We start from the raw sequence: 144,179 nt of genomic DNA, 5'->3' as shown, positions 1-144,179 counted from the left end.
CTTCCATCTTCCTCTCACTCTGTTGCTCAATTGTTCATTCTGATGATGCAAACTGCCATATTAGAACTGTCCAATGACAGGCCCATGTAGCAAAAAGGAGCCAAAAATGACTTCTAATTAACAACCATGGAGGAAAGCATGGTGATGTGGCTCACAACTGTAATCCTAGCTACTCAGGAGGCTGAGATCTGAGGATTACTGTTCAAAGCCAGCCTGGGTGCAAGAATCTGTAAGATTCTTAATCTCTAATTGACTACCAAAAACCTGAAATTGGAGCTGTAGCCTTGAACTCAATACAGGCCCACTCTCTAAAAAAAATGAATATGCATGTGAAAAGATTTATTCTTTACCCAGTTGAGGTAATCATTGCCCAGAAAAAAAAAAAAAAAAAAAAAACTTAGATATTTGCCAAGTGATTGCACCATAATCTTGCTTCTAAATTTAGAGTCACTGTCCACCTGTAGTTCTGCATGGAAGGCATTTGCAAAAGCTCCATAAGATGAAAGACCTGCCCACAGCTCTGTGTCTCCAGTCTACATGTTGTGTTTCACATAACAGGAATGTGACAACCCCAAACACGAAGTTATTCTTTCTCACTCAGATACCACATGGCAAAGTAGAGTGGCCTGGGCCTCCATCTCCTTCCGGATGAAAATCTGTTACACAACTTCCTGCATCTTTAGAACAAAACAAAGCTTCAAGTAAGAGATGTCATCAGAACTACTGATGAGAACAGGAGATCCTCATCTGTGCTAAAGGGAATGTCATAAAGGTCTTAAGGAATATTTAAATAGCTTTCCTAAGCAGTTCAATTTCTAGGAGCTTAAGAAAATTAGCTGGAGGGGCTGGGAAGGTGGCTCAGTGGTAGAGCGCTTGCCTTGCGTACATGAGGCCCTGGGTTCAATTCCTCAGCACCACATAAGCAAAAAGAAAAAAGCCTGAAGTGGCGCTGTGGCTCAAGTGGTAGAGCACTAGCCTTGAGCTGAAGAGCTTAGGGATAGCACCCAGGCCCAGAGTTCAGGCCCCAAGACCGGACCCAAAAACAACAACAAAAAAAAAAAAAAAAAAAAAAAAAAAAAACAAAGAAAATTAGCTGGAGCTGGGCACTGGTGGCCCACACCTGTAATCCTAGCTACTCAGGAGGCTGAGATCTGAGGATCTCGGTTCAAAGTCAGCCTGGGCAGGAAAGTCTGTGATATTCTTATCTCCAATTAACTGCTAGAAAACTAGAAGTGGTGTTGTGGCTCAAGCAGTAGAGGTAGAGAGCTCACTTTGCGCTGAAGAGCTCAGGGACAATGCCTAGGCCCAGAGTTCAAGCCCCACAACTGACAAAAAAGAAAAGAAAAGAAAAGAAAATTACCTGTTACTTGTGAAATGATTTGTGTATGGTAGCTCCCTGTATAAAGTTGAAAAATTGGAAATCACCCCAATATCCTATACTAGTGACTCTAGGATTTACAATCAGGTATAATGGAGTATTTCAGGTTGTGATATTCTCATAAAAAATTAGGTTACTCTAAGGGCCAGTGCTTCATAGCTTCTCAGGATGCTGAGATCTGAAGATCACTATTCAAAACCATCCCAGGAATGAAAGGCTGTGAGACTCTTACCTCCAAATAACCATCAAAACTCTGGAAGTAACAATATGTTGGGAATGATCTGTACTACTTGGGGAGGATTGGTGGCAGGGAAGGTAGGAGAAAAACGAAGGGTAATAAGTTTGACAAGAAATGTACTTATTACCTTACTTTTGTAACTGTAACCTCTTTGTACATTACCTTGACAATAATAAAAAAAAAAAAAATCTGGAAGTAGAGCCAGGTACTGGTGGCTCACTCTTATAATCCTAGCTACTCAGGAGGCTGAGATCTGAGGATCACAGTTTGAAGCCAGCTTGGGCAGGAAACTCCATGAGGCTCTTAGCTCCTATAAACTACTTTAAAAAGCTGGAAGTTGGGCTGGGAAGGTGGCTCAGTGGTAGAGCGCTTGCCTTGCATGCCTGAGGCCCTGGGTTCGATTCCTCAGCACCACATAAGCAAAAAAAAAAAAAAAAAAAATTGCCGGGCGCTGGTGGCTCACGCCTGTAATCCTAGCTACTCAGGAGGCTGAGATCTGAGGATCGCGGTTCAAAGCCAGCCCGGGCAGGAGAGACCGTGAGACTCCTATCTCCAATAAACCACCAGAAAACCGGAAGTGGCGCTGTAGCTCAAGTGGTAGAGCGCTCGCCTTGAGCTGAAGAGCTGAGGGACAGCGCCCAGGCCCAGAGTTCAAGCCCCACGACCGACAAAAAAAAAAAAAAAAAAGCTGGAAGTTACAGGGCTGGGAAGGTGGCTCTGGGGTAGAGCGCTTGCCTTGCATGCCTGAGGCTCTAGGTTCGATTCCTCAGCACCACATAAGCAAAAAGAAAAAAGCCAGAAGTGGCACTGTGGCTCAAATGGTAGAGCGCTAGCCTTGAGCTAAAGAGCTGAGGGACAGCGCCCAGGCCCAGAGTTCAAGCCCCACAACTGACAAAAACAAACAAAAAAACAACCCAAGGGACAGTGCCCAGGCCTTAAGTTCAAATCCTAGTACCAGCACAACAATAGAGAATAAATAAATAACATTGGAGGAAGGGGAAAATAAGAGCAGAAAGAATTTTGAAATACATTTTGAAAGAGGATGACTATAGTATGTAAGGTTTGTTGATTGAAAGGAACTTCCACATGGTTGTTCAGGCAGAAAACAACAAACAAACAAAAAAGAATGAAATGCTGGGTTTACATCACTGTATTAATCTTGAGTCTCTCACACACAAATAACCACCATGTGGTCAAGATAGCAAAAAAAACAGACAAGTCAAGATGGTAAGAAAACTTGGTGGAGCTTTATTAAGCAAGCAAGCAGACAAGCAGCAGACAAGCAGAAAGGCAAGGCTACACAGTAGTAACAAGTTATGGGCACTCTCGAGAAGAGACAGAAACAGTTTTAGCTAAAAGAATTCAAGCTAGGATGGCTAGCCTTCAAAAGGGAACCTAGAGAGTGGTCCCCTGGACCCAGCCTGCGTCTCATTCTCAAGGGCACAAGTAGAGAGGCAGAGGAAGAGAAAGCAAGAGCCAAGAAAAGGGAGACGGAGACAGAAGCCAGAGAGACATAGACAAGAGAGGAGGAGAACCTGAATATATAGAACCTGAATATATAGGACCTCTGGCCATTTACCATTGCATTAGCAGAACTCAGGTGCCAAATTGTGGTAGATCTGAACTTCTACTACATATCTTCAGAGATTATTTCCTGCCTACAGATGTTGGAAAGTAAGGAGAAAGTAGAAGTTGGAAAGTAAGGAGAAAAGACAGTTATGATCCACGAAGGTACCTCGTTACAACCCAGTCTCAAGGAAGAGTTTCATCATTTTCCGCATTGGCCACTATCTCAAATCAACACATGGCATGAAGGAAGGAGTCGTCCTGACTTTGTCATTGTTCTGTATGGGGTTTAATGTTGTGAATGAGGAACCTAGCATATATACAAAATTTGCATTATTAGACCAAGCTCAGGGCATACTTGAGTCTGGGAATTCTAAGGCCCTCATTTTGAAAAGACTTAAAAACAAGTGCTCAGTTTTCTCTGCTGTGTCAGGTTTTTTTTTTTTTTTCATTTGATTCTTGAGTGTTAAACTCTGTTGATAGCAAGGATTCTTATGATTTAGTATTGAGGTTTGGAAGTCTCAGTCAGGGAGGTAGCAGTCATTGAGAGCTCCACCTACAGATCCTAGATTATCTTCCACCAGAAGTATCCTTCCTAGTCCCAAAGTGTGTGTGTCATACTTGGTGGGAAGAGAGCAGTTGCATCTCGCTCAATTCCCTGTGTTCTTAATTGCCAGAGAAAAAGGTTTTCCTGTTCTCTGGCTTCCATTGCATGAAGGGCCTTAGCATTTATCTCCACAACTCCAGCTGAATGAGAGCCATCTTCAAAGAACCAGGCTTCCCAAGCTCACTGCAAGTTGAAGCTATGAGGGTAAGTTATAGCTTCTTTCCTTCCATTGTATATCGCTGTGGGTTCCCTGATTTCACTCAGTATTCAGGCAGCTGCTTGAGCACCATCCCTGATTAAGTCACTTCTATCAAGTCTTGCCACACAGGAGACCCCAAAGATGTCTTCACTCAAGACCTGTTTGCCCTTAGCTTTAGGAACTGAAGGGAGTGGAGTGCTCTCAAATGCTTTGGGGATAGATTGATCTCCAGGATCTAGTTAGTCTCTTCAACTGTGAGACCTCCGTGGTGGAATCTAGATCCAGTCCACTGGCAGATTTGTCATCATCCTGCTCAGTTTCACTGGGGAAATATTCATCAATATTGGCAGGAGAGGCATTAGGCTCTTCTTCATCAATAGTTGAAAGTTGCTTAGGAGGTTGGTCCAGTTCGTGGTTGGAGGTAGGTAACTCAGCTCTAGGAGTACCAGTTGAGGCCATTCTCAGGCAGATGAAACCAGAATGCCCCTGTCCCTCGATAGTACAGGTGAATGTGGCAGCACAGGGCTGCCAAGGGATCCATCGGCCTTGATCCCAAGACTCCATCTATAAGGTAGACCTACTACTTCCTGTTCTGAAAGCCTCTTCAACAATTCCAACCCTGCCTGATCCTCTTTCTTTGTTCAAGTTTGATTTGATCACTATCCTTAGCAAAAGCTAAGATTGTCACTTGTTCTTCAGGAGATAGATCTTGGCAGGTTTGAATTTCCTTCTTGTATTGCAATGCTTGAAGTTTAAGTACAGCTTTATGAGCCACCTCTTTAAGAGCCTGATATCTGGTATCAGCATTGACCCCAGCAAGAGCTATCATAGATAGACAAGGAAATTGCACATGTTCAATTTGGAAGATTCCTTAGAGGCCTAGGAATCATGGGAAAGGAGCGTATATTCCATGTTTCTGGAGGTTGTTGACACAATGCTCAAAATGGTCTGCTTCCTCCTTAACCCATCTGTCTCTGGCAAGAGGGTGAATCTTTATTGTGCCACTCTCCTCTGCTATGATGTATGTAAGCACACTGCATACCATGAATAAACAAAAAAAAATGAGATTGTTCCACTGATCTGGCAATAATATCATCAACCTCATCAGTTCTAGCACTTTGAGTGTAAGACATGATAAATTAGGCAGAAGCGAATTAAATAACATAGCCTCACAGCCCTGTACACTGATCTAATTGCATTTGCCACCATCCAGCCCTGAGGGATTATGTTAATACCCCCATGCTTCCAACTGTTGATAGGATGACTCAACTTTTTGGGAACAAGCAGCTTCCCCCATTACTAGCTTTGGGGGAAATAGAGTCAAGTAGACCATAAAGGCTGGAATGTGGCCGCCATGGAGGGCAGGTGGAGGCAGTTGTTTAATGATTTCAATGTTTCCTTCAGGGCAAACTAGTGATCACACAACCCTGTGGAGGGATCATCTTGTTATGCAGCAAATAGTTCCCCAAACTCCTATCCCTATTATTCCAGATGGATGCCAAATAGACTCTTCCTCATTAAGGCAGCATCCCCTTTATAAGTAATAACATAGGAGAGTTGCAAAAAAAAGGGAAAATATCTGGCACCAGTCCAGTTTCAAAACATTATATAGCTCACCTCAGTTCTATTCCTTTGCCACAAAGAATGCAAGGACTCATGACACATGGCTGTACTAGCTGAATCTGTGCCAATTCAGCTTTCAGGATAGAATGCATGACAGCACCCACGTACTTTTTTCTTTAATGTTCTTCCTCAATGTCAGCTTCATTAGCTCTCAGGCTTGCCTACCTGTGGTAGTATTTGCATCCTAACCCGCAACTGCAGTTCTTGTCTTTGGCTTAGAATTTGAGAAGGGAAGAACCTTTACCAAGAAAACGCAGACTTCGAATTTTACTTGCACCTGTGTATCTTACTGAGAAATTCCTGCTCGTCCTGCTCATCCCGGATCTTGCTAGTCTTCTCTGGTTCCTGAGCCAATTGTGGTTCCTGTGAAGAATAGAGTGACAGGTGGCCTGATTTCTCTATCTATGCTTGGGAGTTCAGCAGGTTTTTCTTGGGCTTCAGGATGAATTTCTAGGGTTTCTTGGTAATTTAGCAGTAGAATTCTTGCTTTCCACGCGGGAGACCCAGGCACCAGATGTAAGGTTTGCCGAAAGGAACCACTACCAGAAAAGAGTTTATGAGGGTATCCGAACTGGCAGTCCACACGTGGTGCAGAGAAGGGTCGACTCCTGGCGGGTTGGGGTTATGTAGGGGGAGGATCGGGAGGAGGTGTGGCCACGGCGGAGGGGATGTGCCCTCAGAGTCTGGGAACCTCCCCTGGTCAGAAGGAAGCAGGCCCAGGCGGTTTGGGATGTGATCTCAAAGGAGGTATGCCCATCACCTGGATAACGCAGGTGCTGGATGGAGACTTCTGGGGGAGGACAGACGCGGTCTGGCCCGGAAAACAAAGGGGGAGGGAGGTCGACCTGCAGCTTCACAGGGAGAGAAGAGGCCATTTTCCCTGGCGGACCTGCCATGGTCAAAGTGGATTGTTTGCAACTATAAAAATTAAACAAGGAAATCTATTGAAATTGGGAAGGAGGAGGAAGAATGATAGAGATGTGAGATGATTGGAATGTGTGTGGAAATGTGACAATGTCGCTATAAATAACGTAAACTAATTAAAAAAAAAAAAAGTAAAATGAGCCAGGCGCCGGTGGCTCACGCCTGTAATCCTAGCTACTCAAGAAGCTGAGATCTGAGGATCAGGGTTCAAAGCCAGCCCCGGCAGGAAACTCCGTGAGACTCTTATCTCCAAATAACCACCAGAAAACCAAAAGTGGTGCTGTGGCTCAAGTGGTAGAGCACTCGCTTGAGCTGAAGAGCACAGGGACAGTGCCCAGGCCCAGAGTTCAGACCCCACGACTGACCCCCCCCCAAAGAAAAAAGGAGGGAAGGAAGGAAGGAAGGAAGGAAAGAAGGAAAGAGAAAGAAATAGAGAGAAAGAAAGAAAGGAAGAGGAAAAAAAAAGTACTGGGCTGGGAAGGTGGCTCAGTGGTAGAGCGCTTGCCTTGCATGCCTGAGGCCCTAGGTTCGATTCCTCAGCACCACATAAGGAGAAAGGAAGAGGGGCTGGGAAGGTGGCTCAGTGGTAGACCGCTTGCCTTGCATGCATGAGGCACTGGGTTCTATTCCTCAACACCACATAAGCAAAAAGAAAAAAGCCGGGAGTGGCGTTGTGGCTCAAGTGGGAGAGCGCTAGCCTTGAGCTGAAGAGCTGAGGGACAGCGCCCAGGCCCAGAGTTCAGGCCCCATGACTGGACCAAAAAAAAAAAAATGGAAGAAAGAAAGGAAGGAAGAAAGGAAGGAAGAAAGAAATGTACTGGGCAGAAAATGATTTTACACTTGGGCCTGGTGGTACATGCCTGTCATCCCAACACTTAAGAGGCTGAGGCAGGAGGATGGAGAATTCAAAGCTAGCCTAGGTTATATAGGGAGATCCTATCTCAAAAAAAAAAAAAAAAAAAGATGTTATAAAGTTATATATGCTACACAGAAGCTAGGAATAAAGTATAGTGGGACATGATAAATTACAAGACCCTAGGCATTCACACACAATGAGACCAAAGGAGGAAACTATTAGGAAAGGGACACAAAGGTACAATGCCTCTGTGCCTCTGATCATATAAAATAATATTTATCAAAATGAACTCCAGGAGGGGCTGGGAAGGTGGCTCAGTGGTAGAGCACTTACCTTGCATGCCTGAGGCCCTGGGTTCCATTCCTCAGCACCACATAAGAAAAAAGCCAGAAGTGGAGCTGTGGCTCAAGTGGTAGAGCGCCAGCCTTGAGCTGAAGAGCTGAGGGACAGCGCCCAGGCACAGAGTTCAGGCCCCACGACCAGACCCCCCCCCCCCAAAAAAAAAAAAAAAGCAAAATGAACTCCAGGAAAGGGAAACAAGAGGTATTTTTTTTCTCTTAAGGGAAGAACACAAAGGCACAATGCCTCTGTGCCTCTGATCATATAAAATATTTATAGAAGTAAACTCCAGGAAGCGTTTTTTCTTTGTTGTTATTTTTTCTTTTCTTTTTGTCTTGTTTGCTTATTTGTCTTTGGAAGGGTAAGGTGGGGCACAGAAATGGTAAGACAAAGGGTGAGCAAATGCAGCAGTGGTACTCACTAGACGCTGTGTTGAAAATGAACTATACGGGGCTGGGAAGGTGGATCAGTGGTAGAGCGCTTGCCTTACATGCATGAGGCCCTGGGTTCGATTCCTCAGCACCACATAAGCAGAAAAAGCCGGAAGTGGTAGAGTGCTAGCCTTCAGCTGAAGAGCTGAGGGACAGCGCCCAGGCCCAGAGTTCAGGCCCCACGACCGACCCAAAAAAAAAAAAATGAACTATACAACTTATAGGTGAGGGTGAGAGGGAAAAACTGGGAGGGAAAGGAAGAGGTGACATTGTCCAAAAAGAACTATACTAGTTACTTCACTTACGTAACTGTAACCCCTCTGTACATCACATTTATAATAACAATAAAAGGTTTTTTTAAGATTTCTTTTTGTCTTATCTGTCTCTAGGGGAAGCACAGAAGTTGGGGGACAAAGGGTGAACAAACGCAACAGTGGAATGGTGAATAAAAGGGCCTTATGGACCCTATGCTAATGTTATGCTAAAGACCAAAGCCATTGTCATGATGCATGTCTTTGCAAACCAGAGTTATGAAGGTGTAATCCTTCAGTCTAGAAAAAGATCAAATAGCTGCGCGCTGGTGGCTCACGCCTGTAATCCTAGCTACTCAGGAGGCTGAGATCTGAGGATCGCGGTTCAAAGCCAGCCCGGGCAGGAGAGACCATGAGACTCCTATCTCCAATAAACCACCAGAAAACCGGAAGTGGCGCTGTAGCTCAAGTGGTAGAGCGCTCGCCTTGAGCTGAAGAGCTGAGGGACAGCGCCCAGGCCCAGAGTTCAAGCCCCATGACCGACAAAAAAAAAAAAAAGAAAAAAAAGATCAAATATGTTCCAGAAAGAAGTGGAGAATGTTACAGGGTTGGGAGTAAAGAGTCCCATCACTTAAAGCTCAAAGATCAAAATTAAGCTTTATTATAGAGAAGTTTAACTGACCGGCCAGGGACTCAACACAGACTCTAGACCTCTACAGAGAAGATATCAGCAAGCCAACTGCATATGAAACCATTGGGACTGATAATGCTGTATGCTAACCTTGGGAGAAAGGTCCTTGAGATAAAGGCTAAAGAAGCCCCTTCCTGCCTGAATTATAAAAACCTAAATATGGGGCATCTGAGAAGCCTTTGATTTTTCTATTTTCTTTTTGATTTTTTTTTCTTGCTTTGACCTTTCTTTGATTGATTGGTTGACTGATTCCCCACCACCCTCCTTCCAAGCCTGTGAATGAGTGGGTGTCTGCTGTGTGGGAGGGCAAAGCTCCAGAAAACCAGGACCAAGGATGACATATTCACCTGAGGTAGGAAGAAAGAATCTTAAAATGTCTTTTATAGAAATATAAAATATAAAAATATAAGACACTTTGACAGCTTTGGGAAAACAAGAATTGTAAGACTTAATGTCAGGCACTGGTGGCATACATCAGTAGTCCTAGCTTCTCAGGAGGCTGAGATCTGAGGATAGCAGTTTGAAGCCTGCCTAGGCAGAATTCTTCTCTCCAATTAACCACCTACACAGACATCTACAATGTTGAGTGGCTAATGGGCTAGTAATGCTAAGAACAGTAACTTCAACTCAAGAACATAAAAATGAAAGGTGTAAATTACATGTTTCCTTTTCTATGTTTTGCTTTCCAACAAATCATATGCGTATCAGACTTCCTTTCATTTAAACTCTGGTCATTTCTTCCCCATATTACAAGTACCTCTTAAAGGCTCCCCAATTAGCATATCTAACCTTTTTGTGTGTGCCAGTATTGGGGCTTGAACTTGGGGCCTGGACACTGTCCCTGAGCTTCTTTTGCTCAAAGCTAGCACTCTACCACTTGAGCCACATCACCACTTCCAGCCTTTTCTGTTTTATGTGGTACTGAGGAATCAAATCCAGGGCTTCATGCATGCTAGGCAGGCACTATACCACTAAGTAACATTCCCAGCCTAGCATTTCTAATCTTGAAAGAGATAGACTAATGTGTTACACTGCCTTATTCTCTTTATAACCCAGTAGGAAGTTTCCAGTAAACCTCCCCCTCTCAGGAAGTTCACGTCAAACCTAGTGTTTACATCCTGTGGAATGTAGTCTTTAAATTTTTTTCTCCATTCTAGATACATTTTGAATTAAAATGATTGAGTCATCTGTCCTGAAATTGTCATGTACATCTCAATGACAAATGGAATATCCATGACTAATACGAATAGAATTTCAAGATTTTTTTTAGTATTGACTATCTATAATCATAACTATTTATATCTTTTCTCCTCATCCCTTATTCATTTAATCTCTCAAGTAGGTCCTTCTTAACCGTGGTCTAATTAATTAATTATGTAGCTAGTATATGAAAAGACAAGCAAATATATCCCTGCATAGTGAAGGCCCAAGCTTCCTAACAGGATTTGCCATGAAATATTGTAGTGAAGTGATGGTGCTGGTTCTGGCTTTTTTTGGGGGGGGGGGTGGAGAGATCTGGTCATGGGGCCTGAATTCTGGGCCTGGGCGCTGTCCCTCAGCTATTCAGCTCAAGGCTAGTGCTCTACCACTTGAGCCACAGCGCCACTTCCGGCTTTTTTCTTTTTGCTTATGTGGTGCTGAGGACGAACCCAGGGCCTCATGCATGCAAGGCAAGCACTCTACCACTGAGATACCTTCCCAGCCCATGGTTCTGGCTTTCTAGTAACTGGCTATATGATTTTGGTTAAGTCCTTTATTTTTATTTATTTATTTATTTATTTTTTGGTTAAGTCCTTTAACTTACCATTTTCTCTCCTTGGAAATGAGAGAGGTGGGTTAAGTAATCCTTAATATACTCTGCATAATTTTGCTACTTTCCTCATCCTCCCCTTCCCCCAGGGCTGGCTCTCTACCCCTTGAGCCATACCTCTACTTTCTGCTTCTTGCTGGTTAATGCATCCCTCTGATTTTTTTCTGGCCATGCTGGCTTTGAACAGTGACCCTCAGATCTCAGCCTTCTGAGTATCTAGGATTACAGGCATGAGATACCAGCACCTGGTTTTACTTTTAATTTTATACTTATAAGCATACAGTATATAGTTATTATATATCATACATATATAGTGGTATCTCATTGTGGCTTCAGTTTACAATTATCTAACTAATGGTTAATGATTGTGAAGATCTTTACATTTGCTGATTTGCCATCTGTTTACCCATTTAGAGAAATAACTGTTCATGTCAATTCAAAAACACTACATTAAAGCAACAACAAAGGGCTAGGATGTAGCTCAGTGGCAAAGTGCTTGCCTAGCAGGTGCAATGCACTGAGTTCAATTTCCAGTACTCTATAAAAAACAATGGGGGGGGAGGGGGGAAAGTAGTTGTGGAGATGGGAGGGAAGGGATGGTAGGGGAAAAACAAAGGAGGAGGCAACAATGCTTGCTAAGAAATGTACTCAGTTGTTAGGAAATGGAAAGACTTGGAAAAAACTATATTAAGTGAAGTAAGCCAGGCCCAGAAACATAGGTCCCATGGTTTCCCTTATTTGCAATAACTAGTATATGTCTGAGTCAAGCAGAAAAGGTCAGATAAGTTGATGTTAGGGGAATGAACCCCAAGATAAGTATTCAAATGTTTTTTTTTTCCTTTCATGCAATTGTTTCTATCATATTTATAAGATGATTTCTATGTTGTTTTGTATGTCCCTCCCCCACAGTATAACCCATACTTTCACTGTATTTGATGTTGGTATAATTTGTGGAGGGGAAGGGAAAAAAACAAATCATTTAACTAGGGATACAGGTGGACCCATTGCAACAATGAGATGTACAAGTCGTTATGTCGAAATACAAACTTAACAACTTTGGTGGGGGGGGGGGGGGGAGGAGGAAGGATCGGTGGGGGAAGGGAAGGAGTATGGGAAGGGATGGGAAGGGGAAACAACGAGGAGGCAACAATGCTTGATAAGAAATGTACTCATTATCTTGCCCATGTAATTGTAACCCTTCTGTACAGTATTCTCACACACAAAAAAAGAAATGTACTCAGGAGGCTGAGATCTGAGGACCTCGATTCAAAGTTAGCCAAAGCAGGAAAGTCCGTGAGACTCTCATCTCCAATAAACCACTAGAAAACCAGAAGTGGTGCTGTGGCTCAAGCGGTACAGTGCTTACCTTGAGCTGAAGAGCTCAGGGACAGCACTCAAGCCCAGAGTTCAAGCCCCACGACTGACAGAAAAAAGAAATGTACTCATTACCTTGCTCATGTTTTTGTAACCCCTCTGTACAGTATTTTCACAATAAAAAACTTATTTAAAAGATAACAACTAAACAAAACAAAAACCTGATACAAACCTGGGCACTATTCACTCATACCTGTAATCCTAGCTCCTTAAGGGCTGAGTTCTGGGGATGGTGATTTGAAACCAGCCTGGGAAAAATCTGTGAGACTCTTATCACCAATAACCACCAAAAAGTTTGAAGTGGAGCTGTAGTTCAAGTAGTAGAACCCTAGCCTTGAGCAAAAAAACTCAGGGACAACACTCAGGCCCTGAGTTCAAGCCTTAGGACCAGCACAAAAATAAAAATAAACAAAAATCTTATAGAGTATAAGGAAGATACAATATTTTCATGAATTTTGAGGGTAACTTTCAGTTTCCAACTCCTATACCATTTTTTGGCAAATATTTTCCTGAAAATAATAGAGCTACGGAAGAGTACATTCCATCATAATTACATGGCCCAATGAATTTCCTTCAAGAATTTGTGCAACCCAGTTCTAGAGCAAAAAAATCACTTTCATCCCAGAAGACAGTCTCTGCTTTTGCTTTTACTGCCTTTAGAGTGAGTCACACAACATGCTCTCCTTAAGATCTGAATTCTGCTCAACATTCTGTTTGTGAAATACATCAATATTGATAAAATTATAGTTCTTCTCTGAGCTTATAATTCCTTTACAATCTAATTATAGTTCTTCACTGAACTTACCATTCTTTTTCAATCTTGTACAATCATTTTTGCATCTTTTGCAATTGTTACATGACCTACAACAAACTGTATAGTTTGATGTGTTTCGACATGTGTATAATACCCTGTTAATGTCTCAGTCAAGATAATGAACATATCTGTTTCCTCAGAATAGTTTGTGATCATGGCTGGCAAAAATGGAATCTGAGAAAAGTACACTTCCAAATCTTTTGTCAAAGATTTGCAGGAGGCAATATTTATTCTTCAATATTTAAATGAGGAAAGGATTCTAATGTATTAGTGCTATTAAAAAAAACTCTTATTTTTCTTTTTTTTGTTTTTTGTTTTCTCCTTTGTCACTGTTTTTGATTTCTGTACTTTTTGTCTTGTTTGTAAGTCAGTCTGTTTTGGGAAGGGTAAACAGAAGCACAGAAATGGCAGGACAAAGGGTGAACAAATGCATACTGACTAGACACTATGTTGAAAATGAACTATACAACTTGTTGGGGAGTGAGGTCTGGAGGGAAAATCTGGGAGAAAATGAGGAAACAGGTGATACTGTTCAAAAAGAAATATAACCATTACCTGACTAATGTAACTATAACCCCTCTGTACATCACCTTTACTTTTACAATAAAAATTAATTTAAAAAATAACACAAAACACCTCTAGCTGGGTGTCGATGGCTCACGCCTGTAATCCTAGCTACTCAGGAGGCTAAGATCTGAGGATCACGGTTCAAAGCCAGCCCGGGCAGGAAAGTCCATAAGACTCTTTCTTTTAGGGGGGGAGGGGTCGGTCGTTGGGCACTGTGGCTCAAGTGGTATAGTGCTAGCCTTGAGTTGAAGAGCTGAGGGATAGTGCCCAGGCCTAGAGTTCAAGTCCCACAAGCAACAAAAAAACCAAACCAAACAAAACAAAACCACCTCTAGTCAGGCACTGGTGTTTCATACCTGTAATCCTAGCTGCTCAGGAGGGCTTAGATCTGAGGATCATGGTTCATAGCCAGCCCGGGCAGGAAAATCCATGAGACTTTTTTTTTTTTTTTGGTCAATTGTGGGGCTTGAACTCTGGGCTTGGGCACTGTCCTTGAGCTCTTCAGCTCAGGGCTAGAGTTCTACCACTTGAGCCACAGCACAACTTCCAGTTTTCTGAGTGGTTTATTGACGATAAGAGTCTCATGTACTTTCCGGCTTGAGCTGGCTTTGAACCAGGATCCTCAGATCTCAGCCTCCCGAGTAGCTAGGATTACAGGCGTGAGGCACCAGCCCCAGATTCCATGAGGCTCTTATCATCAATTAACCACTAGAAAACTGGAAGTAGCCCTGTGGCTCAAAGGCATAGAGCTCTAGCTTTGAGCAGAAAAAGCTCAGGGACAGTGCCCATGCCCTGAGTTCAAGTCCCATGACCAATAAAAACAATAAACAAGCAAACAAACCCTCTGGCTGGGGATACAACTCAGTGGTAGAGGGCTTTCCTAGTATGAACATGGGTTTGGTCTTCAGCACAGATCTGAGGTCAGTGGTACACATCTGTAATCCTGGAAGGCAAAGGGAGGAGGATCCTGAGTTGAATGACAGTCTGATCAACAGAGAGATCCTCATCCATTCCCCCCCCCCCAAATTCTAACTTTATAAGACCATAAATCTAAACTATTCTAACCTGTCTCCAAAAATGGTTCTGTGAAGTAATACTATCTGCTCCAACCAAAACTAAATGGTATCTTGAAAGCAAAAGCAAAATTTACACATATATATGTGTATAAATATATATATGTATATATATATATATATATATATATACACACACACACACACACACATACACACACCTCAACTGGATCCATTTTTTAAAATTAAGTTCTAAAACCCAAACTATAAATACAATAATGTTTTGAGAGCTAATGATCAAAAAATATTTGTTCTATTTTCTTTAACATAGCACCTAAAGACCGGATATTTCCTTTTTTTCTTTTTCACAAATAGGCTATTATTTCAAATGCCTGTGACAACTCATCACACAGCATTATTAGAGCTCCTTATAGGGTTACAAGTGTTAGAAATAGCCAGGCATCAGAGCTAACAACTATAATTCTAGTAACTCCAGAGGCTGAAACCTAAATAATCTCAGTTCCAAGCCAGGCTGGGTAGAAAAGTCCCCAAGACTCTGTCTCCAATTTACCAACAAAAAGCATGACTAGAGGCATGGTTTGAGTGGTAGAGTACCAACCATGAGTAAGAAAGCCAAGCAGAGATCAGGATAGTGATGACTAAAGACAAGGCTCTTGGGCTGGGAATGTGGCTTAATGGTAGAGTGCTTGCCTAGCATGCATGAAGCCCTGGGTTTGATTCCTCAGTATCACATAAACAGAAAAATACAGAAGTGGTGCTGTGGCTCAGCTGATAGAGTGCTAGCCTTGAGCATAGAGAGGCTCAGGGACAGAGCCCAGGCCCAGATTTCAAGCCCCAGGACTGGCAAAAACTAAAGAAAAAGAAAAGAAAGAAAGAAAAAGAGGGAAAGAGAGAGAGAGAAAGAAAAAGAAAAAGATAAGGCTCTTGATCATCAGTCCGAAAGGAAATTCTAGTTTCCAAGTGGCATTTGTTTATATTCAAAGTTTAACCCAAGGACACATTGGCTTTTTCCCATGGCAGCCTGATTCATCTTAGTCCTTAATCTTTGACCTGGTAAGGCATCTGTTTTGATCTTGTAAGTCCTGACTCATTTTGGCCTTAACGATGTCAACATTCTCCCTGACATCTCAATGATTGAGTCATCATACATCATGACTCCCTGGTGATTCCTACCCAACCTGTTGCTCTACATTGACAACTCGACCCACCTGTCCTTCAAGGCTTTCAGTGAGTGCACACTCCAGTAGCTCACTGCTATCTCCCTCTATACATTTCACTCAATGTGATAGTCAATGTGTGCCACAAGAATCTTTGTCACTCTAATAAGTCATTTTATTTTATTTTATTTTGCCTAGACTGGGGTTTGAACTCAGAGACTCATGTTTGCTACACAGGTGTTCTACAGCATACCTCCAGCCCAGCTTTTTTGCTGGTTATTTGGAGATGGAGACTCTTGGACTTTTCCACCCTGGCTAGCCTTAAACTTCACTCTTCCAGGTCTCAGCCTCCTGAGTAGCTAGAATTACAGGCTGAACTACTGGCGCCCAGCTGTTAGCACATGTTTTGGAAAGAGGCAGAATGAGGACCCAGGTCCAGATACCAGGCCTTGCTGATACCAGGTCCTGAGCTTTTCCCATCCTACCCCACTGCCTTTCTAGTACATGATCAAGTTGTAAGAATGTAGAAGAACCTAATTATCTAGCTAGGCTGTAGAATCTCTGTCCTTATGATTATTTAAGAAAAGCAGATGTCATATAATTTTAATGGTCTGAAAGCAGACACTTAGGCCTAATAAGTTTTGAGGCTCTTTTCTGCTTTGCTTTTTAATTATTAATCACAACCAATAGTCTTGTCAATGAAGCTTGTGACAGGCCATGTAGCCACGTGTGCAGATTGGCCTGAAGACTTGCCTTGCAACAAGGCCAATCAGAGATCATTATTCAGTAAATGACAGGGTAGGTAATTATTTCTCTCACTGGGTCATAACCATCTGACCAGAACACAGGTAAACATTTGCAGATCCCTTTTATCTTCACAGCTCACATCTAGGGGTTCAGCACTCAAGTTTTCTGCTGTAACATGATGAAATCCACCATCCACCAGTGGGCCCTGCAGCCTACTCATGATCACTTGCCACTAGGGGCTGGAGTGCTATGTAGTCTCTATAGGAGTGCCTGTCTCTGAGAGTCATCATTCATTAAAAGTTCAGGACTCTGCTAGAGGAAAACGAGGAGAAGGGAAATTTGCAAGGTGGAAGGATCAGCAGCAGTCCCAAAAGAAGGCCAGGACTGAGGGTGAGGGTCCTAGTTTAGCATTGGAAAAACAAACCAAAAATGTTCCACTGTAAATTGCCACAAAATGTGTTTGTTTCATATACTCAGTAGATCTAGTTTGTAATGATAAAAATCTTTAATGATGTAAGTCAAGCCATATGTCTAATTCCAGTTGTTTCCCACAACTTATGACTAAAGCCCAGTGGCGCTCATCTCTAGAACTGCCTGCTTTCTTTTATTCTTTAGACTCCACCTCTGGGATAATGCTCTGGTATATACTCAGCCTTTGCAATGTAGTCACCACAAAAATGGCTTGAGTTAAAAATCTATCTTTTCATTAATTCCCCTATTGTAATGTTACTAACTATAATGTATGCAATCTGTATGTGTCTGTGTGTGTCTGTGTGTGTGACAGTACTGTGGCCTGAACTGAGGGCCTAGATACAATCCCTTTGTTGTTGTTTTTCTCACAAGGCTAGCACTCTACTATTTGAGCTCCACTTCCAGCTTTTTGGTGGCTAACTGGAGATAAAAGTCTCAGGGACTTTTCAGCCGCTGAAGTAGCTAGGATTACAAATAATAGATACCAGCACCTGGATTCATCCTCTTTTTTTTTTTTGTACTGGTTTTGGTGTTTGAACTCTGGACGGTGAACCTGAGTTTATTTTGCTTAAGGCTAGCCCTCTACCATTTGAGCCACAGCTCCACTTCCAACCAATTTGGTTCTAAATTGGAGCTGATTCACATCTCACAGAGTCTCCTGCCTGAGCTGGTTTTGAACCAGATTCTTAGATCTCAGCCTCCTGAGTAGCTAGGATTATAGGCATGCGCTACCTGGGCACCCACCCCAGGCTGGCTTTTAAAGAAAATTTAAAATGTAATTATAAATCAGAAAAAGAAAACATGATGTAGCCACAAAACAGTACACAAAAGAATGCAAAAGAAGGAAGTTGGCCTTTTGACCTGTGCCATATATAAAAATTAACATTATTCCAATAGCTTAAGGATTGGAAGTAATAGGACTAAACTTAATTCTTTGAATTCACTGGAGTCATCCTATACTGGAATTTTTTGGAATTGAAGGGCCAATCCAATAACCTACTATAGTGGCAGATAACCACATTAGAAGCCCTAACTCTCCCAAATAATCAAGATTTCAGAGATTAAATTACTAATTATGCTAACAGGATAATCTTTGTGGGTTGTTGTTTTGTGTTGGTACAAAGGTCTAAACTGATGACTTGAGCTCTCTCTCAGCTTTCTTGCTCACAGTTGGTACTGTACCACTTGAACAATCTGACATTTTGCTGGCTAATTGGAGATGGAATCTGGAGGACTTTTCTGCTTTCAGTTGGCTTCAAACCTTAATCTTCAACCTACTAAGTAGCTAGGATTACAGGCGTGAGCCTTGGTGTGCTGATAAATTTGTAGATTTGTACTTGAGATTTCTGGTATCAGAATGAGGTTGTTTTTTATTTTGCCGGTTGAGGCTTGAACTCTGGGCCTAGGCACTGTCCCTCAGCAATTCAGCTCAAGGCTATTGTCCTACCACTTGAGCCACAGTGCCGCTTCTGGCTTTTTTCTACTTATGTGTTGCTGAGGAATCGAACCCAGGGCCTCATGCATGCAAGGCAAGCACTCTACCACTGAGCCACCTTCCCAGCCTCAGAATGAGGTTTTTAAATGAACATTTTTCCCCTTTATCTTAACCATTTTATATATATTTTCTGGTAAACATTTACATTTGAGGAAATGTACCACAGAACTGGGATTGGAACCTAGGTAGTATGGCTCTTAATTAGAGTTCAGTGCTACATTTGCCATGTGATCACTTTGCCAGGTAGGGGCTTTTCAATAAACCGTGCAGTCCTAAGACCAAGAGGGTATTATGTGCTCGTTCCAAAGATGTCCTGTGTTCATGTGCATTCACACACAGTTGACAATATTCTGAATGTTTTTTAGAGTAAAATTATGACACAACTACAGATAATAGATTTTATTTTATTTTTTATAAAAAAAGGGCTGGGAAGGTGGCTCAGTGGTAGAGCACTTGCCTTGCATGCATGAGGCCCTGGGTTCGATTCCTCAGCACCACATACGCAGAAAAAGCAGGAAGTGGCGCTGTAGCTCAAGTGGTAGAGCGCTAGCCTTGAGCTGAAGAGCTGAGGGACAGCACCCAGGCCCAGAGTTCAGGTTCCACGACCGACCAAAACAAAACAAAAAAACCCTCAGGAAATTAAAGATAGGTGAGTCAGATAAAACGTAGAAAAAAAAAAAGATCATTCTGGCTGTTTTTTAAAACATCTTGAGCAATGTTTACAAATGTGAGTTTTCATGAAGAAGATGTCCTTTCATTTTGAGGTCATCATAAACTATGACACAGTTTCCAGTCTTTTCTCTTTTCCCCTCCCCCTTTCTCTCTCTGTCTTTCTCTGTCTTTCTCTTTCTCCTCTCTCCGTCTCTCCTTGCCCTTCCTTGTCTCTAGCAAACATTTCTTTACTGTTTTTTTTTTTCTGTTGAAACTTTTTTTTTTATTGTGAACATACTGTACAGAGGGGTTACATGGGCAAGATAATGAGTACATTTCTATCAAGCATTGCAGCCTCCTCCTTTGTTTCCCCTTCCCATCCCTTCCCATCCTCCTCCTGCCCCCGCCCCACCAAAGTTGTAAAGTTCGTTTTCAACATAACGACTTGTACATCTGTCTCATTGTTGCAATGGGTCCTTATTTAAACGATTTGTTTTTCCCCTTCCCCTCCACAAATTACATTTCTTTACTGTTAATCTCCTTCTTGGCTCATAAGTGGAAGTAATCTTTTGAGGACAACTCCTTCACTCAGTATTTCTTCCCCCTCATTTATCTAGAAATATCTCAGCTCTAATGGAGTCTATCTGTGTCCTTCTCTGTCCCAGCACCTGGCCTGCTGAGTATTGCAAAACAGGACTTTTATTACACTGTAAATTCTTGTTCTCCTGTCTTCAAGAACAGTGCCCTCAGTGCTTCCTGCAAGTCTTTCTGTATTTCCCTATTTCTGATCTCTTGAGTATTCACAGTAGCCACATCAGACATTTTCTACTTCCTCAAATGCAACTACTTCCATATACCATGGCCGTAGCTCCACTTAAGATTTTTGCAACTCTTGTAAGGTGCAAAAGCAATAGATTTTTGGTAGAAACATACTTTGAATTTTGATTTTTTTTGAGGGGTGAGCCAGCAGGAACAGCAAGCCACAGTTTCTATCAACCTGGAAATCTCAAGCGAGGGCTGGGAATGTGTCATAGTGGTAGAGTGCTTGGCTAGCATGCATGAAGCCCTGGGTTCAATTCCTCAGTACCACATAAACAGCAGAAAAATCCAGAAGTGGCACTGTGGCTTAAATGGTAGAGTGGAACTCAACACTGATAATAACTCACTTACTTGGAATTGTGTATAGAGAATAACAGTATTCTTGTCTTTAACCACTTATCTAAACAGTGCATAATTTAATCTTTTCTAATCAGAGATTAAAAACATGCCTTTACTTCACTATAAACTACACTGAGGGATCTGACTTACGTATGAATTAAGATTGACTTAATAGAATGTTGAGATTATATTTGTTTTCCTGTAGGTTACTGGTTTTTAACTGCTAGGAGGAAACACATAAACCAGTAAACAGGACATATTTACAGTGAAAGGAAGTTCAGCCTGAAACTTCCCAACATCAAAAGGTAATTACTTAAATGTTTCTGAGCTGTTTAGGACTTCTATAGTCTATAACTGTGTTTAAACATTTAGGATCTGATGATCACATATGAATAACGGGATTTCTAAAAATCTACTGGTTATGTGACAGGGACCCATCAGTTGAGAGGCAAGATGCTGGGTGGTAGACAGAGAGAGAACTTCCTTGCCAGGAATCTGATAAATCAGACATACAACAGTTATATAGACCAGGAATGCAGGCTGGTGGCACCTTGTCACAAGTGGAGCCTGGGCCAAATGATGGACATCAGATGATATAGACCAGGAAGTGGCGCTGTGGCTAACGTGATAGAGCGCTTACCTTGAGCTGAAGAGCACAGGGACAGCACCCAAGCCCAGAGTTCAAGCCCCACGACTGACAGAAAAAAAAAAAAAAAGAAAGAAGAAGATATAGACCAGCTCTGCAGTTCCCAGCACAAAGATCATTATTGCCCCAGGGTGGTCATGTCATTGGTCATCATGCCCACTTGTGGTTCCTGACATTACTCAGTGGCCAGAACAGACAAGAGGAGGCTGCTGCCCCAAGGCACTCATACTGATCATCAAAGTCATGATAACAAGGAAAACAGACTTTACCCGGGTTATTGTGAAAGACCTTGAAAGACAAGAGTCTCCAGGTTATTTGAAAAATTGTGAAATTGGCGGAGTTTTTCTCTATGACATCTTCTCTCTCTTTTCCTGAGGTGTCTTTCTGGAGTCTCTATTTTCAGAACCACTTGTCTTCTTCCTTTGTGTGTGTGTGTGTGCTTGTGCCAAGACTTGAACTCAAAGCCAAGGCGCTGTCCTTTGGCTTTTTCAGGCAAGCCTGGCATTCTACCATTTGAGGCACAACTCCACTTCCAGCTTTTTGGTAGTTAATTGGAGAAAAGCCTTGAGAGGAAAAGCTAAGGGCAGGCCCTGAGTTCAAGCACTGACACAAAAGCAAAAGAAAGGGAAGGGAAGGGACAGGAAAACTTGGGTACTGATGATCCATGTAATATGAGAATATAAAGCTAAAGTGGATCAGGAGTCTGGTAGCTCAGTGGTTGATGCACTCTAGCATGCTCCAGGCCCTAGGCTCAATCTCCAACCCCAAAAGAAAAGTAAATGTGACATTCTAGATCTTTTTTTTTTTTAACCCTTTTATTTTTTTAGGGGGGTCCAGTCGTGGGGCCTGAACTCTGGGCCTGGGTGCTGTCCCTCAGCTCTTCAGCTCAAGGCTAGCGCTCTACCACCTGAGCCACAGCGCCACTTCCGGCTTTTTTCTTTTTGCTTACATGGTGCTGAGGAATCGAACCCAGGACCTCATGCATGCAAGGCAAGCGCCCCTTTACCCATTTTTAGTATGGAGGGCTGCTGGAGAGAAGGAAGAATAAAGGAAGGTCAATGAAGAGATGCTATTTCAGACAACAAATGATCGTCTTTGGAATATAATGGTAATAGCAGTGATGAAAATTTAAACTCACTTAAGAGTTTAAATTTGCCCATAGTGCAGGTTGATCTGCAGGCAGGCATAAGTTTAAAAGTACACCTAACCAGGCAGCAGTGGCTCACGCCTGTAATCCTGGCTACTCAGGAGGCTGAGATCTGAGAATCAAGGTTCAAAGTCAGCACAGGTAAGGAAGACCGTGAGACTCATCTCCAGTAAACCACCAGAAAACCAGAAATAGTGATGTAGCTCAAATGGTAGAGCGCATTAGCCTTGAGCTGAAGCGCTGAGGTACAGTGCCCAGGTCCAGAGTTCAGGTCCCATGACAGATCCAAAACAAAAAACAAAAAAAACATCTACAATGCTGTCACTTCAAATTCTGTGTGAAGACCTGCTAGCAGGCAGTAGCCTACCTAAACTTTTACCCATAATTCTAGCTACTCAATAGACTAAGTTCCCAAGGATCGTATTTCAAGGCTAGTGCATGCAAAGAAGTAAAAGGGACTTGCAAATCAATCAGCAATAAACTGGGCTGCAAGTGGGACTCAATGGTAGAACACCAGTTAAACAAGTTGAGGGAGAGCACAGCTCTGAGTTCAAAATCTGGGTATAGTTCAAAACCTGGCAACAGAAAGAAAAGAGGAAAGGCAGAGAGGAGAGGAGAAGAGAAAAAAAGGTTATTGATTGGACAATGGGATTAAGGGAAAATGAGTGGGATTTTGTTTTTGTTTGTTTTTTGCCAGTCCTAGGGCTGGAACTCAGGGCCTGGGCACTGTCCCTGAGCTTCATTTGCTCAAGGTTAGCACTCTACCACGTGAGCTATAGCGTCACTTCCAGCTTTTTATGTTTATATGGTACTGAGGAATTGAACCCAGAGCTTCATGCATGCTAGGCAAGCACTCTACCACTAGGCCACATTCACAGCCCCATAGTTGGCTTTGTTGTTTTATGACAAGGTCTTATACTGCCCAGACTGGCCTGGGTCTCCTAATCTTTCTGTCTTAGCCTCCAGAGTGCTGAGTAATAGGTGTACACCTCCATGCTCCTTGAAAATGTAGTTTTACCATAAAATATAGTGACATTTAACAGATAAAATGATTTGCGAGCTAACTAACAACCACACAACATTAAAACAAAACAAAAATCTTCCCGAAATACAGTTTCAGATCATGTTTAACGAACAAGGATGATATATTTTAACTAGAAACAATGAGCATTAGTAAAAGTCTAGTTGGATGTTAGGTAGGCTATAGTCTGTTAGCACTTCACACAGAATTTGAAATGACAGCATTGTGGATGTACTTTTAAACCTGTGCCTGCCTGAAGATTGGGCTGTACTGTGAGTAATGACTCAGTAGTCCTAAGTGTCTTTCATCCAGCAGGGTAAAAACTTCTCGAGGTATTAAAGTTCACAACACCTCTGACAAATAGTTTATAGCTGATTCAAGTCTGTGATCTACCCACAGTTCCCTGTTCATACACTCTCTCACATATTGGAAACGGAAATAAGGAAACTGAAGAATAATGTCACAAACCACAGAGAAACCATCATGGAAAACTCTTAAATTTAAAAATAGAGCTCCTTTAGAAATAAGGGAAGCTTTATTTGTGAATAAGTTCAAAGTGAGCCTAGAATTTTAAATTTCATTCCTCAAAAGATATTTTGGAGTTGGATGCTAGTGGCTTATGCCTGTAATCCTAGCTACTCAGGAGGCTGAGATTTGAGGATCATGGTTCAAAGCCAGACTGGGTAGGAAAGTTTGTAAGACTCTTGTCTCCAACAAACCACTAGAAAACCAGAAGTGGCGCTGTGGCTCAAGAGGTAGAGTGCTAGCCTTGAACTGAAGAGCTGAGGAACAGCGCCCAGGCCCAGAGTTCAAGCTGTACAACCAATGGACAAAAAGGCCAAAAAAGATACCAAAAGATATTTTGGAGACCGGGAAGGTGGCTCAGTGGTAGAGCGCTTGCCTTGCATGCTTGAGGCCCTGGGTTCGATTCCTCAGCACCATATAAGCAAAAAGAAAAAAAAAGCCGGAAGTGGCACTGTGGCTCAGGTGGTAGAGTGCTAGCTTTGAGCTGAAGAGCTGAGGGACAGCGTCCAGGCCCAGAGTTCAGGCCCCACTACCGGACCCAAAAAAAAAAAAGATATTTTGGGTAACACTTGGTATCTCCTGCCTGTTATCTTTTTTTGTTTGTTTGTTTGTTTTGTTTGTTTGGGCAGGAGATACCAAGTCCTACCCAAAATATATGTATATATATTTTTTTTGGGGGGGGGGAGGGGTCCGGTCATGTGGCCTGAACTCTGGGCCTGAGTGCTGTCCCTCAGCTCTTCAGCTCAAGGCTAGCGCTCTACCACTTGAGCCACAGCGCCACTTCTGGCTTTTTCCTTTTTGCTTATGTGGTGCTGAGGAATCGAACCTAGGGCCTCAGGCATGCAAGGCAAGTGTTCTACCACTGAGCCACCTTCCCAGCCCTCCTGCCTGTTATCTTGACTAGTCAGTAGGATGGAATCTGAGGATCCCCAGTTTGGAGCCAACCTTGGCAGGAAAGTCCAGGAGACTCTTTATCTCCAATTAACCAGCAAAAAGCCAGAAGTGGATCTGTGGCTCAAGTGGTAGACCACCAGCCTTTCAAGAAAAGCTAAGTGAGAGTGTGAGGCCCTGAATTCAAACTCCAGTACCAAAACACAGAAGAAGTGGTATTCTTGTAGGCTCAATCTACACCACACATTGGATTAAAGAGGGCTAGATAATGACATGTAAGGATCAGCAGTGCTGGCATTTGTGATGTTCTGACTGTTAATATGAGAAACCATCACGAAAATAAGTAATTATAATCTGAAGTGACATGTGCTGTAACACAGGTATTTACCAAGTGCTAGTCCACTGATGCATAAAGACAGGGCCTGTAAAAAGATAAAAGATCTTATTATAATAATAACAATCCCTCCAAAGACTGTTAATCATACCAATTTTTCTAAAGCATAAAAGCACATTCCAGGGCCATGAAATAATAATAATAATGAAGAGGGCTGGGAAGGTGGCTCAGTGGTAAAGTGCTTGTCATGCATACATGAGGCCCTGGGTTCGATTCCTCAGCACCACAAAAGCAGAAAAGGCCAGAAGTGGTCCTGTGGCTCAACTGATAGGGCACTAGCCTTGAGCTGAAGAACTGAGGGACAGCGCCCAGGCTGAGTTCAGGCCCCATGACCGACAATAATAATAATAATAATAATTCCACAAAATGTTGGAAAAAGCTGGTTTTTTGGCCAGCTTCTAATTTAACCTTCCTGTCTTAGAGATTTGTGAGATAGATGTATTCAGGAGTATGTGTGTTTGGGGACTAGAATTACCGGAAGTGTTTTCTTATTTTTCCCTTTTTTTCATTTTTTCTTTTGCTAGTCCTAGGTCTTGAACTCAGGGCCTGAATACTGTCCCTGAACTTCTTTTGCTCAAGGCTTTACTCTACAACTTATGCCACAGTGCTGCTTCCAGCTTTTTCTGTTTATGTGGTACTGAGGAATCAAACCCAGTGCTTCATGCATGCTAGGCAAGCACTCTACCACTAAGCCACAGTCATAGTCCACAGGAAGTGTTTTCTATACAGGATGACAGGTCTAGCTTAGTTTATTTTATATTCCTTTTATTTTTTTCTTGAAGTTTGTTTTTTTTACAGTTTAGTAATAATCCTCAGGAAAAAAATTGCACAATCAACTCAGATAGCCACTGCAGAGTCTTTCCTCCTGGGTTTTTTGTTGTGGGGCTTGAACTCTGGGCTTGGGCACTGTCCTTCAGTCCTTCAACTCAAGGCTAGGGCTCTACCATTTGAGCCACAACACCACTTCTGGTTTTCTGGATTATTGGAGATAAGAGTCTCACAAACGTTCTTGCCCAGGCTGGTTTTGAACCATGATCCTCAGATCTCAGCCTCCAGACTAGCTAGGATTACAGGTGTGAGCCACTGGCACCTGGCTTTCCTCCTGGTTTTTATAATCTCTTTGATAAATCATGCCAATGCCAGTTGGCATGTCTTGCCACAACCTAAGTAGATTCTGACTCCAAATAGAAAGATGACCTTGGATTTGGTCTTTGACATTTGGCTAGGTTTTCCTGAATTTCGGTGTTAGTGAAGGACATTGATGACCATTTGCTTCCTCTGAAACAGCTGGTTAGTTAATGAACTTCCTGGTCTGAATAGTTGTGTCATTCATGGTAGCATCTGCTAGTTAGGCAGCAAGGAGGGGAAAGAGCTTTTTCAGTGTGTGTGTGGGGGTAATGTGGCAGTACTGGGCCTTAAACTCAGGGCTTTATGCTCTCCCTTGATATTTTTTTTTCTTAAGGTTGGCACTCTACTACTTGAGCCACACTCTACTCTGGGTTTTTGCGGTTAATTGAAGAATCTCACAAACTGTTCTGCCTGAACAAGCTTTGAACTGCAATGCTCATGTCTCAGCCTCCTGAGTAGCTAGGATGACAGGCATGAGCCATCAGTTGCTAGCCATCTATTATTTTGAATAGCTGTACTTTTTATTTATCATTTTTATTTTTGCCAGTCCTGGAGCTTGAACTCAGGACCTAGGAAAGGACCCTGAGCTTCTTTCGTTCAAGGCTAGCATTCTACCACTTGAGTCACAGTGCCACTTCCGGTCTTTTCCTATTTATGTGGTACTGAGGAATTGAACCCAGGGTTTCATGCATGCTAGGCAAGTACTCTACCACTAAGCCGGATTCCCAGCCTTATTTATCTTTCTTAACTTATTGATTAGCTAGCTGCCTGAACAGACATGAATAACAGCAGTGGAGATTTTTTTGGAGGGTGTATGCTGGTAACAGGACTTGAAGGCAAGTCTTCATGGCCTGGTGGTTTTTGTAATAAAGTCTCAATTTCTGCTAGGCATGTTTCTGGGTGCAATTCACCTATGCTAGGATTCCCAGTTGCTCTAATAACAGGCTCAAATCACCATGTCCTACTCTCTGTTGAGAAGGTCCCATGAACTTTTCTTCCTGGGCTAAACCTGAACCCTGATCCTCCCAATCTCAGCTTCCCAACTAGCTAGGATTACAAGTGTGAGCTGCTAACCTCAGCTAAAAATGTAAATCGAGTGTTACAAATTAAGACCATTTAGTTTGTGCTATATCCTGTTTCTCTAGGATGATTAATCATCCTTAATTCTTGTAGAGATAACTGACAAAGAAGCAACACTTCTCTTATTTGATAAAACAGAACTTAACCCAAAGCTTCAATAACCTGGCATGAAGGGGAAATGAAACTCTTCTGTATTTGTGAATTTCCCAGATATGATAATGTAATGGTTAACCATCCCCTGCCAGTTCCTCTGCAGCCTTCACTTTTTTTCCCTCTCTTAAGAAAAACTTTTTTTGACAGCGTTGGGGATTGAACCCAGGAGCCTTACACATGTTAAACAAATGTTCTACTATTGAGTTTCTCACCCCAGTTTTCATTTTTAGCCTGTGTAAACAAGTCACCCTTACTGTCTCTGTAAAAAAAAAAAAAAAAAAAAAAGGCCTGTCTTATCATGAGACTCCTTGTAAAGTCTCTAGAAACTTCAAAAGTTCAGTGCTCACATTATGATCTCCTTTTTCTAGGGGCCCTGGGGGAGAAAGGGATATAACAGGGCTCTTCTGGCTTTAGCTTCCCTATGAAAGTAAGCACTCACTGGAAGAGATCTTCTGTCATGTTCCTAGAATGGAGTCTGGCATATAGACACACTCAGAAATGGTAGCTGAATGAATAGACATATAGTCATTCATTTAGATTGACACGTTGTCAATCTAAATCTTCTTGCACATTGTGGGATTTGGGACGTTTTCTTTTCTTTGCACTTTTATTATCTATAAAAATGAGAATAATAATACAAGATGTTTGAAATACCTGTCCAAGGTAGGCCATTAAGATCTTTTTTGTTGTTGTTGTTTGTTTGTTTGTTTTATTTTCCAGTCCCGGGGCTTGAACTCAGTACCTAGGCTCTGTCCCTGAGTTTTTTTGCTCAAAGCTAGTATTTTACCACTTGATCCACAGTGCCACTTCTGGCTTTTTCTGTGTATGTGGTGCTGAGGAATCAAACCTAGGGCTTCATGCATGCTAGGCATCTTCCTAACCCAGATCTTGTTTTTAAAGTCAGTGTTTGACAAAGTGCATTATACCTAATACTTGCTGGGTGATTTTTAAATTTAATTTTTATTCTTTTGTTTTTCAGTGTAAGGGATCAAACCTAGAGACTTGGGCATATGAGGCAAGTGACCTATCACTGCATCATATTCCAAGTCCTTCAGTTCTGAGACAGGATCACCCTATTTAACTGAGGCTGGCCTCAAATTTATTATCCTTTTGCCTCAGCTTCCCCAGTCCTGGTATTACAGCCATGTATCACCATAAACCTGTTAATTTTTTTTTTTTTTTTTTGTCAGTTGTGGGGCTTGAACTCTGGGCTTGGGCCCTGTCCCTGAGCTCTTCAGCTCAAGGCTAGCACTCTACCACCTGAGCCACAGTGCCACTTCCCGTTTTCTGATGGTTAATTGGAGATAAGAGTCTCATGGACATTCCTGACCAGGCTGTCTTTGAACTACAATCCTCAGGTATCAGCCTCCTGAGTAGTTAGGATTATAGGCATGAGCCACCGGCATCCAGCCACCTGCTAATTTTTACATATTCACAATCATTTAGTATTAATTTACTCCAATGTTTGCATAGTAAATACCAGGCTCTGGGTTCAACCCCTAGTATCCAGAGGGTACTGTAAGCTATAATATTGCCCAGCACCAATAGCTCACGCCTGTAATCCTAGCTACTCAGGAGGCTGAGATCTGAGGATCGCAGTTTGAAGCCAGCCCTGGCAGGAAAGTCTGTGAGACTCTTACCTCCAGAAACCAAAGTGGTGTTGTGCTAGTCTTGAGCTGAAGAGCTAAGGGATAGCACCGAGGCCCAGAGTTCAAGCCCCACAACCAAAAACAAAAAACAAAAAACAAACCTATATTATCTTTAAATATAGCTTCCTAATTTTGACACTTTTATGGATACTGTGACTACACACACACACACACACACACACATTTATGTTTTTTTGAGAGTGTAGCCTCAAATTCTCAATCCTCCTGCCTCAGCTTTTTTTTTTTTTTTTTTTTTGCCAGTCCTGGGGTTTGAACTCAGTGCCTGGACACTGTCCCTGAGCTTCACTAGCCTTGAGCAAAACAGCTCAAGAACAATGCCCAGGCCTTTAGTTCTAGCCCACACAAACAAAAAGGTATTTCATTCATTAGGTCTTAGATCCAAAAACTTAGCATTACATTTTAGTATGTTCTCTAACTTCATGAACAATTAGGAAGGTAGCTTTAGGGGAATAGAGCTGAAAGGTATTTTTTAAACTAGAAGGAGAAATGTGGATACTCTATATGTGCAGAAGCCACTGGCCAAGTATCCTGCCAGAAAGTTCTAAAATGTAAAGTGCATGTATATATGACTGTAAATTGATATATTTAAACAAATATTGGGAAAAGTCATATTTTCATGACATCTTGTAAATTTCCAACTTGACTGCCCATTTCTTATGCTAACATCTATTTTTTTGGCTATGTGTGAGACTCTTGGTTAAAGCATTAAATAAGTATAATTGCTATTGCTAGAGCCATCAGCAAAATCCTGGCTTATGACTAAGAGAACCATCACATAACAACTCTTACATGCATTTACAGTTTTAACTCTTTGGAAACAGTGTATTGTATTGTATTATATTGTGTTGTGTTGTATTGTAGGATATTACATTACATACTATACTATGCTGTATTAGGAGAATTACAAGTTCAAAGCCATTCTGGGAAAGTTGATGAGACCTGCCTCAAAATAAAATATATTAAAATAAAAAAGAGGTAGGATGTAGCTAGTGATAGATCACCTGCCTAATAACTGCTAGGCCTTAGTTCTCTTTTTCATCTCTGTTCCACTCTCTTTTTTTCTCTTCCCAAAGACAATCTGTGGGGACTGGGAAGGTAGCTCAGTGGTAGAGCGCTTGCCTTGCATGCCTGAGGCCCTGGGTTCGATTCCTCAGCACCATATAAGCAAAAAGAAAAAAACCGGAAGTGGCGCTGTGGCTCAAGTGGTAGAGCGCTAGCCTTGAGCTGAAGAGCTGAGGGACAGCGCCCAGGCCCAGAGTTCAGGCCCCACGACCGGACCCAAAAAAAAAAAAAAAAAGACAATCTGTGTTGTTTTCTTGTAAGTTATTCTACATATATATCATGTATCAAGCATATAATATGTATTACATATGTACACGTATATTATTTAAAATACACATATATATTTGCTTACATATACACATTACATATATACATATATATATATATATATATATATATACACACATATATATGTATACATACTTTTTTTCTGTCGGTTGTGGGGCTTGAACTCTGGGCCCTGTCCCTCAGTTCTTCAGCTCAAGGTGAGTGTTCTACCACTTGAGCCATGGTACCACTTTTGGTTTTTTTGGTGCTTAATTGGAGATAAGAGTCTCAGGACTTTCCTGCCCAGGCTGGCTTTGAACTGTGATGCTCAGATCTCAACCTTCTGAATAGCTAGGCTTACAGGCATGATGTATTTGTTTTTGTTTTTTCATATACCTTCTCTTTTTGTCAGGTATGAGGCTTAAATTCAGGGCCTGGGCTCTGTACCTGACCTCTTTTGCTCAAGGTTAATGCTCTACCACTTTGACCCACAGCTCCACTTCTGGTTTTCTGGTGATTTATTGGAGATAAGAGTCTTTCGAGAAGGCTGGCTATGAACCTCATGTCTCAGCTTCCTGAGTACTTAGGATTACAGACAGGCATGAGCCACCAGTGCAGGGCTATTTTCCCACTTTTTATGTCTGAATACTACTGTAATTATGAGACATCTCCATTGGTTAAATAGTGTGTTATCAATAACAATGCTAAAGTAAATACATTGCCGTTTATCTGTGGTATCGTTTCCTACACATGGAAGTCCTAGGAAATTCATAATCCTGGGCAGATATTGTCAATTTTCTCTCTTTGGGAAGTTATGCCTGTTTTCTCCCACTTAACACATTATATAGGTGATCTCTGAAAGATCTTTTTTTTTGTTGTTGGTCATAGGGCTTGAACTCTGGGCCTGGACACTGTTCCTCAGCTCTAGCTCAAGGCAAATGCTCTAACACTTGAGCCACAGTGCAACTTCTGGTTTTTTTTTTCTGGTGGTTAATTGGAGATATGAGTCTCATGGACTTTCCTGCATGGGCTGGCTTTGAACCTAGATCCTCAGATCTCAGCCTTCTGAGTAGCTAGGATTACAGACGTGAGCCACCGGTGCTTGGCTCCTGAAGGATTTTTAAAAAGTCATTTTGGTGTAGTTTTAATCTGCATGTATTTTATGAGTAAAATTTAAAGATTTTATTGCTGTTTTTGTTCTAAATGTCCAACCTGTTTCTTTTGGGTTACTGTGATTTTTTAGAACTTTTTTTTTTTGTTGGTCATAGAACTTTTTAAAAATTAATTTTCATCAACAAGTTACAAATATTTTTCCCAATTGATATTTGTGATATAACAACTTCGTGGTAGCTTTTGATGCAGAACTTTACTTTTATACAATTATATTTTGTGAATTCTGTGTTTTGTGATTTCAACTCCTGAGCTCTATTCTGTGATAATTTGTGTGTGTGTATGTGTGTGTATGCACACATGTGCCAGTATTCTCCTGTTTTTTGGTTTTCTTTTTCAATATTGACACTCTGTTACTTGAACCATACCTTCAGTTCTTATACTGAAATAATTTAAAAAACTCTTTCATGGTTTCCTAAGAAGCACCCTTTTTTGGGAAAAATAATTATTAATTTATTATATATTTAAGGAAGTTGTACAGCAGGGCACTGGTGGCTGATGCCTGTAATCCTAGTGACTTAGGAGGCTGAGATCTGAAGATTGAGGTTGGAAGCCAGCCTGAGTGGGAAAATCCATGAGACTCTTGTCTCCAATTAACCACTAGAAAACCAGCAGTGGTGCTGTAGCTCAAAGTGGCAGAGCACTAGCCTTGAACAAAAGAGCTCAGGGACACCACATAGGCCCTGACTTAAGCCCTGGGATGGACAGAAAAATAGGAGGAAAAGAAGGAGGAGAAGGAGGAGGAATTCTACAAAGAGATTTCAATGCAAGTCAGGTTATTAATACAATGCATATTGATCAAATGTCACTCCTTGCATCCTTTTCTCCTGTTTTCCTCTGCCCATCCATAATCTCAAATTAAATATTTAAATTTTTACATAATATATTTAATATAATGATTGCATTTGTTCACCCTTCTTCCCTCTCCATTCATGTGCCCTCCTCTATCCCCCCACCAAGAGCATGTTTCCACCCTAAGAAGCATTCTTAATCATTGCTACTTCTAAATTGTTTTGTGAATAGGATCAAGTTCTCTGTTTCAATTTCTATCTGAGCTAGAAGAGCAAATCAATTCTATGGAAGTAAGAATTAGTTATAGGGATCTTAGCTTTTATAGTCAGGACTAGGAATAAGCTAGGCATCAGTGGCTCATGCCTGTAACACTAGCTATTCAGGATCACAGTTCCAAGCCAGCCTGGACAGAAAAGTTTGTGTGACTTTTTTTTTTTAAGTGTAACTGAGGCTGGGTCTTGAACTCTTGATCTTCCTGCCTCATCTTTCTCGTTGATTACTAGTATGTGCCACCATGGCCAGCCGTGAGACTCTTATCTCTAGTAAACTACTCAAAGCCAGAGCTAGGCGCCCGTGGCTCATATCTGTAATCACAGCTACTAAAGAGGATGAGATCTGAGGATCACAGTTCAAAGCCAGCCTGGGCAGGAAAGTCTGTGAGACTCTCATCTCCAATAAACCATCAGAAAACCAGAAATGGCGCTGTGGCTCAAGTGATAGAGCGCTAACCTTGAGCTGAAGAGCTGAGGGACAGCGCTCAGGCCCAGAGTTCAAGCCCCACAAACAACAACAACAACAAAAAAGCCAGAAGAAGAGCTGCAACTCAAGGTACAGTGCTAGCCTTGATCAAGAAAGCTCAGGGACAGTGGCCAGGCCTTGAGTTCAAGTCCCAGGACAGGCATAGCAACAACTAGAATTGAGCGGTTCCCTATTCTACTTTTGTCTTTTCTTTTTTTCTAGTGCTGGGGCTTGAACTCAGGGCCTGGACTCTGGTCCCTGAGCCTCTCTGTGCTCTAGGCTACCACTCTACCACATGAGCCACTTCCAGCTTTTTCTGCTTATGTGGTATACTGAGGAATCAAACCCAGGGCTTCATGCATGCTAGGCAAGCACTCTACCACTAAGCCACCTTCCCAGCCCCCCTATTCTACTTTTAAATCATACGACTTTAAGCACATTACTAACATGACCTCTCTGAGCCTCAGTGGCTTCACCTGTAAAATGAAATGTAGTACTTAGTTTGAGATGAAAATTGCATGATGATTCATCTGAAACCCTTAGCTCAGTGTTTGAGAATTTGGAAGCATTCATTAAATGTAAACTATGATAATGATTTTCATAGACTATCATTCAACTTCTATGACTGTCTTGTAGCTTTGATTTTCATTAGGAGTTGAATATAAAAATGTATTCTAAATGAACGTGAAATGTATTCTTAGCATTTAGAAATTGGTTGATAACACACTTTAGTATCATCAATACAGTCTCATCCAAGCTCAGCAGTTTTCAACCTCAGCACTGTATTAGAATCATCTGAGTAGATTCCTTTTTCTTTTTTGTTGGCCATGGGGCCTGAACTGTGGGCCTGGGCACTATCCCTCAGCTTTTCAGCTCAAGGCTAGTGCTCTACCACTTGGGCCACAGTGCCACTTCTGGTTTTCTGGTGGTTTATTGGAGATTAGAGTCTTATGGACTTTCTTGCCCCGGCTGGCTTTGAATTGCAACCCTCAGATCTCAGCCTCCTGAGTAACTAGGATTACAGGTGTAAGCCACTGGTGCCCAGCTGTCTGTGAGACTTTTATTTCCAAATAATTAGAAGGAAAAAAAAAGCCAAATAGGGGATATGGCTCAAGTGGTAGAGTACTAGTTTTGACCTTTTTGATCAAAAAAGGTCAGGGACAGAGTCTAGGCCTAAGTTCAAGTCACAGGGGTGGCACCCACAACCACACCCACACCCACACCCACACCCACCCTGACTGCCACCCCCCAAAAGAAACAAAAACAAAAACAAGAAAAACTGTGGTTTTAAAAAATGTCAGAAGCCTAGATTCATGTTCCAGAAGCACAAATTAAACTCATAAGTTTCCTAGGGTTTCTCTCTCTCTCTCTCTCTTCTCTCTCTCTCTCTTTTCTTTCTTCCTTTTGCCAGGGCCTGGGCACTGTCCCTGAGCTTTTTTTTTTTTTTTTGCTGGTCGTGGGGCCTGAACCCTGGGTCTGGGCGCTGTCCCTCAGCTCTTCAGCTCAAGGCTAGCACTCTACCACTTGAGCCACAGCGCCACTTCCAACCTTTTCTGCTTATGTGGTGCTGAGGAATCGAACCCAGGGCCTCATGCATGCAAGGCAAGCGCTCTACCACTGAGCCACCTTCCCAGCCCTCCCTGAGCTTTTTTGATCAAAACTAGTGCTCAACCAATTGAGCCTAGCCCCTATTTGTCTAGGAGCCCAGGCCACATTTGGCTTTTTCTATTTATGTGGTACTGAGGGATCGAACCCAGGGCTTCATGCATGCTAGGCAAGCACTCTACCACAAAAGCCACATTCCCTGCCCCCCTAGGGTTTCTTTTAGCTCTGTGTGATTATGTCTCACCCTACTACCTTAGTAAAAGGCATTTTTATGTTAGTCAGACAGGAAAATTATTCTAGCTCAAGCTTTTTTTTTTTTTTTTTTTGGTCCGGTCATGGGGCCTGAACTCTGGGCCTGGGCGCTGTCCCTCAGCTCTTCAGCTCAAGGCTAGCACTCTACCACTTGAGCCACAGCACCACTTGCGGCTTTTTCTGCATATGTGGTGCTGAGGAACCGAACCCAGGGCCTCATGCATGCAAGGCAAGCACTCTACCACTGAGCCACCTTCCCAGCCCCATAGAGCTCCATCTCTTGAGTAGCTAGGATTATAAGACACAGGAGGTGTTTAAGATTGGAGTTTGGGGCTTTTTTTTGAGTCTAGGGTATATTTATATCTCTTTAGGGAGCTAGACCATTGTCTTGATATAAAAAATGACCTTTACATATGTTTAGATAAATTACATTTTAAAAAATTAAGTGATTTTCATTGTTTCATGTTTTTCTGTGCTACTTTTATAGTTTCTTCGTATTTTTCTTTAGTGCAAAATCTCATTCCATTCCATTTCAGTATCCTTAATTTTCTGGATACAACAATGAGCTTTTCACTTTCTTTTTTTCTTTTTTTTTTTCTTGTCGGTCATGGGGCTTGAACTCTGGGCCTGGGCACTGTCCCTGCCTGCACTCTTCAGCTCAAGGCCAGTGCTCTACCTCTTGAGTCACAGCACCATTTCTGGTTTTCTAGTGGTTTATTGGAAATCAGAAACTCACCAACTTTTCTGCCCAGGCTGGCTTTGAACCTCAATCCTCAGATCTCAGCCTCCTGAGTAGCTAGGATTACAGGTGTGAGCCACTGGCGCCTGGCGAGCTTTTCACTTTCAAAAGCCATGAAATAGTACTTTGTAAAGCAAGGATGTAACTATCATACAAAAGTATACAACTATTAGATAAGCTTTTAATACTTAATGTATAGAACTTAAACTGTTACTTAATGAGGCAATTTGGTATGCTGTCAACCTGATTGCTATAAACTCTAAATATTTGGATAAATGTTTAATATGACAAAATAAACATTGCCTTTGGTGACAATTTTAACCTTTTTAAAAACTTAGCAAGTATTAGAGGCTGGGAATGTGGCTTCGTGGCAAGCATGAAGACCTGGGTTGGATTCCTCAGTACCATATAAACAGAAAAAGTTGGAAGGGCTGCTGTGGCTCAAGTGGTAGAGTGCTAACCTTGAGCAAAAGAAGCTCAGGAAGAGTGCCCAGGCCCTGAGTTGAAGCCCCAGGATTGTCAAACACAAACAAAACAAAACAAAAAACCCAGAACAAAAAACAACTTAGCAAATACTAAGATTCAAAAAATACTTAGAGTGTTTCACCTGTTTTTAGCTAAGTACATTGGGATTTTTAAATTGTGATGGCAATGCTTTGATATATGATGCAGGCTGGGGAACCTACCATGCTTTGGATCCAAGGTTTGCTAGCTGGAAAAGCAGCTAAGCAGCAGCTTGAGTTCAAAAATGGTATTAGATCCAAATAGATTTTGTCTCAAATTACAAATACACTTAATTTGAAGATATAAAGTAAATTCTATATTGTTTTTGTAATGATCATTTCACAGTATTAGGAATTTGAAAACATATTTTTAGTTAATCCTTCTTCAAGCTTACTTTACATGATATCTGTCTGTCTTTTATGGGAGTAGTTGTTTTGATTTTTTTTTTTTTTTGAGTCAAGGTCTTGCTATGTATCCCAAGCTGGTCTTAAACTCTCAATCCAACTGCATAGGCCACCTGAATACTAAGATTACAGGTATAGGCCAGACTCATTCTACATGTTAATTTAAAAATAAATATCAAGGTAATAGCAAAAAAAAAAAAAAAAAAGAGGCTCGTTTAAAACAAAGCTAGTGAATATTCTTCATGACTTCTACTTTTCAGATTTTAAAATTGAAAGGTAACATTAAAATTGACTTCATAAGTGAAAATTCTGATATGAGAAAGTTACTTTAGGGGAAAATTCCACTATAAATTCAAAATAATTTAAAGTTCGAATTAAGCATTGTTCTTCTGTAAATTATTTTCAATAGTGTAAATATGACTTTTTAAAGCGTGTGTTTAGTCTTAAATATGTGGGGAATCCTACATGCATGACACTTTCTAACATTACATTAAAAAAGAAAATCTTTTCCGGGGCTAACTAACTCTGAATTGTTCTAAGGATGAAAAAGAACTGATGCCAAGAAAGGTCATTTTTTTTTAAAATTCAAGATCCTGAGATGTGAATCTTACTTTTGAAGCTCAAACAAGAACCCAGACATTTCTCTTGCGAATCCTTCCCTTCCCTATCTTCAAAACACAATTTCGATCGTAATTGGAACCTCTTTCCCAGAGTGAAGCCAAGTGCGGGTGCCAGACTGGCAGGCGAAGGTTTTACTTTGTCGGCCATGTGTTTAAGGGCAAGCCCGGCGCTTTTTCTCGATCTTGGAGCTGATAACCTCAAACATGGAGGATGCTTCTGATTCTTCACTCGGGGGTTGCTCCATTAATTAATAATGTAGCACTCGCAGGCGCTCGGGCCCGTCTCTTCCTGTATCAGTGACAGGCTGTAAAAGTCATCGCGTAGCCAATAAAAAGGTAGAAGCGAGGAGTGAGAAGCTCCTCCCCATTGCTCTTCCTCCTTCGGAGCCGAAAGTAGACCAGAAACTTCCCTGGAGCGCGGGGCGGCGGGGAAGTGGCCGGGGAGGGGGAGACGCGATTCCCCGTGCGGAGCCGGGCCCGTGGCAGCAGCATCTGCGGGAGGAGGCGCTGGCAGGGCCGGTCTGACCGGGGGTGGAGGGTGGGGGGGTGCGGCTCAGCTGGAGCCGGCGACCGGCGAACTCTGCGGGGAGGACGGGGGCTCCTCGGGGCGCTTCTAAGCCGAGTAGGTGAAGCGGCGGCCGGGGTGCTCTCAGGTGAGGAGCTCGGCGGGGGGGTGGGGGGGGTGGAGGCAAGCGGCGGGCACTGGGGGGGGGGAACAAAGCGCAGCGACGCCCCGGGGCCGCTGGCGGCGGGCGCCCTTGACTCTACAGGGTCCGACGCCCCGCGCCGAGCACGTTGTGAGCGGCGGGGGCGGGCGGGGAGCGGGCGCAGGGAGGGAGGAGCGGGCTCGGGGAGGGGGGAGGGGAACCCCGCCGCCGCCGCCGCCGCCGCCGCTCCCGCACTGCGCGCCGCGGGGCGTCCGGCCCCATTGTGAGCGACGGCCTGGAGGCGCGCAGGGAGCCCCGCGGTGGCGACGGCGACGGCGTAACTTGCACAACACCCACGCCGCGTCCGGAGACAAGTCGGCTCCAGTAGCAGGCGCGGCGCGGCCGTCACACAAAAGGCAGCCGCGCTCTCCCCGGCGCGCGGACCGGCCCCACGCCGCCGCCGCCGCCGCCTCCAGCGCTCCCCACCTGACCGGCTTTTCCTTTCCCTCCAATTTTGCTATAGGGGAGCGGGGGCCAGCGCGGGCGGTTAGAGGGTCCCGGCAGAGCTGCTGGCTGGCTGGCGGACGGCCGGACAGACGGACGGACGGGAGATGCCGCTACTACACCGAAAGCCGTTTGTGAGACAGAAACCGCCCGCGGACCTGCGGCCCGACGAGGAAGTTTTCTACTGTAAAGTCACCAACGAGATCTTCCGCCACTACGAGTGAGGAAGGGCCGGGCCGGGCGAGTGTAGGGTGCTCCCGGGGCGGGCGGGAGGGGGGTGCGGTGCGGGTCTCCCTCCCCTGCGCCCTTTTGTCTGTTTCCTTTTCCTCTCCCGGGGCTCTCAGCGGGGCGGCTTGGAAGTGACTCCCGGTTCTCCGACTCCCCCCCCCCCACTCCCCCGTTCATCCTATATCCAACCCCGGGACTGCGCGGGGGGCCCTGGCTGCGGCACGCCGGTGGGGGGGGGGGGAGGGAAGCGGGTCCCGGGGGAGGGGGGAGGAGGCCAGGGGTCCCCGGCCGGTCGGCGGGCTGCACGGAGCGCCCGAGTCGCGGCTGTCGGCGGAAACTCCCCGCTTGATTCCTCCCCGCCGCAGCTACACGCGCACTCGGCGGCCAGTTCCGGGATCCCCGCCCGGCGGCGCCGGGCTGAGGGGATCCCCTGGTCCGGGTCGGCGGCGCGGCGCCCGAGGCCGCCCCCCCCCCCGCCCCTGCCCACAGAGGGAATTCCTCACCCCGAGGGCAGGAAACGGCCGGTCGGCCGGCCTGAGTCGCCCGCGATCCGGAGTGGCTTCTGAGGGTTGGGAGCTGACTTTGGGGTACGGGGGTGTGTAAGGTGGTGGTGGGGAGAGAGCTGGTGGGGTTGCGACTTCCCTTAGGAAGGAAGGAGGAGGCTTCTCAGCGGGCCCAGGGGGCACCCCTGGAGACCCCGCCGGAGGCCTCGGAGTCCCGCTTGGCTAGGCCTCGTAGTGTGCTCTGTCACCGCCTCTTCTTGGTGACTAACTCCTGTCCCGGGGGAACTCGGCGTCTCCGCCCCCCCCCCCCCCTCCGGGAGACCGGTGAGGAAGAAGTCGGAGCCGGGAGAGTGGAGGGGGGGGGAGGAGGAGGGAGTAGACAGCTGGGCTTGTGCGCCCCTCCTTTACACTAGAGGGGAGCCAGCCAGCGGTGGGAGTTGGGCGAGGGGGGTGCTGAGGAGGTGAAGTTCAACTGCAGCCTCAGCCGGTCGCCTCTTTATCACCCCCCCTCCCCTGCCTGTGAGCCGCCTGACATGTGCCACTGCTATTGTTTTGATAAGGACCTGAAGCTACTGTTGTCATTTCAACCCCCCCAGTTTTCAGTTCGCTGCCTGCTTTTATCCCAAGAGATCTTGTCCTGTGACGCGCTGCTCTGGGAATGTGTTTTTAGCGATCGGGATCTAAACATGATCAGTGAGAACCTGAATTGATGAATCACTGGAAACAGTCGGACCCTCCTCCTTTTTCCTCCAGCTTTAGCCTCTCCACTCTAATCCCTTTGTGCGAGAGGTTAGAAAACCCTGCCCATTGCACGAGGAGGTACATTATGGGTGTGTGTGTGTGTGTGTGTGTGTGTGTGTGTGTGTGTGTGTGTGTGTGTGTGTGTGTGTGTGTGTGTGTGTGTGTGTGTGTGTGTGTGTGTGTGTGTGTGTGTGTGTGTGTGTGTTGATTTAGGGAAGGCTTTAAGCAAACTGCACCTGCCTGAGAAAGGAGCACTGTACACTGTAGTGAGTTCTGAAAAGTCAGTTCCTACGTGTCTTAAGTAAGCCTTTCTTCTCTCTCTCTTTGGCTCCACGGAAAGGGTTACACAAAAACATGTTCTATCTAGAGAAGTAGATAGTAGTTTTCATCAGACTGTACTTTTAAGTAGGAGTTGCACATCTAGTTGCTCCTGTACAGACTTGTTTTGTTACTCAAATAGAGTTTGCTACTTGCATGAGTTTGTTAGGTAACTAGACAAGGATAATTTTTTTTTTTTAAGTTTAAGCTCAGTTCTTTAGTAACCATTAGAAATTGTATTTAGGAGCAAGAGGAATGTCTTAAGTGGTAAAGGACCTTCCTTGAAAGCACAGGCCCTGAGTTCAATTCTCAGTAGTGCCAGTAAATAAATCTCTTCCATTGATCTTTTAAAAATGGTATTTGAGTGTCAAAAAAATAGTAAACAGGCTGATATTTCAAAATTTCACCTTTATATAATCTTATCTTCTTAAGATCTTGTCCTCACTTTAGAGGGTAAGATATATATGACTTCTATCCTTTGTGTCTTAAACTTCAGGTACTTTGGTTTTTGAGATGAACTATTTAACCATAGAGAAATCTGAAATACCAGAAAACAATTTTTTGACATTCCAAACCTATCTTCCATGAACATTAAGCAATTGTATCCTTTCTAGTCTTATGACACTCAAAAAGTTTTAAATTACTAGTTTCTTTCTTTGTTTTATAGCCTCAAGTATTCTCAGTGTTTGGAAGTTACATTAGTTTGAGAGAGATGATTGGGAGCAAAGATATTTGATCATTTGCCCTCAACAAAATGATAGTATAAATGTTGTTAGATGTACACACATAATTTATTGTTTGTTCATTTGTTCATTCATTTTGTGCCAATACCAGGTTTGAACACAGGGCTTCATGCTTTCACTCTGCTTTGTTTCTGCTCAGAGCTGGTGCTCTTAACATCAGCCATACCACCAGCCTGGCTTTTTACTCATTTGTCTGTGTATGTGTGTGTGAGTGAGACCAGCACACGAACTTGGCATCTTTTGCTCATTGACTAGCACTCTGTGTTTTTTGAAGATGGAGGCTCAAAGAGGACTTTTTGGTACTGGTGGCTTATGCCTATAATCCAAGCTGCTCAGGAGGCTGAGATCTGAGGATCACGGTTCAAAGCCTGGAAAGGCAGAAAAGTCCTTGTGAGACTCTTATCTCCAATTAACCACCGGAAAACTGGAAGTGGTGCTGTGGCTCAAAGAGGTAGTAGAGTACTACTCTTGAGCAAAAGAGCACAGGGACAGTGCCCAGGCCCTCAGTTCAAGCCCCATGACTGACCAAAAAAAAAAATAAATAAATAAAAACACAGAGGAAGTGTAACACAAGCAAGAAACAAAACTATTTAGCAAACAAAAGGTCTCTAGCAAGCTTCTAAATGGAAAGTTAGAAGCCTTGTTACTATGCATTGTGTTGGGAAGTAAGCAAGGTTATGAGGTATTAAAAAAATCTCTGAGACTAAGAGGAAATGATATTCAAGAAGTAAATAAACCCTAATTGGGTGGGTTTAGCTGTAGTCAAATTTTTTAAATCTATATATTTAAAATATAATCTTAAAAGTAATTTACCCAAAACATCAGTAAGTAACTTCATGTGTGAGTAAAAGCAAAGGTTTTCTTAATAGTTTTTCCACTCTTGTGCCAAGGATCACCATATGGATCACCATAATACTGCAGACTTCCAGCTCCCAGCTCTTCCTCTGTCTTTCTTTGCAGAAATGATCACCCCCTTCCTTTAGTCATGTTTCCTATTATTGCTCAATGTATTTTTTTTTTTTTATTTTTTTGGGTCTGGTCGTGGGGCCTGAACTCTGGGCCTGGGTGCTGTCCCTCAGCTCTTCAGCTCAAGGCTAGCGCTCTACCACTTGAGCCACAGCGCCACTTCCGGCTTTTATCTTTTCACTTACATGGTACTGAGGAATCGAACCCAGGGCCTCAGGCATGCAAGGCAAGCACTCTACCACTGAGCCACCTTCCCAGCCCTCAATGTATTTTTTTGTCTCCCATTTTGTTTCCATCAAGAGCCTGAGTTCTATGATAGGTCCTCAGTGATTATACAGTACAAACTCCTTTGTTTGAACTACATGCTCCTTAACTAATTGCTAACTCTTGCTTGACCTGCTTTCATAAGCAAAGAAGATGCATCAAAAATAGCACGTTAACTACAGGTGAATGTACCAGCTAAAGTCATAATTTAGTCTCATTAATCAGATAGAGATTTATGCTATCATTTTATTTGGCTCACAACAATTTTATTTTTGCTGTGGATTGCTCAGACTTGGGAGTCAGATATGAATACTAGAAATTGAGGTTTTCTTTTGTAATGAGAAAATAATTTATTGTATTATCAAATGACTTAATCTCTTAAACTTAGTTTTGCTAGGCACTGGTGGCTCACACCTGTAATCCTAGCTTTGAGATTCGAAGCAAGTCTGGGGAAGAAAGTTTGTGAGATCTTACCTTCAATTAAACTGCCAGAAATAGAACTTTGGCTCAAGTGGTAGAGAAAGTTTACAGGGAATGCCCAGGCCCTAAATTCAAGCCCCAAGACTTGCACAAAAACAACTTCCTCCTCCCCAGTACAGTTATTAGCTATTTGGGAGTGGTATATACTTCCTATCTATGAGAAAACCAAGTAAAAATTTAAGAATATCTTCCATATCAGCCAACAGGCCAGCTTGCATTTCCACTTGATTTTTCACCAAAAGATCTAACCAGCTTATCATTCTGTTTTGTTTATAATTAGCTATTTCATCAGCTTTCTTCATTTTATCCCAGCCCTCTCAACAGCCTCCTTTTCCATGTGAGGAAAGAGGAGGGAGTGGGTAGATTTGAGCCCAAGAGCAGAGCCCAAATGACATTTTACAATCAGTGACACTAGAATTTTAAATCATATCCCTAAGCTTCAGAGTTTCTGCTGTTTAATACTTGCTAGCACTTGTTGCTTAGTAGGAATTTTTGTTACTGTCAAAGTCTGCAGAAGTCTGAACTAAGAAAATAGCATTTTATGGAATTCAGTTGGCTGTGTCTATATCTTTGTGTTGGTACTATTCTATAGTCAGATCCCACATTTTCCTGCTTTATCACACCCTTCATTAATTAAGCTCTGACTATTAATGGGACAAACCAGAATGACATTTACTTGATATATCCCAAGCTGTCCTCAAACTCAAGATCTTCCTGTCTCATGTCCCCAGTGCTAGGATTACAGGCATAAGCTACCATACCTGGTGCTCTCAATACATAATGAGGAAATAATGTCTTTCACACTGACCACTCTTTTTGGGGGTTGGTCGTGGGGCTTGAACTCTGGGCCTGGGTGCTGTCCCTCAGCTCTTCAGCTCAAGGTTAGCACTCTACTACTTCAGTCACAGTGCCACTTCTGATCTTCTGGTGGCTTATGGACTTCCTTACCTGGGCTGGCTTTGAACTGCAGTCCTCGGATCTCAGCCTCCTGAGTAGCTAGAATTACAGGCATGAGCCACTGGCACCTGGTAGACTGACCACTTGCTATACTGATGATGGATATTTGGAATCCAGGTATAGCCAAAGCTATTTATTTGGTGAGTATGGGGTTTTCAAGATGGATAATCTTCATACCTAGTGTCTTCAAATTAGATGTTTAGCTCCTTTAGGAATAAGTGGCCATTGATATTTGAATCCATGAGTTTTTTTTCCCTTAAATGGTAGAACAGAGAATTCCTAAATGCTCTTCTTTCAAGTTTTACCTTGTCTACTTAGCAGGCTAGTGTGCCTGTGTGTGCCTCTGTGCGCCTCTGTGCGTGTGTGTTTGCGTGTGTGTTTGCGTGTGTTTGCTTGCGTTTGCCCTGGGGCTTGAAATCGGCCTGGGTGTTGTTCCTGAGCTTTTTTGCTAAAGGTAGTATTCTACCACTTGAGCCACAGCTCCATTTCTGGCTTTTTGGTGATTAATTGGGAGTTAAGAGTCTCATGGACTTTCTTGCTCAGATTAGATTGGCTTTGAACTGCTTTCCTCAGATCTCAGGGATTACCAGCACGTGTTTTATTAATCCGTCCTTTCTTCAGGCTCCAGTGTATATACATATATATAAGGGAAGCTAGGTATAGCAACAGATAGCTTTAGTCTGGCTGCCTCACAGAATAGGTGTCAGGAAGGTGAGGACTGGTTAATGTTATCTTAATCTTATTTCTTTGTGTGATGTTGATGAAAAATCTGTTGACTGTTAGGAGTGATGAGTCCCTAGGGTGAAAAAGTCCTTGGACTTTGTCCCTTTGTGTTAACATAGCCACTTTGGTACAGTGTACCCTACCTCCCACCTCCTGAGGACAGAACACTATGTATGGCAAGACTATAATGTAACAATAACTGTAGAGACACAAAGGAAACAAACAGCAGGAACATCTTGTGGGAAATAATGGAAATCTTATGGGATTAGATAGAAGCTAAGTCACTGGTTACTGACCATCCTGTTTTTCTACCTGGCAACATGAATAATGGGTGTTTATGGCACTTGTATTGTTGCTCACTTTGATAGTTTTAGAAACTTAAATCTTGGGGCTGGGAAGGTGGCTCAGTGGTAGAGTGCTTGCCTTGCATGCATGAGGCCCTGGGTTCAATTCCTCAGCACTACATAAGCAAAAAGAAAAAAGCCAGAAGTGGCACTGTGGCTCAAGTGGTAGAGTGCTAGCCTTGAGCTGAAGAGCTGAGGGACAGCGCCCAGGCCCAGAGTTCAGGCCCCACAAAAAAAAGAAAGAAAGAAAGAAACTGTTAAAATCTTAATAGCATTTATTGAAACCAAATTTATGTTAATTGTCCTCCTGCCATGGTATAAGGTACCCCATGGACTACTAGAAACTCTCTACCTTTAGCTGCTGTGACCGGTGCTATTCTGTCTCTGACACAGAAGAGGGTATTTGGCTCTATGAGCCATTAAGCACTTGAAAATAGGACTAGTCTGAGTTAAGATGGACAGTAAGTGTGCAATATACACCAGATTTGGAAGATTCAAAATGGTAAATTATTTTTATGTTGATATTTCATTTTGCCATCTTGAAAATACCTATTGGGTATGTCTTATTTATATCTTAGTTAATAAATTTATTATGACATAGACTTTCTTGCTTATAAGAAACAGATTATGTTCTTCGTTTTCTTCAACTTTTTTTGGTGCCAATCATAAGGCTTGAACTCAAAGCCTGGGCATTGTCCCTGAGTGCTCTAACCACTTGAGCCCCACAGCTCTACTTTTGACTTTCTGGAAGTTCACTGGAGATGAGTCTCATAGATTTTCCTGCCCAACTGTGATCTTCAGATTTCAACCTCCTCAATAGCTAGGATTACAGGCATAAACAAGTAGCACCTGGCTTCAACTGTACTTTTAATACTGAACCCCTAATGCTGCTTCCTTGGCGGGGGGGGGGGGGGGGGGTGGTGGAGAGAGAAATATTCTAATACTTCTAATCTTTTTTTGCTTTTCTGTCCACCTTTGCTTCCTCTAAATTCTCTTAGGTTATTTGCCTCTTAAAAGATAACCACTGGGGGCTGGGAAGGTGGCTCAGTGGTAGAGTGCTTGCCTTGGATACCTGAGGCCCTGGATTCAATTCCTCAGCACCACATAAACAGAAAAGGCCAGAAGTGGCACTGTGGCTCAAGTGGTACAGCACTAGCCTTGAGCTGAAGAGCTCAGGGACAGCGTCCAGGCCTAGAGTTCAATCCCCACGACTGGCCAAAAAAAATGAAACAAAATAAAACAAAAAAACCCACTTTTTCCAGGTGCTAGTACTTCTAGAAAATTGGAAGTGGAGCTGTGGCTCAAAGAGCTAGAGCTGCTGGGCGCCGGTGGCTCATGCCTGTAATCCTAGCTACTCAGGAGGCTGAGATCTGAGGATCGTGGTTCCAAGTCAGCCGGGGCAGGAAAGTTTGTGAGACTCTTATCTCCAACAAACCACCAGAAAACCGGAAGTGGCGCTGTAGCTCAAGTGGTAGAGCACTAGCCTTGAGCTGAAGAGCACAGGGATAGCACCCAGGCCCTTCAAGCCCCACGACTGACAAAAAAAAAAGCTAGTGCCCAGGTCCTGAGTTTAAGCCTCAAGAATGACAAATAAATAAAAAGTTCTGAAAGGCTTTTGTGATGGCAGTCAGACTATTATAGGGACAACCTAAACAGGAAGTTACAACAATTTAAGTGCTTTTGGAATGATGAGAGAAGAAAAAAATTATAGGAATGAGAAAATTTAAAAAATGATTTAATCATTTTGGTTACATATAATTGTTAAAAAGTAGACCACAGTGTATTTTACAGAGGAGGGCAAAAGTTTACCCTTGTTTGACTAGAGTGCTTACCTAGAAAGCACTAAGTTCAACTCTGGTACCATCAGTAAAAGAAAAAAATTCCTTGTCTTTACTAGTTAGGCAGTCTTTATTAACCTTTACATTTGTGTGTGTGTGTGTGTGTGTGTGTGTGTGTGTGTGTGTGTGTGTGTGTGTGTGTGTGTGTGTATTTTAACCTTTGTTTTTTGGTGCTAGAACTGGGGCTTAAACTCGGTCTGGTGGGTGAGTTATTTTTAGCTTTTTCTTCAGGATTGGTGTTCTATTATTTGAGCCATACCTCTAATTCTGGCTTTTTGGTGGATAAAAAATTGTCAATAACATTCTCATGAATTTTCCTGCCTGGGCTGACTTCAAACTGCAATCCTTGGATCTCTGTCTCCTGAGTAGCAAGGATTACAGGTGTGAGCCACCAGCACCTGACTTAACCTTTTCTAGTTAAATGTTTTATTGTAAAATGGTGTAGTATACACACTTATATAAAAATTCACACACTACAGAAATATTTGGAATCACAATAAGTTTTCCTTTTCCTTCCCAGTCTCCTTTTTCCATTGGGAACATCTGTTTATAGTATGTATATAAAAGAAACACGTATTTGTGGTAATAGTTAATGTATTTAGGCTTGCATATTTAGCAATCCCTTTGTATTTTAAAAGAGACTAGATAGAAATTTTGAAAATAAAAGCTCATATTAAGAAACTTTAGGGGTGGGAAGGTGGCTCAGTGGTAGTGAGCTTGCCTTGCATGCATGAGGCCCCTCAGCACCACTTAAGCAGAAAAAAAAAGCCAGAAGTGGTGCTGTGGCTCAAGTGGTAGAGCACTAGCCTTGAGCTGAAGAGCTGAGGGATAGCACCCAGGCCCAGAGTTCAGGCCCTCGACCAGACCCCCCCCCCCCCAAAAAAAAAAAAAAAAGAATCTTTAATACTACAGAAATGCAATGAAGGATGGTTTTTTGGTCTTATCCCTATTAACTTTTACATTTTTTTACATTTTACATATCTGCTTTTACAAGTGCCTTTTTTTTCTTTGTTGTTAAGTGTTTTTTGGTGCTAGTCATGAGGCTTGAACTCCAGGCTCTGAGCTTTTCTTTATTCCTCTACCAAGCTGGAGCTCATGACAGCATGCAGTTAAAAACTTGTTTCAAGTCACTGTTAACTAGAAACACCGGTTTGTTCTTACTGTTTCAATTCTGCCACCCCTTATGTACCACCTCCTCCTCCTGGTGCTTCTCATAGTGAGAAAAGTCATCGAAGATGGAGGTTGTGTGCCTATAGGAAGCAATAATCTTTAGCATTTGGTTGGCCTTTTCCAGGGGCACCTCCTGTATGTCTCAGGAGTTTGTGACAGGCTTGTTGTCGTCGTTCTCCAGCCTGATGTGCCAGAGCTGGCTATTGGGTGTGCCCTTGACAAAAACCCACTTCACATAGAACTTCCCCTTTCACTTGTCCTGAGACCAGACCCCTTCGCTGGTGTCATAGTCCACGGCAGACTTCATCTCAGCCACTACACACTTCTCATTTTAGGTGCTTAATTGGAGATTAAAAAGTGTCACAGACTTTTTGGCCTGGGCTGACTTTACACCATGATCTTCAGATTTCAGTCTCTTGAGTAGCTAGGATTATAGGTGTAAGCCACCATCTCTTGGAGATCATTATATATTTTTATAAAGTTTTCAAAACTTGAATTAAGGTTTTGTTTTTGGTTTTGTTTTTGCTTTTCCCTCTCTCTATCACAGTATTGTTTAAAACTCAGGAACTGCAGCTGTTCCTAAGCTTTTAAGGCTAGTGCTCTTATCACTTGAGCCACAGTTCCACTTCTGAATTTTTGGTGTTGATTGGAGATGAGTGTTATAGACTTTCCTACCTGGGCTGACTTTAGACTAGGATCCTCAGATATCAGCCTTCTGAGTAGCTAGGATTATAGATATGAGCCATTGGCACTCAGCTTTAATCCCCCCCCCCCCCCCCTGCCTGTTGTAGGGCTTGAACTCAGGGCCTGGGCACTGTCCTTGAGCTCTTCGGTTCAAGGCAACCGCTCTACCACTTGAGCCATAACATCACTTCTGGTTTTCTGGTGGTAAATTCTCCAATTAAGAGTCTCATGGACTTTCCTGTCTGGGATGGCTTTGAACTGTGATCCTTAGCTCTCACCCTCCTGAGTAGCTAGGATTACAGGCATGAGCCACCAGCTCCTAGCTAAGCCTTTAAAATATATATTTTAGTGATTGCTTTTTAATTTAAAAAATTTCAAAATTAAAAGCAAAGGTTGAATTTACTTTCAGTTTGAGTCTATATTTCAAAATTATAGGACTTAGTCAAACTTGGTTGTATGTAAAAAAATTGGTGTGTATTAATTACATAAGGCAGTTTTATTGTAATTTTCTATATAAGCATATACTTGAATCAAATTCATTCCCTCCAGTTGATGAGCCTTTAACTTCATAAAGTAAATGTCTATTTGCTTTTTCTTATGCTTGTACTAATAAAAGTTCATCAGATAGTCCTTATTCAGTTCTGTGCCTTAAATGTAAATTTAAACTTAAGCTTTGTTTACAGGAAAAAAGAACAGAAGAAAGTAATCAAATATCAGCTGAATGTAAATTGTGTGAAATAATAGGTAATGGGTCTTTGTTTTTGTTTTTTAACCAGTGACTTTTTTGAACGTACCATTTTGTGCAACAGCCTTGTGTGGAGTTGTGCTGTGACAGGTAGACCTGGATTGACCTATCAGGAAGCACTTGAGTCAGAGAAAAAAGCAAGACTGAATCTTCAGAGTTTTCCAGAACCACTAATTACTCCAGTTTTATACTTGACCAACCTTACTCATCGCTCACGCTTACATGAAGTTTGTGATGATATTTTTGCATATGTCAAGGACCGATACTTTGTTGAAGAAACTGTGGAAGTCATTAGAAACAATGGTACAAGGTAAAGTACTTAAAATTTTTCCTTTTAATAAGCATATATTCACCTAAATTCAAGGCCAGCCTGAGCTATACCTAGAGAGACCCTGACACACACACACACACACACACACACACACACACACACAGAGAGAGAGAGAGAGAGAGAGAGAATACCCGAAGAAATCTTCCTTGTTACTGTTCTCTAGCTGTACTGTTTAACCTAGGTAGCCCTGTGTTACCTACTTCTTGTATCTTTCCAGAGCTAAGTTATGTATATGCCACCAAAAGTATATGCATGAGTCTATTTGTATAGATACACATAACATATGCCTCCCCCCCTTTTTCAGTCCTGGGGCTTGAACTTAGGGCCTGGGTGCTATCTTTGAGCTTTTTTGCTCAAGATTGACACTCCACCGCTTCACTTCTGACTTTGTGTGGCGGTTTATTGGAGATCAGAATCTAAAGGCACTTTCCTATACAGGCCTATCATTGAATTGCATTCCTCAGATCTTAGCCTTCTGACTAGCTAGGATTATAGGCATGAGCCAGCATCACCCAGCGCCATCCCCTTTTACTATAATAAATGATAGGCCATTCTTTTCACTTAAAATATATTAATATACTAATAAATACATAATAAAATATATTAATCTTTTTCACTTAAAATATATTATTGATAAATCCATTGCTATATAAGTCACCTTCATTTTTTTTTTTTTTGGTCAGTTGTGGGGCCTGAATTCTGCGCCTGGGCATCTGGGCCTGGGCGCTGTCCCTCAGCTCTTCAGCTCAAGGCTAGTGCTCTACTACTTGAGCCAAAGCACCACTTCCAGCTTTTTCTACTTTTGTGTTGCTGAGGAATCGAACCCAGGGCCTCATGCATGCAAGGCAAGTGCTCTACCACTGAGCCATCTTCCCAGCCCTGCCACCTTCATTCTTTTTACAATATAATAAGTTCCACAATATTTTATTTATTTCTTAGTGCCAATCTTGGAGGTTGAACTCAGGGCATGGCCACTGTTCCTGAGCTTTTATGCTTATGGTTAGTGCTGTTGCCACTTGAGCCACAGCTCCACTTCTGTTTTTTTGTGTGTGTGTGTATGTGTGTGTTTAATTAGAGATAAAAGTATCACAGACTTTCCTGTCTGTGCTGGCTTTGAACCATGATCCTCAGATCTTAGCCTTCTGAGCAGCTAAGATTATAGGCATGAGCCACTGATACCTGGCTCCCACAATACCATTTTGTAAAAAAATTTTAATAAAGAGCGACTGGGAATATGGATTAGTAGTAGAGTGCTTGCCTATTATGCATGAAGCCCTGAGTTCGATTTTCTCAGTACCACATAAACAGAAAAAGCTGGGAGTGGTGCTGTGGCTCGAGTGGTAGTATGCGAGCCTTGACCAAAAGAAGCTTGGGGACAGTCCAGGCCCTGAGTTCAAGCCCCAGGACTGGCAAAAAAATAAAAATGAGTGAAGAATACATTTCTTTTTGGACAGTGTCACCCCTTCCCTTGCTCTCTGCCATTTTTTTCTTTTTACCCCCATCCACAAGTTGTATATTTCATTTTCATCATAATGTTCAGTGAGTACCATTGTTGCATTCCACTATACCATTTTTAAGAGGTTAAAAAAAAACCCAACAGGGGCTGGGAAGGTGGCTCAGTGGTAGAGTGCTTGCCTTGCATGCTCGAGGCCCTGGGTTCGATTCCTCAGCACCATATAAGCAAAAAGAAAAAAGCCGGAAGTGGCGCTGTGGCTCAAGTGGTAGAGCACTAGCCTTGAGCTGAAGAGCTGAGGGACAGCGCCCAGGCCCAGACTTCAGGCCCCACGACCGGACCCAGAAAAAAAAAAAGTACAAAAAAAACCCCCAACAAACCTTAGATGCTGATACATGTGTGTTATGTCCTTGTTTTGTTACCTCTTAGTTTATGATGTTTGCTTTTATTTGGTGCTGGTCCTGGTGCTTGAACTCAGGTCCTTAGCATTGTCCTTAACCTTTTTTTTTACACATGTCTAGTGCCACAACTTTACGTCCAGGTTTTTGGTAGTTAACTAGAAATAAGAGTCTCACAGACTTTCTTGCCCAGGCTGGCCTTGAACTATGATACTCACATCTCAGCCTCTTGGATAGCTAAGAGTGCAGGCATGAGCCACCATGTCTGGGATTTGTTTTTCTTTTTTTCTTTGATGTGCATGTGTGTGTGCTTGTGCCTAGTAGGTATGTGTAATGGTATTGGGGCTTAAATTCAGATCCTAGGCACTGTCAAGGCTAGCACTTTGCCGTTGGAGCCACACCTCTACTTCTAGCTTTTTGTTATTTAATTAGAAGTAAGAGTCTCAGAGACTTATGAAGTCAATGATAAGTCTTTAAGCTTAGTAATTATAACTCAACTCCAATCCAAATGCCAAAAGTCATCAGGAAAAATATAAATAAAACATTTTTCCTTTAAGACACTTAGTAATAATGGTGTTTATTTTTCTGTGGAATTTGTAAATCCTATAGTACTTGAAATAATAACTGTCTACTTTCTCTTTTTCTTGCACTTTTCCTTTTATTTTTTTTTTTGGGGGTCCGGTCGTGGGGCTTGAACTCTGGGCCTGGGCGCTGTCCCTGAGCTCTTCAGCTCAAGGCTAGCCCTCTACCACTTGAGCCACAGCGCCACTTCTGGCTTTTTTCTTTTTGCTTATGTGGTGCTGAGGAATCGAACCCAGGGCCTCAGGCATGCAAGGCAAGAGCTCTACCACTGAGCCACCTTCCCAGCCCCTTTATTTTTTATTTTTTAAATAAATTTTTATTGTAAAGATACTGTACGGAGGCATTACAGTTACATAAGATAATGAGTACATTTCCTATCAAGCATTGTTACTCCCTCTTTTGTTTTTCCCCTACTATCCCTTCCCTCCCCACCTCCCCTTTTTCCTTTATTGAGATTGATTATATAAATTTCACAAGTATTGTGGGATAGTGATACTCAGTTAAAGTCACATACACAATTTAACCTTCATGAGGTGCATTGTCATTATCATGGTTTACAAACTTTGACACTACAGCTATTTTTTCCAAATCAGGTGATAAGTACATATAACTATCTGTTTTCAAGTAATATATCTTTGTATGCATGTCCTGTTTCTGTACAGTATTCAGAAATACTGAGTTCTTTCTCTGTATCAGATACTGATTATTCTTTCTTTCTTTTTTTTTTTTGGGGGGGGGGTCCAGTCATGGGACCTGAAGTCTGGGCCTGGGCACTGTCCCTCAGCTCTTCAGCTCAAGGCTAGTGCTCTACCACTTGAGCCACAGCGCCACTTCTGGCTTTTTTCTTTTTGCTTATGTGGTGCTGAAGAATCAAACCCAGGGCCTCATACATGCAAGGCAAGAGCTCTACCACTGAGCCACCTTCCCAGCCCTCATCTTAACTTTTTAAGAATACAATCTTCTAAATTTCGTATTTCCTTTGCATGTTTTTTTTCCCCTTACACTATTTAATATGCTTTTCTTCTGTTTTATTAGTGGTCTCTGCCAGGATGTAAATAATAAACTCCATGAGCTCAGGAAGTTTGTGGGGAGCATTGTGGTCTTCAAACTCAGGGCCTTGAACTTGCTAGCAGTACCCATTTATAAGGCTGAGACGTGCTTCTTAAAGACCTTTTCTTAAACCTGTCTTTTTTTTGGGGGGGGGTCCGGTCGTGGGGCCTGAACTCTGGGCCTGGGCACTGTCACTCAGCTCTTCAGCTCAAGGCTAGTGCTCTACCACTTGAGCCACAGCACCACTTCCGGCTTTTTTCTTTTTTCTTATGTGGTGCTGAGGAATCGAACCCAGGGCCTCATGCATGCAAGGCAAGCGCTCTACCACTGAGCCACCTTCCCAGCCCAAACCTGTTATTTTATTTATTTATTTTTGTCAGTCGTGGGGCTTGAACTCTGGGCCTGGGCGCTGTCCCTCAGCTCTTCAGCTCAAGGCAAGCGCTCTACCACTTGAGCTACAGCCCACTTCTGGTTTTCTGGCGGTTTATTGGAGATAGGAGTCTCACGGTGTCTCCTGCCCGGGCTGGCTTTGAACCGCGATCCTCAGATCTCAGCCTCCTGAGTAGCTAGGATTACAGGCGTGAGCCACCAGCGCCCGGCCAAACCTGTTATTTTTGAAATACGTTCTCACTTCTTGCCTAAGTCTACCTAGATCATGATCTATGCTTATTGTTGTAGCTGAGATGATAAGTGGACCACCATGTTTGATTCCTCAGCACAACATAAACAGAAAAAGCCAGAAGTTCAAGCCCCATTATTGACAAAAAAGAAACAAAGAAAGAAAAAGCCAGAAATGGTGCTGCAGCTCAAGTGGTAGAGTGTTAGCCTTGAGCAAAAAAGAAGCTCAGGGTCAGTGCTCAGACCCTGAGTTCAAGTCCTAGGACTGGCAAAAAAAAAAACCCAAAACCAAAAAACAAGTTATTAGTTAAGATGGGATCTCAAACTTTTTGTTTGGGCTAGCCACAAGCCATTTTCCACTCAGGCTCAGCCTCACAAGAAGTTAGGATTACAAGTGTAGACCACCAGCTTCTGGAGAGCCGTGGAATTTTTATTGATCACTATATTCCCAGCACTTAAAATAACACATAATAGGTGAATTAACAAATATTTGTCAAAGGAGAGTGGTCAGAGTTCCACAAATTAAAAAAAAAAAAATTTTTTTTCAGCTGGGTCCTATGTGTCATGCTTATAATCCTAGCTACTTAGGAGGCTGAGATCTTAGGATCATGGTTTAAATCCAGCCCAGGCAGAAAAATGTCCCTGAGACTTTTATCTCCAATTATCTACTCAAAAACCGGAAGTAGAGCTATGGATCAAGTAGTAGAGTGCTAGCCTTGAGCAAAATTGCTCAGGAACAGCACCCAGGCCATGAGTTCAAGCCTCATAACTGACCAAAAAAAGAAAAAAGATTTCAAACAGATATGCTCCAAAGACAATGATAACTACATTAGATAGATAGGACATTTGAGTAGTTTGGCTCTTGGGTAAGGGTAATCACAGAATGCTGCTTTATGGGAAGTGACCTTTGTTCTGAAAACACAATGAGAGAGAACAACCAATTGTGCTGTGAAACCTGTAAACAAAAATGTTTTATAAGTATAATACTATGTTGGCTGCTGTGTGGTAAAATGTCTGAAATGATGTTCAAACATGGAAACCCTGAAACATTCTTGAGACTGGCAGCAGGCTTTTCTGGGTAGAACCTTGTGGTGCAGTGGTGCAGATGGAGAGAGTTGAATGTATTTTGGAATGTTTTAAATGAAATATTTTGATCTGTTGATGCATTTGGTGATGGATTAGGCAGGAGTACATAAAGAAAACAGAAATCAGGAATGACTCCTTCACTTTTTACCTTTTGTGGAAGATGCAGAAGTCTTCACAAGTAGTATGAGTCTAACTAGACTTTGCTGTCATCTCAGGCCAGTCTTTTTCTTCTGATTGTTCAGACTTTGTTTCACAAAAATGTTATTCATGAAAGCCTCTCACAGGTCACATTCTGCTCTGGGTATTATGGATATGAAAGGATTAAGATATTAAAGAGCTTAGTTAATAGAGAAGTGTGTAAACTTGCCAAATAATAGTATATGAGTGAAGTAATTTAGGAGCATTGGGTTATGTGGTATTGAAGTGAGGCAGAGGTTCTTGCATTCATACCAACCCCAAACATTTTGTCTTTTTTTTTTTTTCAGGTAAGGGGTAGGTTTATTCAGTAGACCTGCTGGGACCAGGCAAGGATGGCCCTCCACGTGGCTGGGAAAGAGAGAGAGCTGGGAAAGAGAGAGGAAAGAGAGAAAAGAGCTAGAAAAGAGCTAGACAAGAGCAGAGAGAACTAGAAAAGAGCAGAGAGAGCAGAGAGAGAGCTAGAAAAGAGAAGGGAGGTGGAAAAGAGAAGAGAAGGAAAAATCTGAGAGCTAGAAAAGAGCAGAGCAGTACAACATTTTGTCTTTTTAACTTTTATCAATATCTCCTTTGCTGCTGCTTTTTTTTTTTTTTGGGGGGGGGGGGACTGGTCCTAGGGTTTGAAATCAGGGCTGGGCTCTCCCTGAGCCTCTCTGTGCTCAGGGCTAATGCTCTTCCACTTGAGCTGCAGCACCACTTCTGGCTTTTTATGTTTATATGGTACTGAGGAATCAAACCCAGGGCTTCATGCATGCTAGGAAAGCACTCTACCACTAAGCCATATTCCCACCCCCCCACCCCCCACCCCCTTTTTGTTTTTCTGGTTCTGGCACTTGAACTCTGAGCCTGGGCACTGTCCTTGAACTTCTTCCACTCACACTTGAGCCCAGCGCTACTTCTGGCTTTTTCTGAGTATTTCATTGGAGGTAGAGTCTTGTGGACTCCTGCCCTGGCTAGCTTCAAACTGGTATCCTCAGATCTTAGCTTCCTGGGTGGCAAGGATTATAGGTGTGAGTCACTAGTGCCTTTATTTTGGCTTGTTTTTTTCAATATGTTTATAAGACATAAGACATGTACTGAATACTAACACTTGAAGTCTTTTGCTATGCTGCTATAAATTTATTTACTTTTTTTTTCTTTTTCTTTTTTTTTTTTTTGTCGGTTATAGGGCTTGAACTCTGGGCCTGGGAACTGTCCCTCAGGTCTTTGGCCCAAGAATAGTGCTCTACCACTTGCGCCACAGCACCACTTCTAGTTTTCTGAGTGGTTTGTTGGACATAAGAGTCTCACAGACTTTCCTGCCCAGGTTGGCTTTGAACTGTGATCCTCAGATCTCAGTCTCCTGAATAGCTAGGATTACAGGTGTGAGCCTCCAGTGCTTGACTTATTTTTTTCTTGGGGCTAGTATACTGTGGCTTGAACTCAGGACCTTGCAGTCTTGCTTGGCGTTTTCACTCAAGGCTGGCACTCTGACATTTGAGTTATAGCTCCACTTTTGACTTTTTGCTGGCTAATTGTAGTGTCTCATAGACTTTTCCTACCTGAATTGGCTTCCAACCTTGACTCTCACAAGCTGGGTGTTAGTGGCTTGTGCTTGTAATTCTAGTTGCTTAGGAAGCTGAGATCTGAGGGTTGAGATACAAGCCACCACCAGCAGACAAACTCTTATATTCAGCTAACCAGTAAAAAGCTAGAAGTGGACTTGTGGCTCAAGTGGTAGAAGGACAGCTCAGGGAGAGTTCAAGCCCCTGTTACTTACCCCTCCCCAGCCCCCCAACAAAACAACACTTTAAAGTATGTTCACATTTACTGAACTCTTTTTTTTCCCCCTCTCTATTGAGCTTGTCTTTTATGCATTGTTATGACAACTTTTTTTTTTGTCAGTTAGGAGGCTTGAACTCAGGGCCTGGGTGCTGTTCCTGAGCCTCTTTGTGCTTAAGGCTAGTGCTCTTTCATTTGAGCCACAGTGCTACTTTCAGTTTTTGAGTGGTTAAGTGGAGATAAGGTTCTCAAGGGGACTTTTCTGGCCAGGCTAGCTTCAAAACGCGAACCTCAGATCTCGTCTCTGAGTAGTAGCAATGGGCACCTGGCTAACTGACTTAATTTTTAAAAAATATTATATGGGACTGGGAAGGTGGCTCAGTGGTAGAGAGCGTGCCTTGCATGCCTGAGGCCCTGGGTTCGATTCCTCAGCACCACATAAGTGGCACTGTGGCTCAGATGGTAGAGCACTAGCCTTGAGTTGAAGAGCTGAGGGATAGTGCCCAGGCCCAGAGTTCAGGCCCCAAGACCGGACCCAAAAAAAAAAAATATATTATATGCTCTACTTAACAAGAATAAAGTTTACAATTTTTTAAAAAATCTACTTTTTCCCCATTAGAGAAAATATTAGAATATAGGGAAAAGTAAAAAGCCTAGAATGCATTTATCAAACACTTTAGCTCTTGATGACTCTGATTATGATAGAGGACATTTTGTTGTTTTTGAGAAGCTTGAACTCAGGGTCTGGCTGCTGCCTCCAGCTTTTGTGCTTATAGCTAGTGCTCTACCAGTTGGGCCATAGCTCCACTTCTGCCTTTTTGGTGATTAATTGGAGATAAGGGTCTCGGGGACTTTCCCAGCTGTGCTGGCTTCAAATTGTGCAGTTTTCAGATCTCAGCCTCTACTCCTCACTTAAAGGTGGCATCTATCTAGGCTCTGCTGATGAAAAATGTTACTGGTCATAGGTTTCCTGAAAAGTTTCCTTCATCACCTCATGGAACCCTAGGATTACAGGTGTGAGCCACTAGTACCTGGCTAGGACATTTCTTTGTTGTCTTCCACTTCTGGTTTTCTGTCAAGTAATTGGAGATATGACTCTGGATTCATCTGCCCAGTTTAGATCTTAAGATCTTAGCTTCCTGAGTAGCTAGAATTACAGGCATGAGTCACTGACACCTTGTGAGAAATAATATCTTTAATAAGAGTGAGATCTTTATGGACTTAGGGCAGTTATACCTGATTATTCAGGTACTCAACAAAATTCCTAGCTTACATAAAATAGCAGATTTGCTTGAGTGTTCTGATTCTCCCATTTAAAATGAAGTATCATATATCCTTTTTTTTAGAACCAAATTAACCAGAGATATTTTGTTCCTACCTTTAATATTGAAGTGATTATCTAAATTTAGTATTTATATTTTGCACACATGTGTTACAAGGAAATCAAAGGTTAATGAGGCACTACAGAGGGAGGCAGGTGTGCAATTCAGCATATTCCATTTTAAGACTCTAAACAATGGGAAGGTAGTTCTTTATCTTAAGTCCTTGGCCTCTGATATTCTTTGTCTTTGTTAAGTGTTTATCTGCTACTCCCAAGAACCTTTGAAAAATTTTCTATCTCACTTCTAGAATGTTTTATAGTTGAGATATAAATTAGAGGTATAAATTAAACAATAACTATTAAAAATACCTTTTTTGTGGATAGACATATGTACTCTTAGAATATTTATTTAGAAGGATGTTCTGTAAAGCTTGTCACTATGATAGATTTATGATAAATAACTTACTATTTCTATATTGCTGCTAAAATGTGTTTCGGTTAGCATTTGAAGAAACCTTTCACTGTTTGGGCTTAAACTCTGAAAATACACTTAGTATAATTTTTCTGTTTCTCACCAACTCTTCTAGTGGAAAGTTAGACAATGGACTTCAGAGTCAGATAGTTTTGGCTGTACCATTACTGGGCATATGGCTAAAAGCAAGTGATTTAATCTGACCCTGAATTTATTTTTTGGAAAATGTGTAATTTGCATATATGTATACATATATAGTTAATCTGACACATGTGAATCCTAATAATAAGGCCCCCCTTTTTTTTCTTTTTCGTGCTGCTTCTGGGGCTTGAACTCAGGGATTGGCCACTCTCTGAACATGTGTTCAAGGCTACCATTTTACCACTTGAGCTATAATTGGAGATAGGAATCTCATGGGCTTTCTTGCCTGGGCTGTCTTTGAACCACAATTCTCAGATCTCAGCCTCCTGAGTAGCTTAGGTTTCAGATGTGAGCCACTGGTGCCTGGCAAGGCCATCTTTGGCTGTCAACCTCCAGGATATCCTCAAATAATAGAAAACATTTTTCTTTTGGTGGTACTTGGGTTTGATACCAGAGTCTTATACTTTCTTTTTTCTTTTTTTGTCGGTTGTGGGGCTTAAACTCTGGGCCTAGACGCTGTCCCTAAGCTTTTCAGCTCAAAGCAAGTACTCTACCATTTGAGCCACAGTGCCACTTCTGGTTTTCTGGTGGTTAATTGGAGATAAAAGTCTCATGGACTTTTCTCTCCGGGCTGTCTTTGAACTGAGATCCTCAGATCTCAGCCTCCTGAGTAGTTAGGATTACAGGCATGAGCCATCAGCATCTGGCCAGCTTTGTACTCTCTAATAAGCAGGCATTCTACCACTTGAACCACACCTCCAGCCCTTTTTACTTTTAATTATAATTATTATTATTATTTTTTTTTTTTGTCGGTCATGAGGCCTGAACTCTGGGCCTGGGCGCTGTCCCTCAGCTCTTCAGCTCAAGGCTAGCAAGTTCATAGGTTAAGTTTCTTAGGAAATTTATAGATATTGACTAGATCTCTTGAAGTTTAGCCAAATACTAATGAGACTCATCCTTGATTAGCTCAGCAAGGAATGCTACCTGTGATTTGAGTGTGGTGAAAAGTTAATAATAGCATTGATAATGAATGCAATAATTAATGTGTTAAATATTTACTATGTTCTAGGCAATATGTCAAAACTCTACTCCCTGATTTCTCTATAAGGGAATTGTAGTTCTTTTTTTTTTTTAGCCAGTCCATTGTCCCTGAGCTTCTCTTGCTCAAGGCTAGCACTCTACCATTTGAGCTACAGTGCCACTTCTCTGACTTTTTCTGTTTATTGGTACTGAGGAATTGAACACAGGGCTTCATGCATGCTAGGCAAGCACAGCCAGGAATTGTAGTTCTTTCTATTGGTTTAAAATAAGTTAGGCCGGGCACCAGTGGCTCACACCTGTAATCCTGGCTACTCAGGAGGCTGAGATCTGAGGATTGCGGTTCAAAGCCAACCCTGGGCAGGAAAATCTGTGAGACTATTTGTTTTTTTTTTTGGTCAGTCGTGGGGCTTGAACTCTGGGCCGGGCGCTGTCCCTGTGCTCTTAACCTCAAGGTAAGGGCTCTACCTCTTGAGCCACAGCATTACTTCTGGTTTTCTAGTGATTTATTGGAGATCAGAGTCTCACAGACTTTTCTGCCTGGGCTGGCTTTGAACCATGATCCTCAGATCTCAGCCTCCTGAGTAGCTAGGATTACAGGTGTGAGCCACTGGAACCCAGCTCCCGTGAGACTCTCATCTCCAATAAACCACTAGAAAACCGGACCTGGCGCTATGGCTTAAGCAGTAGAGTGCTTGCCTTGAGCTAAAGAGCACAAGGACAGCGCCCAAGCGCAGAGTTCAAGCGCCACAACTAACAAAAAAAAAGTTTCAAGCTGGGAAGCTGTGAATGTGGCTTAGTGGTAGAGTGCTTGCCTAGCATGCATGAAGCCCTGGGTTTGATTCCTCAGTACCACATAAACAGAAAAGGCCATTAGTGCCTCTGTGGCTCAAGTGGTAGAGCTCTATCCTTGAGTACAGAGAGACTCAGGGATAGAGCTCAGGCCCTAAGTTCAAGCCCCAGGACTAAGAACAACAAAAAAAATAGTTTCTTTGACAAACTGTCAGACTACTTTAAGCCCTGAACCAACTGTAATTCAACTCAGGTAGATTTATTTTCCTTATGATTCCCATCTAACTGGCACCTACCTGTACTCTGCTGATGAAAAGTGTTACTGGTTATAGATTTCTGGAAAAACTTCCTTTATCACTTCATGGAACCTTAGGTAGTATGATCCCTAGAATAGCTATCTAGGCTCTTCAAAGATCAGTTCATCTGGGCATTAATGGCTCATGCCTGTGATCCTAGCTACTTGGGCGTCTGAGATTGAGAGGACTGAGGTTTACCGCTAGCCCAGGCACAAACATTCAAGAGATCCTTCTCAGAGTAGCTAGGCACTTTTGTCATTCTAGGTACCTGGTAAACTGAGATTGGGAATATCTAGGTTTCAGGCCTGCGTTTGCAGAAAAGTCCATGAAATCCCATCTTAGTTGAAGAAGCTGGTTATGGAGGTGAACATCTGTTCCATCTACCACGGGAAACAAAAAAATAGAGTATGTAGTTCTAGGCATACACTTGGGCAGGAGCCTATTGCAAAAATAACTGTACAAGGGCTGGAGATTTAGCTTAGCAGTAGAGTATCTATCCAAAGCATGCTCAATACCCTGGGTTCAATACCCAGCACTACAATCATTTAATAATAATAATAATAAATCTGTACAACAATAAACAGTAAGGGACGTTTAGCTTAGTTGTAGAGTATCTAGCAAGCATGAAACCCAAGTTTAAAGATCAGTGGCAATTCCGAAAAAATGTAGGTCCATGCTATTCTTTTCATATTTTTGCAATTCATGTCACTAAATTAGAGGCCTTTTATGTTCTTTTTGTTGTTGTTGTTGTTGTTTTAATATGCCTAGAGCTTGTCACTGAGTTTCTGTTTTACTTTTGTTTTTTTACTCAAGACTGGTTCTCTGCCACTTGAGCAAACTATATTTCCAGTTTTTTGTTTGGTTTGGTTTTTGAGTAGTTTATTGGAGATCAAGAGTCTTGAGAACTTTCCTGCCTGGCCTGACTTCAAACTGCAGTCCTCAGAGCTAAGCCTCCTGAGCATCTAGGGTTACAGGCATGAGCCACTGGCCTCAGAGGTCTTTTATGGAAAACCTACATAATTAGCTAAGAGGTTTTGATAACATTTTCTATAGTTTTTCTTCTTTAGAAACTGGTTTATTTCTATGAGCCAGTGGTGAAAGTTGTCCTGCAGTTTTTTGGATAACACTTCTATTTGCTTGGTAATACATGCTTGGTAATTGAGTTCATTTTTCCAGTCTTACTGTTCTAATAAAGTTTCCTTTTTGTAATAAAAATTTTTAATTTTTTTTTGTTTTAGTCATATTTTAGGTGTGCAATTCAGTGGCATTCACAGTGTTATGTAACCATCACCACTGTTTCAGGAAATCATTCTTCATCATTCTAACAGGAACTATCTATTAGGCAACAATACCTCGTTACCCCAGCCACTTGTAACTTTTTTTTTCCTACTTTCTGTTTTTATGAATTTTTCTGTTCTAGATACTTTATATAAGCAGAATCATGTGGTTATCCTTTTTGGCTTATTTCCCTGAATATAATGTTTTCAGGGCTTATCTATGTGTAGTATGTTTTAAAATGCTGATGGCTTGTGCCTGTAATTCTAGCTACCCAAGAGGCTGAGGTCTGAGGATTTAGGGTTGAAGCCTTTCTGAGGAAGAAAGTCCTTGAGACTTACCTTAATCTCCAACTAACTAGCAAAAAGATGGAAGTGAAGGTATTGCCCAGGTAATACCCACCAGCCTTGGGCAGAAAAAGACAAGTGACAGTGTGAAGCCCTAAGTTCAGTTTCCAGTACCAGCACACACACACACACACACACACACACACACACACCCCACACACAAAAAAAAACTATTTGTTAACCTATTAAATAATTAAACTTGTCACTAGATTAGTTCCTGTGTAAAAGGACCAAAATTGTTAAGGGTTTAGCGATAGGAAAGTAGAGAGGCCATATAAACTACACTTTTGAACCACTTGACAGTAAATGGACAGGAGAAAGAACTTCATTGAGAAAGAATGTCTGAAGAGGTGCTTGTTTTGGGGGGAGGTGGACGGTGCAATACTGGGACTTGAACTTAGACCCTCACACTTCATTTGTTAAACATGTGCTCCACTGCTTGTGCCATTCCTCCAGTCCTTTTTGCTCTGGTGTGTGTGTGTTTTCATGTGCGCGCGTGGATGTGTGCAAGCTGTCCCTGACCTTTGTGCTCTCTACTATTCTCTAGGACTACCACTTGAGCCAAAGCTCCACATTGGTCTTTTTTTTTTTGTCAGTCGTGGGCCTTGAACTCTGGCCCTGGGCACTGTCCCTGAGCTCTTCAGCTCAAGGATAGTGCTCTACTGCTTAAGCCAAGGTTTTCAGTTAGTTAATTGGAGATGAGTCTCAAGACTTTCCTGTCTTGGCTGGCTTTGAACCTTGATCCTCAGATCTCCTGAGTAGCTAGAAATATAGACGTGAGCCACCAACACCCAGCTCCTGCTTGTGCACGCGCTCTCTCTCTCTCTCTCTCTCTCTCTCTCTCTCTCTCTCTCTCCCTCCCTCTCTCCCTCTCTCTCTCCTACTCTCCCCCTCTCCCTCCCTCTCCTTCCTTCCTTCCTTTTTTTCCTGTTTAATTGGAGATAAAAGTCTCACAGACTTTGCTGCTCAGGCTGGCTTTAACTGTGATCCTCAGAAGTCAGCCTCCTAACTAGATAGGATTATAGGTGGAGCCACCAGGGCCCAGCTTTACTCTAGTCATTTTGAGATGGAGTCCCACTTTTTTTTTCTTTTTCTTTTTTCCTTTTTCCTTCCTTTTTTTTTTTTTTTCCTGTGGGTCCGGTTGTGGGGCCTGAACTTGGCCTGGGCACTGTCCCTCAGCTCTTAAGCTCAAGGCTAGCGCTCTACCACTTGAGCCACAGCACCACTTCCAGTCTTTTCTGTTTATGTGGTGCTGAGGAATCGAACCCAGGGCCTCATGCATGCAAGGGAAGCGCTCTACCACCGAGCCACCTTCCCAGCCCCCCTTTCTTTTCTTTTTCTTTTTTCTTTCTTCTTTTTTTTTGGTCAGTCATGTGGCTCGAACTCTGGGCCTGGGTGCTGTCCTTGAGCTCTTCACCTCAAGGTGAGTGTTCTACTACCTGAGCTACAGTACCACTTCCCCTTTTCTGATGATTAATTGGAGATAAGAGTCTCACAGACATTCCTGCTCTGTCTGATTTTCAATTGTGATCCTCACATCTTAGCCCTCCTGAGTGGCTAGGATTACAGGCTTGAGCCACTGGCACCTAGCTCACTTTTTTTCTTTAGAAGTTGAAAAATGAGTATTTTATTAAAGCTTATGAAGATGTGTGAATAAGCTGTGGGTAAAAGAAGGTGCAACACTGAAGAACAGATTATAAATGGATAGGAATTAGCAATTAATTAAAATTTTTTGTTATTATAAAGGGGATATACAGAGGGTTACAATTACATGTCAGGTAAGCCGGGCGCTGGTGGTTCTCGCCTGTAATCCTAGCTACTCAGGAGGCTGAGATCTGAGGATCGCGGTTCAAAGCCAGCCCGGGCAGGAGAGACCGTGAGACTCCTATCTCCAATAAACCACCAGAAAACCGGAAGTGGCGCTGTAGCTCAAGTGGTAGAGCGCTCCCCTTGAGCTGAAGAGCTAAGGGACAGCGCCCAGGCCCAGAGTTCAAGCCCCACGACCGACAAAAAAAAAAAAAAATTACATGTCAGGTAAAGAGTACATTTCTTTTTGGACAGTGTCACTCCCTCAGTTTCTTCCAGTTTTTCCCTCCGTACCCACAAGTTGAATAGTTCATTTTCAACACAGTATCTAGTGAGTGTCACTGTTGGATTTTTCACCCTTTGTTCCCTCCATTTCTGTGGCATAAATTTTTTAATCCAGTTAAATGGCCTTTAATAGAAACAAAATACATACAAAATGTATACAGTTGCAGCTTAACTTTTGCCAACTTTCTTTCCTCTGTTCTTTGATAATCATGCACTTCCATATGAGGGGGTATTAATTAAAATTGTATTGCTTTGTTCTTGGAATCAAATTTGGTTTCAGCAATGATAGGTCTCCCTGGGGTGTTGAGGAGTCCCTAGAAAGCTGGAAGTAGAGATAAGCTTTCCAGGAAATTTAATACTATGTCTCTAACAGGGGAAGAATGAAAATACACAGGAGGGGAAACAAGATCAGAGGAGAGGATATGGGATTGAAGAGAATCTTCTGACATAGGCATATGAGCAGTTATGAAAGCTGGGCTTTTATTTTTGAGAAGAACATCTTTTCTCATTTTCTAATACTAAAGAGCTGGGACTGGAACTTGAAGGAGAAACCAGCTAAAATTCCTTTAACTGTGATAATACGATCCTAACTTTGAATTCAGAGTAGACTTTTGATTTTAAGGCAAGAACAGGAACAGGCCTGGGGGTTTGACTCAGGTGGTATATGCAAGTACCATTCAAAAAAAGTTGGAACAAGAGGGAGGGTAGAAAAGTAAGTGACATTTTTTTCAATTACTGAAAATTGGTACTGTGGAAATGAAATGAAAGAGTATTTTAGTGACTCTGAAATTACAGCCTATAAAATCTAGACAGAATGTGAAGAGTAAAAGCAGCCAGAATAGGATACGTGCATGCTAAGAATAGATTCTTTTTTTTTTGTCTGTCGTGGGGCTTGAACTCTGGGCCTGGGCGCTGTCCCTCAGCTCTTCAGCTCAAGACAAGCGCTCTACCACTTGAGCTACAGCACCACTTCCGGTTTTCTGGTGGTTTATTGGAGATAGGAGTCTCAAGGTCTCTCCTGCCCGGGCTGGCTTTGAACCGAGATCCTCAGATCTCAGCCTCCTGAGTAGCTAGGATTACAGGCGTGAGCTACCACCAGCGCCAGACTAGATTCTTTTTTTGGGGGGCCAGGGTCCGGTTGTGGGGCCTGAACTCTGGGCCTTGGGCGCTGTCCCTCAGCTCTTCAGCTCAAGGCGAGTCCTCTACCCCTTGAGCCACAGCGCCACTTCTGGCTTTTTTCTTTTTGCTTATGTGGTGCTGAGGAATCGAACCCAGGGCCTCATGTATGCAAGGCAAGCGCTCTACCACTGAGTCACATGTATGTGGCCTTAGGTTCAATTCTTAGCACCACACACATGCATACAATAAAGAAAGAACTAAAGGTATAGCTTTGTCGTAGAATGTTCGCTAGCATGCGTGAGGTCCTGGGTTTAATACCCAGCTTTGTAAAGTTTTAAATAATAGAATTTAATAGAGGTTATAAAGTTATAAAATGAGAAACTTCCCACAGATCAGGAAACATCCCAGTATTTATATTAAAAGCAAAAACATGACCAGGAGAATATTTCAGAATTTAAGATTGTATGTTTTGGGTTTGGAAGTTGGTTGGTGATAGAGTGTTTGCCTTGCATACATGAGGCCCTGGGTTGGATTCCTCAGCACCACATAAGCAGAAAAAGTGGGAAGTGGCATTGTGGTTCAAGTGGTAGAGCGCTAGCCTTAAGCTGAAGAGCTGAGGGACAGCGCCCAGGCACAAAGTTCAGGCCCCACGACTGGTTAAAAAAAAAGGCCCGGTCTGTATAATGAGAGATAATTATGCTAATACTTGCTTTTTGTGTGTGTGTGTGTGTGTGTGTGTGTGTGTGTGTGTGTGTGTGTACACCTACATTCTCCCAGAAATAATGTTATACCAACTATCAAGGCATCATTTATTTTTGTCGGTCATGGGGCTTGAACCCTGGGCTTAGGTGCTGTCCCTCAGCTATTCAGCTCAAGGCTAGCAGCACTCTTACCACTTGAACCACTATGCCACTTCCAGTTTTCTGGTGGTTTATTGGAGCAAAGAGTTTCATGGACTTTCATGCCCAGGCTGGCTTTGAACTGTAATCATCAGATCTCAGCCTCGTGAGTTAGGATTACAGGCATGAGCCACAAGCGCCTGGCTTCAGCCATAATTGCTAAAGAAAAGACCCTTTTGTGTTTCTTCTTTTATTTTTTGTTATTATAAAAGTGATTTACTAGAGGGGTTACAGTTATGTAAGTCAGATAAAGAGTACATTTCTTCTTGGACAATGTCACCCATTCCCTCGCTATTTCCCAGTTCTTTTGTGGTTTTTAAACATGATTTGGTTTTCAGGCTGTTGGTAAGATGTGCCTGGGTCAGACCTTGTTACAACATGGACACATTACCCATCTGATTTGAAATAATTAATATTCAGTTATTTGAAATTATCAGAATGTTCTGAAATGTTGTGAAATATTAAATTATTGAATTTTAAATTATTTCATTTCAGGTTACAGTGCAGGATTTTGGAAGTCCTGCCTCCATCACATCAAAATGGTTTTGTTAATGGACATGTTAGTAGTGTAGATGGGGAAACTATTGTCATCAGTGATAGTGATGATTCAGAAGCACAAAACAACTCTTTCCAAAATGGGTAAGTGATTTAAAAAAAATTATCAATCATTTATCAGATTAATGATATTCCACTGAAATAATATTTTCCCTAATTTCTTCCTTTCTAAACGAATTATTGTACACTACCCATTTAAATAATTTGGTTCAACCATAGAGGTTAGCATTTTCAAAATTAAAACTTACATAAAATTGGCTGTTTTAACTAAGCCTCATTCAGTTATATATATATATTTTTTATTTTTTTGGGTCTGGTCATGGGACCTGAACTCTGGGCCTGGGCGCTATCCCTTAGCTCTTCAGCTCAAGGGTAGCACTCTACCACTTGAGCCACAGTGCCACTTCCGGCTTTTTTCTTTTTGCTTATGTAGTGCTGAGGAATCGAACCCAAGGCCTCATGCATGCAAGGCAAGTGCTCTACCACTGAGCCACCTTCCCAGCCCCTCAGTTATATTTATACAGTCTACTTTTGTTAGAAAAATTCATTCTAGCCGGGCGCTGGTGGCTCACGCCTGTAATCCTAGCTACTCAGGAGGCTGAGATCTGAGGATCGCGGTTCAAAGCCAGCCCGGGCAGGAGAGACCGTGAGACTCCTATCTCCAATAAACCACCAGAAAACCGGAAGTGGCGCTGTAGCTCAAGTGGTAGAGCGCTCGCCTTGAGCTGAAGAGCTGAGGGACAGTGCCCAGGCCCAGAGTTCAAGCCCCACGACCGACAAAAAAAAAAGAAAAATTCATTCTGTACTTAACACTTATTTATTGTATGATGAATGTGATAATGACAGTTACAATAGTAATGACTATATTTTGAGATGGCTTTAAAAAAATAAACTTTATTATAAAAATAAAGAGCTGGGAATATGGCTCAGTGGTAGAGTGCTTGCCTAGCACACATGAAGCCCTGGTACTTCATGAAGCCCCTCATTACCACATAAACAGAAAAAGCTGAAAGTAGCGCTGTGGCTTAAGTGGTAGAGCGCACTAGCTTTGAGCAAAAAGAGCTCATGCAGATCCTGAGTTCAAGCCCCAGAGCTGACAATGAATGAATGAATGTTTAAAAAAACAAAAACAAAAACTTAAGATTAAAAAAAATAGAATTGAAGTAATTTAATTTCCTTTTATTCTAGTTACATTTCCTTTGAAAGAATTCAACTATGGTTTTACTCTCCAGAGAATTTTTTTTTTTTTTGGGTCTGGTCCCCACCCCAAGAAATGTCACTGGGCCTTTAACTCAGAACCTGGATACTGTTTCTCAGCTTTTAAACTCCAGGCTAGAGGGGCTAGGAAGTTGGCTCAGTGGTAGAGCACTTGCCTTGCATGCCTGAGGACCTGGGTTCAAGTCCTCAGCACCACATAAGCAAAAAGAAAAAAGCTGGAAGTGGTGCTGTGGCTCAAGTGGTAGAGCACTAGCCTTGAGCTGAAGAGCTTAAGGATAGCGCCCAGGCCCCATGACCGGACCCTCCCCCCCCCCCCCCCCAAAAAAAAAAATAATACTCCAGGCTAGAACTCTGCCACAGCACCACTTCTGGCTTTTTGTTGATTAATTGGAGATAAGAGTCTTTAGGATTTTCCTATCTGGATTAGGTAGCTGCAAACCGTAATCCTCAGATCTCAGCCTTCTGAGTAGGTAGGATTAAGGTGTGCACCAGTGTTGCCCAGTTCATAGCTTATCTTTGACAAAGCAGCAAAAACAATGCTGTGCAGCACAAAAACTTTTTAACAAATGCTACTAGAATATCTGGCTGTTGACTTGTTTAAAAAAAAAACAAAAAACTAAGCCATTGGCTCACATCTGTTATCCTAGATTCTCAGGAAGCAGAGATGTGTGGATCACGGTTTGAAGACAACCCAGACAGGAAAGTCCCGTGAGACTCTTACTTCCAATTAACCATTATAAAGCTGAAAGTGGCCGGGTGCCAGGTGCCAGTGGCTCACACCTGTAATCTAGCTATTGAGGAGGCTAAGATCTTACTTCTTTTTTTTTGTTGTTTTGGTCGGTTGTGGGGTCTGAACTCTGGGCTTAGGTGCTGTCCTTCGCCTCTTCAACTCAAGGCTAGTGCTCTACCACTTGAGCCTCAGCACCACTTCCAGCTTTTTTCTGCTTATGTGGTACTGAGGGATTGAACCCAGGGCCTCATGCATGCAAGGCAAGCACTCTACCACTGAGCCACCTTCCCAGCCCTGAGGCTAAGATCTTGAGGATTATGGTTCAAAGCCAGCCCAGGCAGGCAAGACCATGAGATTCCTATTTCCAATAAACTATCAGAAAACCGGAAGTGGCACTGTAGCTCAAGTGGTAGAGTGCTCACCTTGAGCTGAAGAGCTAAGGGTCACCCCCCAGGCTCAAGAGTTCAGGCCCCATGACCGACCAAAAAAAAAAAAGATATAGAGCCTATACTCTTCACAAAAAAATTAACTCAAACTGGGTCATTTAAAAGTTTATGTTTGGGTCTGGGAATGTGGCTTAGTGGTAAAGTGCTTGCCTAGCATGCATGAAGCCCTGAGTTCAATTGCTCAGTACCACATAAACAGAAAAGCTGGAGGTGGTGCAGTGTGGCTCAAATGGTAGAGTGCTAGCCTTGAGCAAAAGAAGCTCAGAGACAGTGCCCAGAGCCTGAGTTCAAGCCACAGGACTGGCAAAAAAAAAAAAAAAAAAGGACAAAATTTTGTTTGCTTAAATGTAACACATAAAACTACATAACTCCTAGAATCACATAAGAGAAAACCTCAGTTATGGTGTATGGTGATGACACAACATAAATGGTATGATTCATGAAAGAAATAATTGATATGCTAAACTTGTCTAAAACACCTCTGTTAAGCAAAGGACATTGTCAGTAGTAAAGAGGACTAGTCACATAAAAGGAGAAAATATTGCAAAAGACAAGGCTGACTGTAATTGAAACAGTGATCTGGTTTTGTAAAATTTAATACTTGGGTGTTAGCTTTTTATTGCAAAACTAAAAACAGATATGACTTTGTAAGTAAATAACATTTCTTTTCATGTTGGTAATAAAATGGCAATTCAGTGTTTCAGCTGTCTAGGACTAGCCTTTGGGTAGAAAAGGAAGAAAATAATTAAAATGTAAGTTCTTTTGTATATCTTCCATGGAATTCCTATTTTGCAGTGAATCCATATAAGAAGTTTCTCTTTGTTCCAATGATTATACGTCTTTTGAAAGAATCTAACTATGATTTTATTCTTCAGAGAATTTTCTTTTTTTGTTGGTTGTGGAGCTTGAACTCTGGGCCTGGGTGCTGTCCCTGAGCTCTTCAGCTCAAGGTGAACACTCTACCACTTGAGCCACAGCTCAAGTTTTTTTCTGAGTGGTTTATTGTAGATAAGAGTCTCACGGACTTTCCTGCCCTTGAACCATGATCCTCAGATCTCAGCCTCTTATGTAGCTAGCATTACAGGTGAGAGCCACTGGTGTCCAGCCAGGGAATTTTATATATAGGTTATAGCACAGCCAAGTCATTGATTAGAAGAGGTTTTTATTCAATTTCAAAAGTAAGATATAATATGTACATCTCCATCAATGCAGCTTTAAATCCTCAAAGATAAAACACCTGTACAAGTTTTCTCATCCAAATGCCAATACCCAAATTTATAATCAGCATCTAACATTGTGAAAATTACTACATATCTTTTGATTTTTCTATGTTAGCATATTAGTGATTTTTAAATTTAATATTCTGGGGAAATAGCCTGTTAAATATATTTATATATTTAGGTATTGTATACTTTATTATGTAACTATAAGATATAGTGCCACTTTTAATAATTTTTAACTATAACTAATATTTTTGTTACACGTATGTGTAAAATGATAGCAGTTTCTAGATTGGCACTCACTTAGCAAGATAAGAACTCTTAGTCTTGGGCTGGGAAGGTGACTCAGTGGTAGAGCGCTTGCCTTGCATGCCTGAGGCCCTGGGTTCCATTCCTCAGCACCACATAAGCAAAAAGAAAAATACCGGAAGTGGCGCTGTGGCTCAAGTGGTAGAGCGCTAGCCTTGAGCTGAAGAGCTGAGGGATAGCACCCAGGCCCAGAGTTCAGGCCCCACTACCGGACCAAAAAAAAAAAAAAAATTGAAGAACTCTTAGTCTTACCTTTGTTGTTAAGTTGTGACTGATTCATTAAAGTTAATTTTTAGAACACAAAGGCACAATGCCTCTGGGCCTCTGATCATATAAAATAATATTTATCAGGGCTGGGAAAGTGGCATAGTATTATTTAATTATCATATATTAATATAGCTGTACATAATATAGCATTTAATTATATTATTAATGATATAATGATTATTATTTTTGTCAGTTGTGGGGCTTGAACTCAGGACCTGAGCAATGTCCCTGAGCTCTTTTTGCTAAAGGCTAGTGCTTTATCACTTTGAACCACAGCTTTACTTTCTCAAGAAATTATCTTTTTTTTTTTTTTTTGTCCAGTCGTGGGGCCTGAACTCTAGGCCTGGGCGCTATCCCTCAGCTCTTCAGCTCAAGGCTAGCGTTCTACCACTTGAGCCACAGCGCCACTTCCGGCTTTTTTTTTCTTTTTGCTTATGTGGTGCTGGGGAATTGAACCCAGGGCCTCAGGCATGCAAGGCAAGCGCTCTACCACTGAGCTACCTTCCCAGCCCATCAAGAAATTATCTTAATGAGAACTCTCACCAGGGCTTTCTTTGCCCACAAGGTGCAAGTTTTAGCAAGGAATTTAGTATTATATATTAAAGTAGGGACAGTTGGAAAAGAGAGAAAAACATTGCCTGCTCTCTGCATGAAATACCGGAATTAAACACTCCATCAGTGCTTCTGTCTGGACACCGACTTCACTCTTGTCTTTTTCTCTTAAAGCAGTATTATTCAAACTGCAAATTATGTTTCTGTGTAGGCTAAGGGGTTAACTTCATGATAAACTTAATACTACTAGATAGCATTCTATATATATTAAGGGTGAGTAGTTAAATATATCTTCTGGTTTATTTATTTATTGGGTTTATTTATTTATTGGGTAAAAATGACTTGCCCTTTCAACTTGGAATTTAATGCTATTACAACTGAATTCTCCATTGTAGTTCTAATGTACTTATATCCTGTTTGTGTTGAATCCATCCCTAACCTTTGTTTAACTTTGCCTATATCCTTTCCTTCATCATCAATGCTGTTAATTTTCATCTTAACTCCACTTACGTCCTCTCAAATTCACAGAAATACCATTTTCAGAATCCAAGCTCTCCTCTACTGCCACCATTTCACTTTAAGTCTATGTTGCTGCATGATGAATAGCTTTATAAGTTTACAACCTGTTTACACCTTTACCCAGTAAATGCTCTCCACAGCCAGAATGAGCCTTCCTAGAAGCCTGAATTTAATAATAATTGTCTTGGTAACAAAAAATCTTTACTCCTAAGTCCAAAACCCTTCATGATGTCCTGTAACCATGCCCTGCTACTAGTAGCCTCTTTAAATATCAACTTTCTGGAAACCTACCTGTTTCACTTACTATGTGCTTACTCTGTTACCCATGTAAAACATTGGCTTGTCCCAACCTTTACTCTCTCTGTTCTCTTCCTAGTTATTTCCCACCTAGCCTGTTCTATTTATTTTTTGCTTGCCTATTATGTATGTTCTTAGGTATCTGTTTAAGGAGCTACTGAATCTTCATCGTTTCTGGTAGTATCTTGCACATTGTAGACTATAAAACCATGGAGGAAATGAGTGAATATAGCCTCAAAGTAAAAAGAAATGAGAAATTGGTAGGCTGGGGATTAAATATATAATCTCTTTGCCAATTCTTAAAATAGAGTAAACTTGCATTATCTCTACTTTTACTCTTTTTTTTTTTTTTTTTGGTTGGTGTGGGGCTCGGCCGCTGTCCCTAAGCTCTTCAGCTCAAGGCAAGCCTCTACCACTTGAGCCACAGCACCAGTTCCAGTTTTATGGTGGTTTATTGGAGATAGGAGTCTCACAGACTTTCATGCCCGGGCTGGCTTTGAACTGCAATTCTCAGATCTCAGCCTCCTGAGTAGCTAGGATTACAGGCATGAACCACTGGCACCCGGCTTCTACTTTTACTCTTTTTTTTTTTTTTTTTGCCAGTCCTGGGGCTTGAACTGGACCTGGGCATTGTCACTGAGTTTCTTTTTGCTCAAGGCTTGAGCCACAGCGCCTCTTAACAGCTTTTTCTGTTTATGTGCTACTGAGGAATTGAACCAGGGCTTCATGCATACTAGGCAAGCACTCTTCCGCTAAGCCACATTCCCAGCCCTTTCCTTTTCTCTGTGTAACTGAAGAAAAAAGTTGGAAGGCAAGTCCAAGGGGGGAATATGTAAGCTTCCCACACCCTGCCTTGAACTCTGGGCCTGGGCACTATTCCTGAGCTGCTTTTGCTCAAGGCTAGAGCTCTATCAATTGAACCACAGCACAACTTCTGGCTTTTTCTGAGTTTAATAGAGATAAAAGTATCAAGGACTTTGCTGCACTGGCTTCGAGCTGGCTTCAAACCAAGATCCTTAGATACCAGCTTCCTGAGTAGCTAGGATTACAGGTGTGAGCCACTGGGGCCTGGCTAACAATTTTTTTTTTTTTTTTGGGGTCCAGTCATGGGGCCTGAACTCTGGGCCTGGGCGCTGTCCCTCAGCTCTTCAGCTCAAGGCTAGCACTCTACCACTGGAGCCACAGCACCACTTCCGGCTTTTTTTTTTTTTTTGCTTATGTGGTGGTGAGGAATCGAACCCAGGGCCTCAGGCATGCAAGGCAAGCTCTCTACCACTGAGCCACCTTCCCAGACCCAAGAATTTTTTTTTTTTCTTGCAGGTTTACTATTTTCTTCATCCAAGGAAAATATATTGAATGAATGAGTCATTAAAATTATCATCTAAAATTAAATTAGAATTATTATTTTGGAGTTGCATAACAGTGGCACATACCTATAAACCTAGCTACTCAGGAGGCTGAGATCTGAGGATTACAATTTGAAGCAAAGTCTGTTGTGAGACTCTTATTTCCAATAAAACAATCAGAAAAAGCCAGAAGTGGCACTAGCCTTGAGCACAAAGAGGCTAGGGGATAGCACCCAGACTCAGAGTTCAAGTCCCAGGACTGGCAAAAAAATTAAAATATACACAACAATACTATTTTGGGTAACATAGTGGAGTATTATCTGTAGTATTATCCTAGTTAAAATTCTATTGCAATATATTTAAAGAAAGTAGGTTTCTAAGAATCTCATATTTTCGAATTACTTAATTTGTGTCTTTTGTCTTTTTAGGAAGAAAAAAGATGCAATTGATCCCTTATTATTTAAGTACAAGGTACAACCCACTAAAAAGGAAGTATATGAGTCTGCCATTGTTAAGGCAACACAGATCAGGTAAAACTCAGTCTTTCTTATAGTACTTATCTAAAGTAGGATAGTTATATAATAAGTTTAATAAGAAGCTTTGATTTTGAATAAATGGGTAGTGTTAAGACTGTATGTTCAGGGGCTGGGAAGGTGGCTCAGTGGTAGAGCGCTTGCCTTGCATGCATGAGGCCCTGGGTTTGATTCCTCAGCACCACATAAGCAAAAAGGAAAAAGCCAGAAGTGGCGCTGTGGCTCAAGTGATAGAGCGCTAGCCTTGAGCTGAAGAGCTGAGGGACAGCGCCCAGGCCCAGAGTTCAGGTCCCATGACCAGAACCAAAAAAAAGACTGTATCTTCACAAACTGATAAAATAAATTCTAATGGGCTTTCTGAGCCTTTTGATTAGTTAATAACTATGCAGGAATAATCTTTTGTTTGTTTGTTTTGCCAGTTCTGGGACTTGAACTCAGGGCCTGGGCATTGTCCCTGAGCTTCCTTGGCTCAATGCTAGTGCTCTACCACTTGAGCCATAGTGTTACTTCCAGCTTTTTTATGTGGTACTGAGAAATGGAATCCAGGGCCTTATGCATGCTAGGCAAGAACTCTTCCACTAAGCCATATTCCCAGCCCTAGGAATAGTCGTAAAGAACTAAAAGTATTGATGGATCTACATCTAGAATCCTAGCTACTCAGTAACTGGGATTTGAGGATTAGGGTAGAAAGCCAGCCTGGGCAAGAAAGTAAGTGAGACTCTTATCTTCAGTTAACCAGCAAAACTTAAGTGGAAGTGTGGTTCAAGTGGTAAAGCATCAGCCTTGAGCAAAAAAGGTATAGGGAAATCCGGGCACTGGTAGCTCTTGCTTGTAATCCTAGCTACTCAGGAGGCTGAAATCTGAGGATCCCAGTTTGAAGCCAGGAAAGTACATGAGACTTTTGTTTCCAATTAACCATCAGAAAACTAGAAGTGGAGCTCTGGCTCAAAGTGGTAAAGTGCTAGCCTTGAGCAAAAGAGCTCAAGGACAGTGCTCAGGCCCTGAGTTTTGAAGCTCAGCGACCAACAAAAAAGACAAAAAACTAAGAAACATTACCCAAACCCTGAGTTCAAGCCCTCTAGTACTAGCACCAAAAACAAAGAAAATATGTGTTGCTGGTAGCTACCAAATGAAACAATGGAGACTTAAAAGATAAATTATTCAGCAGTTAATAAGTAATTATCTTCTCTTTACCACGTCTTGTATGAGTCTAGGATACAGCAATGAACCAAAGAAACTTTAAAGTCTAGTGAAAGAATAGGGATAAAACTTCTATTTTGTTTAGATGCTTTTTTTTTTTTTGCTAGCTCTGGGGCTTGAACTTAGGGCCTGGACACTAACACTCTACCACTTGAGCCACAGTGCCATTTCCAGCTTTTTCTGCTTCTGAGTAATCGAACCCAGAGCTTCATGCATGCTAGGCAAGCACTCTATTAAGCCACATTCCCAGCCCCATAGATGCTTTTTTTTTTTTTTTTTTTTTTTTTTGGGGGTCCGGTCGTGGGGCCTTGAACTCTGGGCCTGGGCGCTGTCCCTCAGCTCTTCAGCTCAAGGCTAGCGCTCCACCACTTGAGCCACAGCGCCACTTCTGGCTTTTTCTTTTTGCTTATGTGGTGCTGAGGAATCGAACCCAGGGCCTTGAGCATGCAAGGCAAGGGCTCTACCACTGAGCCACCTTCCCAGCCCCAGATGCTTTTTTTTTTAAACATTGGATTTAATTTTAAAAAATTGTATCTATATTTTTTACTAGAAATACTCATTTATTTATTTATTTATTTATTTTGGGTCTGGTTGTGGGGCCTGAACTCTGGGCCTGGGCGCTGTCCCTCAGCTCTTCAGCTCAAGGCTAGCACACTACCACTTGAGCCATAGCGCCACTTCCGGCTTTTTTTTTTACTCATTTTATTATTGTGTTGATTTTATTTGTTTTGGGATCCATTGCTGCTGTTTTTAGTTTGAGGACAGGGGAAAATAAAAATAGCATATTTAAGAATCTTAGAGTGCTTGCCTTGCATGCATGAGGCCCTGGGTTCGATTCCTCAGCACCATATAAGCAGAAAAAGCTGGAAGTGGCACTGTGGCTCAAGTGGTAGAGTGCTAGCCTTGAGCTGAAGAGCTGAGGGACAGCGCCCAGGCCCAGAGTTCAGGCACCAAGACTGGCAAAAAAAAAAAAGAGAGAATCTTAATTCTCTTTAATTTTGAACTAAGTAATTTGTTGACTGTTAAGTGAGATCTAAGTGCAAGAGTTTTAAATTTCTTAAAACCTATGTTCAGTTTTGCTTGCAATTTCCACTTGAATGTTTATTTGGTGTTAGACTATATTTAATTTTCAAAATAATTTTAATGGTTATATACTTGCGCTAATTTTTAAAAGTTTGGCTTGCTGTTCCAAATTGTTCATGAGCAACAAATGAATCTTTTGTTTGTTTGTTTGGGTCTGGTCGTGGGGCCTGAACTCTGGGCCTGGGCGCTGTCCCTCAGCTCTTCAGCTCAAGGCTAGCGCTCTACCACTTGAGCCACAGTGTCACTTCCGGCTTTTTCTTTTTGCTTATGCGGTGCTGAGGAATCGAACCCAGGGCCTCATGCATGCAAGGCAAGCGCTCTACCACTGAGCCACCTTCCCAGCCCCTAAATGAGTCTTTTTTTATATTAGGTCTACTCCAATGGATCTTAAAACTTCTGCCATAAATACCTTTTTTTTTGGGGGGGGGGGGGGCCCAGTTATGGGGCCTGAACTCTGGGCCTAGCACTGCACTGTCCCTCAGCTCTTCAGCTCAAGGCTAGCGCTCTACCACTTGAGCCACAGCGCCACTTCTGGCTTTTTTCTTTTTGCTTATGTGGTACTGAGGAATCGAACCCAGGGCCTCGAGCATGCAAGGCAAGCGCTCTACCACTGAGCCACCTTCCCATCCCCCATAAATACCTTTTGTAAAGTTCCTAATAATTTCTATATAAATACTATTAGAGGACAAAATATCTGCCAATATGTATTCCATTTTCTTTGCTTCAAATTTACGTTTTAAATAGTATGGAGTTTGGGTTGAATCCTTTGATATTAATACTACCATCTTCTCCCCTTCCCATGCCCCTAGCAGAAGAAAACACCTATTTTCTCGCGATAAACTGAAACTTTTTCTGAAGCAACACTGTGAATCACAAGATGGAGTCATTAAAATTAAGGTATTAAGATTAGTGAATTGTTTTTTGGAAATAAGCAAAAAGTGGCTAGTATTATGTAGTTGTAATGTTGCTGTAATATTATTTATGTTTTACAAAGCTTTTATTGAAGCCAGGTGCTGGTGGTTAATGACTATAATCCTTGCTACTCGGGATGCTGAGATCTGAGATCTCAATCAAAGCCAACCCAGGCAAGAAAGTCTGTGAGACTCTTATCTTTAATAAACTACTCAGAAAAAAGCTAGAAGTAGTGCTGCTGTGGCTTAAGTCGTAGAGCACTACCCTTGAGCCCCAGAACATAGCACGCAGGCCCTGAATTCAGGCCCCAGGACCAACACACACGCACTCACACACACGCATGCACACACACACACACACACACAAAGTACTATTGAAGCCAGACACTACAATGGTGATTCAAACCCAGACACTTTTATCTTTCCAATTAAAAGAGCAAAAGCCAGAAGTGGAGATATGGCTCAAGTGGTAGAGCACTAGCCTTGAGCAAAAGAAGCTAAAGGACAGTGCTTAGGCCCTGAGTTCAAGCTCTAGTACCAACACACACACACAAAATAATTTTACTGAATTAAATACTATTTTTATAACTGTTAATTGTATCAGATACTACCATTTATTTTTTCTTACATGAAAGATCAATTAGGACAGGTGAAAATAGGTAGCTTGGAAAAAAGAAACTTATGTAATAAGATAGCTTTTAATAGGGTAGGTCTGGATTATGAGTAGTAAATGGATTTTAAGAACAGTGCTGAAATAGGTGCCTCCAGATAAGAGATTAATTTAGATAAAATAAGTTCTTAGAGACCTCACATTTTACATTAAATAATAAGATGGTAAAAGTATGGCTAATTTTCCAAAATGTAAACTAACTCATTTGAGGATAAAGAAGTATTAAGAAATTTTCAATAGGGCTGGGAAGGTGGCTCAGTGGTAGAGCACTTGCCTTGCATGCCTGAGGCCCTGGGTTCAATTCCTCAGCACCACATAAGCAAAAGTAGAAAAGCCGGAAGTGGTGCTATGTCTCAAGTGGTAGAGTGCTAGCCTTGAGCTGAAGAGCTGAGGGACAGCGCCCAGGCCCAGAGTTCAGGCCCCACAACTGGACCCCCCCCCCCCCCAAAAAAGAAAAAGCAATAGAATGCCATTTGTGGTGGTGTGCACCCTTAATCTCTACATTCTGAAGGGAGAGCCAAGAAGAGTGAAATTTCAGGGCCAGCCTCAAAAAATAATATATTAGCCAAGTGCAAACCAGAGTTCAAATCTGGATGTTGTCAAAGAACAAACTAAACAAAAAGATGTATGCATTGATCATGAATATATGCATTTAGATTTATGCACATACATCTATCACAAATATAAATACATCTATCACAAGCTGATGCTTAAGATTTGTACATTTCATTTTATGTAATGCATGAAAAAAATTCTTATTGTAAATCGGGTAATGAGTACATTTCTTTTTGAACAGTGTTTCCCCCTCCCTCATTTTTTCCTAGTTATTTCCCCTCTTGACCTCCTCCCCACCAGGTTGTGTAGTTTATTTCCAACACAGTGTCTAGTGAATATCACTGCTGAACCAACAGTAGTTACTCTATGTAAAAAATAACATTTCAAAATTAGGTTCTAGTTGCTCATGCATAGCTACACAGAAGCTTAGATCTTGAGGATCATGGTATGGAGCTAGCCTAAGCAGAAAAGTCCATAAGAGTCCATGTCCATAATAACCAGCAGAAAACTGGACTGGAGGCATGGCTCAAGTGGTAGAGCACTAGCCTTGAGCTCAGGGACATGTGTCAGATTCTTTAGTTCAAGCCCCAGGACTGCTACACAATCAATCAATAAAACTAGATGGCCTGGCATAGTAGCATGCCTGTGTAATCCCCCTACTGAAAATTTTAGGTCAGACTTGGCAAAAAGTTAGTAAGACCTCCATGTTAACAAACAAGTCAGCCCTGGTAGTACATATCTGTAATCTTAGCTTAAAAATTTACAATTTTGACAGTCTAGAGAAAGAATGGCTATGCACTTAAAATTGTTTTGTTATTATAAAGGTTATTGTAGAGGACTTACTATTATGTAAGTTGTGTAGAGTACAGTTCTTTTTGGACAGTGTCACCCCTTTCCACAGAACTTTTTTTAAAATCAAATAAAAAGAAAAGTCAGGCATTGGTGGCTCATGGTTGTAATGCTAGCTACTCAGGAGGCTGAGACCTGAGGCTTATGGTTTGAAGTCCATGAGACTTATCTCCAACTAACCAGCAAAACCCTGGAGTTGTAGCTGTGGCTCAAGTAGTAGAATGCTAGCCTTAAGCAAAAAAGTTCAAGGACAACACCCAGGTATTAAATTGAAGCCCCAGGACTGATACAAAAAAACCAACAAAAACACCTACTAAAGTGTATGTACACATTGAGCACCCCTAGTAGAAAATCTAAACACCTTTTGAGTACAGACATGAGTCCATAAGTAAAAAATTCCATATTATGAAATTTAGGTTTGTATGAAAAAAATCACTTAAATACCATGTAAAATTACCTCTAGTCTCTAATATAAAATACATATGAGCTGAGTGCTGTGGTACATACCTATAATCCCAGCCTTAGAGAAACCAGAGGAGGGTGAGTTTGAGCCCAGCCATAAAGGAAATTCAAATGGGAAGATCAAAGTCTAGATCCTGGGCAAAAAGTGAAACCTTATGGGAAAAATAATGAAAGCAGGAAAGAGGTGAAGTCTTGACACAGAGTATATGTTTTGCAAATGCTAGAAAATCCCAGTACTGTATAAATAAGGATTTTGGAACACATCCCAAAGTTATACACACACACAAGTATTTCAAAATGTTTAAAATCCTAAAACATTTGTTTCTAAACATTTTTGGTTTAGGAATACTTACCCTGTAGTTATGAAGAAACCACTCTATACTCAAGGTTGTATGTTAGAGCATATGATCATCCCAGTTGAGTTTTTTATGTAAAATTTTAATGGATTATTGATTATGATTACCAGAATTGATTAAATTTTGGCTGTTAAGAATTTTTTTTTTTTTTTGCCGGGCGCTGGTGGCTCACGCCTGTAATCCTAGCTACTCAGGAGGCTGAGATCTGAGGATCGCGGTTCAAAGCCAGCCCGGGCAGGAGAGACCGTGAGACTCCTATCTCCAATAAACCACCAGAAAACCGGAAGTGGCGCTGTAGTTCAAGTGGTAGAGCACTCGCCTTGAGCTGAAGAGCTGAGGGACAGCGCCCAGGCCCAGAGTTCAAGCCCCATGACAGACAAAAAAAAAAAAAAAGAATTTTTTTTTTAAGCAAGTGGTTCATGCTGGTAATACTAGCTACACAAGAGGCTGAGATTTGAAGATCATGATGATCATGGTTTGAAGTTAGTCCAGGGCAGAAAGTTTGTGGGACTTTTTTCTCCAATTTATTACTAAAAAGCTAGAAATGGAGCAAGTCTAGGGTTGAAGGCCCAATGTAATGGTGCATGCCTATAATCACAGAACTCAAAAAGCTTAGACAGATTAGATTTGTACTTAGGACCTTGACTTTGCTTGGTAGATACAACTATTTGAACCTTTCATACTATTTTCTCAAAAGTAGGAAAATCTGGGCTGGGAAGGTGGCTCAGTGGTAAAGTGCTTGTCTTTGCATGCATGAGGCCCCAGGTTTGATTTCTTAGGACCAAATAAGTAGAAAAGGCTGTAAGTGGCACTGTGGCTCAAATGGTAGAGGGCTAGCCTTGAGCTGAAGAGCTGAGGGACAGTGCCCAGGCCCAGAGTACAAGCTCCATGACTGGGAAAAAAAAAGGTAGGAAAATCGCAGTTTGTCTTTGCTGTTAAATAGGCAAATACTGTCTAGCTGCAATTTGAGGTTATTGTATAGTGGATAAAAAATACAGTCTCTGGAGTCAATGGGCTGGTTTTGAAACCAGGCTATGGACCTGTTGACTATAGTCTTTGGCATGCTGCCTAGCTCTTTGTGCCTTGGTTTTATCATATGTGACATGGGGCAAATAATATCTATCTTATAGGTATCTTATGAGAATTTAATTGGCTAACGATTACAGACAAAAATAGTAACCCTAAAATGTTTTAAGAATAGAAAGGAAGGAAGACAGGGAGGGAAGCAAGAAGGGGACCAGTTATATAGTAAACTATATTTCACTATACAATAGCACATGAAATTCTAACATTTTTGGCCTGGTCTTTAATTAATGGTTCATATGATGTATAGAGCATATCTGTATGTGGTTTACTGATGTATTGTTGTATCTGTTTTTTCCCCTTATTAAGGCATCATCTCTTTCAACATATAAAATAGCAGAACAAGATTTTTCTTATTTCTTCCCTGATGATCCACCTACATTTATCTTCAGTCCTGCTAACAGACGGAGGGGGAGACCTCCCAAACGAATATCTGTTAATCAGGTAAGCAGGGAAGAGGTCAGAACTACCTTTTTTGTGTGTGTCTGTGCCAGTCCTTGGGTTTGAACTCAGGGCCTAGGCATTTTCCACTGAGCTTTTTTTTGCTCAAGGCTAATGATCTACTACTACTTGAGCCACAACTCTACTTCTGTCTTTTTGGTGTTTAACTAGAGAATATTATAGACTTTCCTGCCTGGCTTCAAACCTCAACCCTCAGATCTCAGCCTCCTGAGTAGATAGAGTTAGTCATGAGCCCACTAGCACCTGGTTAGAACTACCTTTTAGTTGTTAATAAAACAGTATTCAGAAGCAAGACTTGTTTGGTTCCTGTGACCCATATGGTCTGTAGGAAGAAACACATTACTTCACACTAGTGCTCCATGGTGCTATCTGAAATTTCAAGAGTAAATTAGACATGGATCTCATACCACAGAGATTTTATACCAAGGTGAAACAAGCATATGAGCAGTTACTGAAATTCATAAAAAGAGGAAATACAGTGATTAAACTATGGATTGAGGTGTTAAGAGCAATAAATTCTGACTGGAGGAAATGATGGAGATCTTTAAGAAGGCAGTAATGTTAAAGCTAGACAAAATGTAAGATTCCTAATGTTGAAATCAGGCCTATGTTCCTAGTTACTTAGGAGACTGATAGCTGAGGATTATAGTTTGAAGCCATTCTGGGCAGACAAATCCACAGGACTTTTATCTCCAATTAACCAGCAAAAAGAAGTTGAAGCTGGGCGCTGGTGGCTCACACCTGTAATCCTAGCTACTCAGGAGACTGAGATCTGAGGATTGTGGTTTAAAGCAGCCTGGGCAGGAAAGTCCATGAGACTCTTTATCTCTAATAAACCACCAGAAAACCAGAAGTGGTGCTGTGGCTCATGTGATAGAGCACCCAGGCCCAGAGTTCACGTCCCACAACCAGAACAAAAAGAAGTGTGAAATTGAAGTGTGGTACAGGGAAAAAAAAAGTGAGAGGTCTCTAACTTCAGGCTCCAGCCATGAACATTCAAAAACAAAAAAGATTTCTAGTGATGAGGCAAAAAGCTAGAAAAGGTGTTTGGCTCGTGAAATAGTATATATAGCATGGCTAGTCTGTTAGTAGTGGAGGGATATAATGAAAATGAGGCAGAAATTCTGTATTGATTCTTGAGGTTCTAATTTCTCTGTATCATAAAGTAGTTCTAATAGCTTTTCCATAATAATAACCAGATTGCTTTATATTATTTGCTTTATGTACAAACTGAAAATGGTGGCCTAAAACCAAGCAAATATCAAGTACTAATTCAGTGTATTTAATGAGAGACCCTAAAGTGTAAACTGAATCTTCCCTAAGGAGTTTTAGAACAGGAAGGAAAGGAGGCAGTATGAGTGATTAATATGTTTATCCTGAGCTCACTTTCACATTTATCTTCTCACCTTTAGCAGTAGTGAATTTTTCTTCTTCAAGATATTACCATTACCCAAGTCAGGAATCAAAGACTGAAAATTTCTAGAATTGGGCAAACTGATGCAGTTGCCTGAAATATATTTTTGATTATTCTAATCCTTTATTCCCTTCTGATTTCTTTTTTATTTATTTATTTTTTGTGAGTTATGGGGCTTGAACTCTGGCCCTGAGCTCTTCAGCTCAAGGTGAGTGCTCAACCACTTGAGCCACAGAGAGCTGACCTGTAATACTACCTACTCAGGAGATCCTCAGACTAAGACCTGAGGATCACAGTTTAAAGCCAGCCCGGGCAGGAATGTATGTGAGACTATCTCCAATTAACCACCAGAAAATTGGAGTGGCACTGGCTCAAGGGTAGAGTGCTAGCCTTGAGCTGAAGAGTTCAGGGATAGCACCCAGGCCGAGTTCAAGCCCCATGACTGACCCTTCCCCCTCTACACCCCTCCCCCCCACCCAAAGAAAAAAGTCACGGACTTTCCTTGTCCTTGCTGGCGTTGAACAACAATCCTCAGATCCTCAGAAGCTAGGATTACAGGTATGAGCCACCAGTGCTAGGCTCTGAATTTATTTTTTCTCTTACTTTGAGTTGATTGCATTTGGTTTTGTTCTCATGGCTGATGGCTATCATGATTTGTCTGCCACCTTCCACTTCTCCTAAGAATAACTTCAAGCATATTCAGCACAATTTATTTACTTATTTATTTATTTTTAGTGTAAAGATGATATACAGAGGGGTCAAAGTTACATAAGTCAGGTTAACAAGTATATTTCTTTTTGAAACAGTGTCACCTCTTCCCTCATTTTTTCCCCGGTTTTTCCCTTCTAATCCCCTCTCCCATGCAAGTTGTATAGTTTGTTTTCAACATTGTGGCTAGTATCACTGCTGCATTTGGTCATCCTTTGTCTCCCACCATTTCTTTTTTTTTTTTTTTGGGGTACGGTTGAGGGGCCTGAACTCTGTCTGGGCCTGGGCACTGTCCCTCAGCTCTTCAGCTCAAGGCTAGCACTCTTACCACTTGAGCCACAGTGCCACTTCCAGCTTTTTTCTTTTTTTTTGTTTATGTGGTGCTGAGGAATCGAACCCAGGGCCTCATGCATGCAAGGCAAGCGCTCTACCACTGAGCCACTTTCCCAGCCCTATCCCACCATTTCTATGCTCCCAAAGTTACGGAAATCAAAAACAACGACAAAAGTTGGGGGGAGGGGGAAGCAAAATAACAAAAAGCCTCTTGTTTCCATTTTTTGGGGGGGGGGGGGGTCAGATTGTAGGGCCTGAACTCTGGGCTTGTGCGCTGTCCCTCAGCTCTTCAGCTCAAGGCTAGCGCTCTACCACTTGAGCCACACCACCACTTCCTGCTTTTTTCTTTTTGCTTATGTGGTGCTGAGGAATCGAACCCAGGGCCTCATGCATGCAAGGCAAGTGCTCTACCACTGAGCCACCTTCCCAGCCCCTTGTTTCCATTTCTTGGAGTTCATTTCGATAAGCATCATTTCATATGGTCACATGCACATAGCTATTGAGCCTTCATGATCCTCTCTTAAGGTATATCTTCCTTTGGTTTCACTGTGAATGTTTAGAATCCTGTTTAATTTATCATGACTAAGGATAATTTTTTGTCTTTTTCCATTCATTGTGTTTACTTATAGTTTTTTTGTTTGTTTGTTTTTGTTTTTGGGTCCGGATGTGGGGCCTGAACTCTGGGCCTGGGCACTGTCCCTCAGCTCTTCAGCTCAAGGCTAGCGCTCTACCACTTGAGCCACAGCGCCACTTCTGGCTTTTTTCTTTTTGCTTATGTGGTGCTGAGGAATTGAACCCAGGGCCTCAGGCATGCAAGGCAAGCGCTCTACCACTGAGCCATCTTGCCATCTTCCCAGCCCCTACTTATCGTTTTTTTTTTTTTTTTTTTTTGGTCGGCCGTGGGGCTTGAACTCTGGGCCTGGGCGCTGTCCCTCAGCTCTTCAGCTCAAGGCGAGCGCGCTACCACTTGAGCTACAGCACCACTTCCGGTTTTCTGGTGGTTTATTGGAGATAGGAGTCTCACGGTCTCTCCTGCCCTGGTCTCTCCTGCCCCGGCTGGCTTTGAACCTCGATCCTCAGATCTCAGCCTCCTGAATAGCTAGGATTACAGGCGTGAGCCACCAGCGCCCAGCTCCTACTTATAGTTTTTTAGGCACATTCTAATTACTATAAATGAGGGAAATCATGCAACCTATGTTTCTGTAGGTCTGGCTTACTTTGCTTACTTCCAAGTCTTTCCATTTCCTTATGAATGGAGCAGTATCATTCTTTCTGATGTATGTAAGCATAGAATTCTGTTTTGTTTATTTACCACATTTTCTTGATCTTCATCCACTGAGGGGCGTCTGGGTAGATTCCATCCATATCTCAGGGGTAAACAATGCTGCAGTGAACATAGTTGTGCTGGTGACTTTAGTATAGCCTTGTTTGTGGTCTATTTGATAAATGACCAGGAGTGCAATTGCTAGGTCATAGGGAAGATCTATATGTATAGTCTTTTGAGGAGCCTCCATACAGCTTTCCAGAGTGTTTGAACAGTTTACATCCCACCAACAAAAGGGAAGTAGTCTTCCCTTTTGGCCACATCTCCACCAACATCTGTTACAGTTAGTTTTCTTGATAATGGCCATTCTAATTGGAGTGAGGTTGAATCTCAGTGTTGTTTTGATTTGCATTTCTTTGTTGTTGAGAGTTTTTTTTGTTGTGTTTTTTGTTGGTCATGGGGCTTGAACTCTGGGCCACAGCGCCACTTCTGGCTTTTTCTGTTTATGTGGTGCTGAGAATTGAACTAAGGGCCTCATGCAGGCAAGGCAAGCATTGTACCACTGAGCCACCTTTCCAGTCCCAGATTTGCATTTCTTCTATGGCCAGACGTTGGAATGTTTCTTCTTGTAACTATTGGTCATTTTTACTTCTTCTGAGAAAGAAATCTCTCTTTAAGTCTTTATGAATTGGGTTTTTGTTTCTTTGAAGGTTTAGAGGGGGATTAATTTTTTAAAGTATATTTTAGATATGAGGCCTTTGTCTGATGCATAACTAGTAAAAATGGTTTCCTATTCTGTGGGTTTTCTGTTTATCTTGCTAGCTATATCCTTTGCCATTCAGAAATTCTTAGTGCAATCCCATTTATCCAGTCTTTTTCAATTTGTTGTGATTCTGGATCTTTACTTAGGAAGTTTCAATCTGTGCCAAGGAGCCCTAGTGTTTCCCATATCCCTTACTCTAATATTTTCATGGTATCTGGTCTTACATTGAGGTCTTTGATCCATTTGTAATTGATTCTGGTGCACGGTGATATATAAGGATCTAACTTCAGTTTTCTGCATGTTTATAGCCAATTTTGCTAGCACCATTCATTGAAGATGTTTTCTTCTTCCATCCTGTGTTTTTGTCTCCCTTATCAAATATTAGGTGGTTATAAGTCTGTGGGTTCATTTCTGGGTCTATTCAATTGGTCCTCAGGCCTATTCTTTTTTTTTTTTAATTTTTTATTGTAAAGATACTATACAGAGGGTTACAGTTACATGAGTGAGGTAATGAGTACACTTCCTATTGAACATTGTTACCCCCTCCATTGTTTTCCCCCTACCATCCCCTCCCTCCCTCCCTTCCCCAGGTTCTTTTTTTTTTTTTTTTGATTGTGATTAAGTGATTACATAATTTCCCAAATTTCACAGTATTGTGGAATAATGATGCTCATTTAAAGTCACAAGTTCATTCTAACTTTCCTGGAGCAAATTGTCTATCACAATCTGTAACATATAACGGTGTACACATATACACCATACATGTGATCAGCAGCATGGGGATATTTAGTAGTGGTTCAACCAGATGAGTGGGAGTTCTTTGTTTCTTAAGTTCAGGCCTATTCTTAAATGAGTACCAAGCTGTTTTTTATTACTATGGCTTTATAATAATGTTTGAAGTTTGGCAGAAGTAGCACTGTTGGCTCAAGTGGTAGAGCATTATTAGCCTTAAGCAAAAGGAGCTCAGGACAGTGCTCAGGCCCTGAATTCAAGCCCCAAACACTAGAAAAAAATTAAAAAGATGAATCCTGGTCTTAGACCAAAAAACCCAAAACTTTAGATAGAAGTTTGAAGTTTGGTATTGATATTCCTCTAACACTGTTTTTCCTGCTAAGGAATATTTTTGTTATTTGGCGTATTTTATTGTTCCATAGGAATTTTTGGATTGCTTCTTCTCTATCATTGAAGAATGTTGTTAGGATTTTGATGGGTACTGCATTAAATTTGTAGATAGCTTTGGGGAGTATTTTCATTTTTGCAATGTTAATCTTTTCAAAGTATGGAAAAAATTTCCATTTCTTTAAATCTGCTTTAATTTTTTTTTTCAGATTTTTGAAGTTTTCATCATAGAGGTCCTTCACATCTTTGGTTAATTCCTTCCTAGGGTTTGTTTTTTGTTTTTGTTTTGTTTTGTTTGAGTTGCCTTCCTCATTTCATTCTCAATCTTCTCATTGTTTCCATACAGAAAAGCTACTGATTTTATACCCTGCTACTTTGCCAAAGTTTCAGATCAGCTGAAGTAGCTTGGGAGAGGAATTTGTGGGGTTCTTTCAATACAGGATCATGTTTTACTTTTTTCCCTATTTGGATACCCTTTATGTTTGTCTCATGCCTTATTACTGTAGCTAGAAATTCCAATATTATGTTGAAGAGGAGTAGAGAAAGTGGACAGAGTGTCTTGTTCCTGATTTTAGAGAAAATGGTTTTAACTTTTCACAATTAAGTATAATGCTGGCTGTAGGCTTGTCATATATAACCTTTATTTTATTTTTTTTATTTTTATTTTTTGCCAGTCTTGGGGCTTGAACTTGGCCTGAACACTGTCCTTGAGCTTCTTTTGATCAAGGCTAACACTCTACCATTTGAACTACAGCTCCACTTCTGGCTTTTTCTGTTTATGTGGTTCTGAGGAATTGAACCCAGTGCTTTATGCATGTTAGACAAGCACTCTATCACTAAGCCACATTCCCAGCCTGCAACAGTCTTTATTATATTGAAGAATATTCCATGGATTCCTAGCTTCTCCAAGTCAAGTGCTTTTTCTTTTCTTTTCTTTTTTTTTTTGTGGGTCATGGGGCATGAACTCTGGGTCTGGGCACTGTCCCTCAGCTCTTCAGCTCAAGGCTAGGCTCTACCACTTGAATCACAGTGTCACTTCTGGCTTTTTCTGCTTATGTGGTGCTGAGGAATCGAACCCAGGGCCTCCTGCGTACAAGGCAAGCACTCTACCACTGAGCCACTTTCCCAGCCCTCAAGTACTTTTACTACATCTATTGATGATCATGTGGTTTTTGTCCTTGCTTCTGTTGATGTGTTACATTAATTGACTTAAATATATTGAATCAGTTTTGCATCCCTGGAATGAATCCCATTTGATCATAGTGTATGATTTTTTTGGTTTTTGAATTTGGTTGGCCAAAATTTTATTGTGAAGTTTTGCACTGATGTTCATCAAAGAAATGGGTCTATAGTTCTCTCTTTGATTAGTACCTATCTAGTTTTGGGATGAGTGTTATATTCAGCATAATTTGGAACTTTTGAGGAATCTTGAGTTATTTCCAGGTTTTATGTGTTTCTAGAGTTTCTTGGGACTATAGGAGGGATAAACAGATTTTTTTTCTTGCCTATGAAAACCTTAGTTGGAGTATTCTGTGCATTCTTTCCTTCACCCATGCCCTTGTCACTTGTAACTATACTTTCTTCTCTACCCACAGATGAAACCTATTTCTTTCTTACAAAGCCTTTTCAGTATAATATACTGCCTTTAATTCCTACTGTATACTTGGTGTTGCATATGTAGAAGAATATATACATTTTTTTTTTTTTTTTGGTCCAGTCGTGGGGCCTGAACTCTGGGCTGGGCGCTGTCCCTCAGCTCTTCAGCTCAAGACTAGCACTCTACCACTTGAGCCACAGAGCCACTTCCGGCTTTTTTCTTTTTGCTTATGTGGTGCTGAGGAATTGAACCCAGGGCCTCAGGCATGCAAGGCAAGTGCTCTACCACTGAGCCACCTTCCCATATGTATTTTTAAGAGTGTCATAATAGCTCTTCAAAATAAGGAGGGTTACATTTAATAGATGAAGAGTTAAGATCTCAGGGAAGTTGACTTACTTTTCTCAAAAGTAACAGATAAGCTAATAAGTTAAGATTTGTTTTGAATTTAAAAAATGCAGCCGGGCACCGGTGGCTCATGCCTGTAATCCTAGCTACTTAGGAGGCTGAGATCTGAGGAACTCGGTTCAAAGCCAGCCAGGGCAGGAGAGTCTGTGAGACTCTTATCTCCAATAAACCACTAGAAAACTGGAAGTGGCGCTGTGGCTCAAGTTGTAGACCGCTTGCCTTGAGCTGAAGAACTGAGGGACAGCGCCCAAGCCCAGAGTTCAAGCCCCATGACCGACAAAAAAAATAAACAAAATAGAATAAATAAAAATTAAAAAATGCCGCTTGCATTTTTTGCTCTGCTTCAATGATGCAGAGTAATACTGATACTATTACTGAGATAACTAAGGTTAGAATAATTACCACTTTTTAACAGCTATCCCTTTTGATCACTTAGCCTTTCTATTTTAGAGTTTAGTTGAATTCTGAGATTTGGGAGATGTTCACAAAGAATGTTGAGTTGTACCTGTGATGAGCCTTCTCATCTTTTACTTATTTAATATGTGACTTCTCTGTTTAACTATGAAGGGGAGTCTGTCTTGTTTTACCATGATTTAGTACTATGCCTGGCAAATGCTACATTTTCAAATATTCAGATAAACTATATTTTGTTACATTTTTATATTATGAGATAATAAACTCATTAAACAGGCTAGAGACATTCTTACAAGAAATAAAGCAAAAATAAATGCTTAATATTATTTAACATTGGCCACACAAATATTTCTGATATGTCTTTTCTTTGCCTCTTTCATATTTGATATTTACTAGCTTATCAAGTAATGTGTTTTTAAAGATTTCTCTGAATATTATCTTTCTTGTGATAATCAGTGTGCAGAACTATAGAATTCTCTCAGCTCCTGTATATTAGAATTATTAAAAGTTTATATTTCAAAATGAAGCTCATTGTATTCCATTCCATTCTATTCTAGTTCATGGTGGTAAGAATTGAATGCAGGACCTGGTGCATACTAGGCAAGAACTCTCCTAGTTGGGCCAGACCCCAGCCCTTTGATTTCTATTTTGATTCTTTGATAAAGTTTCAATCCTCCTGCCTCTGTCTCCCATGTAACCGGATTATAGGCAGGCACCATTACTACTAGCTCTAAAATTCATTTTAGTATGAACAAAGTGTAGACTTTTTTTTTTTCAGTGCTGGGGATCAAACCAGTTCATTGCACATGTTAGACAAATGTTATTACCAGTCTTGATATGGGTTTTTAATTTTTTGGTTTTTATTCTCACTATAAGAATCAAGCCAGCTGGGGCTCTGGTGGCTCACCTGTAATCCCAGCTACTTAGGAGGCTGAGATCTAAGGATCATGATGCAAAGCTAGCCTGGGCAGGAAAAGCCAAAAGACATCAGAAAACTGCAAGTGGAGCTGTTGCTCAAAGTGGTAGAACACTAGCTTTTAGCAAAAAAGCTCAGAGACAGCTCACAGGCTCTTGAGTTCAATCCACACAACTGACCAAAAAGAAAAAAAAAAGCAAAAAACAAGCCATTGATTATATACTGTGTGGTTTACAACTTTAGCTTCTTGTTTTGTTTTTTAGGAAGACAACATTGATAATAAACAGACTATTGCAGGATATAGGAACAAAACTACTAAGGAAAGAGACAAACTTTTGAAACAAGAAGAAATGAAGGCACTAGGTGAGTTTTAATATTAATTTTCAATAACTATTTAGGGACAAGAGAGGTTGTTTTCCTGTTCCCAGTGGGTGGTATTTCTCAAATCATACATTGTCTGGTTTGGGTATAAATGCGCCCCCCCCCCCCATTATTTTTCTTCTCTGTGTGTGTGTGTGTAAGTACATGCCCACGTATGCATTTGTGCATGTGCTCTGTCTGGCTTTAAACTGTAATCCTCAGATCTCAGCCTTCTGAGTAGCTAGGAATGAGCCACTGGCTCCTGGCTTCATTTTTTTCTTTAAGTCAGTTTTGGCCCTGGTCCCTGTCCCTGAGCTCTTCAGCTCAAGGCTAGCACTCTACCACTTGAGCTGGCTTTTTCTGCTTATGTGGTGCTGAGGAGTCAAACCCAGGGCCTCATGCATGCAAGGCAGGCACTCTACCACTGAGCCACCTTCCCAGCCCTAGTTTCATTTTTTAAAATAATTTGAGACCTCTTCTCTTCAAACAGTATTTCAGGACTTGGCTCAAATGGCAGAGTGCTTGCCTACCTAGACAGCACAAAGCTCTGAAATCAGTATCACAATATTTTTGGGGAGGTATGTAGCTTGTTAATCTGCTTTAATGCTAGATTAAGAAATAAACAGTTTCAAGGTTTCCAACTGTTCTGACCATTGTGTTGGATTCACACAGACTTTTAAACTATGTTACAAATATGGATTTTGTTGAAATATACATTCTAAATAAGTTTGGATCGGGGCTACAACTCTGCTTGCTTGCTTGCTTGCTTGCTTGCTTTTTTCTTTTATCTTCTTTTCTTTTCTGATATTGGGGTTTTGAACACACTTGCTAGGTTTTACCAGTTGAGCCATACCCCAGCCCATCCTGCATTGTCTTCAGACCTCAGTGTGAGTATGTGAGCTTTCAAAGACAGTATTTATCCTAGTATTATTTTCTTAAACCCAGCCGACTTGCTTTTACATTTTAATCAATCTCCTGCTGGCTCCCTTCAAGAATTTTCTGAGTCTTTTAAATTTCAGGGCAGCTTTTGTTATATTAAGAAAAAAAAGAGCCAAGTATTTTGTTTCGTTATCTGTATATAGTTTTTAAGTTTGACTTTCTCCACAGCTTTTGAAAAGGCAAAATTAAAAAGAGAAAGAGCAGATGCCATAGAAGCAAAGAAAAAAGAAAAGGAAGATAAAGAGAAAAAGAGGGAAGAATTGAAGAAAATAATTGAAGAAGAGAGACTAAAGAAAAAAGAAGAAAAAGAGAGGCTTAAAATAGAAAGAGAAAAGGTATTCAATCCTCTGTGCATATGGTAGTATTACTTTATATATTTATGCTCATAGTTAACTTTCCAGTGTTTTTACTACTTTCATTCACATTTGTGAGTGCATTTAATAATGATAATAATAAAATAATAATAATAATACTCGGTTTTACTTGAGAAAGTTTAATAGCTGGTGTTAGCATAATTCTGTGTGCTCTTACACCTGACATAAAACATCTTTTAAAGTTCAAGTTAGAAGTGAAATGAGTGATTGTTTTCATTATTTAGAATTACAAATTTATGCAAGATGATACATAATTTTTTATCTGAATATGTTGGTGCACACTTATAAATCCCAGAATTGTTGTTTTAAAGATAGAATCTCTCTTAATGGGATGTGGAGGGAAGTGGATCACAAGTGAGCCTGGGCCTACATAGTGAGACTTTATCTTTTTTTTGTTTTTGTTTTTGTTTTTTGGTCATGAGGCTTGAACTCAGGGCCTGGCTTCTACCTGAGCTCTTTTGCTCAAGGTTAGTGCTTTTACCACTTTGAGCCACAGCTCCACTCAGGTTTTCTAGTGGTTCATTGGAGATAAGAGTCTCAAGGACTTTTCCTTCCCAGGCTGGCTTGAATCTCAGTCTTCAGATCTCCTGACTTCCGAAGATTGTAGGCTTGAGCCACCAGTACTTAACAGCTGGATATGGTGGCTCATGCCTAAAGTCCTCATTAGTCCTCAGATTTCAGCCTCCTGCGTTGCTAGGATTTCAGGCGAAGGTCACTGGTGCCCAGCTTTTATACTATTATTTCGATAGTTTGGTTTTTTTTTCATCAATGCATTAAAATTTTAAAAAGAGCTTATTAAAATACTGTGTGTGTGTGTGTGTGTGTGTGTGTGTGTGTGTGTGTGTGTGTGTGTGTGTGTGTGTGTGTGTCTAGTTTTTGGAGTGTGTGTGTGTGTGTGTGTGTGTGTGTGTGTGTGTGTGTGTGTGTGTGTCTAGTTTTTGGAGGAGGAGCCCAAGTATTTGTAACAGATTCTCAGATAATGTTAATGCTGCCTGATAAATTTCTTTTACAAATTTTTATTAGGAAAGAGAGAAGTTACGTGAAGAAAAGCGAAAGTATATGGAATACTTAAAACAATGGAGTAAACCCAGAGAAGATATGGAATGTGATGACCTTAAGGTACAGCATATATAATGTTTGACATGTATGTCAATATGTGTCCTATGTGGCTTTGCTGATGAAATGGCTCTGTTTGTTTGTTTTTTGTTTGTTTCTGAGACAGAGTCTTGCTGGGCAGCCCAGGCTAGCCTCAAATTTCCACCATCTCAGCTTCCTGAGTGTGTGACTACACCTAACTGAAATATTTATTTAACAACAGTCTATTCATATTAAGAGCAAATAGTTATGCAGATGTTTGTTCTTAGAATTCCAAGGGTAGTATTGTTAATATTTCATAGCAAAATTTGACGATAAACGTTATTTTGCAGAAATAATGTTTAGTTTTTGTGAATCTTTTTTTTTTTTTTTTTTTTGGGTCCGTTCGTGGGGCCTGAACTCTGGGCCTGGGCGCTGTCCCTCAGCTCTTCAGCTCAAGACTAGCATTCTACCACTTGAGCCACAGCACCACTTCCAGCTTTTTTCTTTTTGCTTATGTGGTGCTGAGGAATCTAACCCAGGGCCTCATGCATGCAAGGCAAGCGCTCTACCACTGAGCCACCTTCCCAGTCCAGTTTTTGTGAATCTTGACAAGCACAAAAATTGCTTGAAACTGACATGCATTTATGTTTGTTAAGGATTAGAGAGATTCTCTTTTTTTTGTCAGTTGTGGGGCTTGAATTCTGGGCCTGGGCGTTGTCCATGTGCTCTTCAGCTCAAGGCGCTCTATCACTTGAGCCACAGCGCCACTTCTGGTTTTCTGGTAGTTAATTGGAGATAAGAGTCTCTTGGATTTTCTTGTCTAGGCTGGCTTTGAACTGCAGTCTTCAGATCTCAGCTCCCTGAGTAGCTAGGATTACAGGCATGTGCTACTAGCACTGGGCAGAAGATTCTATTTCTGAAAGCATCTAAACCAAACTCATTCACCTTAGCTTATAAAAAACCATTTCTAAATCAGTAGATGGTAGATAATGTTCTATATCTTGGAGAAATTTGCAATGAAGATAACTATACAGTAATTTGACTTAAACTGTGTATGATGGCACCTACAATATCCACAATAAATTGAATAAGATAGTGAGTTTCAGACCAGCTTGGGCCTGTTAGCCTGGTGCTGATGGCTCAGGCTTATACTTAGGTACTCTGAACTGAGACATGAAGGATAGAGGCTTGAAGCCATCCTAGGGGAAAAATCTACAAGACTCTATCCCCATTTAATCAGCAGACCATACCTCCAGACTGGAGGCATGGCTCAAGTGATAAGTTACCAGCCTAGAACAAGAAAACAAAGTAAGAGTGTGAGGCGAGATATAAATTACCAGCCTAGAACAAGAAAACAAAGTAAGAGTGTGAGGCGAGTACCAGAACACTCAAGCTTCAGTACCAGAACAATAACAACAACAACAAAATTCCTTTAACCAAATGAAATGTAACCAGAAATCAGTCTGAAGTTAAGTTCTTCATTTCAGAAAGAAAAAAATGGAATTAGTTGCAAAGGTGATTGTGATTAACATACATGGTTGAGGGTCATTTGAGTTCATGGAATATTATGTGAAGAAGGTACCTCTAGGCTGGGGCATGGCTCAAGTAGGGCATCTGCCTTGAAAGTATGTCTCAGTTTTGCTATTGTATGCCTTGACCATACCTAAATGAATCTTTGTGGCTCTTTTCCAATAAACGTTTATTTACAAAAACAAGTAGTGAAGTCCGGGACCGGTATTCCGGGACCGGTATTCCACGCCTGTAATCCTAGCTACTCGGGAGCCTGATATCTGAGGATCTTATCTCCAATTAACCACCAAAAAACCAGAAGTGGTGTTATAGCTCAAGTGGTAGAACACTGGCCTTGAGCCAAATTGCTCCGGGACAGCACCCAGGCCCAGAGTTCAAGCCTCATGACCAACCAAAAAAAAAAAGTACGCCCCCCCCCAAAAAAAAAAACCCAAATAAGTAAAAAGGACAAGGTCCTTTCACATCTCAGTGCTGCTAAAATTTAACAAAATTAATAGAATGGGAAGGAGAAAATGGGGACAATGATGGTAGGGGTGACATTGACACTGAATGCAAATGGATCACACCTGTACTCCTAGCTATTCTAAAGGCTGAGATCTCAGGATTATGTTAAAGCAAACTCAGGGAGGATTGTTTGAGACTCTTTATCTCCAGTTAGCAACCAAAGAGCCCAAAGTAGAACTGTGGTTCAAATGGTAGGGTGCCAGCTTCAAGCAAAAATGCTAAGGGACAATGCCCAGGCCCTGAGTTCAAGCACATATGCACACACACACAAAGTAAACAAAGAATTTTATGCAGGGGGTGGTCTTGGGCTTGAACTCAGGGCCTGGGCACTGTCCCTGGGATTGAACTCAGGACCTGGGCACTGTCCCTGAGACTCTGTGCTCAAGGCTAGTGTTCTACCACTTGAACAACGGTGCTACTTCCAGCTTTTTCTGAATAGTATTGTAGATAAGAATCTCACAGATTTTCCTGCCCAGTCTGGCTTTGAACCATGATCCTCAAATCTCAGCCTCCTGAGTAGCTAGAATTATAGGCATGAGACACCAGTGCCCAGTTAAAAATATCTTATTTCCTATAATTGTTTTAAATAGTTATATCAATTGTTTAATTTTTCAGGAACTTCCAGAACCAACTCCAGTAAAAACTAGACTACCTCCTGAAATCTTTGGTGATGCTCTGATGGTTTTGGAGTTTCTTAATGCTTTTGGGGAACTTTTTGATCTCCAAGATGAATTTCCTGAGGGAGTAACTCTAGGCAAGTACTATAGTTATTTAGTGCTGTGTTAGCTCACCCTAAAATTAGTGGCTGTTATTAACAAAACAAGTTATATCTTAAAGCTCTATAGGGTTACGGGACTTAACTATCCACTTCCCTCTTGGAGTTTGCATGTGGTTGTAGTCAGATAGTGGCTAGGACTGGAGTCATCTGAAGCTTGACTAGCTGGTTGTTTCAGGTGGCTTTTTTGTGCACATGACTGATGACTAATGTTGGTACCTCATTCCTTTTTATATGGCCTCACAAACTCATCTGCCGTTTTACATGATAGCTGAGGCCTTCAAGAAGCTGGAAACAGAAACTGCCAGATCTTTGAAAGGCTAGGCTTTGAACTGCCACATTGCAATGGTCAGTAGTTAGAGGCCCCTATAACTCAAGGGGATGGAAGAATAGACCCACTTTATGAGTGGGGAAGTTGAATGTGCATGTTTACAGATTATTGCTGACTTTTAGTTTGTAGTTCTATTTTGCCTGTGCATTTACATGCATTGCATAATAATTTATAATAGAGTTTGGACCAAATTTTGAGATTTAGATGATAGCAAAATAATTTTATTAAGATTCTCATATAGCCTATCAAACACATAATTAAATTTCTATTACTTAGTAAGAGCATTCAATTTCTTTAGTGTCTTATTAGCTAAATGAACTATGAATTACTGTTTATAATTCAAAAACATCTAAACAATGCCAGTTTAGGTAAGCTGAACTAAATAAGAGAACAGTTATTTAACACTTGGACCTAATATTAAAGTTAAAACCTAAAGCTAATAATTACCTCTCCTGTGCTGTTTTGTACACACTGTCACACATAGCTCTCAAGAACAGTGAGATGACAGTAATAGATATTTGTATTGTTACTAAAATTATACTTTTTAAATGTTACTAGATTTGTGCCTCAACATTAAGTATAGATAAAATAATAATTTGGTCTATTGAGACTATTTTTGCTTCAATGCAATGTCTGACTTGTAATTTTATTGTATTATAATCACTAATTTTAATTTTCGCTTGGGTAATATTTGGGTCTGCTTTTAAAAATACATATTTAAGATAGCTGCACAGGCTGTTATTGTTACATTTATGATTCCAATGGAGTATATGGAGTTATTTTTTTAGTCCTGAACAGAACTTTAAATTCATTTTAAACATTTTATTCACAGAAGTATTAGAGGAAGCTCTTGTAGGAAATGACAGTGAAGGCCCACTATGTGAATTGCTTTTTTTCTTCCTGACTGCAATCTTCCAGGCCATGGCTGAAGAAGAAGAGGAAGTTGCCAAAGAGCAAATACCTGATGCTGACACCAAAGGTCAGAGTTCAACATTACTACTGATTAGCTGATAGTAGTTTGTAGTCATTTTTGACAACTTTTAAAATTAGCAAGGACATACAGTTTGAAAATACAATTTGTTATCTTCTGCTTTATCTATCTTATACTACTAACCTTACCATTTGATTTTTAATGTATCCCTTCTCTGGCAACCTTAAAGACATTTTCACCTAAACTATCTTGTTTTCATTCCTTTAGATTTTTCCTGTGGCTTAGGAGCATTATATGTGTCAGTAGCTAATATCTATAATCCCAAGAGATTCTGCTGAATCATCCTCAATTTTTTTTTAACCCCACCTAAGGAAAAACTTTAAATACTGTTAATTCTTTTTTTTTTCTTTTTGCCATTCACAGGGTCCCTGAGCTTTTTTGCTCAAGGCTATGCTCTACCACTTGAACCACACTCACTGTCCCACTTCTGGCTTTTTGGTGATTATAAGAAAAGAGTCTCATGGACTTTCTTGCCCGGGCTGGCTTTGAACTGCAGTTCTCAGATCTCAGCCTCCTGAGTAGCTAGGATTACTGGCGTGAAGCCTCCAATTTTGGAATATCTTTTTGAAAAATTACCACAATTGTTACATCTTAGCCTCCATAGTAGCTAGGATTACACATCTGAGCCATTTGACTGAAAAGTATTTCTTTTAAATAAATTTGAACTGGAAATTTTACTCTTAAAGTCTATGTTCTTAAATGTCCATAGTCAGTATATGGTATATTAACAAAAATAATTTCATAGAGAACCCCCCCTTTTTTGGGGGGGGGGGTCCGGTTGTGGGGCCTGAACTCTGGGCCTGGGCGCTGTCCCTCAGCTCTTCAGCTCAAGGCTAGCACTCTACCACTTGAGCCACAGCACCACTTCCGCCTTTTTTCTTTTTGCTTATGTGGTTCTGAGGAATCGAACCCAGGGCCTCAGGCATGCAAGGCAAGCACTCTACCACTGAGCCAACTTCCCAGCTCTTTTTTATTTATACTTACTGTTTTGTTTTGGATTTACCTTAAAGGAAATGTTAAACATTTATTTAAAGATTGATTTGGCTTCCTGAATGAATAATATTCTGTGGATTTTGCCACATAAACAATTTAGGACCAGCATCTAGATTAAAGAATACTTTGATGTGTTGCATAAAAATTCACAATAAAACATGTGCTGGAGCCAGGTGACAGTGGCTAATGCCTATAATCCTAGCTACTCAGGAAGCTGAGATCTAAGGATCATGGTTCAAAGCCAGACTGTGCAGGAAAGTCTGTGAGACTATCTCCAATTAACCCCAAAAAAGCCAGAAGTAGAGCTATTGCTCAAGTGGTAGAGTTCTGGCCTTGAACAAAAAAGCTCAAGGACAGCACCCAGGTCCGGAGTTCAAGCCCCAGGACCAGCACAAAAAAAAATAAGTGCTCATTGTAGAATGCCTGCCTACCAAACACCAATCCCTAAGTTCAAATCCCAGTAGTAACATATACATACACACTCTGACATGCAAGAGGTAGCAATAAAAAAACAAATGGTATTTCTTTCTGGGAGATGTCTCAGAATGCTGATTCAAGATGATGGGGCATTTGTGCATTCATTTCAATTTGTTGGCCTCAGACAACCTGAGCCCATTTTTGTACCTGGCCCCTGAAGCAACAGGATATCAGTAAGTATGTATTTGATGTTGGGCATCTTTTGATTTCATACTTGGAATTCAAGTAAAATAGATTCTCCAGATTCAGTGCTCACCACTCACTGTAGGTTCTTTACAAAGGCATCTTAACAATGTGGCCCATTGTCATCTCAGTTAAATGAAAATACTCTTTTAGTGATAGGATTGTTGATCATGTTCCGACCTTAACACAGACAGAATATATTTAATTCATGATTTTAAACAAATTTTATAGTTTTAAAAGTCTGGATTGGGGGAAGAAAAATGGATGAGAGGGATTTGTACTTGAAAATCTGTTAGTATTAAAAAATACATAAAAGCATTGGTGTTTGCCTTGCTATATTAATTCTATTCATGATTTGCTTGATCTGGAATTTGTAGAGCTCTACTCTTTTACAGGACTGTCTATAAAGTATTGGCAAATTTTAAAAAAAGGTAGTTTGGTTTTTTTTTACTCATCTCTCACTGACCACATTTTATATGGTTGTTTTAGTGTCAGTGAGGGCTGTTTCCCTAAGCAGTCAGTTAGGGCAGAATTGTTTTTACTTATTTAGCTGGTCTTAGGATTTCCTGCAGTATCTCAGAAATGGGAGAAGATAGTGAATTTCATATTAGTAATGAGAACTTAGGCGTAATGAGGTTATTTATCAAGGTTGCACATCATAGCAATAATGTAAGACACTGCAGGTTGTTTCAGTTAGTCCTCATTCATTTAGTCCTTTATAGTGGAGATCTTTTTGTGTGTAAAAAAATGCTTTTATATGTAAAGAAACTAAATGTGGCTAATAAGGAAGTGGACCCATTCAGGGAATCTGGTCTATTCTATTACCTGAAAATATGAGAATAATTTAAATATTTGTCTCCTTAGTATTCCAATTAATTTAACTTTTTAAAGAATTCTAAAAAATAAAATATAATAAAAATATAAAGTTCTAATTTGGTCTTTGGTCTCCCTGTTTTTATACCAAATCTTAGAAATTTTGACTAGCAGTTTAAAATATCTTGTACTAATTATATCAATTCTTGCCTTTAGTTAAGCACTGTAAGTTTAAAAGCACTGTGAAGTATGGAGTCAAGAGCATCCTCTTTTATAAAAAAGAATAGTTTTGCATATTTCCTGGGATATCATTGTTCAGTATTGAAATTGTATGGAACTAATTCTGCATTAAGATGATAATAATGTAGCTGTTTCACATAATATACTAGATAAAGTACAGCTATGTTTATGGAGTTACACAAGAGAGTAAGCAAATCCTGCAGTGATATTTAGAGCTTATATGGTAGATAATTGAGTTAAAGAATACAATTTTAGCATATTACTTTATTTAACACAATTAAAAACAAACTCATTTTGTTGGCAGTTTATTTCTTTAGGTCGTTATAATCTTAATCTCAGTAAATTAGAATTTCCTATACACAGTATAGGTTAAACGTAGTGGTTTCTGCTATGAAAAAGAGCCAACATATTTTTTAAGTTTGCTTACTACATAAACTTAACTCATTTTAGAGTGCCCAATAATTTTAAGTTTATTGGCTTTATATTTAAAATGGAAATTGAGAAAGTTTTAGGTATTTCCATGATAAGGAAGAAATATATTATCTGTCACTGGGATAGAGTAGACCTGTAGGCATGCATGACTTTAGCATAGGCACTAAATTTAGTCAGCTAACATCTTCTGAGTGGTCTGTATTTAAAATGTCATGAAACAGTCAATGTTCATAATCAGACATGATCACAGAGCTGAGCTGCCTTTTGCTTTTCTAAGGTTATGTCAGCTTGTAAGCTTTGTGAGGGAGTCATGGTAGAAGGTTGAAGACCCACAGGACCAGCAGACAGCTGATTCTCAGACTAATCCAGCAAACTTTATTAGTTGTTCAAAAATTCCTTGGCGCCACTACAGGAGAGTTGAAAAGCTGAATGGGCAGTATTTTACCTTCCTTCCCCACTTTAACAAGGGCTTCTTTTATATCTTTTATATTGGACTTCTAAGAAATATTTTGTTTGACGACTGCAAACTGCTGATCTGGATTAGCCATTTAAAAAAAGTGAAGTCCAAAGTGTTTTGTCTAAAGCATACATAACCAGGCAGTGGCAGAGCTAAATCCAGGAAATCACATTATCTGAAACTGCACTAGACTATAAATAATACACAGTTTTTCATAGCTGATACTTTAAAAGAAATTTTAGTGGTACAGTATACTAGGGTTGTTTAAACTCAGGTTTTGTACTTGTTAAACAGGCACTCTACCACTTGAGCAATGCCCAGCCCTTTATGCTTTTTTATTTTTCAAAGGGGTCTCACTCTTTCTAGTCCAGGCTACTTCTTCCCTCTATTTATGTTTCCTATAAGGCTGGGATATCAGGTGTGAACACTGTGCCATCTTTTGTTATTAAAATGGGGGATTTGGCTGACTTTTTGCCTGAGCTGCCCTCAGACTGTCCTTCCAAGCTCTGCCTCCCAAGTAGTTAGGATTACAGGCGTGAGCCACTATGTCCTGTTGGAGGCTTGTGACTTTTTTTAAGTCTTTACTATTAGGAATAATTTGTGCTAATAGATTTGCTATTAAGTCCTGTTTGTATGCTAAGTGTTGTTTTCAGAAGTAAAGAAGTTCATCTAGAAAATACAGAGAAACTTCATTGTTTCTTAGATTGGAAGGAAGCTTTAATGTAAAAGATTTCATTAATTGACAGGAGTACTGGCTTTAAAAGTTCTTTCAGCTCTTTTTCTGGACTGATTTTTGTGATGCTTATGACCTATACTTTGTTATGATTCATCTCAAAATATTTGTGAGAGATTTGAGGTATCTTCATAGATTCAAAGTAGACTTTTTCTAAAGTTATTAAGCAAGACTTTTTCTTGTTTTTAAAATCACTCTCCTTGCTCTTTTTTTCTACTTTCTTCCTAAGACAGTTTAAACAGATTTCATTGTTCTATTTTCATACATGCAAACTCTATTTTGACCATGTTCATCCTTACCCTAATAGTTAGCCCAACCACCTCCTCCTAGCACCACTTGCCCTAAAAGAACCTTTCTCTTTCTCTGACCCTCCAACCCCCGATTGATCTGTAGCTTTCATTGATTATGTTACTTTCCCATATAGTTGCAGTGTGTCTCAAAATTATTCACCCTCTTTCTTTTTTCTCTTCCCTTGTGGGACTTTTTAATTCTAAAACACATTTTATCATTTTTCTTTCTTTTTTATTGATTATGTAAGTGTATTGTTGGTAATTTGGAAATTGTTTCTCCATTTGATTAAGGAAAATGTTAGTGTGGACTGCACGTGTTAGGATTTATAATTGCATGTGGAGACTAGGTGGAATGTGCATAATGCTTTTACTTAGTGTTGGTTCTTGTGAGGTTCCTGAATGTTATGCTGTTTGCTGTTTTCTTACATCATTTTTAAAAGGGCGTTCCTCCCAAGTTTTGACTTGCACTAGAATAAAGTATTTATTTCCTTAAAGATTTAACAGAGGCTTTGGATGAAGATGCAGACCCCACAAAATCTGCACTGTCTGCAGTTGCATCTTTGGCAGCTGCATGGCCGCAGTTACACCAGGGTATGTGTGGGGTTTTTTGTTTGGCTTTTTATTTCTAATTTATAAAGGTATATTTTGCCTTACTAAGTATTAATTGTTTATATTCTAAATGACTATTTCATTTTTGACAACTATAGGCTGCAGTTTGAAAAGCTTGGATCTTGATAGCTGCACTCTTTCTGAAATCCTCAGACTGCACATCTTAGCTTCAGGTGCTGATGTAACATCAGCAAATGCAAAGTACAGATACCAGAAACGAGGAGGATTTGATGCCACAGATGATGCTTGTATGGAGCTCCGTTTAAGTAATCCTAGTCTGGTGAAGAAATTGTCAAGCACTTCAGTGTATGATTTGACACCAGGTAAACTCTGCAAATTGGATTAGGGGTAGGAAGGTGCAGAATTAGGGTATTGTACTTATAAGGCACTCTACCACTTGAGCCACATCCTCAGCTCTTTTTGCTCTGGTTGTTTTTTAATTGGAGTCTTATATTTATACCTGGCTGGGCTAGACTGGACCATAATCCTCTTATTTGTTTCTTACATAACTAGGATGACAGGTGCATAAGACCTTATATTGGTTCCCAGGCTGATGTAACCTTGAACCTTGACTCTCCTGAGTACTGACTCTACCTAAGTAGCTAGTATTACAGGAGTAACTTCCTTCCATGTATAAGTTGGAATTTTTATAACCTGCCCACTTCCTGCCCTGTAGTCTCTTAACCAAAAATTAAATGGTGGATAAGAAACTTTAGATGAAGCTGGGCATCAGTGGCTTATCCTATAATCCTATCTACTCAGGAAGCTGCAATTTGAGGATTGTGGTTCAAAGTCACCTTGGTAGGAATATCCATGAGATTCTTACCTTCAATTAACCACTAAAAAGCCAGAAGTGGAGCTGTGGCTCAAGTAGTAGCTCAAGTGCTAACCTGGAGCAAAAGTGCTTAGCCAGATCCTGAGTTCAAGAACCAGGACTAGTGAGCGCGTGCACACATACACAGACACACACACACACACACACACAGAATGGGAGAAATGTGACTCAAATTCTTATTCTCGCGCGCGTGCACACACACACACAGAGAATGGGAGAAATGTGACCCAAATTTTTTTGGGGGGTCCAGTCGTGGGGCCTGATCTCTGGGCCTGGGCGCTGTCCCTCAGCTCTTCAGCTCAAGGCTAGCGCTGTACCACTTGAGCCACAGCACCACAGCACCACTTCCAGCTTTTTTCTTTTTGCTTATGTGGTGCTGAGGAATGGAACCCAGGGCCTCATGCATGCAAGGCAAGTGCTCTACCACTGAGCCACCTTCCCAGCCCCAGTGACCCAAATTCTTATTCATGTGACCTTCAATGATAAGACTTTCTCTTTTTGTTGTTGTTTTTTGTGTTGGTCCTGGGGCTTGAACTCAGGATCTGGGTGCTGTCCCTGAGCTCTTTTGCTCAAGGCTAGTGCTCTTACCAGTTTGAGCCACACCTCTACTTCCAGTTTTCTGGTGGTTAATTGGACTCACAGACTTCCTGCCCAGGCTGGCTTCGCACTATGATTCTCAAATCTCAGCCTCCTGAGAAGTTAAGATTACAGGAGTGAGCCACCAGCACCTGGCTGGATTTTCTAATATTTAAAATTTTTACAGTCCAGGATGAATGTGGTGCCTTAAACCTATAATCCCAGTTACTTAGGAGACCACAGGAAGAAAGATCAGGCAGCTGTAGATAGAAGGATCATAGTATGAGTCTGGCCCCAGGCAAAAACTCAAGACCCTGTGTAAAGTTTAGAATAAGTGAAGATTAGTTAAAAAATGATCTATTTTTATCCACTAGTATCTCAGAAGTTTAAACTATGCCACTTGCTTGAATAAGTATTTGAAGTATGAGAAAGTGTGTAAGCTTAAGAGGAAGTTTTGTAGGACTTGTCTATTTTTTTCCTAGTATTAGGTTCAGCTCAGGGCTTCATGGTTGCTAGTCAGATACTCTTACCACCTGAACCATGCCCCTAGCTTAAGTTTTACTTTTTTTTTTTTTTTTTTTAAGGGGGAGCCAGTGTTGATTGTGGGGCTTAACTCAGGGCCTGCGCACTGTCCCTGAGCTTCTTTGAGCTCAAGACTAGGGCTCTATCACTTGAGCCACAGTGCCACTTCCAGTTTTTGAGTGGTTAATTGGAGATAAGAGTCTCACAGGGACTTTTCTGCCCAGGCTGACTTGGTACCATGATGCTCAGATCTCAGCCTTCAGAGTAGCTATGATTACACGTTTCATTTTTATTTTACTCCCATTAGACAGGGTCTCATTATTTTAGACTGGCCTTGAATTCATGGTCGTCCTACCTCTACCTGCCTCCAAAGCTGGAATTACAGGCATGCACTACCGTACCTGGCCTTACTTTCTCCTTAAAATAAGAAATTTTAGGGCTGGAGAAAGCACAGTGGTAGAACATTTGTCTACCATATACCTGTGGCCCTGAGTTTGATCCTCAACACCAACAAAAACACAAAACAGAAACGACGTTTTAGTGTACAAATAGAGTTTAAGTTAATATACTTTAAAGAACATATAACAACAAAGGAAGAGTACTTTAATCCTATATTATGAAGGCTATGTGAATGTTATGTCATTTTCATACTGACCCTTTAGAGTAGTATTTTTCCTTGTTCTGTGGTGTGTGTGTGCATGAGAGAGAGAGGAGAGAGTATGCACATGTGCATACTTATACTGGGCCTTGCACTCTGGCTAAGCTTGTTTGTTCGTAGTTTAACATTTGCCATTTGGATCATCCATCCAATACAGCTTTTTACTGGTTATTTTGAAAATGGATTCTTGTGGACTTTTTTTTTTTCTCCATCATGGGGCTTGAACTCTGGGCCTGGGTTCTGTCTCTCAGCTCTTCAGCTCAAAGATAGTGCTCTACCACTTAAGCCACAGCACCACTTCCAGTTTTCTGGTGGTTTATTGGAGATAAGAGAATTAAGGATTTTCCTGCCTGGGATGGCTTTGAACTGTGATCCTTAGATCTCAGCCTCCCTGAGTAGCTAAGATTACAAGTGTGAGCCACCAGTACCTAGCTTCTTGTGGACTTTTCTGGCTTTAAATCACTATCCTCAAGATCTCAGCCTCCTTAGTAGATGATTATAGCTGTGAGCCAGCTTTTCATTTTTTTTTTAAATTCATATATGGTTATAACTTAGTACTGCCTCACACTTCATTAGTGAGCCTAAAAAATTAAAACTTGAAAACTAATTCTTTGTAATTGGAAAACTTCAAACTTGAAAACTAATTCTTTGTAATCGGCAAACTTCATTTATTCAACTAGTAAACAGAATACACATTATTATTTGAAATGTGTCCTATATCATATAGCTGCTAAACTGGTTTCAAAGTTTTTTCTGAAAGCCAGTGTGTTTGTGTACACTTCTAATCATAGTACTCAGGATCCTGAGGCATGGTGATCACAGGTTTGAGGCCAGTCTAGGCTACATAGTGAAGCACTGTTTCAAAAATAAATAAATTCATGGCAGGCATTGTTTTTTTTGTTGTTGTTTGTTTTTTTGGGTCCGGTCATGGGGCCTGAACTCTGGGCCTGGGAGCTATCCCTCAGCTCTTCAGCTCAAGGCTAGCACTCTACCATTTGAGCCGCAGCGCCACTTATGGCTTTTTTCTTTTTTTGCTTATGTGGTGGCTGAGGAATCGAACCCAGGGTCTCATGCATGCAAGGCAAGCGCTCTACCACTGAGCCACCTTCCCAGCCCTTCATGGCAGGCATTGTAGCATTGTAGCATGCACTTATCATTCCACAACTTAGATGTAATTAGAGGGAGGATCATAAGTTCAAGGCCAGCCTATGAATCTTCGGCCAGCTTGGGTTATATAGTGAAACCCTCACTCAAAAGAAAACTTCCTTTTAGAAAATGCCATTGAATGTTCTTTTTAGTTTTTTTTTTTTTTTGGGGGGGGGGTAGTCCAGACGTGGAGCCTGAACTCTGGGCCTGGGCGCTGTCCCTCAGCTCTTCAGCTCAAGGCTAGCGCTCTACCATTTGAGCCACAGTACCACTTCTGGCTTTTTACTTTTTGCTTATGTGGTGCTGAGGAATCGAACCCAGGGCCTCAGGCGTGCAAGGCAAGCACTCTACCGCTGAGCCACCTTCCCAACCCCTCTTTTTAGTTTTTTTTTTGCATTGAGCCACAAGTAAAATTTTTTCAGTTCCCTATTTCTCATTGATAACAAATTGTTTGCCATTTTTGACAGGAGAAAAAATGAAGATACTTCATGCTCTCTGTGGAAAGCTTCTGACTCTAGTTTCTACTAGGGATTTCATTGAAGATTATGTTGATGTATTAAGACAGGCAAAGCAGGAGTTTCGAGAGTTAAAAGCAGAACAACATCGAAAAGAAAGAGAAGAAGCAGCTGCTAGGTAAGAGATTAACTTGGTCATGTACTGAAAACTGTTTGTTTCTTTGCATCTGAAGCCATATTTAGCTTAATGTTATAACACATCACTGGCTTATACTGATATTCAGCTTTGCAAAGAGGGTATGTTGCCTAGCATATGAGTTTGATGTCCAACACCACAAGAAAACAAAAAAGTAAAAAGATTGTTAATGGACTCACATCATAGTTCTTTTTTTTGGGGGGGGGGGTGGGGGGGGCAGTCTGGTCGTGGGCCTGAACTCTGGGCCTGGGTGCTGTCCCTCAGCTTTTCAGCTCAAGGCTAGCGCTCTACCACTTGAGCCACAGCGCCACTTGCGGCTTTTTTCTTTTTGCTTATGTGGTGCTGAGGAATTGAACCCAGGGCCTCAGGCATGCAAGGCAAGCACTCTACCACTGAGCCACCTTTCCAGCCCACATCATAGTTCTTATAATAATGTTTGGTTAGAGCAAGACAATAAAAGTGTCTTGTATCATTCTGTGATCTTCAATTTTGTCTTTCAGAATACGTAGAAGAAAGGAAGAAAAACTTAAGGAACAAGAACAAAAAATGAAAGAGAAACAAGAAAAATTGAAGGAAGATGAGCATAAAAATTCAACTGCAGATGTCTCTATAGGGTATGGTTTGTATTACACAACCAAGTTGGCTTTATTTATCCTGATATAAAGAATAAAAATCATGCCAGGCAGTGGTGGCTCAGGTCTGTAATCCTAGCTACTCAGGAGGCTGATATCTGAGGATCACGATTTGAAGCCATCCTGGACAGGAAATTCTGTGAGCTTATATAGTTAAGCACCTAAAAGCTAGAAGTGGAGTTGTGGCTCAAGTGGTATAGCACAAAAGCCCAGTCACCAGCACACACACACAAAAGGAATAAAAATGAGTTGCCTAAGACTGGTTGCTTTCAGGATTTTAGAAAAAATAGTTTTCTGTAGTCATAATTGTTACTTATCAAGCCTATAAAATGTATATATAGTCATCATGTATAATGTATTTTGTTAAAAATTTAGGCTAATTTTAGTATTCTGGAACTCTTTTCTCATAGGATAGTATAAGTGATAATTGCCAAGAAATCTTTCAGTATGTTATTTGTAATCAGTAATATTCCTTGCATGAACAATAATTTTTCTCCCTCCTGGCTTGAGTATATGAGCACCAGCTCTCAATTTAGTGATTTTTTTTTTTACTAGTCTCTAATCATCTGTTTTCTCACCCAGATAGTTTGCAAGTTAGAAACCAGTGCAGTTTCTAATTGTATTTCTCATTTCTAATTCTTCAGGTTTTTTCCTATTCCTCCAAGGCCAAGCATGATTTAACCTTGCCCTTTTTGTTTTTTCATCCATGTATTAGATAACTACTTTTTCATTTACATTTTCCTCAACATTGTAAAATCCTTGCCTTTGCCTGAGTCCTTCTGCACAACATGCAGATTCCTTCTTGCTAATCACTGCTTCCCCGTCTCCTTAGTCTTGCAATTTAAAATGTCACTTGAAGCTAGCCTTTTTTGATCCCTGACACTAGATTTGGATCCCTTTGAAATGCTTTCTGGTTCCTTAGGCTTCTCATATTTTAGTACTTATTATACATTTTGATTTTACAATGATTTATGTAGTCATGGGCATAGATCATGTAGGAGAATGCCTACCTGATAGCACAAGCTTTGCGATCTCATTCCTGCCTAAATAAGCACATACAAACATATACACATTAATATACATATATTTTCTTGGTGGTACTAAACTTTAGTACAATTATTCACTATTTCTTGTTTGATAACTTCATATTCTGGCAGTAATATTTTATCTCATGAATGGAATTATATATTTATGGTTTTTATCCTATAGGGAGGAAGAAAGGGAAGATTTTGATACTAGCACTGAGAGCAAAGAAATAGAACAAAAGGAACTCGATCAGGATATGGTCACTGAAGATGAAGATGAACCAGGATCACAAAGAAGAAGCAGAAGGGGTAATAATGAGATGTATTAAAGGCATGCTTGTTTGTGTGTGTATACGTGTATACACACATGCACATGTGTTCATATTTGCATGTACTGTTCCTGAGGCTTGAACTTAAAGCCTGGGTGCCATTCCTGAGCTTTTTTGCTCAAGGCTATAGCACTCTGCTACTTGAGCCATAGTTCCATTTTTGGCTTTTTGGTAATTAATTAGAGCTAGGAGTCTTATGAACTTTCCTGCTTCAACTGGCTTTGAACAATGATCCTCAGATCCTAGCCTTCTGAGTAGCTAGGATTGTGGACATGAGCCACCAGCACTGGGCAGGCTTTTTTATTTTAGCTATTTTGAAATATATATATATTTTTTTTTTTTTTTTTTTTTTTTTGACGGTCATGGGGCTTGAACTCTGGGCCTGGGTGATGTCCTTCAGCTCTTCAGCTCAAGGCGAGCGCTCTACTGCTTAAGCTACAGCGCCACTTCCGGTTTTCTAGTCGTTTATTGGAGGTAGGAGTCTCACCGTCTTTGCTGCCCGGGCTGGCTTTGAACTGCGATTCTCAGATCTCAGCCTCCTGAGTAGCTAGGATTATAGGCATGAGTCACTGGCGCCCAGCTTATTTTGAAATATATTTTAAATTAGCTTCCTTTGTGATTTCAGAATGTGGTGGATTTTAAATGTACATCTCATAACTCATTATGAATTGTCAAAAAATACTATTTTGTTTTGTTTTTGGGGGGGTCCAGTGGTGGGGCCTGAACTCTGGGCCTGGGCGCTGTCCCTCAGTTCTTCAACTCAAGACTAGCGCTCTACCACTTGAGCCACAGCACCACTTCCAGCTTTTTTCTTTTTGCTTACGTGGTGCTGAGGAATCGAACCCAGGGCCTCATGCATGCAAGGCAAGCACTCTACCACTGAGCCACCTTCCCAGCCCAACTATTTTGTTATAAATGGTATTATGAAGTCATACTCGTACATTTTTATACTGCAAACATTTTAATGATTATTGTTGAGCATACATTTTGGAAATTTGCTTCAAGCTGCAACACGTTTAAATCAATGCTTACAATATACAAAGAAAATACAACCAAACATAAAACTTGCTTCAAGTGTGCCTTGCACCTAGACCACTGTTTCATATTAATATTTTTATGGGGATATATGTTCTATTTGGGACAGTATATCACTGTGTAGCCGAGGCTGATCTCAATGGTATTATTTTCTTCCTCAGTCTCCTGACTGCAGAGGCTAAAGACTTGAGCCACCACACCTAGAAATTAGTATTTTTATGGTTATGTCTTTATTCACATGTCATTTCTATCTAGTTGGCGAAAAGAAACAATATTTCTGTCTTAGATAATTTTCTTATAACTTCCAATTTAGTTACTAAGGTTTTCAGAGTTTTGCATATAAAACCAAGTAGAAATTTTTATTTTGTAATATGTTCTATAACTGGATTTCTCAGAGACCCCCCAAGATCAGTAATTTTCATGTTGTTATTGTAGAAGATAAAAATCTTTACACACTAGACCTAACTACTGAGGAGGCTGATATCTAAGGGTTACCATTCAAAGCCAGTATAGGCAGGAAAGTCAAAGAACTATAACTCAAGTGGTAGAGCACTAGCCTTGCACAAAACAGGTAAGGGACAGCACTGAGTTCAGGCTCCCAATTTTGGCACATAACACACTAAAAAAATAAATACATAAAATAATTTTGTAAAATGCTGGATCACATTGTATATTTTTTAAAGCTGTTAATACAAATTACTTCTGACAATTTCTTGGTTAAAAACTAATGAATGATGTCCTTAAGTTAATTCCATGCCTATTTAAGTAGGATTTGTTTTTGTCAATATAATTTTTATAGATGGGTACTCTAAATAGTTCTCCACTATCTTGAAGACTATATTAGATTATAATGTAGTTGATTTCAAAATACAAATTAGACTTTCTGTGGTAGAGCTTTGAAACATACTCCTATGTAATGAATCAGAAACGTACTTAGAGGAAAATTTCCATGCTTCATTCATTTAAGAAGGGAAGTTGGACCATTTCCCCAGCTAAAAGGAAATAACAGATGAATAAAATTAATAGAAAATAAAAGTACATTAGGTGAGAATAGCAAAGCCAAAAAAGTTTTTTAAAACATGACATGTACTCAAGAAACTTGATGTTTGGTTTTCTTTTTAGAGAGAGGTTAACAATAAATTAGCACTTAAAAATAGAGCAACATATCTGTAAATAAAGTAGAAATTAGAAGAGGACAACATATACAAATTTCTAGCAATAATTTTTAAATGTAGGCAAAAATGAACAGAATCATATAAAAATTATCAAAATATGTTCATTACATTAAAAAATATAAATGGAGGGGCTGGGAATATGGCTTAGTAGTAGAGTGCTTGCCTAGCATGCATGAAGTCCTGGTTTCAATTCCTTAGTACCACAAGCAGAAAAAGCTGAAAGTGGCCCTGTGGCTTAAAGTGGTAGAGTGCTAGCTTTGAGCAAAAGAAGCTCAGGGACAGTACTCAGGCCCTGATTTTAAGTCCCAGGTTTTTAGTGGTTAATTATCTTTTCTGCCTGAGATAGCCTGAACCATGTTCTTCAGATGTCAGTCTCCTTGGTAGCTAGGATTACAGACATGAGCCACTTACACCTGCTTGGTTTTGGTTTGTTTACTTTGACTTTGTTTTATTGAGATAGAATTAGGCTTTCTTGGAACTCCTCATGTAAGTAATCCAGGCCAGCCTTGAACTGGTGATCCTCTTGCCTGTCATGTTCATAAGTGCAATGATTACAGACCTGTTTTACCACATTTAGCTTTCATAAATAAGTTTTATTAATCACAGCTATATTTGATTTACATATTATCTGTTGTTTTTGTGCCACAATGGCAGAATTGAGAAGTGACAAACTAAATGACCTGCAAAGCCTTTGATATTTACTAGTTAGTACTTAGCAGAAATGTTTGCTAATTCCTGTCTAAAAAAGACTAAGATAGCTGTTAAAGAATAACTTAATTCTTCCCACTGTACTCTCCAATATAGAAATTACAGATTTTGTCTGTTTCATTAGATTTTTGTGCATCATTTTTTTAATCAACATAGTGTATTGATATGCTTAGGTTGCCATAATGAAATACCACTGAAATAATGAAATACACTCCTTGGGTAATATAAACAATAGAAATTTGTTAGTGGGTTATGTCTAGCAAAGCCTCTTCCTTGGCCTGCAGATAATACTTTCTCACTGTCTTCAAAAAGCTTTTTCTCTGAGCATGCTACAGATCAAGACATCTAGTGTATGAACCAGTCCTCTTGAATTAACTCTTATAATCTCATTTAATTACCTTCTTCAAGGTACCACCTCCAAATACAGTCACTTTGGGGATTAGAGCCACAGTCTGAATTTAGAGTGTTGAGAAATACAATTCAATCCATAATATATAACTGTGGAACCTTTGTATTTCTTTTTTTTTCTAGTGATTCATGTCTGTAATCCTATTTACTTGGGTGCTGAGATCTGAGGATCATAGTTTAAAGCCAGCCTGAATAGGAAAGTCCTTCAATCTTACCTAAATAACCACTAAAAAAACAGCAGTGGAGCTGTGACTCGAGTGGTAGTACACTTGCCTTAGCCAAAAAGCTCAGTGACAGTGCCAGGCCCTGAGTTCAGGACCCAGGACCAGCACCAAAAAGTAAATAAATAAAATAGAATGATAATAATACATGTTGTTTCAATACAGGAAAAAGGGGACAAAATGAGTTTAAAGAATGTACAAGGCAAGAAGAGATCAACTGTGTGATAGATGGACCTTTTACTGCTGATGAAGAAGAAGCTTTCAAACAAGAGCACCAACGAAAAGAGAAAGAGCTCTTAGAAAAAATCCAAAGTGCCATAGCATGTACCAATATCTTTCCCTTGGGGCGTGACCGAATGTACAGACGATACTGGATTTTCCCTTCTATTCCTGGTTTGTTTATTGAAGAAGATTATTCTGGTCTCACTGAAGACATGCTCTTGCCTAGACCTTCATCATTTCAGAATAATACACAGTCTCAAGATCCTCAGGTATCTACTAAAACTGAAGAGTCTATGATGTCTGAAGCTACCTCCAACATTGACCATGGTCCATGTGATGATTCTGTGCAGCTGCCAAAACCAGTGCATAAGCCAAATCGGTGGTGCTTTTATAGTTCTTGCGATCAGCTGGACCAGCTTATTGAAGCTCTAAATTCTAGAGGATATAGAGAAAGTGCCTTAAAAGAAACCTTATTGCAAGAGAAAAGCAGAATATGCGCACAGCTAGCTGGTTTTTCTGAAGAGAAATTTCATTTTTCAGGTAAATGTCCAATAACAGCTGTTATTTTTTCTCCCTATAATTTCTAGGCATTCAAGATTAAACAATTTCAAGCTGTTAAAAATATATTTAAGAGCTGGGCACTGGTAGCTCATGCCTTTAATCCTAGCTACTCATGAGGCTATGATCTGAGGATTGTGGTTCAAAGCCAGTCTGGAAAGGGAAGTCCATGAGACTCTTAATTCCAACTAACCACCAAAAATCAAAAGTAGAGCTGTGGCTCAAGTGGCAGAGCACTAGCCTTGAGTAAAAAAAGCTCAGGAACAGTACTCAACCCCTGAGTTCAAACCCCAGCCTCAGCAGGGAAAAAAAGGAAATAAATAAACATACACATAAAAACACAACGCATGTGTGCATGGGCACACACACACATATGTATATACATCACACACATATATATCAACTTTTATTTTGACAATTCAATTTGAAGTTAAAGTTTAGGAAAGTATTTCTCTTTAGAAACAAGCTTATCTAAATTCCACCATAATGTCTGGGTTATGAGGAACCATCTATAGTATGAGGAAATAGTGTTCTTCTTTATCTTCTTATTCCTTGGTCAATAAACTTCAAATGAATGTGGTAGTCAGTTTTTCATTAATTTGACAAAATACTTGAGGTTTCAGTCCATCATGGTGCAGAGGTCATGGTAGATAGAGTCAGGGTAGTTTAGGATAGTGCCACCTCCATTCAGATGGGTCTTTCTCCCTCAGTTACTTTCCCATTATGTCAGTCATCTCTGGAAATTCCCTCCAAGATACACTCAGAAGTCTACTTTCCTAGGTGCCTGTGGCTCATGCTTGTAATCCTAGCTGCTCAGAAGACTGAGATACGAGGATTGAAATTTGAAGCCAGCCCAGGAAATCCATGAGACGAGAGGCCCTAAGAGGCTATAAGTAAAGCTGTGGCTCAAGTGGTAGAGCAGTAGACTTGAGAAAAACTATTCAGGGACATCGCTGAGACACTGAGTTCAAAACCCAGATCTGGCACCCAAAAAAGTGCTTTTTCAAATTCCTAGGTGTGTCTCAATCCAGTTAAGATAGCAACCAAAATTAACCCATCACAATACCCACTGTTGTAAGGCTCTTTGTATATAATATATTAATCTTAGCTATGCAGGAGTCTGGGATATGAGAATCATGGTTTGAAACCAGCCCAAGCAGTTCATGAGACTATCTCCAGTTAACCATCAAAAAGCAGGAAGTGGGTCTGGGAAGGTGGTTCAGTGGTACAGTGCTTGCCTTGCATGCATAAGGCCCTGGGTTCGATTCCTCAGCACCACATAAGCAGAAAAAGCCAGAAGTGGTGCTGTGGCTCAAGTGGTAGAGCGCTAGCCTTGAGCTGAAGACCTGAGGGACAGTGCCCAGGCCCAGGCCCAGGCCCAGGCCCAGGCCCCACTACAGGAGAAAAAAAAAAAAAGTAGGAAGTGGAGCTGTGGCTGAAGTGGTAGAATACTAGAGCAAAAGAGCTCAAGGTCAATGCTCAGGCCCTGAGTTCAAGCCCAAGGACCAGCATACACACATAAAAAAAACCAGAAAGGGTACCTTAGCTACTTTTGTCTTCAGGATTAAACATGGATATTCTTTTATGTTCTTTAGCTTAATCATATACTGCTTAATCTTCTGAAGATCTGCTAAATTGTTTCCCAAAGCAAAACTACTCTACTTTGTTTTCCCACCTACAGTTTGCTTTCCCACCCACAGCATATGAGGATTCCAAATCTCCATTTCCTTGCCAAGACTTAGTTATCTGACTTTTATTATAGCTGTCCCAAGGGTATGTAAAAAGAGAGTATGAAATCCTCATCATGGGTTTTTTTCCTATCTTTTCTTTTTTTTTTTTTTTTTGGGGGGGGGGGTCCAGTCATGGGGCCTGAACTCTGGGCCTGGGCGCTGTCCCTCAGCTCTTCAGCTCAAGGCTAGCACTCTATCACTTGAGCCACAGTGCCACTTCTGGCTTTTTCCTTTTTGCTTACATGGTGCTGAGGAATCGAACCCAGGGCCTCTGGCATGCAAGGCATGCACTCTACCACTGAGACACCTTCCCAGCCCTCCTATCTTTTCTTAATAACTTATCATGGTGCGCATTTTTTCCTTGTGACTATTGGCTATTTGAATATACTCCTACTGGAATACCTATTAAGATACTTTGCCCATTTTTCAATTGGGTTGTTTATCTTTCTATAGAATTATGTGACTTTTTCTGGAGGGTCCTTAGAAAGCTAAAGATTGACCTCCCTTACGACCCAGTCATACCACTTCTAGGCATCTACCCTGAACAACAGGAACCAATATACAAGGACACGTGCACCTCCATGTTGATTGCAGCACTGTTCGCAATAGCTAGGATATGGAAACAACCTAGGTGCCCCACCACAGATGAATGGATCCAAAAATTGTGGTATCTATACACAATGGAATATTATGCAGCCATTAGAAATGACAAAATAATGGCATTTGCAGGGAAATGGATGGAGCTAGAAGGAATCATGTTGAGCGAGGTAAGCCAAGAACGAAGAGACAAACGGTACATGGTCTCCCTCATAAGTGGATGCTAAATCCAAAAGGTTAGGTGATACGACAAAACTAACAGGACTTAAGAAACAAAGAACTCCCGCTCATCTGGTTGAACCACTACTAAATATCCTCATGCTGCTGATCACAAATATGGTATATAACATGTGAACACTGTTATATATTACAGACTGTGGTAGACAATTTGCTCCAGGGAAGTTAGAATGAACTTGTGACTTTGAAATTATGTAATCATTTAATCACAATCAAAAAAAAAAGAACCTCGGGGAAGGGAGGGAGGGAGGGGATGGTAGGGGGAAAACAATGGAGGGGGTAACAATGTTCAAGAGGAAGTGTACTCATAACCTCACTCATGTAACTGTAACCCTCTGTATAGTAGCTTTACAATAAAAAAAAAAAAAAGAATTATGTGACTTTTTTATATATTCTGGATATGAAGACCCCATCACATATGATGAGCAAATATTCATTTGTTATTGGAGGCACTAGAGAATTTACAAAGTACTTTTATCTGCATCTCAAAATTGTAACAGTCACATGAAGTAACTGTTTTTTTTTTTTAATGAGAAAATCACCACAGAGGTATTTGCTTATTTCAGACAAACCTCAGATGGATAGCAAACCTGCATATACTCGGGGAAGATCTTCCAGTGTACATGACCCACCTCAGATGTCTGCAGAAAGGCAACTAGAACTGAGACTTAGAGATTTTCTTTTGGATATTGAAGACAGAATCTATCAAGGAACATTAGGAGCAATCAAGGTTTGTACCTATTTACAATTTGTTTAATTTGCTTCATTCATATTTTGGTCATATTTGCTAATTATTTGATAAATGCAAAACCTGAGTTTTGAGTAACACCAGTGAATGATGTTTTTATGAAAAGTATGTTTATTCTTTTATATCAAAATATTTGCATAGGGCGTAATCTTAAATATATGATTAACTGCTTAAACACAATTTTAAAGACTATAATTGACCTTAATGTTAATTTTTGTGTTTTAGAAATAGGTTTTATGAAGCCAGGTGCTGCTGGCTCACACCTTTAATCCTCTGCTTAAAAGGCTGATCTGAGGATCACAATTTAAAGCCAGACCAGACAGGAAAGTCCATGAAATTCTTACCTCCAGTTAAGCACAAAAAAAAATTAAAATTAAAAAAAAAAATCCAAAAGTGGAGCTGTCGTGCAAGTGGTAAAGTGTTAGTGTTAAGCAAAATAAAATAATTTTTTAACACATAGAGACAGCACTCTAAGTTAATAAAATGGGGGTTTATGAGGTTTTAATCAGATGTTGGAATTTTTTTTACCTTTTCTTATTATAAAGGCGATGTACAGAAGGGTTACAGTTACATAAGTCAGGTAGATATTGAAATGTTTAAAGATATCATCTTCCTTGATCAGTTTGTTTATTTGTTCTTTGTTACTTTTTTGAAATCTGTAAGCAATTCATACTTGATAAACATGTTCTTTTTTTCTTTTTTTCTTTTTTTTGTGCTAGTCTAGGGCTTGAACTCAGGGCCTGGGTGCTGTCCCCTGAGCTTTTGTGCTCAAGGCTAGTGCTCTACCTCTTTGAACCACAGTACTATTTCCTGCTTTTTGGTAGTTAATTGGAGATAAGAGTCTTGTGGCTACTCACCAGACACTATGTTGGAACTGTAGAACTTGATGGAGAGTCGAGTCAAAAGAAATACACTCATTACCTTACTTTTTTGTAACAGTAACCCTTTGTACATCACCTTTAAAATTTAAAATAAAGTCTCATGGACTGCTCCAGGCTGACTTTGAATCTTGGTTCTCAGATCTTAGCTTCCTGAGCAGCTAGGATTACAGGCATGAGCCACCAATGCCCAGCTGTTGTTTATTTTTTGGGTGTGCTGGTATTAGGACTTGAACTCAGAGTCTCATGTCCTTGCTTGGGTTTTTCAATCAAGGCTGTCACTCTACCATTTGAGTCACAACTCCATGTCCTGTTTTTTGGTGGCTAATTGGAGATAAAAGTATTATGGACTTTCCTGTCAGGGCTGGCTTTGTACCAGATCTCAGCCTCATGAGTAGCTAGGATAACAAGCATGAGCCCCCAGTTCCCAGAAAAAGATGTGTTCTTTTACATTGTCCAGGCTGGCCTGGGACTTGAAGTCCTCCTGCCTCACTCAGTCTCCTTCCACATGCTGGGATTATAGATTTACACCACCATCCCTACTGAGAATAATTTATTATACCTTTGCCATTGTCACTCTTGCTACTACCAAGTAGCCAGTCATAAAACCATTCATAATTGTTAAATAGACATTAAGATATTAATGAATTTCTATCTTAGCCACTTTATAACCTTATTTTTAGATCCCTTTTTGATTTATGATCTGTTAAAGAATGTCCATGAATTAATCTTACATGTAGACTATCATATCTTTTAGAAACAACATCCCAGTTGTTGGGGGTGTTTTTGTTTGTTTTTTTTTTGTTTTGTTTTTTTTGTTTTTTTTCATTTGTGGGGTTTGAACTCTGGGCCTGGGTACTGCCCCTCTGTTCTTCAGCTCAAGGCTAGTGCTCTACCACTTGAGCCACAACTCCACTTTCAGTTTTCTGGTGGTTAATTGGAGATAAGGGTCTCACAAATGTTGCTGCCCAGGCTGGCTTTGAACCATGATCCTCAGATTTCAGCCTCCTGAGTAGCTAGGAATATAGGTTTGACCCACCAGCACCCAGCAATATCCCAGTTTTGAGGTCAGTAAATTCGGATTTTATTCCAGGTTGCAGATCGTCACATCTGGAGATCGGCCTTAGAAAGTGGTCGGTATGAATTACTAAGTGAGGAGAACAAGGAGAATGGAATCATGAAAACTGTGAATGGAGATGAAGATGAGATGGAAGTTGATGATCAAGCAAAGGCCATAGTTAAAGACAGGTACACAAAGGATTTTATAAAGCAGCCTTCAACATTTCCTTACCAGTTTAAGTTCAACCTCCAGTACTAGCTCACAAAATAATAGCGAACAAGAAATACCTTTACTTTTTCCAAGTTATTTTGGATGCTATCTAATCTTTTTTTTTCTTTTTTTTTTTTTTGTCGGTCGTGGGGGCTTAAACTCTGGGTCTGGGCACTGTCCCTCAGCTCTTCAGCTCAGGGCTAGTGCTCTACCACTTGAGCCACAGCGCCACTTCCAGCTTTTTTCTTTTTGCTTATGTGGTGCTGAGGAATGGAACCCAGGGCCTCAGCCATGCAAGGCAAGCACTCTACTACTGAGCCACCTTCCCAGCCCTTTTTTTTTTTTTGGGTCCGGTCATGGGGCCTGAACTCTGGGCCTGGGCGCTGTCCCTCAGCTCTTCAGCTCAAGGCTAGCACTCTACCACTTGAGCCACAGCGCCACTTCCAGCTTTTTTCTTTTTGCTTATGTGGTGCTGAGGAATCGAACCCAGGGCCTCTGGCAGGCAAGGCAAGCGCTCTACCACTGAGCCACCCTCCCAGCCCCGAAATAATCATTTTCTAAACCTCAGGATTTCTACTACTTCATTTTGTGTTAATGCAATCCAAAGAAAACTCATTAGATACATTTTTTTAAGTGAGGTAGGTGGCCCACAACTGTAAATCTAGCTTATTCAGGAGGCTGAGATCTGAAGATCAAGGTCCAAAACTAGCCCAAGCAGACAAATCCAAGAGACTCTTTAATCAGCTACCAAAAATCCAAAAGCAGAGTTGTGGTTCAAGTGGTAGAATGCCAATCTTGAACAAAGAAACTAAGGAATAGTGCAAGCCCTAGTTCAAGCCTCAGTACTGAAACACATACACACACACATATATAATAAAAGACTTTTTTCTTTTTCTTTTGGGGGGGGGGTCCAGTTGTGAGGCCTGAACTCTGGGCCTGGGCACTGTCCCTCAGCTCTTCAGCTCAAGGCTAGCATTCTACCACTTGAGCCACAGCACCACTTCCGGCTTTTTTCTTTTTGCTTATGTGGTGCTGAGGAATTGAACCCAGGGCCTCTGGCATGCAAGGCAAGCGCTTTACCACTGAGCCACCTTCCCAGCCCCTAAAATACTTTTTTCAAGCTTATCTTCCCTTGTCTAGTCTTTTTTTTTTTTTTTTGTCGGTTGTAGGGCTTGAACTCTGGGCCTGGGCACTGTCCCTCAGCTCTTCAGCTCAAGGCGAGCGCTCTACCACTTGAGCTACAGTGCCACTTCCGGTTTTCTGGTGGTTTATTGGAGATAGGAGTCTCACAGTCTCTCCTGCCCGGGCTGGCTTTGAACCTCGATCCTCAGATCTCAGCCTCCTGAGTAGCTAGGATTATAGGCGTGAGCCACCAGCGCCGGGCTTCCTTGTCTAGTCTTAAGCCACTTATCATCTAGATGGGAGTGATGGAGAATTAAGCAGGGTTAGAATTCTGGAAGAAAGGTTGGTGAAGGGGAATGGGGAGTGGAAAGCGGGAGAAAATGAGGGAGGGGATAACTGTTCAAAAAGAAATGTACTCATCACCTTGCATATGTAACTATAAGCCCCCTATTTATCACATTTACAGTAAATAATTTTAAAAAAAGAATTCTGGAAGAAGGTAGATGTGGATGCACAGGGCTACTTAAGTCTACTTGTCTTGGGGTAGCCTAGAGGAAAGTGAAAGTGTTAAAGGGAGTTTGCTGGCTGCACAGTCGAACCCTGAACGTGGCAGAAATGAAAACCACAAAAAAGGTCATGTGTTCAAAGGCTTTGGGTTGATGGGTTTGCAGTTTTAAGTCACTTTAGCTACACTGTGGATATTTAATGCAAAGGGAACAAAATTAAAGGCTAATGAACTAGTTAAGAGATAAATATGTATTTCTCACCTGTAGCTAAGTAAGAGAAGTAAACTGCATGATGTTGAAGATCCATCACCTCTGCTTCTGTAAACCTTCCCAGCTCTTTCCCTTTTGTACATTCTCTCCTTGAGACAATTTCCCATCAGCTTATAATAGCTCCCCTTGGTTTGAGGAAACTTTTTCTAAGGCAGATGTAAATAAGCTTTTGGAGGAATGATAGGCACAAGTTTTACATGATAGTAGTGTTTTCCAGTACTGTTAAGCCCTTCTGTTTTGATTATAGACTTTTGGGGATAAAAACAGAAACTCCAAGTACTGCCTCAACTAATGCAAGTACACCACAGTCAGTGAGTAACGTGGTTCATTATCTGGCAATGGCCCTGTTTCAAATAGAACAGGGCATTGAGCGGCGTTTTCTTAAAGCTCCACTTGGTAAGTGTCTTTTTATTTTAATGTTACATTTCAAATTATTTTGAAATTGCCTTTTAGAGGAACTTTATTAATTGCCATAACAAAATTGATAGACTAATGGGAAGAAATTGTTTTCATTTTAAAAGATGAATCCTTTCAGGTAAAATTTATCATTTAAATAATGCATATTCATATTAGGATTTTTTTTTTTTTTTGGTCCTGGAGCCTGAACTCTGGACTTGGGGGCTGTCTCTGAGCTCTTAGCTCAAAGCTAGCGCCCTACCACTTGAACCACAATGCCACTTCCCATTTTTTCTGCTCATGTGGTGCTGAGGGATCAAATCCAGGGCCTCATGCATGCAAGGCAAGCACTCTAGGAAATGTTTTTAAATTATTTCTTTCAATTGCATCCTTTATAAAGACTTCATCTAAAGAAAGATTACCCATTTGCAACTGGCAAACCTCAAATAATCAGAATTATGCATGAGTATTTATTCTTGGTGACATAAATCTTTTACCACTTGAGGTATAATTTTTAAAATATGAGCTATAGACTGAAGCACTACAATTTATGGTTACAATTTATGCTCTACAATTTATGGTTAAAATGATAGAAACAGTACTTACTGTCTATATCATCTTTTGGCAGTTTCTGAAATCAGTAGGCACTTTTTTTTGGTAGTAGTGGAGTTTGAATTTAGGGCCTCTAGCTTGCTAAGCAGGTATTGTACCAATTTGAGCTACACCTTTTGCTTTGGTTATTTTTGAGATAGTCTCACTGTTTGCCTGGGCTAGCCTGAGCTATGGTTTTCCTATTTACACTTCCCACCATAGCTGGTATGACAGACACACACCACCATAAACTCCTCTTTTTCTGTTGAGATAAGGGTCTCACAATCTGGGATCCTCCCAACCAGAGTCTTCAGGAGCTGGGATTACAACTGTAAGTCACAAAAAGCCACCATGCTGAGCATTTAATTAAAATTTTTTATTTTCATTTATTTATTTATTTTGTCGGTTGTGGGGCTTGAACTTTGGGCCTGGGTGCTGTCCCTCAGCTCTTCGGCTCAAGGCTAGTACTCTACCACTTGAGCCACAGAACCACTTCTAGTTTTCTGGTAGTTTACTGGAGATAAGTCTCATAGACTTTTCTGCCTGGGCTGGCTTTGAACAGCGATCCTCAGATCTCAGCCTCGAGTAGCTAGGATTACAAGCATGAGCCACCAGTGCCCAGCTTAGTAAACAAATTCTTTTTTTTTTTTTTTTTCTGGGGGGGGGGGTCTGGTCGTGGGGCCTGAACTCTGGGCCTGGGCACTGTCCCTCAGCTCTTCAGCTCAAGGATAGCACTCTACCACTTGAGCCACAGCGCCACTTCTGGCTTTTTTTTTTTTTTTTTTGCTTATGTGGTGCTGAGGAATCGAACCTAGGGCCTCATGCATGCAAGGCAAGCACTCTACTGAGCCACCTTCCCAGCCAGTAAACAAATTCTTAAAAGACCAGTCTGGGAATCTAATCTTTAGGGGTTTAAAAATTCAAAAATTATGTCATAATTGCCTTTACTTCTTTCCATGTTGTCTTTTTAAGATATTATATTTACAATTCATCATACTAAAAAATATGTGTTTATAATGGGATTCTAAAAGAAAAATTTTTTTCATTCTTACATATCTTAAAAATTATTTTTAAGTAATTTTACAAAGGAGGTGTCATATAACAAGTTTATGACTGTAAAGCAAGAAATAATTTTTAAAACAATTTCTTTTTGGTCTCATTGAAAGTACTTGAATAAAGTTCTTGAACAATTGAAGTAGTGTGAAAAAACTTATTTTAATAGATATCAGAACAATTTTAGAATTTGAATATATGTAAAATGTCTTTTCTTTTTTTCTCCCAGCCCTAGGGCCTGAACTCTGGGCCTGGGTGCTGTCCCTGAGCTTTTGTGTTCAAGGCTAGCATTCTACCATTGGAGCCATAGCTCCACTTCCAGCTTTTTTGGGTAGTGTTAGTGGAGATAAGGTTGGCTTTGAACTATAATCCTCAGATCTCAGCTTCCTAAGTAGCTAGGATTACAGACATACGCCATGGGTGCCCTCCCAAATTGTCTTTTTTAATTGAAGAGTTTGTGCCTTCTCATTCTAAACCTATTCATTTTTTGAAAATTGATCATTTCATGTATGAACTGGAATAATGAAGCTAGTTGAGATTGATTGGGGAATAGGAATGAGGAAGGTTCAGAAGAGGTAAATCTCATCAAGGCATGAGGTATGTGTGTATGGTCATGTCAGAATGAAACATCCTTGTACAATTAAGTGAGTGTAATAAAAATAATTTATAATTCCACCATGAGCCTAAATAACTCACAGATTACATTGAATGAAGCAGGTGTAAGAATGCACCATGTATGAACACAGCTCATAAAACTATAAGGATTAATATTTGCTATGTCACTCCAGTCTTCAGTGAGTCTACCAACCCTGGAGATAAATACTGCTCCACATATTACTATTAAGGAACCTGAGCTCAAGTTCATGTAAGCACCAATACTCACCACAAAGCATACTATAAGCCTGTATTTCCTTAATCATAATGCTACTGCTTGAGAGGCATCATAGTAGGAGTATGACATTACAGAACCAAATTATGTATGGAGTCTTACACACATTGCTGAATTTGGACATATGGTACATCCTTCATAATTAAGACAGATGTTTTGTTTGGATGCCAGTGGCTTACTCTTGTAACCCTGGCTACTCAGGAAGCTGCAATCTGAGGATTCTGGTTAAAATCAGACTGGAAAGACAGATCTGAGAGACTCCAATTAGCCAGCAAAATCCAGAAGTGGAGGTGTTGTTTCAAATGGTAGAATATCAGCCTTGAGACAAAAGCTTAACAAAAGAGCAAGACTTCCCCCTCCCCCCCACCCACACACACACACAGAAAAGGATGTTTTGGGACTAGGCATGGTGGCAATTCAGAACTACTCAGGAGGAGCAGCCCAAGAGAATCAAGGTCAAGTCTAGCCTCAGTAATAATTTAGTGAAACATTCCTCCCCATCTCAACCAACAAGCCAGATGTGGTTGGTACACACCTATGGTCCCAACTACATGAGACGCTGTAGGTAAGAGAATCATGATCTGTGAGGCCCACCCTGGGCAAAAACTTGAGGCTCTATCTGAAAAAGAATAAAAAGGAGCTGGAAGTATGGTTCAAGTAGTAGAATGCCTGCCTAGCAAGCAGGATGCTGATTTCAAGCTGAGAATTTTGGGAAAATTAAGAATCAGCAGTATTAAAGATTAAGATGGAGATGACATGAAGGTGTAAAATGATGGAATAAGTAGATTGACTGCATGTTGCCAAATCATTTCGTTTTTTTAGCCCAAAAGACAGGGATGGTGATGTTAATGACAGAAGGTTTTAAATGCTTCTGTGTAAATATTGGTGTTCAAAATTCTTTGTGAGGGTGTTATTAGCATTCTTTTTACTTACCTCAGTTTTAAAATATTTTCATAGAGCTTTTAAGACAGTATAGTTGGTACTTATACATACATGCATGATAAATTTAACCACTACCACTGGGATAAAATTTACATATCATGAAATTCACTCTCATATATCCTTTGTTGGTACTGGCCTTTGCTTGCTAGGCAAGTTCACTTGAGCTGCTCATGCAGCCTTTTTTGTTTATTTTTTTGAGATAAAGTCTCATGTTTTTGCCCCAAGTCAGCTTGGACCATTATCCTCTATTTACACTTACCATAAAGATGGAATGGTAGGTGTGTACCACCATTCCAAGCTATTGATATGGAAGGCTCTCAAAACTTTGCTCAGGCTGGCCTCAAACCACCTTTCTCCTAATCTCCGGCTCCCAAGTATTCTGGATTGTGTAAGCTGACAAATTCACCATTTTAAAGTGGTTTCTCACAGTAATAAATATACTGATCCAATACCACATCTAGTTTAAGAATATCATCATAAGCCCAAAAGTTTAAACCTCATGTGTGATTTTTAGTAGAAATCTTTTCTCGGAAAGTGAGGAAGGAACATGCTTGATTGATTGTAGTCATATTTATCCAGTTTTCTAAATTGGATCAAGATTCGATACAAAGACTAGATTGGGAACACATTGTCTTCTTAACTATTGGAATCCATCCTCAAGCATTTGACTTACAGGTTTTATGTCATGAATAACATGTGGCACAGCAGGTATTTTAAGTGAGATTTTTTGTTTTCAGTGTCATGCCTGGTGTTTTTGTTAACCAGTGGAAAAGATGTAAAATCTAGCCCATTTAACCTGCTGAGAACATAGTTGTAGGTGATGCGTAGGTTTGCCTAGAAACTTCAATCACTTTTCCTCTTATTTTAGATGCCAGTGACAGTGGGCGCTCTTATAAAACAGTCTTGGACCGCTGGAGAGACTCTCTCCTTTCCTCTGCTAGTCTATCTCAAGTCTTCCTTCACTTGTCCACCTTGGATCGAAGTGTGATATGGTCTAAATCGATACTTAATGCTCGATGCAAGATCTGTCGGAAGAAGGGTGATGCTGAAAACATGGTTCTTTGTGATGGCTGTGACAGGGGTCATCACACCTACTGTGTCCGACCAAAGCTCAAGGTATTTCTTTTGTTTTTCTACTTCTCAGATGTGAATTGATATATTGAGATTCTGATCAGTACACGGGTAGTGATCATTTATGTGTCTTACTTACTCAGGCTGTGCCTGAAGGAGATTGGTTTTGTCCAGAATGTCGACCAAAGCAGCGTTCTAGAAGACTCTCCTCTAGACAGAGACCATCCTTGGAAAGTGATGAAGATGTGGAAGAGAGTGTGGAAGGTGAGGATGATGACGATGAGGAGGAAGAGGAGGATCAAAGTGAAGAGGAAGAATATGAGGTAGAGCAAGATGAAGATGACTCCCAGGAAGAGGAAGAGCTCAGGTAAGTCGTAACACAATTGAATGAGTCTGCCTGTCTTAATTACAGTCTTCTGACTACTGAGATATTTGTATGATAGTTGGAACCCATAACTTTTAAAACTAGTGCGTAATGTAGGAGTCTAAAATTATCCTTACATTTTAGATATTATAAATATAAAACTATGCCTAGGGTAGTATTGTGCTCTTGCACATCACCCCTTAACAACTTCTCTATTATTATGAGGGTTCTGCAATCTGGCACACCATCAGCAGGCCTAATGAATAGGTTTGAAGTCTAGATTCCTGCTGTGGTAGTACTGAGTCAGTCTCAGTCCCCAGCTTAGTTAGGAATACACACTCACACAAAAAAGTAAATATTTAAAGGGGGGGGCATTATATTACATGTTAGTGTTTTTTTGTTTGTTGTTTTTGGTGTTAGTACTGGGACTTGAACTCAAGTTCTCATCCTCTTGTTTTATCTTCTTCACTCACAGCTGGCACTCTACCACTTGAGCCATGCTTCCAGTTCTGATTTTTGCTGGTTAATTGGAGTTAGGGTCTCTTGGATTTGTCTGCCCAGGCTAGCTTCAAACCTTGATTCTCAGATCTCAGCCTCCTGAATAGCTAGATTACAAGCGTGAGCCATTAGCACTTGGGTACATATTAGTTTTTTTGGGCAAAGTTGCTTCAAATATTAGAACAGGGCCCTGGGTTCAGTCTGCAATACTGGAGACTAGAAAGAAAAATGAGGGTAGAATTTGGAAAAATTTTTAGAAACATTCTCAATTAACTCGAAGTCTGTATATGAGAGCTGGGGTTGGGGGTTAAAGAGGAGATTTACAAGTTGGTTTCATCCTTTTAATTAAAGGCAGCTGAAAAATTAAAGTAAAAGCTCTTGGTTTGGGGCTAGGAAGGTGGCTCAGTCGTAGAGCGCTTGCCTTGCATGCATGAGGCCCTGGGTTCAATTCTTCAGCACCACATAAGCAAAAAGAAAAAAAAGCTGGGGGGCTGGGAAAATGGCTCAGTGGTAGAGCGCTTGCCTTACATGCAGGAGGCCCTGGGTTCGATTCCTCAGCACCACATAAGCAAAATGAAAAAAGCTGGAAGTGGCACTCTGGCTCAAGTGGTAGAGCTCTAACCTTGAGCTGAAGAGCTGAAGGACAGTGCCCAGGCCCAGAGTTCAGGCCCCACAACTGGACCCAAAAAAAAAAGAAAAAAAAGCTGGAAGTGGTGCTGTGGCTCAAGTGATAGAGCTATACCCTTGAGCTGAAGAGCTGAGGGACAGCACCAAGGCCCAGAGTTCAGGCCCCACGACTGGACCCCCTCATAAAAAACAAAAACAAAAAAAAATCTTGGTTTGGTATTTATTTATTTATTTTTTGCTTATGTGGAAATGTCCATTGATGTCATTCTTTTTTTTTTTTTTTTTTGGGGGGGGGGGGGGAGTCCAGTCGTGGGGCCTGAACTCTGGGCCTGGGCACTGTCCCTCAGCTCTTCAGCTCAAGGCTAGCGCTCTACCACTTGAGCCACAGCGCCACTTCTGGCTTGTTTTCTTTTTGCTTATGTGGTGCTGGGGAATTGAACCCAGGGCCTCAGGCATGCAAGGCAAGCGCTCTACCACTGAGCCACCTTCCCAGCCCCTTGGTTTGGTATTTAAGAACTACAGGTTCATGGCCTACTTCAGTATCAGCACTTGGCTGAAACTGTAGGTTGCCTTTATATCAGTAATAGAAGTGATAAAGTTTTAGATGGGTATGATTGTGTTAGCCCTGTGATCCCAGGTACTTCAGAGGCAGTCAAGAGAATCTTTACTTCAAGGCCTTCCTGTTTAAGCAAAAGGCAGCTAGGCACTGGTGGCTCATGCCTATAATCCTAGCTACTCAGGAAGCTGAGATCTGAGGATGGAGGTTGGAAGTCAGCCCAGACAGAAAAGCCTGAAAGACTCTACAATTAACTAGCAAAAAGCTAGGCTGGTAGTATGGCTCAAATGGTAGAGCCAGCCAAGCAAGTGTGAGACCTTGAGAGTTCAAACCCCAGTAATGCTTTAAGGGCAGGGGAAGAACTACAAGATAATTTAGCATAAGTAACTTAGGAATTGGTTTTTATGATGATGAATGTAGAATTACCAAGAAAATACTGCATAATGTCCTTACATTTCAAAGAAATACTTTTAAGCGTATTTTAGATCTCCCTGAAAACTATTATTGGCTTCTAAACTTAAAACATTGAGTATAAATCTGCTACACAGGAAAGTAATTTATGTAGAATTCACTGGCTAAATAAAAGAAATCATGTGTTCATCATTACTCTGTACAGTAACCGTGTTTTCCAACAATATTTGTAGCCCACCAAAACGAGGAAGACCACAACTTAGATTGCCAATTAAAACAAGAACAAGACTTAGCTCTTCTTTCCCAAGCCGTGGCCTACGACAAGAACCTGGAAGATACCCTTCAAGGAGTCAGCAGAGTACCCCCAAAACAACTATTTATTCTAAAACTACTGGTAGAAACTTGAGAAAGATCAAGTCTGCACCTCCTACGGAAACTAAGTCTTTAAGAATTACCAGTCGTTCTACCCGCCACAGCCATGGCACACTGCAAGCAAATGTGTTTGTGGAACTACTTAGTCCTCGCCGAAAAAGCAGAGTGAGGAAAAGTGCTGATAATACACCAGAAAACAGTCCCAGCTTCCCTGACTTCAGAGTTATCACTACAAAGTCAGGTGATCACTCCAGACTTTCTCTCCAAGATGGTGAATCCAAGAGAAGAGGCAAGAAAAGACAATCTACAGGTATACAGTCTAAATTCTTCCTTACCTTAAAAAATTGAATAGTTTGGAAGCATTGTATATTTTGAAGTGTCCCCTATAACACCACATTTCATTGTTTCCCACTTTTCCTCCCCCAGACTGCATACTTGTCACATAAACACATTATATTATTATATATTACATTATATTATTTGATAAGATTCCCTTCTGAAATACTAGATTTGGGGTGAGGGGGGTAGGGTTGAGGGAAGTAACATTTTAAGAGAGCAAACAAGTTTTTGTTTTTTGCTGGTCCTGGGGCTTTTTGTAGGGCCTGGGCACTGTCCCTGAGCTGCTTTTGTTCAAGGCTGCCACTCTTACCACTTGAGTCACCATGCCACTTCTTTTTTGAGTAGTTTATTGGAGATAAAAGCCTCATGAACTTTCCTGCTCCAGCTGACTTCGAACCACGGTCCTTACATCTCAGCCTCCTAAGTAGCTACAATTATAGCCACCAGCACCTGGCACATAAGTTTTTTTGTTATATTTTCTTGTTGTTTGGGGGTTCTTTGGGTTCTTTTTGCCGGTCGTGGGGCCTGAACTGTATGTAGGCCTGGATGCTGACTCTCAGCTCTTCAGCTCAAGGCTAGTGCCCTACCACTTGAGCCACAGCACCACTTCTGGCTTTTTCTGCTTATGTGGTGCTGAGGAATCGAACCCAGGGCCTTATGCATGCAAGGCAAGCACTCTAGGACTGAGCATCTTCCCAGCCCCTGGGTTTTTTTTTGTTGTTGTTTTCAGTTGTGGGGTTTGAACTCTGGGCCTGGGCGCTGTCCCTCAGTTAAAGGTGAATGCTCTACCATGTGAGCCACAGCACCACTTCGTTTTCTCAGTGGTTTATTGGAGATAAGAGTCTCACAGAGTTTCCTGCCCAGGCTGCCTTTTGAACTGCAGTCCTCAGATCTCAGCCTCCTGAGTAGCTAGGATTACAGGTGTGCACCACTGGCACCCAGCACACATAAGTTTTTCAATTATGGTTTTGGGAGATTTTTGTTTGCTTGCTTTTGGGGAATACTGGGATTTGAACTTGAGTTTATAAGATAAGTACTCTGTTACTTTACTCCTAGTCCTTTTTCTTTAATTATTTTTCAAGTAGTCATGCATTTTGCCCTTTGTTGCTTAGGCCATAATTGTGTGGTGCTGAATGTATTTTATTGTTTATGAAGTCTTACTAACTTTTTGCCTAGGCTGGCCTCGAACTATTCTCTTCCAATTTTTACCCCTCATAAATAGCTAGGATTACAGACATCAGATGCCATGGCTGGCTTACTTATGAGTGTTATTATTTTTGGGTTTTCTATTTTCTGTACTGGAGTTTTCTCTTTTGGGACCTCACACTTGCTTGTTCAACTGATGTTCTCGCAACTGGGCCTTTTCTGATTACGTTCTGGCTAATTTAGACATGGAGTCTCACTCAGATCCTCTAAATCTCAGCCTCCTGAATAGCTAGGATTACTGTCAGGAGTCAACAGCATCTAGCAATTATTTTTACTTACAGTAATCTGTATCCACAAAAAAAAATTTTTTTTGTTTTTTGTTTTGGGGGGGTTTTGTCAGTCGTGGGGCTTGAACTCTGGGCCTGAGTGCTGTCTCTCAGCTCTTCAGCTCAAGGTGAGTACTCTACCACTTGAGCCACAGCGCCACTTCCGGTTTTCTGGTGGTTAATTGGAGATTAGAGTCTCAGGGACTTTCCTGCCTGGGCTGGGTTTGGACCACGATCCTCAGACCTTAGCCTCCTAAGTAGCTAGGATTACAGGTATGAGCCACTGGTGCTTGGCTATTTTGGTGCTGGAGCTCAAACCCAGGACCTTGGGCATGCTAAGCATGCACTCTCCCATTAATCTACATTACTATTAGTCGTGTGTGTGTGTGTGTGTGTGTGTGTGTGTGTGTGTGTGTGTGTGTGTGTGTGTGTGTGTGTGTGTGTGTGTGTGTGTGTGTGTGTGTGTGTGTGTGTGTGTTTCTTCGTTTTCTAAGACACAGTCTTGCTATGTAACCCAGGCTGGTCTCAATTCTCCTGTCTTTGTGTTGAGAATACAGATATGATTCACCATGTCCAGCAAGTATATAAAAATCTTTCCTTTGCCAGGCGCTAGTGGCTCACGCCTGTAATCCTAGCTACTCAGGAGGCTGAGATCTGAGGATCATGGTTCAAAGCCAGCCCGGGCAGGAGAGCCTGTGAAACTCCTATCTCCAATAAAACACCAGAAAACCGGAAGTGGCACTGTAGCTCAAGTGGTAGAGCACTAGCCTTGAGCTGAAGAGCTGAGGGACAGCGCTCAGGCCCAGAGTTCAAGCCCACGACCGACCAAAAAAAAATCTTTCCTTTGTCTTTTTGGTGCTAGGGATTAACACAGAGCCTTACACATGATTAACACAAGCTTTACTTACTGAGCTACAAATATCCATGTCCATACATACATATAATTGTTGTTGGTGGTAGTGGTTATGGAGTTTCAACTCAAAGGCCTGGGTACTGTCCCTGAGCTCTTTTTGCTCAAGGCTTGTGCTCTACCACTTTGAGCCACATTGCTGCTTCCAGTTTTCAGTTGGTTAATTGGAGATAAGAGTCTCATGGGTTTTCCAGCCCATGCTGGCTTTGAACTGCAATTCTCAGATCTCAGCCTACTGAGTAGCTAGGATTAAAGAGGTGAGCCTCCAGTGCCCAGAACCACTGAGCTATATTTTCTTAATTTAATTCTTTCTTCTCTTTTCTTCATTCTTTGTCTTTAATCATTTCTCTTTTTTATGACAATAGGAGTAAAACTTTGATATTTCTAAAAAAAAAATAGGGTGGTTTTTTTTGTTGTTGTTGATTTTTTTGGTCAGTCGTGGGGCTTGGATTCTAGGCCTGGATACTGCCCCTGGACTCTTTTCCCTCAACGCTAGTGCTCTACCATTTTGAGCCATAGAGCCACCTCTGGCTTTCTAGTGGTTAATTGGAGATAAGAGTCTCACAGACTTTCTTCAGGCTGGCTTTGAACTAGGATCCTCAGATATCAGCCTTCTAAGTAGCTAGGATTACAGGCATGAGCCACTGGTGCCCAGCCAAAAAACAATTTTTTTATTTTTTTATTTTTTTTTAAGAGTCTCACAGACTTTTTTTTTTTTTTTTTTAATGAAGTCTGTGAGACTCTTTTTTTTTTTTGGTCCGGTCGTGGGGCCTGAACTCTGGGCCTGGGTGCTGTCCCTCAGCTCTTCAGCTCAAGGCTAGCGCTCTACCACTTGAGCCACAGCGCCACTTCCGGCTTTTTTTTTTCTTTTTGCTTATGTGATACTGAGGAATCGAACCCAAGGCCTCAGGCATGCAAGGCAAGCCACCTTCCCAGCCCAAACAATTTTTTTAATGCTACTATTTTTGCAAAGAATTATGGGTATCATGTTATTGAATTATTTGGATACATGAAATTACTGGTGAAAATGGCCTAGACTCTTATTTATATAGTCACCAGATTTTGATGTTTTAGGGGGGGAAGTTACCAGGTAATTAAACACCAGAGAGAGTTAACTTACCTTTTCCCATCCTCTTATCAATTCTAAACTCCAACCTGTTTGGAAAAATGATACACTTGGCCGGGCGCTGGTGGCTCACGCCTGTAATCCTAGCTACTCAGGAGGCTGAGATCTGAGGATCGCGGTTCAAAGCCAGCCCGGGCAGGAGAGACAGTGAGACTCCTATCTCCAATAAACCACCAGAAAACCGGAAGTGGCACTGTGGCACTGTGGCTCAAGTGGTAGAGCACTCGCCTTGAGCTGAAGAGCTGAGGGACAGCGCCCAGGCCCAGAGTTCAAGTCCCACGACCGACAAAAAAAAAAAGAAAAGAAAAATGATACACTTAAGGATTTTTTGTTTTATGCCAGTCTTGAGGCTTGAACTCAGGGCCTGGGCACTATCCCTGAGCTTTTTTGTTCAGGCTAGCACTCTACCACTTGAGCCACAGCTCTACTTCTGGCTTTTTTGGTGGTTAATTGGAGATAAGAATCTCAAGGTCAGGCAGTAGTGGCTCACACCTGTAATCCTAGCTATTCAGGAGGCTGAAATCTGAGGATCGTGGTTCAAAGCCAACCTAGGCAGAAAAGTCCATGAAACTTTTATCTCCAACTAACCACCAGAAAATTGAAGTGGCTCTGTGGCTCAAGTGGTAGAGTGCTCACCTTGAGCTGAAAAGCTCAGGGACAGCGCCCAGAGCCAGAGTTTAAGCCCCACGACCAACAACAACAGAAATTCTCATGGACTTTCTTTTCCTGCACAAGCTGGCTTTGAACTATGGTCTCAGATCTAAGCCTCCTGTGTAGCTAGGTTTTCGTTTTTTGTTTTTATGATACTGGGGATCAAACCAAGAGCATTGCATCTGTTAGGCAAGCACTTTGCCACTGAGCTACATTCCAGCCCAGTAGTTTAGGATTATAGGTATGAGTCACCTGTACCCAGTTGTTAAATACCCAAGATAATTTACATAAAGGGCTGGTTTCTAGATCTGCAGAGGTTCTTAATATGTTGTAGGGTGGAGGATGGGAAGGGATGGGAAGGGGAAACAAAGGAGGAGGCTACAATGCTTGATAAGAAATGTACTCATAAATCATTTAAATGGGATACAGGTGGACCCATTGCAACAATGAGATGTACAAGTCATTATATCGAAAACGAACTTTACAACTTTGGTGCGGGGAGAGAGGGGGAAGGATTGCATGGGGGGCAGGGGGAGGATGGGAAGGGGAAACAAAGGAGGAGGCTACAATGCTTGATAAGAAATGTACTCATTATCTTGACCATGTAATTATAACTCCTCTACAGTATTTTCACAATAAAAAAAAAAAAGAGTATGTTGTAGAAAATATTAGAGAATTACTTAATTTGGGGCTGGGAATGTGGCTTAGTGGTAGAGTGCTTGCCTAGCATGAATGAAGCCCTGGGTTCAATTCCTCATATAAACAGAAAAAGCCAGAAATGGCTTTGTGGCTCAAGAGATAAGAGTGCTAGCCTTAAGCAAAAGAATTTGCTCAGGGACAGTCCCAGGCCCTGAGTTTAAGCCCCAGGACTGGCAAAAAAAAAAAAAAATACCTAATTTCATTTTATTATAGTTGAAAATGTTTTTTATAGAATGGGTAAACATAATTCACAAACTTTGTGTTCTAGATTTTTCTTTTTTATTACTTTATTTTATGATCTATTTCCAATGAATGTTTGTTTCTAATGAAAATTTTTAAGATCAAAAAGGAAATCATAACCCAGATGTTTATATCTCTTATGGATCTATTATCTGTTAGAATAAGCTTTTTTGATCTGTATTTTGCTTTGCTGTTACTTAAAATGTCTTGATTTACTCAGAATCTTCTCCTATGCCACTGAATCGAAGGAGCTCTGGCCGACAGGGAGGAGTTCATGAATTGTCTGCTTTTGAACAGCTTGTTGTAGAATTGGTACGACATGATGACAGCTGGCCTTTTTTGAAACTTGTTTCTAAAATCCAGGTAATAACATACCTTATAAAAATGTGTTTGTGGAGCCGGGAAGATGGCTCAGTAGTAGAGCGCTTGCCTTGCATGCATGAGGCCCTGGGTTCCATTCCTCAGTACCACATAAGCAGAAAAAGCCAGAAATGGTGCCGTGGCTCAAGTAGTAGAGCGCTAGCCTTGAGCTGAAGAGCTGAGGGACAGCACCCAGCTGGGCCCAGAATTCAGCTATCATGACCGACAAAAAAAAAAATTGTGTTTGTATATAATAGCCTGATTTAGTCTATGACAACTTTGAAATTGTCAAAGCTTCTGTTATCCATTGTCTGTTTATAAAAGTATACACTTAGAAGGTTGATATTGGTACTGAAAAGTGTGTAGTTAGACAACATGATCTCTTCAGTCCCATCTAATCTTGTGTCTGAGGCTTTATAAATGATGCTTTTTGATTGTTTTATATAATAAATATATAGTTAATTCAGCTTGATACCATTAGTGATATTTCTCTTGTACCCAGCAATGGTTCTCAAACTTCAGTGAACATGAGAATCATTTGGAGAGCTTGTTAAAAGTTAATTCTGACATTTCTGATTACAGGCTCACATCTGAGATCCTAGCTACTAAGGAGGAGATCTGAGTGTCTCAGTTCAAAGCCAGTCCAGGCAGAAAAGTCCCCATGAGACTCTTAGCTCCAATACACCACTTAAAATCTGAAGTGAAGCTGTGACTCAAAGTGATAGAGCAACTAGCTTTGAGCAAAAGAGCTCAGAGACAGCTCCCAGAGTTTAAGCCTTGTTGCACACTGCCGCCTCCCCCCCCCCCCCCAAAAAAAAAAAAGATATTTCTGAGACCCGTTCTGGGGTTTTTGATATACTAGATCTAGATTGCTGGCCAACATTTTTTTTTTTTTTTGGCCAGTCTTGGGGATTGAACTAAGGGCCTGGGCACTGTCTCTGAGCTTCTTTTTGCTCAAGACTAGCATTCTAGCTTTGAGCCACAGTGCCACTTGCAGCTCAGTTCTGGCTTTTTCTGTGTATGTGGTACCAAGGAATTGAATCCAGGGCTTAATGGATGCTAGGCAAGCACTTTACCACTGAGCCACATTCCCAGCCCCGCCACTTGCATTTCTGAGAAGGTATTAATATAAGATAGCATGAATGGCCTGGCCATACTCAGGAGTGCACGGTACCTGCTGTCTCACAGAGCTGTACTGGCAGTTGTAATGATGGTGCAGATGGAGAAGGACTGGACGTTGATTTGAGAAGAAAATATCAGGAATTAAAAAGTGTTTCATGAACTAGCTGTTAGGAGTGGTTGTTCAAAAAAGAATAACAGTTTCAGTGGTGAGAGATGGAATAGGGCATTTTAGGAAAAGGAGGCTATAGATTAAACACCCAAAAATGAGAATGTGGGCACTAGTGGGTAGCTTGAATGAAGTTAAATCTCAGGCATGATTGTATTGTAAAGGACCTCATTTGTCCATGTAGTGAGGCTTTCTGAGTAAAAAAGTGATGTCAGAATTCTACTTTGCAATTTCTGAATTAAGAATTTAAAGGATTATTTAATATTGAATAGTTTAGCAAAAAATGATAGAGCGCTGGCCTTGAGCAAGAAAGCTCAATGACAATGCCCAGGCTCTGAGTTCAAACCTCATGACTAATAAAAAGAAAAAGAAAAATCCTCATAGGTTGTTTTTGTTTTAAAAGTTTTATCACATGCATTCTATTCCTTATTACAAACTCAGTAATGTTCATTTAAAATATGTATATGAATGCATGCATTGTTTTTTAGATGTATAAGTCCAAAAATGTCTCTACATAGTGAAACCCAGGGATCTGCCTCAGCCTTCTGAGTTCTGGGATTACATCCAGTATTTTACAGCATTATAATGACTGAAATTTATGGAATAATAGCATTCAAAAGTATTAAGTTGCTTTTCAAGTATAAAATCTTTATGTACTTAACCTTGCATTTTCAATAAACTTTTTAAGTATGGCAAGATATAACTGGAATTATTTTACAGGTTCCGGACTACTACGACATCATTAAAAAACCTATTGCCTTAAATATAATTCGAGAAAAAGTGAACAAATGTGAATATAAATTAGCATGTAAGTAATTTGTTTTCTTTTGATTTTTTGTTGTTTAGGAGGTATAGAAGCTGATATGGAGTTAGTTTAGGTGGCATTCCCAGAATCCATAAAATGCTTATCCAGAAATGAAAGATGGTTTAGGACTAATAAGTTAGATATTCTGTAGAATCTGGTCTTATCAGAAAAGTGTTTTGAGCCTAGAGCTAATGCCTATAATACTAGCTACTCAGAGGCTGAGATCTGAGGATAGGCAGACAATCTGATACTTTCATCTCCAATTAACTAACAGAATGCTGGAAATTGAGGAGATGTGGTGGCTCAAGCGGTAGAAGCACCAGTCTTGATGGAAAAAACCAGGCCAGGATCATGAGGCCCTGAGTTAAAGCCCAAGTATTGGCACCCCCCAAGAAAAGAAAGAAAAAGAAAGGAAGGAAGGAAGGGAGGGAAGGAAGAAGGAAAGGACAGACAAAAGGATTTTCTTGGGCTGGAGTGTGGTTTAGTGGTAGAGTGTTTGCCTTGCATGCATGAAGCCCTGTGTTCAATTCCTTAGTACCACATACACAGAAAAAGCCGGAAATGGCAATGTGGCTCAAGTGATAAGAGTGCTAGCCTTGAGCAAAAAAAGAAAAAGTAGTAATAGTTCAGGGACAGTGCTCAGGTCCAGAGTTCAAGCCCCAGGACTGACAAAAAAAATTTAAAAATAATAATAAAAGGATTTTCTTATAATTACATAGTATATAATTGTATATGTCCAATAAGAATTTTAAATTTTTATATTTAAACAATTATAAACACCAATTCTGTCTTCATTCTTTTTGAGGGATGGGCTAACTTTAAAAAAAAAAACAAAAACGACTTTTGAACTTTCAGGGCTTCATGCTTCGTATGCAGGCACTTGACCAGTTGGACCTCACTCTTCCCATTTACACTTACTACTGTAGCTGGGATGATAGGCATATTCCACCAACACCTAGCTTTTTTTGTTGAGGTGATGCATTGCAAAGTTTTTTCCCCCAGGCTGGCCTGAAACTAAATTTTTCTGATCGTGGCAATCCATGACAAACATATACCACCACTGTTGGTTGGGACAGTGTCTCACAAACTTTTCCCCAATGAAAACATTTGAGGATAGTTTCAAACCACTATCGTCCCAATCCCCACCTCTAGAGTAGCATGGATTATAGGCATGAACCACTTGCTCACCACTCTTTCTTTTAAAAAATGAAGGGAAGGGGAGAAGAGTTTCTATTTTCTTAATGAAGTTGGAAGATATATAGATTGTCTTTATGAAGTGTATTTTTTCATTCTAATCTTGTTTGTTCTTTTTCTCTCTAGCTGAGTTTATTGATGATATTGAGTTAATGTTTTCAAACTGCTTTGAGTACAACCCTCGTAACACAAGTGAAGCAAAAGCTGGAACTAGGCTTCAAGCATTTTTTCATGTTCAAGCTCAAAAGCTTGGACTCCATGTGGCACCGAGCAATGTGGACCAAGTTAGCATACCGCCAACTGCCAAAAAGTCACGGATCTAATTTTGCCCTTCTAAAGAGTGTATGATGCCTTTGTGAAAAAAACAAATTGTTCATGAAAATGGAACCTTAAATCATGCTCTTAAGCAGACATTTATGCATAATGCAATAACAACTGATTGACCACATTGAGATGTGGCCTGCACTATATTCTCAACTTTGATATTAAGCACTCAGGAGAATGTAGGAAAGACTTCCTTTGCTACAGTTTTGTTTAGTATCTAATAAGTTTGATAGATGTATTGGATAATAGTACTGGTTTACAGAGGCTTTTGTATATTTTGAGATCAATTCATGTGTCCAGATACTTGGAAAATATTTTTTCAGCTATGATTTGACACTGAAATTTTTTTAGAAGTTGTAGTATTAAGGGGGATTTGTCTCTACAGACAAGTCCACTAGAGCACACACAGTTTAGAAACATGTTTCTGTGTCTTAAGAATCAGAAAGGATACATTGTTTCAACACTAGTATGAATGAGCCCGATTTTCTATTCTTGAAGTGCTATACCAGTGCTGGCTGGAGGTATTAAGTTGGAGTTTATTAACTAGATATTTATTTAGCATCCAGAGTAATTTGTGAATTTGTTTTATATTTATAAATTTATACTTGGAAAATGTTCTTTAATTTTTTAAACAATTTACTGTGTTTTTTGTTTATCTGGATAACTTTCTTAATGATCAATAAAAAATGGTATCACCTTACCTTTCCCCTGGCAGTTTTATAGAACTGTATTAAGAGTTTTTATGTACAACTTTTTAAGTGTACAAATAAAAATGATGCTTTTTTTTTTTTCAAGTATTTGGCATTTCTGGAATTTTTACCATGAAATCTATACTTCTGCTTTTGATATACCCAAGTCATAGGAAGGGATGCTGGCTAGTCTTGTCTCCAAGTATCCCCATACCCTGGAGAAGATAGCTCTAAACGGTGGCATTCTTGCAGTCTCACTAACAGGAGGAAAGGCAAGGAATCCATGCATCCAGTTAAGAAGTACTGTGGAGGGCACTGGGAAAGTGGCTCAGTGGTACAGTGCTTGCCTCGTGTGCATGAGGCAAAAGCTGGACTGGCGGGATGGCTCAAATAGTAGAGCACAGCCAAACAACCAAACCCAAGGTCCCAAATTCAGACCCTAGAACTGCTGGGGTCAGAGGGGGGGTGGGGAGGAAAGAAACATTCCACCAATCTAGACCACTTTTTGGAAGGAAATGGACAAATCAAGAATTAAAAAAAATATATTTGGAAATCCACAAAGAGAATCATAACTCCAAGTCTGAGTTGAACAACTTGGTAACATCTGGTAGAATAAAGTATGTTCAGAGTTCACATGTGTTAGAAATTCTAGCAGATCAAAGATTTAGTTTGAACTCTTTCCAAGTAGACCTAAGAACATCTACCACTCCCCCCAAACAGAAGGAGCTCTTGGTCTTTTTAAGTATGCATGTTATTTTGAAATTCCAAAGGCAAAATCTTTATTTTTGGCACTCCTTTTTAAATTTTTACATATATATATATATATATATATATATATATATATATATATGTGTGTGTGTGTGTGTGTGTGTGTGTGTGTGTGTGTTTTGAAATATGCATAGCATTACAGATAGACTAAATGGAGCTAATTAACATTACCTCATATTTTTGTGATGAGAACACTCCAAATCTGATAGTGATTTGATATCCAAATCTGATAGAGAATATAGTATTAACTTTAGTCACTACTTTGTACACTGAACTCTTAAATCTATTTCTTCTAATTGAAACTAACTATAGTTCTCATTTGCCTCAGGTTTTTGGTTTTTTTTTTTGCCTTATATCCAAAAAAACTTTTTTTTTTTTTTTTAAGGATAACCAAAAGCTTATAAATCATTTTAAAAATATAATTTTAGTGTTTTTTTTGTGTGAAAATACTCTACAGAGGGGTTACGTGGGCAAGATAATGAGTACATTTCTTTCTTTTTTTTTTTTTTGCCTGAACTCTGGGCCTGGGCGCTGTCCCTCAGCTCTTCAGCTCAAGGCTAGTGCTCTACCACTTGAGCCTTAGCGCCACTTCTGGCTTTTTCTGCTTATGTGGTGCTGAGGAATCGAACCCAAGGCAAGCGCTCTACCACTGAGCCACCTTCCCAGCCCCATGAGTACATTTCTTATCAAGCATTGTAGCCTCCTTTGTTTCCCCCTCCCATCCCTTCCCATTCTTCCCCTCCCAGTCCAATCCTCCCCCCCTCCCCCAATTCTAGTGTTATTAAGGTATTATATGGAGGGGTTACCATTTCATAAGTCTGGTAATGAGTTTTTTTTTTTTTAATTATCTTTAGTTGTACAAAGGAGCTGCCATTTAACAAAGCAGTTTTTTGTTTGTTTGTTTAGGTTTTTGGGGGGGTCCGGTCGTGGGGCCTGAACTCTGGGCCTGGGCGCTGTCCCTCAGCTCTTCAGCTCAAGGCTAGCGCTCTACCACTTGAGCCACAGTGCCACTTCCAGCTTTTTTTTTTTTTTCTGTTTATGTGGTGCTGAGGAATCGAACCCAGGGCCTCAGGCATGCAAGGCAAGCGCTCTACCACTGAGCCACCTTCCCAGCCCAAGCAAAGCAGTTTATTAATACAATGTATCTTGATCAGTGTCACCCCTTTCAATATTCTTAGTCATTCCTTCTTACCATCCCTTCCCTCAGTCCTCTTAATTTTGTAGGCTATAAATTGGATTCTTGTTTTCATTTTCACCCTCTGCTTTTCATTCTTGTACCCCTTTTCCCTTGACCCCACCCCACCCCTTTTGAGTACCTACTTCCTGGTTTGTTGTTGTTATTTGTCGGTCATGGGACTTGAACTCTGGGCTTAGGCGCTGTCCCTGTGCTCTTCAGCTCAAGGTGAGTGCTCTACCGCTTGAGCCACAGTGCCACTTCCGGTTTTCTAGTGGTTTATTGGAGATAAGAGTCTCACAGACTTTCCTGCCTGGGCTAGCTTTAAACTGTGATCCTCAGATCTCAGCTTCCTGAATAGCTAGGATTACAGGTGTGAGCCACCAGTGCCCGGCTGGGGTTTTTTTTTTTTGACAATGTCATCCCTTATTAATCTTATAATAAAACATCAAATACTTCCTTTATTTCTACTTCATAAAAAATAATGGGGGGCTGGGAAGGTGGCTCAGTGGTAGAGCACTTGCCTTGCATGCTCGAGGCCCTGGGTTCTATTCCTCAGCCCCACATAAGCAAAAAGAAAAAAGCCGGAAGTGGCGCTGTGGCTCAAGTTGGTAGAGTGCTAGCCTTGAGCTGAAGAGCTGAGGGACAGCGCCCAGGCCCAGAGTTCAGGCCCCACGACCGGAAAAAAATTAAAATAAATAAAATAAAAAATAATGGGGCCAGGTGCCTGTGGCTCACGCCTGTAATCCTAGCTACTCAGAAGGCTGAGAGCTGAAGATCGAGGTTCAAAGCCAGCCCAGGCAGGAAAATCCATGAGACTCATCTCCAATAGACCACTAGAAAGCCGAAGTGGCACTGTGGCTCAAGTGGTAGAGCTCTAGCCTTGAGCTGAATTGCTGAGGGACAGCGCCTAGACCCAGAGTTCAAGCCCCATGACCAAAAAAAATAAAGGGGGGGAAGGATTCAGAATGTGGCTGAGTGGTAGAATGATTGCCTAGCCCGCATAAAGCACTGGGTTTGATTCCTCAAGTACCACATAAACAGAAAAAAGCCATAAGTAGCGCTGTGCTCAAGTGGTAGAGTGCCAGCCTTGAGTAAAAGAAACTCGGGGACAGTGCCTAGGCTCTGAGTTTAAGCCCCAGGACCAGCAAAAAATTAAATTAAACTTTTGCCAGGCACTCGTGGCTCACACCTGTAATCCTAGCTACTTAGGAGGCTGAAATCTGAGGATCAGGATTTAAAGCCAGCCTGGTCAGGAAAAGTTTGTGAGACTCTTTAATTAACCACCAGAAAACTGGAAATTGCACTGTGGCTCAAGGGTAGAGTGCTTGCCTTGAGCTGAAGAGCTGAGGGACAGCACTCAGGCCCAGAGTTCAAGCCCCAGGACTGACCCCCCCCCCCAAAAAAAAAAAATGTGGCTTAGTGGTAGAGTGCTTGCTTAGCATGCAGTCCTGGGTTCAATTCCTTAGTACCACACAAACAGAAAAAGCTAGAAGTGTGCTGTGGCTCAAGTAGTAGAGTGTTTGCTTAGAGCAAAAGCAGCTCATAGTGTCTAGGTACTAAGTTCAAGCCCAGAACTGGCAAAATACAATAATTAATAAACTGATGCTGCTGGCTCATACCTGTAATTCTAGCTACTCAAGAGGCTGAGATCCTAGAATCAAGGTTCAAAGCTAGCCTACACAGAAAAGTCCCCATAAAACTATTTCTAATTTACAACTCAAAAACCCGAAGTGGCACTATGGTTCAAAGTAGTAGAGCATTAATTAGCCTTAAACAGAAGAGCTCAGGAACAGTGCCCAGGCCCTGAGTTCAAGCCCTATAACTGATAATATATAATAATAATAAAAATATAATGGGCCTCATTGTTCAAATTTGGGTCAGAAAGTGTGTTCCTTGGTGAGACAGCCAAGCAAACAGCTGTCCTTGGAAAGAGCTTCCCTATATAGGGCCAAGATTATTTATGTAAGACCCAGCCAACTAAGTGAACCAACCAACCCTCTTATTTTTTACAGCCCTATGATAACCCAGTAAAAGCTTGTACTCCCGTCTTCTTCTATAATCTTTGTCACCCAGAGCTTAGAAACCAATGTGCAGAGAAGTATTTCCCTCTTCCCTTTTTATTATAGGAAATGTTTAGCACCTTCAAAATCACATCACTAGTCTTTTAACATGTTCACAGCCAAACGTGCTTTCTCCATCTGTGTTCCTCCTCCTTTCCTATATACTTTTGAAGAAAAGTCCACTGTTCCACCTCTTCATTTGTAAATATTTCAGTATGGATCTCTAAAAGGAAAGGCATTCTAAGCAAAAGTGACCATACTACTTTTAGAACACCTAAAAGGGTTTAATACTAATTTCTTTGTGTAGCTCAGAGGTAGAGTGCTTGCTTACCACTCAGAAGGCCCTGGACTGATCCTCAGCATTCTAGAATAAATAAAAGATCCAGACCCTTTTACTGGGGAAGCCTAATGAATCAAAGGACAGTAAATCCTCACCACCATGTTCATGTGTGAACAATTTGGCCTCTGAGGATCTGTATAATTTATCAAATCTTAGGAATCAGAGTGGACACTATCTATCCTATTGCCAGGCCCATGCTCATTTTCCCGTGGAACTTCCTTTTATCACAAAGAGAAGAAACCCAGCAAGGATTTAAACTATAAACCAGAAAAGGCACTGATGGCTAATGCCTGTAATCCTAGCTATTCAGGAGGCTGAGGTTTGAGAGTCACAGTTTGAAGCCAGTTCAAGCAAGAAAATGTGTGAGTCTCTTACCACCATCAGAAAAGCGGAAGTGGAGCCTGAGGCTCAAGTGGTAGAGTGTTAGCCTTGAGTACAAAAGCTAAAGGACAGTGCACAGGCCCTAAGTTCAAGACCCAGGACCAGCACAATAAGAAAGAAAACGAAAGGAAAGAAGGGAGGGAGGAGCTCAATAGTAGTTTCTGTGATATCCAACAGATGTCACTGTGCCTCCCTTAAAATTTAAAAATATCCAAGCAGCTGAGCTAAGGAAAGGGTGACATTGTCCAGAAAGAACTGTTTTCATTATTGACTTCTGAAACTTTATAATAACAATCAAACATATCCAAGAAGCTCCCCTCCAGGGGAGCCCCAGAGCACAGTTTGGGACATGGTTCATCTGGCTTTATATTAATCGGCTTCTTATACTCCAGCTTTGTCTTGTCCTACTCATTGTCCACTACAGTCTAGTTCTATGGCCTTATTCTCCCACAAAGAATGTCTCCATGTGGTTGCCTTTAGAAGACTTCCTGGAAGGGTAGTCTGTCCCTTGTGTGTACTAGGAACCCTGTTAGCCTCTGACAGGAGAGACCCCA

The 144,179-nt window shown here is 41.0% G+C and overlaps 1 protein-coding gene and 1 non-coding gene across 2 annotated transcripts; both read left to right on the top strand.

Moving 5' to 3' along the window:
- The first annotated feature begins 37,750 nt into the window (after positions 1–37,750).
- Baz1a (bromodomain adjacent to zinc finger domain 1A) lies at positions 37,751–138,998 on the top strand. The gene is made up of 27 exons (XM_042677815.1): positions 37,751–37,842; positions 38,360–38,560; positions 49,076–49,354; positions 66,805–66,948; positions 74,197–74,298; positions 77,394–77,481; positions 81,780–81,914; positions 91,129–91,228; positions 92,333–92,499; positions 93,562–93,657; positions 96,265–96,403; positions 97,588–97,734; positions 102,860–102,955; positions 103,072–103,296; positions 107,178–107,343; positions 107,862–107,975; positions 109,203–109,327; positions 113,060–113,656; positions 116,805–116,968; positions 118,958–119,112; positions 121,280–121,428; positions 125,772–126,019; positions 126,118–126,341; positions 128,664–129,112; positions 134,460–134,602; positions 136,608–136,695; positions 138,013–138,998. Exons 2-27 carry the CDS (start codon positions 38,448–38,450, stop codon positions 138,207–138,209), a joined length of 4,650 nt encoding a protein of 1,549 aa, XP_042533749.1. The 5' UTR covers positions 37,751–37,842; positions 38,360–38,447; the 3' UTR covers positions 138,210–138,998.
- On the top strand, positions 66,611–66,710 carry LOC122106589. Its single transcript, XR_006147216.1, has one exon. It is a non-coding gene; the product is annotated as a small nucleolar RNA U13 (small nucleolar RNA).
- Positions 138,999–144,179: the final 5,181 nt, after the last annotated feature.

Source organism: Dipodomys spectabilis, unplaced genomic scaffold (assembly GCF_019054845.1).
Source record: "Dipodomys spectabilis isolate Male_0828 unplaced genomic scaffold, ASM1905484v1 ptg000042l, whole genome shotgun sequence".
NCBI lineage: Eukaryota > Metazoa > Chordata > Mammalia > Rodentia > Heteromyidae > Dipodomys > Dipodomys spectabilis.
This window is presented reverse-complemented; position numbering and strand designations above follow the sequence as displayed.

What these genes read in the sequence shown, in the direction of transcription:
- Baz1a (XM_042677815.1), top strand. Translation starts at nt 38,448, where the DNA reads ATGCCGCTACTACACCGAAAGCCGTTTGTGAGACAGAAACCGCCCGCG. An exon ending in AGTGTATGATTTGACACCAG is followed by an intron (nt 103,297 to 107,177) that starts GTAAACTCTGCA and finishes CATTTTTGACAG; the next exon opens with GAGAAAAAATGAAGATACTT. An exon ending in GAACATTAGGAGCAATCAAG is followed by an intron (nt 116,969 to 118,957) that starts GTTTGTACCTAT and finishes ATTTTATTCCAG; the next exon opens with GTTGCAGATCGTCACATCTG.